At 47.7% G+C, this 134,666-nt stretch overlaps 3 protein-coding genes across 5 annotated transcripts; 1 reads left to right on the forward strand and 2 right to left on the reverse strand.

The window, feature by feature from the left end:
• Positions 1–525: 525 nt before the first annotated feature.
• COPS7B (COP9 signalosome subunit 7B) lies at positions 526–25,318 on the reverse strand. 2 transcript variants are annotated; one of them, XM_047084610.1, is made up of 8 exons: positions 25,111–25,317; positions 20,311–20,534; positions 18,270–18,447; positions 13,986–14,061; positions 12,290–12,378; positions 10,425–10,627; positions 7,981–8,086; positions 526–1,755 (listed from the first exon to the last, which is right to left on the reverse strand). In XM_047084610.1, exons 3-8 carry the CDS (start codon positions 18,429–18,431, stop codon positions 1,597–1,599), a joined length of 795 nt encoding a protein of 264 aa, XP_046940566.1. In that variant the 5' UTR covers positions 18,432–18,447; positions 20,311–20,534; positions 25,111–25,317; the 3' UTR covers positions 526–1,596. The 2 variants fall into 2 exon arrangements, with proteins under 2 accessions (XP_046940566.1, XP_046940567.1); XM_047084611.1 differs by lacking the exon at positions 20,311–20,534 and having other exon boundaries at positions 25,111–25,318.
• Positions 25,319–25,355: 37 nt separating this feature from the next.
• Positions 25,356–77,701, forward strand: PDE6D (phosphodiesterase 6D). Its single transcript, XM_047085449.1, has 6 exons — positions 25,356–25,452; positions 25,651–25,942; positions 73,568–73,656; positions 74,269–74,394; positions 75,119–75,224; positions 77,116–77,701. Exons 1-6 carry the CDS (start codon positions 25,356–25,358, stop codon positions 77,195–77,197), a joined length of 792 nt encoding a protein of 263 aa, XP_046941405.1. The 3' UTR covers positions 77,198–77,701.
• A 14,877-nt stretch (positions 77,702–92,578) lies between these two features.
• PTMA (prothymosin alpha) lies at positions 92,579–97,581 on the reverse strand. Of its 2 annotated transcripts, none has more exons than XM_047084606.1 (5): positions 97,361–97,581; positions 94,542–94,613; positions 94,179–94,275; positions 93,602–93,675; positions 92,579–93,330 (listed from the first exon to the last, which is right to left on the reverse strand). In XM_047084606.1, exons 1-5 carry the CDS (start codon positions 97,403–97,405, stop codon positions 93,283–93,285), a joined length of 336 nt encoding a protein of 111 aa, XP_046940562.1. In that variant the 5' UTR covers positions 97,406–97,581; the 3' UTR covers positions 92,579–93,282. The 2 variants fall into 2 exon arrangements, with proteins under 2 accessions (XP_046940562.1, XP_046940563.1); XM_047084607.1 differs by having other exon boundaries at positions 94,179–94,272; positions 97,361–97,574.
• Between the last annotated feature and the right edge of the window lie 37,085 nt (positions 97,582–134,666).

Genomic DNA, 134,666 nt, shown 5'->3' on the forward strand with positions numbered 1-134,666 from the left:
GGGATAGAGGATGTGCCGTATTTATTTAATAACAGAACCCCTTTTCCACAGAGCATCTGTCAGGGGTTTCATGGAACATACTTTGAGAATTAAACTCTCCAGTTGGGCACAAGGTTAGATGGGCACACAGACCAGCTGAAAAGGGAAACGAGAATACTTCGCTGACATTCAATCCAACAGTCAACACCTGCTGGACAGTTTGGAAAAAGGAGAAACCCATTTTTTCACCATGGTACTGAAACAGTGTCACATTTTCCCTGAACCACCCTAATTCCAGACCCTCAAGATCCACCAGCCATGCAACCCCGCACTCCACAGTCACATACGTTAAATCTACACTTTTATTTTTTGTTCTAAAATGTGCTTTTACTCTCAATGAACTTGAGTAAGTCAGTCCAGGACCACCACCTCCCCTTTAAAAACAACAACAACAACTACAACACACGCACACATACACACATGCCACCCTCCAACCAGGTGAAAAATCCCCGGCGATTAGTCTGTAACAAATATTGACACGAAGGGGAAAAAAAGCATGTTGAAATGTATTAGAATCAGAACCTGTACAAAAAAAAAAAAAAAATTAAAATATAACCTGAAACAGTCAAGTTCAGAAAGGCCAGTCAAGTCCTTTTCTCTTGCCAGGAGAATGCCGTCATCAGAGGGCCCTGGGTCATCAGCCAAGGAGGGGCAGAAAGAGAGAAACAGAAGCAGCAACAGGTCCTTCACCAGACAGAGGGGCCTGGGCACTGCCATCCCCAGCACGGACACAGCCGGGAGGGATTAAAGATCTCGGGAGGGCAAGTGTCGGCAGACAGTCCCGGGCGGCAGCTGGGGCCTTCGCACCGAAAACCAGTCTGAGTGGTCAGGGGCAGCAGGAAGCGCGGCCAGCAGAGAACACCAAGCCGGAAGAAACTTCTGCCACCCAGCAGACCCACAGCGCCCTCCACTGGTGCTCAGATTCCAGAGGTTAGTGCTCCCAATGGATGAGAGATAGGAGCTGGGCTTAAGAGGCTGAAAACCCGCAGGTTTAGTAAACATAGCCCAGCATCACATCCCTCCGTGGCCTGATCGGAGCTGCCAACAAGGGATAAGGCAGGAGAGGGGAAACAAAGCATTTGATACCTGGCTAGAGATCACCTGCACCAGTGTGGGAACTGTGGTACATGGGCTGGAGAAGGCACACCCCCCTCCTCACGCAGAGAGGGGCCTCCTCCGCAGTCATCCCTGTGGGCCGGCTAAAGCTGCCTCCGGCTTATGACCAGCCTGACAAAATGACATGGAGCAAAAGAAAAACTGGGAGGGAGACAAGCCCTTACACAGAGACGAGAACCTCCTGGAGGAAAGCTGGGCAGTGTCTGACCCTGTTGGGATGGCATCAGTGGAGCCCCTGAGTCTGAAGGAACTGGGGGAGGAGGGAGTGGGTGAGGGAAGGATTAACGGTTCTTCTGGAACAGTACCAACAGGGTGGGAGGCGCTGGTGAGGGGACGGGCAGGTCTGGAACTCACTGAAGGTAGAGAGGGGAGGAAATAGGCCCTTGGTGTCCCCTCCCCACCTGACCCAGGCCTGGTGAGTGCCAGCTGCCCCAGCCGGCCCTAGTGGCGGCTGGAGACCAGACCTTTCACTTTGGACATCTTCTTGGTGGGCTGCCTCTGCTCAGCGTGAGGGGGACACTCCCGTTCAGCCAACTGCTGCTCCATCTCCTGAGCCGAGGAGGAGGCGGTGGCTTTGAGTGTCTTCTTAATGTTGGTAACCTGGAGGGAGACACAGGATTAAGGTGCTCAGCCTCTAAGTGCCAGAAACTCACTGAAACCTGTTCTCATTGTACTGGGGGCCACCCAGGGAAGAAACCAGAATCCTCTGCAAGAAAATCTGAGATTATCTTCAGAAACCCAGATGAGGAGAAACAAGCAGGGGCCACTCATAGAAGATACGTGGAAATGAATCACGCAAAAAAAGGAACTAACACTTTCTTGGTTGAAAAGAGGGAATACGGGGCGCCTGGGCAGCTCAGTCAGTTAAGCATCCGACTCCTGATTTTGGCTCAGGTCATGATCATGCAGACAGCATGGAGCCTGCTTGGGATTCTCTCTCTCCTGTCTTTCTGCCCCTCCCCCTGCTCGCTCGCTCTCTCCAAATAAACAAACTTAAAAAAGAGAGAATGAGAGAGGATAAGCCAGTGGAAGTGGACCATCAGACAAAGAGGTACAACACACCAGGTTAAAACGGCCTTAGAAACAAAAAGGAGGTCCCAAGAATCCAATAGTCAGCTCACCACTGGCTCATGTATGAAACTAAAAATACTTTCATAGGAACTTTGGGAATACAGCTCCATGAGCCTTCTGGAATAAACAACTAGTGGATGAAATTTAGCCAACCAAGTGACAAATGACGAAAACACAGCAAAAGGACTGACAGACAAGATTACGCTAGGTTTCAGCATACCTTTCTTCACTTAATAAAGGAGTGCTCAAAAATATTTAAGTAACTTCTGAACATTTTCCACATCGGAATACATGTCCTTGGTAACATCTGCATACTGTTATTACCAATGTGCTACAATTTTTAAATTAGTTCCCAGTTTGCTTTGCACTTAGGTATAGCGCTGCTATGAACAGTCTCCTATGTTTACCTGTTCGTACTTGTGTGACCAGCTTTGGAGGGCATATTCCTAGAAGTGAGCTTTCCAGATCAAAGGGTTGGCACATTTTACATTTTAACAACTATCGTTATCTTGTGGAAACTGATTGCACCACCCTGTACTTCTACCAACTGTGTCCTCCTGTGTCTGTTTATATACACATTCCCCAACAGCTGTTCTGAAAGATCTTTATGGGGCGCCTGGGTGGCTTGGTCGGTTAAGCGTCCGACTTCGGCTCAGGTCATGATCTCATGGTCTGTGAGTTCGAGCCCCGCGTCAGGCTCTGTGCTGACAGCTCAGAGCCAGGAGCCTGTTTCAGATCCTGTGTCTCCCTCTCTCTCTGCCCCTCCCCTGTTCGTGCTCTGTCTCTATCTGTCTCAAAAATAAATAAACGTTAAAAAAAAATAAAAAAGATCTTTTATGCTTTTGCCCTTCAGCCAGATGAGAGGAATAAAAATGGGAGGAAAAGCATTGGAAGGAAGAAGAGAAAGTAAAGATGTTTCCCCAGTTTGACGGCCCCCATGTTTTCTGGGAAGCAGGCCTGGCTTGCTATAAAGAAGGGAATTGTCGGGGTCAAAAGTTCTCAGCAGTTAGACTACCAGGAGCTGGAATAAGAGGCAGTTCAACCCAGAAACGAAACAATGCTGTGACTGAGGCCAACACCAGGCTCTTGCAGATCTATCATCTGCAGAATGAGCCTTGACTAGATTAAAGCTCATCATTTATTTTGGTTTTTGTTGTTGTTTTGTGATGAAGGAACAGCCACGCCCTAAACTGATGTCACCTTGATCAACATTATAACCTTTCTGAAAGGAGGGTGAACAGAGGGCTGTGGGCTGGGACACTGAAGACACAGGGCAGCCTAAGTCAAGTGTGGCTTCGTCCTGTGTCCAGTCAGTCCAAGACATGCCATCTCGAACCCCAGGCGGCACACCTCCCAGGGCGTCACTGCCTGCTTTGGGATCTCTTGTTCAGGAGAGTTACTTGGGGATAGAGTAGAGAAGAATCTGAAGCAAATGGATGGCCTGCCACTTTTATCTTGTAAAAGAGATATTTAGGTTTTGCTTGTTTTATTTCAAGGCGTATTTTGGCTGCCAAGGTAGGTCCACCAATTAAACCTGTTGTGGCCGTGTGGAACAATCAGGACAAGTCCACTTCCTCTTTCACAGAGCCACCCTTCAAGTGATGGCAAACATCCCAATGACTTGTCTTTTTTGGCCTAAATGTCCCTGGCCCCTTCCAATTTTCTTTGAGTAGCTAGTTGGCAGGCCATCACATCTCATTTACCAGATGACCTAGAGTTTGTCAAGCCCTACAAACCATGGGCCTCAGAAACTTTCAAATGGGACTGTACCCGCTAACAAGACTACAGCCTAACTCCATCAGAGACCTTAAATATTCAAGCCAAAGGAGGGAGAAGAGCCTCCTGGGGGAGGAAAACTTTTGGCTGTGGGGCAAAGGTGGACGAGAGGAAGCAGAGTCACAGCTGGGAAGGTCAAAGATGAGGAGAGCGGGGAGTGGTGAGAATGAGCCTCCAGGAGGAAGCAGGGGGGGGCACCCTGTACTCTGGCAGCCGCCAGACTCAAGATCCATCACTAACTTAACCCCCTGGGATTCTCTACAGAATGGAAAGCAGCTTACTTTGCCCAGTTACGGTTTATCACCTACATGCCTGGAACACAGCCTATTTTGTGAATGTAGCAAGAGCTATACGCTGACATTCCATAGAACATCAGACATAAGCACATTCAAATGTAAAGAAAGATACATTCCAAAATCAAATATAATTTTTTTTTCAACATTTATTTATTTTTGGGACAGAGAGAGACAGAGCATGAACGAGGGAGGGGCAGAGAGAGAGGGAGACACAGAATCGGAAACAGGCTCCAGGCTCTGAGCCATCAGCCCAGAGCCTGACGCGGGGCTCGAACTCACGGACCGTGAGATCGTGACCTGGCTGAAGTCGGACGCTTAACCGACTGCGCCACCCAGGCGCCCCCAAAATCAAATATAAATGAAAAGGTGTTTCGTGTTGTTTCAACTAATCATTACCTCCCCTCCAGATTGTTGGCTGCGAGATAAGGAAATAGCTCACAATGTTAATGTTCTATCTCCCCCAGGTATGCTGGAATTGTAACTAATATGTATCACTTCTGTGAAAGGCAGAAAGGAGAGAAGATTCCTAAGCAGTTTATGATGGGACTGACTTCATTAATAGGGAAGGCTCTCAAAACTAATATTCACCAGAAAAAAGCTGATGTTATAAGATTTGGGGGGAAAAAAAACATCAAGTTTTTCCCTCTGAGAACAAGCAATCTAATTTAAGGACAAATAAAAGATCAACTTAGTTGAAAAAAATGCCAAAAAGAAGTTGGGTTAAGGGTAACAGAAGTATAAGTACAAGCAGAATATGACAGAATTACACATTCATTCTTAATAGATTTGTTTTCAAGTCAACAAACTGGGATGCCTGGGTGGCTCAGCGTCCGACTTTTGATTTCGGCTCAGGTCATGATCTCATGGCTCCTGGGATTGAGCCCTATCGGGCTCTGCACTGACAGCATGGAGCCTGCTTGGGATTCTCTCTCTCCCTCTCTCTGTCCCTCCTCTGCTCATTCTTGGATGTGCATGCTCGCTCCCTCTCTCTCTCAAAATAAAAACAAACAAACAAACAAAAAACAGCTAGCCTTCCATGTGCCTTAAACTGGGGAATGATCAGTAAGTATCCTACACAGATTATGCATTTACTGAATGGAAAACTGACAAGGCTCTGGGTTTTGACCACGTTCCTTCTCTCCTCATACTGGTCTGTTCCAGGTTTTCTAAAAGACTGTTAAGTCAGTAGACTGTTTTAATTGGTGGTGGAAGTGGCCTTGGTATTTTTCTCAAATTTCTTTCTCTCAAAATTTAATTAAATTATCACCGCCACCTGGTGGCAGCATCAGGCTCTGCCAGCAGGAGTAACCTCAGCTGTGGTTTTCCAACAAATCCATGTGCACAGGTCCTTTTTTTTTTTTTTAATGTTTATTTATCTTGAGACAAAAACAGAGAACATGAGTGGGAGAGAGCAGGGGGGAGAGGGGGGAGAATCCCAAGCAGGCTCCATGCTGCCAGTGCACATCCTGATGCGGGCTACATCTTTGCAAACCGTAAGATCGTAACCTGAGCCGGAATCAAGAGCCAGACGATTCACCTACCTAGCCACCCAGGCGCCCCTCTCTTTTTTGTTTTAATATCTGTAACTTAAGGAACCCACACTGTTCTCAAGTATTGGTCATGGCCCAACATTAGTCAGTGCCTTCTTTCATCAGATGCCATTTGTCACAGAAATAAACTTGAACCACTCAAAATTCTAAAATTAATATTCATTTTTGCCAGTGACCACACTCCAAGCCCACCACCTACCACACTATGAGCAACAGTCTGGGCACAATGGGGCAGCCAGCTACTAACCAGGTTACAATATGGTTTGCTTCACACAGGCCACCCCAAGTCAGGTGGGCACGGTTCACCTCCAAACCTCATGTTTCCACGCTTTGATTTACAGAGAAGTATCAAGGATAGGAGAGAGTGCTCAGCCCTTCCTACTTTGCTGAGACATCAATCTCAGCTCAGAGAAGAGGTCACCATATTTAAGAGGGGAATTATACAGATTAGAGAAACAGCAGGCTTTCTATCCTAATTGTATATGTTGTTGGCTAGTGCTAAATTAAATGTAGTTCATACTTCTATGGCTAGAAGTAGGGTTAAAAATTAACGTACTGAACCAATCACAGACTTGGTAGGTATGTACCTACAAGCATGTAGGGGGCTGTGTGTATCCAAAATAAATTTGTTCTAGTTCATGAAAAGTCTAGTTCAGCAGTCCACCGACACACAGGGTGTACCAGAAATATTCAGTACAACAAACATTTCAGCACCTACTACGGGTCAGGCATGTGACAAAGAGATGGTCTTACATAGACAAGAGAGGTTTTATTTTCAAGGAATACATATAACAGAGTAAGGGAAATCTTTAAATTCCACGAGTCCCCCTTTGAAACCTGACTGAGACTGGGTGGCTCAGTTGGTTAAGCATTCGACTTCGGCTCAGGTTCATGATCTCACACTTTGTGGGTTCAAGCCCCATGTCAGGCTCTGCACTGACAGTACACAGCTTGCTTGGGATTCTCTCTCTCTCCTTCTCTCTCTGCCCCTCACCCACTCACACTTTCTCTCTCTCAAATAAATAAACTTAAAAAAAAAAAAAAAAGGAGCGCCTGGGGGGGGGTGCTCAGTCAGTTAAGGGTCCGACTTCTGCTCAGGTCATGATCTCACAGTCTATGAGTTCGAGACCCACATCATGCTATGTGCTAACAGCTCAGAGCCTGTATCCTACTTCGGATCTGTGTCTCCCTCTCTCTCTGCCCCTCCTCTGTCTGTGCTCTCTCTCTCTCAAAAATAATAAAAGAAAGAAAGAAAGAAAGAAAGAAAGAAAGAAAGAAAGAAAGAAAGAAAGAAAGAAAGAAAGAAAGAAAAGCACATCTACATATTTCTTATGTTTCTTAAGTATAACTCTGGGTCCCATTCTGCCATACTCTTGGCCACCTGATTTATAAAACCCATTAAATAACATTAACACTTCAAGCTCCATCGCACTAGAAAAGGACTTTCAATGCTAAAATTTTTCTTATGGGCTCCAAATTCTGAGGTCTCCCTACAGGTGTCCCGGCCACAGGCACACAAACTCCCATTAATCCAAAGGCTAGAGCCTATGTCTTTCGGACAGGTTAAAAGTGTCTGGAACAACCAGGGGTCACTAAAACCACAATCACACACTTTTAACTTCACTTGTTTTTCACCTGCCAAATGTTTTCCCTTTCTTCCTTTTTCAATATGAAATCTATCATGCATGTCAAAAGGTTATCACACGTATAGTTTAAAGAATAAAATGGACGCTGTGAGCCTATCACACGGCTTTAAGAAGCAGAACAGAACCAGGGCCTTGAAGCTCCATGCGCCCCTGCCCCCTGCCCCCCTCCTCCATCCCGCCAGCTAACCACCATCCTCTCACCCATCTCGAAGACCTATCCCCAAACTCGTTTCTTTTACTCCACAGCTGCAGAATGCATGTGTACTGCGGAAGGACAGCATTCTCCACTCTCCAAGCCTGCTCACCCTCTGGTAACCAGGAATCAGAAAGGAGACAGCATCAAAAGCAGGGACCATGTCATACTCATCTCTACCCCACTAGCCCAGTGCCTATCTGTTGGTGACTGTTTCACCTACGCCAAGAATCGCAAGATGAAGGAGCAAACAGGGATACCCTGGAGCAAGTAACAAATGTTCTCTTCCTTACCTCGGCTTCTACCTGCTGCTGAGTTCGGCTGTGGTTCTCCTTGTACTGGTTGGCTCTCAGAACTTGCTGCTCGATGCCCAGCAGAACTGCTTCGCAGCCATCACACCTACAAAGGAGATAATGGGCTCTGAGCCACAGAAAGGTCTGGGAGCTCTCCACCGGCCTCCAAAATCTCCCTCCCTAACCCCTTATGGGGACTTCCTTTAACACCCTGTCTGCCAAGGAGGGCTCTTGTGCTTCACTCCTTCCAAGACCAGTGTTTCTGAATACAAAACACAGGGCACCTGGAGACAAACACGGAGGATGTGGGATGGTTTCCTAGAACACAGCTTGAATTTCAACCTTTGTCTCCAAAGGGAAAGGTTTACAGAATGTGCCCTTAAAGAGATTAGGACAGCCCTTACAGGTAGAACAGATTCACCGCTTTTCTCAAAGGAAATGATTTTCTAAAAGCCTCCCATTTTAAAGATTGCCCCTCTCCTCAGAAGTTTGTTACTTCCTAATTGCCATCCCCCTTATTTCATTCCCCAACTTTTTATTTTGAAAATGTTAAAACCTAAAAAAAAAAAGTTGAAAGAACAGTACAATACCCATTTACCCTCTACCTAAAAGTCAACAGGTGCAAACATTCCGCCATATTTGGGGTACTGTTCTACCTAACAATTTTGTTTTAAATCTAACTCAGCGCTTTAACATAAGCTTTAAGAACCTGGACTGGCAGGGGCACCTGGGTGGCTCAGTCGGTTAAGCGTCCGACTTCGGCTCAGGTCATGATCTTGCGGTCTGTGGGTTCGAGCCCCGTGTCGGGCTCTGTGCTGACAGCTCAGAGCCTGGAGCCTGTTTCAGATTCTATGTCTCCCTCTTCCTCTGACCCTCCCCTGTTCATGCTCTCTCTCTCTCTCTCTCTGTCTCAAAAATAAATAAATGTTAAAAAAAAATAAAAATAAATAAAAAAAAAAAAAGAACCTGGACTGGCAAACATCTTGGGATGGGGTTAGGATGGCACCTCTAGGTGGAAACACAGTGAAGCCAGACTATGGATGTGAGAACGGTGTCAGCCATCTCAAAGATGGAGTAAGAGCCAACACCGGTAGGGCTAGAGGCCTGGATTGTACTCCAGCTAGAGCACTTCCACACAAGGGGCGTTTTCTAAGTTTTTTTTCCCCATTTACTCTGATTGAAGACTTTTACAGTATTTTGAAAGTTCCTGCCTGTGTCAGGAAGGTGTTTGGGATCATACCTGGGACAGAACCTGGGGTAAAGGGTGGACAACACATACCCTGGAGTCCAATAGTAGCTGAAGGAGGGAAACTTGGGGGGCTCTGAATGTGGGGTGGGGGTGGGAAGTCAAAGCTGAGCCATTCATGCCTGGAAAGTTTCAGTCTGTTTTAAAGAAGACAATTTCAGGGGTGCCTGGGTGGCTCAGTCGGTTAAGCATCCAACTTCAGCTCAGGTCACGATCTCACAGTTCATGAGTTCGAGCCCCATGTTAGGCTCTGTGCTGACAGTGTGGAGCCTGGAGCCTGCTTCGGATTCTGTGTCTTCCTCTCTCTCTGACCCTCTCTGGCTCGTGCTCTGTCTCTGTCTCTCTCTCTCTCTCATAAATAAATAAACATTAAAAAAAAAATTTTTTTTTAATGAACAAAAAAATAAAAAATAAAGAGGACAATTTCCCTACCCCTTGCACAAAGCTTGAGTGCTCTGCTTCATGATCTCCAACAACACCACGTGCCTGCTTGGGGACATGCTCTCCTGACCTCCAACTACGCCCTAATCCTGCCCTCCTTCAAAACTCAGCTAGAACCTCTTCTCCAACTCGTCCCATGTAGTTTTGTAAGCTCCAAATCATTTCAATAACTCCATAACAAATCCTTCTAGAACATGCAAAGCTATTGCAAACATCAAATCCTATTAACATAGAGAACATGCAAAAACAAAATAAAATACAGAACATGCAAATGCCCCCCTTCTTTTTACATACCAGAAGTTATCAAACAGTCTATGTGTACATCTTGTGTTCCAACTTAGAATAACCCATTCCTTGTCTTCATGATCCCTCACAATGTTTTGCCAACACCAGCCCAAGGTTACTGATGCTGAACATGGGTTCTCTTATCCAAGGAACCTGAACAACACTAACTTCCTGAGCTTCATCAAGCTCAGAGGCTGAGTTTGCAAAGCACTGGATCCACGTCAGAAGCCAGGTCTCAGAGGCTCCAGCTGCCAAGACTACCACTCAATAGTCCCCCCACTGCAACAGGACAACCAAGGCCCTGGGAGGCCTGCAGTGACTCCTGCTGCCACACAGCTTTAGTCACAAATGCAGCCCAACCCCCTGGCTTACTGTCCCAAGGCTCCAGCTCCCAGGCGGCCCCAGCTGACACTGGAAGACATTTCCCCAAGCAGAGGCACGAATGGCACACCCCTGCTTCTTTCAGCCTCACCATTCATGCAAGGTCTTGACAATATTATTGATATCCTTCTTTCGGATGTCACGGCCAATGCAAAAATCCACTTCCAGCAGCTGGTTTCTCTGGTCCAGCTTGCCCTGGATGATGTCAGTATAGACAGCCTCAATGATGAGGTCTTCCAGTTCCCGGAGATTCCGCATCTCCAGGTCCTTCAGCAGCACGGAGTAGGGGATACACTGTAGATAAAGCCATGTGACATTTACAAAAACTGCTGACAAGCACTAAAGAAAATGCAGGTGTACACCTGCCTCGGGGCTTTGGGAAATGCAGTCTGGTTGTAATTATTAACATCTATGGCAATAAGACATGGATAAATGAGCTGTGAGACCTATAGGATCCAAACAAGACCCAGAGCCTCTAGGAATGCATTCTCCTAGATTCTCTACCCCTGGACTTCACCCAGACTTTAGCTTTCATGTTGTGAAGCACTCTTAGAAAGTGTCCAAGACAAGAAAGGGAAATACTCGGTGGGTGCCACTCTGCCACCTTCTGGAAGCTTGCAGACTTGACATAAAATGCCAGATCATCAAAAAACTCCAAACAATTTCAGACACTGGAGAGAACTGGCTGCCTGCCCAGGAAAGCACAAGCAAAAAACATTTGCAAGCTAACATATCCACCTACAGGTAGCCAGTGGGTACTACATCTGTTTTCTCAGACTTGCAACCAATGTCAGTGCCCCAACAACAGTCCCTTACTGGGGTACACCAACATCTTGCCTTTCTCCAGGACAACTGTGTATCTAAATATCCACTTTTGTGGACACATCACTACTAGTATGGAAATTAACACAGCAATCAAATCTGCAAAATCAGACAGGAGGAAGAGGTATATAAAAAAGAGAGTAACAGCAAACACTGCTAGGGAGATTTTTAATAACTAAAGGTATAGATGGGTTTATAATGACAGGTTGCAGAAATAGGAAAAAAAAAGTTACTCCTAAAATTTGCTACACTTGGGAAGTTCATGATCAGGACAAAAAGAAAGATCAGGTCCTCATTTCCTAACAAAACAGCCATCCCACCTGAAATGCCAGGCTGAGAATCAGAAATTTGTGACTAGACCAGGGAAAATGATCTCAGCAACTGAAATGGCAATGCAAGAACAAATCTACATCTCAAGCTCAATCACAAAGGGGAAATGTAAAGGGCAAACCTCTTCTGATGGCAAAACACTACAAAAACTTTGACAGTTATGCCAAGGTTGGGCAGAGAGCCAAAATCAACTATAAATTAATGGAATCTGGATCTTCTTTGTTAACGGCTATGAGAAGCTGGCTGCAAGGCCTTTTCTAAATTGAGCGGGGCAGAGACCTCAGAGAGATGATGAAGTAGTTTTCTTACAGAAAGTTAGGGTCTAAAGATAGCATATAACGCAAAAATCCAGCTTAGTATAATTAACCTTGACAATCCCCAGAAGAAGGCCACATATTAAAAACCTAGTCTCAGTAAGTCCAACAAAGCCAGTTTTTCCTCCAGCACTGGCACAATTCACTGTGCACTGAGCAACAGATGGAAGTGGTTAACCTGCCTTGAGATGTCCTGCTGTTTGAAAAACCACGTCTCCCTTTAGTACAGCAAAATGCTCACACGGAGTGAGTCACCACAGCATGCCAGAACTGAGACCCACTGATTCACAATGTCTCCTGGGCATACTTTTCCTGAATGAAACGGTGAGTAGTTGTCTAATTGTTATCTTTTCTTCTTTTGTCCTTTGCCAAGCAAATTTTATGCATTTATGACATGACTACTGTGCACAGCTGGCAGCTCGCACACTGATGCCAGTGCGACACCCGCCTAAGCGTGAGGAGCAAGACAGGAAGGAGTTCAGGACTGTACCTTCATTCTCGACGCCAAGCTCACGATGGTAAGGTGCTTCAGCTTGTTCTGCTGAGCTGTGCTCAATTCTGGCAGGCTCTCCTTGTTGGCTGCTCAGTCCCACCCACCACAAAAATCAAGACACAAAATAAAATTAGTATTTCTTTACCGAACAAGCTTACCAACTCCCCACATGAAATCTACTATTGATTCACTGTCATGACTCTGCACTTATTCATGAGACAAATGTTCCACGAGCACCTCCTGTCTTCTTTGAAAGACCATGTGCTCCTGAAAAGCCAGGCATGAATGCACAAAACGACAGGACAATCATCTTAATCTATCTGTGCCCTTTGTGACATTCAACCAAGCTCAACATGTCTTCACTGGGAATCTGTTATGCGCAATGCACTGTCCTAAGTGATTCAGAGACGTCAAGGATAAATTAGATGGGCTTTGTCAGGGCTGCTGCACTATACAACCCCAGGGATAATAACCACCAGACTCGTGCAACTCAATGGCCTTGGACTTGTCCTCGGTCTTACAATCAAGTATTTCAACAGCTACAAGTCCAAGACAGAAATACTAGAAGAAAGGTACAAACCACCAGAAGAGAACCAGAGAGTGAGGAGGAGGAGGAGAGGCAGAAAGGGAGAGAGAGGGAGGCAAGGGAGAAAAGGAAAGAAACAGAAAGGAAGAGAGCAAGTGAGTACAATCACATTGAGGAGGTACAGGAAAGGAAAACAAAGATGGAATTTGAGATGAGCTTTGAAGACTGGGAAAAATTTTAGTAATAACAATAATAATAATAACAGCAGCAAAGGCAGCAGCAAAGACCATGTGTACATACACACATGCAGTTAATCCTTCACAACGACCTCGCAAGATAGATCCCAAATGCCTTCAATTCCTTATCTGTAATCCTGGATTCCAAAAAGGTGAATCCAAACTGATTTTTTTTCTTTTTATTTTTTTTTTTATTTTTTTAAATTTTTTTTTTTTTTCAACGTTTATTTATTTTTGGGACAGAGAGAGAGACAGAGCATGAACGGGGGAGGGGCAGAGAGAGAGGGAGACACAGAATCGGAAACAGGCTCCAGGCTCTGAGCCATCAGCCCAGAGCCCGACGCGGGGCTCGAACTCACGGACCGCGAGATCGTGACCTGGCTGAAGTCGGACGCTTAACCGACTGCGCCACCCAGGCGCCCCCAAACTGATTTTTTTTTCTTGAGCATGGTGCTGAAATTCATCTGGTGGCAATTCCTGACCTGAATTGATGCAGGCTTTTAATCCTACTTGTTGTAAGTATCCATTTGTTTAGCTGAAAAACTGAATGTGTTTTGACTACAGGTGCTGTCCACGTCTTGAAGCGTGTTACATAAAAAGGTATATGTGTATCATATTACCTCTTTAGAGTCCCCAAAATTCTAAATTCTGAAACATCTAGCCCAAGGAGTGCATGTTCAATTGGATTTTTCCCCAATCTTTCAAATTATTAGTAATCCAATCTAATTTTACCCCAAGTTGAGATAAAAATATTGACTAGAAGGCGCCCAAGACATCATCCTTGCCCTCTTTCCCTCTCCCTCCCCCAACTTCCCATTCCTGCTCACCAGTGCACCTCACAAGTCCACAAAGCTTCAGCCCTGAAATTCCTTGGAAACCAAATAGAGTGACATAAGTAAGAAAAGTCTTTGGAAGATCTTAACCAACTCACCTATGTAATCTGGGTATGTTCCATAGGCAAACAGGTTCAGCAACTGCAAATATGCAGCATTAGCTCCTTCTGCAAGCTGAGGAAGAAAAAAAAAAAGAGTTCACAGACGTCTACCAGTCACTGCAGGGTTCAAGCAAAGGGTGATGATCGTGTGCCTCAGTTGACTGTTTCACTAGATGGTCCCTGAGGTTCCTTCCAACTCTGATTCTTTGGAAAAAAATAAAATTTAATTTTAAATTTAATTCTTCTCTCTTAGCAATACATGTTTTACGCACTGCACAGCATGCCCAAGTAACTACTTCTGTCTGTCCATCTCTCTCTCCCTCTCTCTCACATACACACACACACACACACACACACAGACACACACACACACACACACACACACACACACACAGTAGTTAGTGCTGGAAGCAGTGCAGGTTTTCTCAGGATTTCCTTGCCATTAAAACAAAGAGTGGAGCAGCCTTGTCTACATACCAGGTTGGCGGGTACAACACTAGCCACTATCAGTCCAACCTGAACAAGGTGTAGGGCAGGTTCCGAGGTTCGGGACCACACAAGTAGAAGGAGCGCTAGGAAAGATTAGCACAGCATAAAATGTAACACAAGAGCCCAGGCGGGACAGGAAGCCACAATATCAGGCAGCTTCAAATAAAAACGTTCACTAAAATTACTTATTCCTCACTAAAATGGCAAAGAGTCATCTGTGGAAGTAAAACAGAGATACTAATCTGTCTGGAACTGCTCTGCTCTGTTGTTGGTTAACTGGGTGTTTCTTTTACTTACAAATGTGTACCTGTTACTCCATAAACTCCATATACCAAACTCCATAAAGTAGTACCCAAGGAGTATTCTGTGGACACTGACAGTAATACTACTTAATTTGACCTATCTTTTTATCGGGACACCTGGGTGGCTCAGTCAGTTAAGTGTCCGACGTTGGCTCAGGTCATGATCTCTCAGTTCTTGAGTTCAAGCCCTGCGTCGGGCTCTGTACTGATGACAGCTCAGAACCTGGAGCCTGCTTCAGATTCTGTGTCTCCATTCTCTCTGTTCCTCCCCAACTTGCTCTCTCTCTCAAAAATAAACACTAAAAAAAAGTAAAAAGAAAATAAACTATCTTTTTATTTTATTTTATTTTATAAGTTTATTTTGAGAGAGAAAGTGCGAGCAGGGGAGGAAGAGAGACAGGGAGAGAAAGAATCCCAAGCAGGCTCCACACTGTCAGCACAGAGCCTGATGTGGGGCTCAAACTCACAAAACCGTGAGATCATGACCTGAACTGAAATCAAGAGTCGGTCGCCTAACCAACTGAGCCACTAAGGCGCCCCTAACCATCTTTAAAAAAAAAAAAAGGTTCCAAGAACTACATCCATAATTTCAGATCACTGAAAAACTATTAGTGTTCCCAGCTCACATACAGAAAAACAAACAAACAAAAACCAAACTGTGGGGAGATAGAGGTGATTTGCTCAGCACCCGCATGAGAACTCTCACATCCTAATAACCTAGTCTACCCTATCAGGGTTATCAAGAACCTCTTGAGGTCCTGAATCAGAGGAGGAAGAGGTCATCAAACCTAGCCCCTACTTTTCAGACAGATGATTACAAAACTAACCCTAAAAGACTATTTTCTCTAGAGTAGATACTCCAAAACTGCTCCCACTGGCCTAAATCAATGTCTTTCTCACTTTAATTTCCATCCATCTCCTCTTAGCCAATCTTCCTTAGTTATGAAACCACCACTTGACGTATTCATTTAGGCTTTTCATGAACCTGAAGGAACATATTACCCCTTTGTCATCTCTTCTGTTGAAAAAATGATGAGCTATCAAACCATAAAAAGACACGGAAATTTAAGTGCATATCACTAAGTAAAAGAAGCCAATCTGAAACAGCTACATACTGTATGATTTCAACTCTATGACATTCTGGAAAAGTCAAAACTAGGAAGACAGTAGAAAGATCAATGGTTGCCAGGGATTAAGGGGGGAGGGAGGGATGAAGAGGCGGAAAAAGAGGATTTTTAGGGCAGAGAAATTACGCTGCATGACACTGTAACAGTGGACACATGTCATTACACATTTCTCCAAATCCACAGAATGTACAACATCAAAAGTGAACCCTAGGGGCGCCTGGGTGGCGCAGTCGGTTAAGCGTCCGACTTCAGCCAGGTCACGATCTCGCGGTCCGTGAGTTCGAGCCCCGCGTCAGGCTCTGGGCTGATGGCTCAGAGCCTGGAGCCTGTTTCCAATTCTGTGTCTCCCTCTCTCTCTGCCCCTCCCCCGTTCATGCTCTGTCTCTCTCTGTCCCAAAAAATAAGTAAACGTTGAAAAAAAAAATTTTTTTTTAAAAAGTGAACCCTAATGTAAACTACGGTGTTTGGGTGATAATGTGTCACTATAGGTTCCACACTGGCTGGGGATATTGGTAATGGAGGAAGCTATGCATGTATGAGGGCAGGGATATATTGAAAATCTCTATACTTTCCTCTCAATTTTGTTGTGAATCTAAAACTGCTCTAAAAAATAAAATCTATTTAAAAAAAAAAACAACCTAGCTTTAAAAATTTTTCTTCACAGGATTCCTTTTACATCACTGGTAAATTAAAATTTGACTATAAGCCAACTGTGTGTCAAGCTATATATTAAGTGCTAAGGAAACAATGAGGAGCACAAGAGACCTTACCCTTACTGAGTTCATAGTCCAGCAAGCAAGGCTGACATTAAATAAAAATTCACAATTAAAAAATAAAAGCGGCTCTTTCAGTCTCCGGCTGCCATAGGGAGACAAGATGATGCAGGTCCATACATCAGCAATGGACAGCCATGGGGAACCGCTCCAGTTTCCTAATCAAGAGGAACAGCAGATGTGCGGCAGTTGAGTCCCACAGCCTGACGGCCCACACCTCTCCTACGAGGGGCTGATTCACCACAAGGCTGTGGACACGGAGCCAGCAACTGCCAGCCAAGGTGTCCTAGTGGTCATGAAGTGAAGAACCAGTCGGCAAGAACCCGCTACCTCCTATATGTGGACCACCATCGACAAGAATGCCGCCCTCAGCAGCATGGTGCACACAGCAAGGCACACGCAATCCACAAGAACGAGCACCACACAGATCTGTGTACGGCGGCCATCCGTAGAGCCAGCGGCCGTCCACAGAGCCAGTGGCCATTGGCAGCGCCAACACCATCCTAGGCAGCCAGAGGGAAGTTGTGATGGTGAAGAGCAAGCTCACCCGCCCTCCAAGAGCTTCTGAGCACAACCCCCAAAGTAATAAAGATGTCACCAGACTTTTCAATCAATTAGTCAACACAAAATTATCAATCAATAAATGTAAAAGTATCCAAAGTGAGAAGCAGAGATTGAAAAGTATAGGTTGCTTCACAACTCTTTGTTCTACCTGGTCATTCTTCACCAGTCTTCTCATTTTTTTTTTTATTTTTTTTTTTCAACGTTTATTTATTTTTGGGACAGAGAGAGACAGAGCATGAACGGGGGAGGGGCAGAGAGAGAGGGAGACACAGAATCGGAAACAGGCTCCAGGCTCTGAGCCATCAGCCCAGAGCCCGACGCGGGGCTCGAACTCACGGACCGCGAGATCGTGACCTGGCTGAAGTCGGACGCCCAACCGACTGCGCCACCCAGGCACCCCACCAGTCTTCTCATTTTTAAGGCACAACAACCAAAATTAGATACCCAAAGTTTTAAGGACAACAATCAAAAAAAAAAAAAAAAGTAAACAAAGCAAAAAGGACTACTTCCCAGCTTTTCATATTTTTTTTACATACCAACTTAGCATAACATTGTCCTTTTCATCAGGACAATATATTCCTTCTACAATATATTCCTTCTTCATGCCCAGCTCATTCAACAGCAACCATCTTCTGCTACGTATGTACCTGACCAATCTTTGTCTATATTTGCCCTAGAGGTTTTTGATCCCTGCAAATGCCTGAAACAACCTGTTAAATATCAGCCGGTGCTTATACTCTACTTTTCTTATTTATCAGGTTCAAATGGATTTTTCCCCTACCTTTCAAATTATTAGTAACCCAATCTAATTTTACCCCAAGTTGAGATGAAAATATTGACCAGAAGGAGCTCAAGACATCATCCTTGCTCTCCTTTCCTCCCCATCCCCCAAATTCCCATCTCTCCCTCAACAGTGCACCTCACAGGTCCACAGAGCTTCAGCCCCGAAATTCCTTGGAAACCTGGAGGATCACAGGAAGGTTTAGATCAAAGAAGACAGAGAAATTGTTTGGAAACTGCTCTTACCTCCTGCACATTGGCCAGCTCCAGCAGTTCTCCAAAGACATACACTCCAGGAGCCTCCAAGACTTGGCTTATGAGAGCAGTGAGGGCTGAGCCACTGGTACCTTTGGCTAGTAAAATAAACTGTTCTAGGAGGTTACTTGATGGTTTCTGTTCACCTGCCATTCTCTGGCCTTGAGATCTGTCCAAAAGAAAAGTGTTTCAGTCATTCTTCCTTCTCCTTTGCAAAGTCTACGCTTATTTAATGCCAGATCAGACATCAGTAATACTTTAATTTTATAGTATTCAAAAAGAGGGGCGCCTGGGTGGCTCAGTCGGTTCAGTGTCCAACTGCGGCTCAGGTCATGATCTCATGATTTGTAGGTTCGAGCCCCGCATTGGGCTCTGTGCTGACAGCTAGGAGCCTAGAGCCTGCTTCAGATTCTGTGTCTCCCTCTCTCTCTCTGCCCCTCCCCCACTTGCACTGTGTGTGTGTGTGTGTGTGTGTCTCAAAAATAAATAACTAAAAATTCAAAAAGAAAAACAGCTCCTGAGTCCATATGCTACAGCCACTTTGTGAGATGGACAAGGTTCCACCTAGAGTTAATGGGATTTTGTCCTTGCTCAAAGGTTTGAAACACGTTTAGGAAAAACCACTTCATCCCCATCTGGCCCTCTCCCAACAGCAAGCAGCACCTTCTAAGCCCTTAAACCTGACCAGACCCAAAGAAACACACAGGAGTTTCTCAGGAGCTGTTTTATCCACCTCACTTACAGACTCTAGTTAAGAGAGAATCTGGCCCGTACACAGAGGCAGCAGATGTAAGCAAAAGCAATCAGTTACAGCTTTCAGTGTATCAATGGAATCCCACCTACAGCCAGATACAAATGAGGAAAGCCACAAAAAGCAGACAAGACCTCTCATTAAGTCAAAGAAGTCATTTAAGCATAGAAAAAGGGGGGAAATCATATTGAAAGATAAGCAACATATTCAAACTCAGAAAATACATGCTGTGTAAGTCCATAAGGAAAATCCCTCTATTTGACTTCCCACTGCCATATGATTTTACCAAATATGACTTCAGAATTTGTACAAAATCTCAAGAAAAAGGTTTGAGAAAACAATGAAGATACTGTACTGCAATCCTGAAGATATCAGGGAGGACGGCCCCTCAACTGTACAATCCAATTACATGCAGGGTGTATGTGAACACACACTGCATACCTACACTGCAGGAGTCCTGCATAAGAAAAGACTACCCCTCCAAGAATGACACATTTTGGGGGTACTAAGACAAAAAGAGAACAATTCCAAGAACTGTTTGGTGCAAGAGAAACTAAGTTTTCCTGTGGAGGCAGGCATAGAGAGCAGCAGCCCTTTCAGAGTAGGACAGAAACAATGATGTCGCCTCACTTAGGGTTACGTAAGAACGTCTCGTCGGAAACAGAAAAAGTGAAGTGCTAAGGGAATAAAAGTTGCTGAGGAGAAAAGAGGAAAGAGGAGAGGGATGGGGTAGGGTGGGAGAAGGCGGGAGAGAGGTGATGGTTAGGAGAGTAAAGAAAGAAAACCTCCCCTCCAAGCGGACACGTGTGGAGGCTGAATGGAAAGGCCTGGGGTGGAGAGGGAGTGGAGAAAAGACATAAACTTCAGTCCCTCAAAAAAATTCCGGCCTAAGGCGCAAAGCCCGTAGGGGCAAAGAGGTAAGAAGACGCAGAGTCGCTTTTTTGTGAAGTGGGAGGGGCGGAGGAGGAGGGGAGATGAATTCGCGTCGTGGGGGGGCGCTATTTTGATAGACAGCAGAGGGGCAAAGAGGCAGCCTGTGGGGGTGGGGAAGCGAGAGCAGCCGTGGGTTAGGAACTGAGGGTCGCAGGCTGGGGTGGACTTCAAGGCGGACGGCGTGCTCCAGGCAGGGCCGCGGGTGCGGAGTGAGGGGCCGCGGGGCGCGCTCCCCGGGGCGGGGCCGGAGCGGTGTGGCCGCGGGCTTTCCTGAGGGCTGGCGCTAAGCCAGACGGCTGGGACAAGGCTGGCGCGCCGGGCTCCGCCCTCTCCCCAGCCCCTACCTACCCTCGCCACCTCTCCGTCCTCTCGGTCGCTGGCTCGGCCTCCCGGCGCCTGTCCGCAGGTTGTCAAGCGTCCATGATCGGCCCGGCGTCCGACGCTTTTCTGCCTCCGCCGACCCGTTGCCCTTGCGGCTCCCCCGGAAGCCTCCTGCCGCTGCACTCGAGTTCCGCCCACACTAGGTTCCCCCCGCGGCGTAGGCGGCCTCAGCTCTCCCGTGCGGCCTGGGTCTGGGCGAGACCGTCAGAGGCGGGTCGTAGCCCAGGAACCGGGTGGAGAGGAGTCCGAGGAGCGCAGCCTAGGACAGTACTGGGGCCCAAACCGTCGCCATCACCATCCTGGGCCCGAAATTCACCTCTTTGGCCGGGCTACCCCTCAGGAGCTCCCTATGGCGACTGCGGCTACCCAGGGGTACAAAGACCTATTAAGTCTAACAACAGCTACCGCTGATTGTGCCAGGCGCGTACATTGTCTTGTTGAATTATCAAAACTCTATGGCCTGTAGCAGTAATCCGATTTTTCAGATGAGTTAACAAAGCTTAAAAATCCAAAAGTCAGTAAGTAGCAAAGGTTGCTTTGGAACCCAGGCTTCGGAAGCCAATGACCATATTCGTGACCTCTTCAGAATAGTTTTAAAATAAGCAAGAGACGGGTTGAGCCAACAATGGTTCTGTGAGCAAAATGACAGAGGTTGCGTTGCATTTGGTACTCAGCAACTCTCCCGGAAGATGGCTAAGGGATGCTAGGCAGCTGAACACTTAAGCTGGTTCCTTTAAAGCGTATACCACAGACTTTGGAGACTTGAAGAGCCCTGTTTGCCTTTGGTGAAATAGTGCAGAAATCAGACAGATGCAAAGGAACCTAGCACCAACTCACTGATCTATTCAAAAGATGTCTTGTTCTAATTTCTATGTTCTGGAAGATTTATATAAAGAGAAGACAAGGTTCTTGCCCTCAAACGGCTTCAGTGTGGGGGCGCCTGGCTGGCTCAGTAGGTACAGCATGTGACACTCAATGTCTGGTGGTGAGTTCAAGTCCCACGTTGGGCATGAAGCCTACTTATAAAAAAAAAAAATTCAATGTGTTATGAGTATGCTAGGGAAGAGAAAGGCATCTTCCAGGCAAAAAGGCAAAAAAAAAATTATTTTAAGGCAAAAAGTTGGCAGACCATAGTCACAGAGGTTTGCTCTGTGTAGCATACACTAATGCAGAAAAGAAACACGGAGTGTCTGGAACCCAAGGTTCAGGGGTGAGAAATGAGGGCTACAGACCCGGAGTCAGGTCATCAAGGGTCTTCTAAACCATATGCAAGGCACTATACCCAGCAAAAACCTTAATACAGCGAAGTTCCTACTGGGGGAGCCCACAGCCCCTGAGACAGACAGACCTGTCTGGCTATGACAAACAGTTGCCATAGGCACCCTAGTGATACAGATAAGGCTCTCCTGCCTCTGCTCTGGGAAGAGGTGATTTGAGGCAGCGTTCTAGAGGAGATGAGGCTTGAGTTGAGCATGGAAAAATGAGCAAGAAAATCACAAAAAGGGTAAGCCATGGAAAGGAGTTTTTATTTTATCTTAAGGGCACTGGGGAACTATTTAGGAGTTTTAACCTGTGAAGTGTGAATGATTGCCACTTTAGAATGATCACACTAGCTGCTATAGGAATGGATTGGCTATGCCAAGAGCTGGAGGCCAGGAAACTCTTGAGGGGATACAGTCTAGATAAAAGATTGTGAGGTCTTGAACAAAGGCAGTGGCAGTTGGGCGTGAAAAAGAAGGGATGTTGTTGGAGACATTTAGACCATAGAATCTATTGGACTGGGTGACCAGCTGAATGCAGGTATAGGGGAGGAGGATATTACCCAGGATTCTGGCTGAGTAGGCCAGACAGAGCTGTCTTGGAGGTGGTGTTAAGTGAATAGGGCTGCAGAAAAGAAGAGGCAAATTTGGCAGTGGAAGGAAAACAACTAAGTTCTGTTTGAGTTCATAAATATTCTGGCAGTGCCTCCACTTCCTCCAGAATAATGTCCAGACTCCAAGACTGCAGTGAAAGCCCTTCTCAGTATGCTTCCCTCAACATTTCCAGCTTTGTCTCACCCCACCTTCCTACAGCCCAAACTCCAGGCCTTCCCATGCCCATCACAAGAGGTGTACCTTCCCTCTGACACCAGGGTCTATGCAGAAACTTGCTCTCTCTCTTTTTTTAAAAAAGTTTTATTTATTTATTTTGAAAGAGAGAGAGAGCGAGAGCTAGAGCGAGCAGGGGCAGAGAAAGAGGGAGGGAGAGAATCCCAAGCAGGCTCTGCCCTGCCAGTGTGCCCAGATGCCCCAGCTCTCTCTTCTTTTTTGCAATGCTCTTCCTTCATATTTGCCTGTTAAAATCCTACCAACCCTGGCGTGCCTCGGTGGCTCAGTCAGTTAGGCGTCTGACTCTTGACTTTAGTTCAGGTCATGATGTCACCACTGTGGGATCGAGCCCAGCATCGGGCTCTGTGCTGACAGCGTGGAGCCTGCCTGGGATTCTCTCTCTTTCCCTCTTTCTCTGTCCCTCTCCAGCTCACACGCATGCTCTGTCACTCGCTCACGTTCTCTCTCAAAATAAGTAAATAAACATTAAAAAAAATCCTACCAACCCTGTAGGCAAAGATTTCTTAAACTCAATGCAAAAAGGCACTAGTCATAAAAGAAAACACTGAACTATTGCACTCCATTAAGAATTGCTGTTTACCAAAGACACCAGTGTGAAACTGAAAAGGCAAGCCACAGACTTGGAAAAGATATTTGCAAAGCCTGTATCAGACCAAGAACTCCATACCCAAACTTTATAAAGAACTACAAATAAATAAGAAGACAAAAAGCCCAAACTAAAGAGTGGGCAAAAGACTTGAACAAGCACTTCACAAAAGAGGACATTCAAATGGTCAAAAAGCAAATTAAAAGGTGTTCAACACCAGAGACCATGTAAGAAAACACTATAAGAGGGGCGCCTGGGTGGCGCAGTCGGTTAAGCGTCCGACTTCAGCCAGGTCACGATCTCGCGGTCCGTGAGTTCGAGCCCCACATCAGGCTCTGGGCTGATGGCTCAGAGCCTGGAGCCTGTTTCCGATTCTGTGTCTCCCCCTCTCTCTGCCCCTCCCCCGTTCATGCTCTGTCTCTCTCTGTCCCAAAAATAAATAAACGTTGAAAAAAAAAAAAAAAAGAAAACACTATAAGAGACCACATTTAGCCAAAATAGCTAAAATTAGAAAGACTGACAAGACCCTGTTTTGACAAGGATGAAAGACAACTAGAATTTTTTTACATTGCTGGTGAAGGCAAAATGATACAAACCCTTAGGAAAACTGGCAATATCTAATGTTGCTGATCATATGCATACTGTACAAGCCAGCTACTCCTCTCCTAGAAATGAGTGCAGTCTACAAAAAGGAAACCTATAAGAATGAGCATTGCAGCTTTGTTAATAAAAGCCAAAAACTGATAGCTGACAACCTAAATACCCATCAACAGAATGGATAAATATTGCTACATACATACAATGGAATACTAGTAAGCAATTTTTAAAAAAAGGCTACTGTTACATATAACATGGATGAATCTCACAAAAATAACTGCTGAACAAAAAATGCCACTTACTCTACATACTAAATGATTACATTTAAATGAAATTCAAGACAAAACTAATTTGTGGTAATAGAAGTCAGAAGAGTGGTTTTGGGGGTGGGAGGATGCAGTGCTGATTGCGGAGGGGCACAAGGGTGTTAGAAATCTCGATTTGGGGGATGGTGTATACATATGCAAAACCTGTGCCCTTCCTGCATATGCCATACCTCATTAACAACAACAAAAAAATTCAAGAGTAAGTTTTTCAGCAGAAAAAAAATCCACCCGTCCTTCAAATTCAAATGCCACCTCCTCCATCAAGTCTTGCCAGCTAGAATTAATCTTTCCACAGAACCTCTGTGGCATTCCGATGACCTTTCCCTTAAGACATTTATTGAAGCCCATCTTAAATCTCAGCAGAGTCTCCTTTTTTTCCTAACTAGATGGTTATCTTCCTTGTGGCAGTGACAATGCCTTTCACTCTTTACCGGAAACCTGAAAAGGCTTTTTGTTGAATTACATGGAAGGAAAAATTGGGTGGGTGAAAAGGGGACAGGAAAAGGAAGGAAGGCCTAGGAAAAGAGATAGGAGATCTCTAAGGAAACCTTAGCTTACAGTACAATTTTACCTAGTTCCTGAACTGAAATCACATTAAATGTCACCTTGAGCAACAAAGAACAAATCAAAACACCAAGTCCTTCCTAGACTGAAGATAAACATCACACTCCTTCACTTGCAGGAAATTCACCAAATAAATGCTTACTTAACCTCTGGGTATTTCAACCTGGATGGGGAAACTTCACCAAGCAGAATAATAATCACATAGCCATGCTGCTAAAAATATCGCCACCTTAGTGTGGTGTAAACAGCCCAGACTGCGGATCAGGAGACTTAGGGCCGAATTCTAACTCTATCCCAACTTGCTGTAGCCGGTGGACAATCTCTGAGCCTCTCTGGGCCTCAGTTTCCTCACATGTAAAACGACACGGGTTGGATTGGCAAATTTTCTTAATATCCCTTCCGGTATGGATATTCTGAGTATACAATCGATATCTCTCCCAGTCCAACGCAGTAGCACACCAGAAACCCCTGAAAAACAAGTAAAAAGCGCCCCAGACCAGCAAACAAGCACAATTTGAAGGAGTCATTTTGTTACATTATCTTCCATGGTTTAATCAGTGTTTTTGTTTGTTGTTTGCAGTCTTACCATGATTTGCAGGAGATTTCTGAGTTCCATGTAAACAGATGTTACCTCTCTGTGGGCTGTCATCTTCTTCTGAGAGTTAACGGGGTCTTCCCGCCTAGTTTCAAGTCTCCGAATTCAGAAACCCCCAAGGCAGAGGACGGTTTATGAATTTGCGCACACTGCGCGGCACACTGGAGTCTAAGTTACAGAGGAACGGGGTGCAGGGAATGCTGGGATTTGTAGTCCCTGGGCCTCTTTGTTGCGTGATGGGATCTGTGGTCCCCCGAGCACTCTCCTGGAATGCTGGGAAATGTAGTCTCTTTCGCATCGCCCAGCGCAACCTGCTGTCATCCCAGAACCTTAGTGTGCCCAGCGGCGGGAGCGGGCCCCTCGAGTCTCTGCAGATTTGAAGCCAACCCTCCACTGGGGCAAAGTCTAGGCAACAAGACCTAAGGAACGATTTGTCCTACGGGACTTCCCGGGGAGGGCCCTTCCCACTGACGCTCGTCGTCCCCCCCCCCCCCTCCGCGAAGCCGCTGAGTATTTCTATTGGCTGGTCAGGTTGCCAGTCGGCGAGGCGGGCTTTCCATTGGCTTCGGGGCGGGCACTCCGAGGCTAGGGGGAAGGAGAAGAGATCAGGAGCGGGAGCTGAGGGGAGGGAGAGGCCGGTCCGGGTCTGGCCGCTGCCGCTGTTCGCCCGAGGTCTCCAGGCCGGGCTGCGGCTCCGTCCTCGGCTCCTGGGCACCGTCTGCGAGGCTCCGCCGGGCCAGCGTGGGAGAGCCGCGGGCGGCGGCCGCCGCATCATGTCAGCCAAGGACGAGCGGGCCAGGGAGATCCTGAGGGGCTTCAAACTGTATCCGCCAGGGAGCGGGGCGGGGCCGGGAGGACTTGGGAGGCGGTCGCTCTCTGAGGAGACTGGCGGGGGGGCGAGGGTCGCGCCAGGTGGACACCGGACGGGAGTGCGGCGGGAGGCGAGGGAAAGAACGGCGTCCATGCCCCCGGCGGGACCGGGCGCTGGAGGCGGAGCAAGGGGCGTCCTGAGGGAGGAAGGGGACGTTGACGCGAGCCCCGGGGGCTGGAGGCGGAGGAGACCCGGAATTGGGCTGGGAGAAGCGCGGAGCGTCGGACACGGGTGTCGGGGAGGCCAGCTTGGCTCCGAGCTTCGGCCCGCACCCAGAGGCCGGGAAGGGGTTGCGGCCCGCAGGGGAGGGCCGTGGGGGCGCGGTGGGCTGGCCTCGGAGCCCAGCAGCCCATTTGGCGGGAAGCACCGGGGGAGCAGGAAAAAGTGACTTGGAGCGAGTGACCTTGTGTGGGACAAATGCAAATGCTTGTGTGAAACTCTCTCGGGTTCCCCCATCCCATCCCATCCCATCCCATCCCACCCCCGCCTTGTTTCCACAACTTCTCTGCCTCACTTGTGGCTCCTTCCAGGACTGGAGCCGAGGAAGGTGGGGAAAGAGAAGTCCGGGATCGACCTTATCTTAATTCTGGCTTGGCCTTCTGAGGCATTGGATGGTGGCTGCTGCTTTCTCAGCTTTTCACTTTTCTGTCCAGCGAAATGAGGACCCTAAACTTGTGCGTGAGATGCCTTCAGGTGTTTGGGTTTTGCACTGGGACTCCTGGCAAAGGTGTCTGCTGGGTCGCGTCGGTGTGGTTAACGCATAGACAGGGTGGAGCTGTCCAGCAATTATTTGATTACGTTGGGGACACGGTAGGATTTAGCAGGATGTAGAAATCATTGCCTCGGGCCTGTTGTGGTGCCGCTTGTGCAGCCTCTCTCCTTCACGTAGTGAGGAAGCCTCGTGTTTTAACGGAGTGTTGGTGGGTAACCGTATGATGCAGATGAAAAAATGCAATCCCGTACATTCCAATTTCACATTTTCCTGCTGACCTTAATCTCTTTTTTACATCCTGTGCCTACAATATGGAACATTCTTAAATTCCTCTCTCAGCGAAATTGTAGTCGTCCCTTTAGGTCTCCTCCCCTAACAGATTTGGCGGAGACTGTTCTCTGAGCCGCCTGTGTGTTTTCACAATGCCCACTTCAGCCCTGCAGATTTTAATTGCTTTGTCACAGTCAGAAACCAACTTGGTAGTAAATGTGAGAACAAGAAATGCAAAAAAGTTGCAGGATGTTTTGGATGTACAAATGAGAAGTTTCACATGGAAACTGACCTGCTGTGCTTCCTTTGAAAAAACAGAGGGCATCATCACCTATGCGTACTGCCATGTGTTGTAAACTTTCATACTTTTACGTGGTGAAGTTTAGTAACAGCCTCTTTTATAGCTTCATGCACCTTTCCTTGTTTCTCTTCATAATGGCACCTAGAAATAAATAGGGATGGCTGACGTGTTAGAAGAACTCTGACACAGATTTTATTTTTCCCTTAAGGAATTTGTATTGTTACTTAACAGGTATGCTGTAGACAGTAAAGCCAGAGACTGTGGAGAATTGGGAAATTTCAGAAGCAACGTTTTTATCCGATAGGAATTAATGTATTGCCGAAAACAAGAAAGAATTTTTTAAATGGCTTTCAGACAAAGCAGAAGGGGAAAGTTTAACTTCTCACCTCATTCTGGGCTCTTGCAGCTGTGTGAGAAAGAGGCTAAGGGACAAATAGGGAAGAGAGTAGAAAGAAGAACCTGCAACAGCCCACTAGGAGGGCAGGTGAATTAATCAGTTCAATGATGACGCTAGTGTGTCAAGAAACAGGCTTTCAGGGGCGCCTGGGTGGCTCAGTCGGTTGGGCGTCCGACTTCGGCTCAGGTCATGATCTCGCAGTCCGTGAGTTCAAGCCCCGCGTCAGGCTCTGTGCTGACAGCTCAGAGCCTGGAGCCTGTTTCGGATTCTGTGTCTCCCTCTCTCTCTGACCCCCCCCCCCATTCATGCTCTGTCTCTCTCTGTCTCAAAAATGAATAAACGTTAAAAAAAAATTAAAAAAAAAAAAAAAAAAAAGAAACAGGCTTTCAGAGAAGGTTTGACCTGAGCTGATTAAATCTCAAGGGAAGCAGCCACATAAAAAAGTTAGCATAGAACCAATAAGATGCCATCGTCTGGTACCCTTTGTTGACATCTGAGGATTAAGAGAGAAAAGGAAGAGTTCTAATATTTGCTAGTACCTTCGAGGAAAAAAACCAATGTTTTAGTAAAACAAACTACCTGTTGCCCACCTTTTATTGGGTAAATTGTTTTTCTAAACTTTCCTTGTATCTGTTTCTGTAACAGTTTTTTCTACAAAAAGAAAGTGCCGAGATATTCTCCTACTGACCGTGTTGACAATACTCATTTTTCACATTGACTATGTCTTTTTTATTTTTGCCAATTTAGACAAATGAAATCTTGTTTTAATTTGTATTTCCCTGGATCCCTAGATCCCTGGACAGGCAATATAGCATGGTGCTTAAGAGTGATTCCGAACTGTAGAGCTATATGCTGTTTGCGTTGGAATCCCAGCCTTGCATTCTTGGTTGTGTGTCCCTGAGCAACTCCTTTAACCTCTGCCTCAATTTCCTCATCTGTAATCAGGGATAAAAATAGTACTTATCTCATAGGATTGTTGTGAAGATTGAATGAGTTGATAGCTAAAGCATTTAAAAAAACACCTGATCCCTAGTAAGCATTATGTATTAGCTATTGTTAGAGAAGTTGCAAAATCTTCTGTTTGGGAATTTCTTTTCTGTGAATTGCTTGTTAATTTTCCCTTTGCCCATTTTACTTTTGAATTTTTTACTTTTCTTATTGGTTTATAGGTGTTTTTATTTTAATATCAATCATTTGCCTGTTCTGTATATTGCAACTATTTTTTATCAATGTATTGCTCATCTCCTTTTTTGTTAAACAAATTTTAAATTATCATTTCAAATTCATCAATATTTTGCACATGGCTTTTGCATTTTGTATCTTAAGAAGACTTTCCTGACCTTGGGCTAGTCACTCAACTCTCATTTTGCATCCATTTTTTAAATATTCAAACTGATAAAAATCATACAGATTAAGTGAATTGTTATAACTAAACAGACAGATAAAACAAGACCTTCCTTATCCCAAGATTAATTAAATACTCTTTATTTTCATATTTTTTTTAATGTTTAGCTCTTTAATCCACCTGGAATGTATTTACACAGATGATATGTGGTAGAACTCTAAGTTCTTGTGCAGTTTTAAAATAGATTTAGGGGAGCGCCTGGGTGGCTGTGCATAGAGCCCACTTAAAAAAAATATTTAGTGGGGGGTGCCTGGGTGGCTTAGTCGGTTAAGCATCCGACTTCGGCTCAGATCATGATCTCACAGTTCGTGGGTTCGAGCCCCATATGGGGCTCTGTGCTGACAGCTCAGAGCCTGGAGCCTGCTTCTGAATCTGTGTCTGCCTCTCTCTCTCTGCCCCTCCCCTGCTTACGCTCTGTCTCTGTCTTTCAAAAATAAATTTTTAAAAACTGTAAAAAAAAAAAAAAAAAAAAGAAAGAAAAAGAAAAGAAAAAGAAATATTTAGGGGCACCTGGCTGGCTCAGTTGATGGAGCATGCAACTCTTAATCTTGGGATTATGAGTTTGAGCCCCACATTGAGTGCGGAGATTACTTAATATATATATAATCTTTACAAAGTAAATAAAATGGTATTTAAATTTTCTATTACAAACTCCAGCCACCTAGAAATGACCTTTATTGATAATTTAATACAGCCTTCCAATGTAGCTAATGTAATGTATTTGCTTTTATAAAAATAGAATCACAAGCATTATTTTGTAACTTACTTTTTTCACTTAATAAATTTACCATGTTCATAATTTCCAAAGATAATTACTTTTAATTGCTTTCCATGACAAACGTATCACAGTCCTCTTATACTAGTTTTCTAGGGTAGTCTGTGTAATGCACTGTTCTACCTATTCAAACTGCTCCTCCTCAAAATAAATATAATTGATCCTTGAACAACATGGGTTTGAACTATATGAGCTCACTTATGCGACAATTTTTTCAATAACTACAGTATACAGTATTGTAAATGTATTTTCCTTATTTTTTTGCATTTTCTCTTACAATTTTCCTTTTTTTTTAATTTTTTTTTAATGTTTGTTTATTCTTGAGAGAGAGACAGACAGAGCTTAAGTGGGGGATGGGCAGAGAGCAAGAGACACACACACACACACACACACACACACACACACACACAGAATCCAAAGCAGGCTCCAGGCTCTAGGCTCTGAGCTGTCAGCAAAGAGCCCTATGCGGGGCTTGAACTCACAGACCTCGAGATCATGACCTGAGTGGAAGTCAGTTAACTGACTGAGCCACCCAGGCACCTCTCTTACAATTTTCTTAATAACATTTTTTCCTCTTGCCTTACTTTATTGTAAGAATATGGTATATATTCATATATATAAGAATGGGTATACAGTGTATATGCTGTGTGTGTGTATATATATATATATATATATATATGAGTATATACCATATTCTTATATGTATATAAGAATATATGCCATATTATTATATATATGTGTATATATATGTATATATATAAACATATGAAGCACGCACTGACTGTTTATGTTGTTAGTAAGGCTTCTAGCCAACAATAGACTATTAATAAGTTTTGAAGGGTCAAAACTTATATACAGATTTTTGACCGTGAGGAGAATTGATGCCTCAACCCCTGCATTGCTCAAGAATCAACTGTACAACTTTATTAATATCAAGAAACTGACAGACTACCATAAGAAAAATTATGCTTTTATGATTTTATTATTTTTACTCCATCTGGAATTTGCTTTGGTCTAAGGTATGAAGTAGTAATTTAACTTTTTCTTTGAAGATTAGCTAATCATTCCTATTTACTTATATTCCAGAAGTTAATATAATATCTAGAATACAAATGACTGCCTCCAAATCGAGAAGATATTTAACTGAAAATGGACAAAGGCTATGAACAGTTCACAGAAGAAAAATAGCCAATGAATAAATTAAGAGATTCAACCTTAATAACTCAACAAACTATCCCTTTTTCCCAATTAATTGACAAAAATTTAAAAGGTTGTCAATAGGGGTGCCTATCTGGCTCAGTTGGTGGAGCCTGTGACTCTTGATTTTGGGGTCATGAGTTCAAGCCCCACATTGGAGTATTTTTAATAAATAAAAAAAATTTTTTTAATGTTTATTTATTTTTGAGACAGAGAGACATAGCGTGAGCAGGGAAGGACAGAGAGAGAGAGAGAGACACAGAATCCAAAGCAAGCTCCAGGCTCTGAGCTGTCTGCAGAGAGCTCGACGTGAGGCTTGAACTCCCAAACCATGAGATCATGACCTGAGCCAAAGTCAGACATTTAACCGACTAAGCCACCCAGGGGGCCCTATTAATTTTTTTAATGTTTATTTATTTTTGAGGAGAGTGAGAGAAAGAGAGACAGAGAGACAGAGCATGAGTGGGGGAGGGGCAGAGAGAGAGGGAGGGAGACACAGAGTCCAAGCAGTCTCCAGGCTCTGAGCTGTCAGCACAGAGCCTGACGCAGGGCTCAAACCCACAATCCATGAGATCATGATCTGAGATGAAGTTGAGTGCTTAACCAACTGACCTCCCAGGTGCCCCCTCAAGGCCCCACATTGGGCACGGAGTGTACAATAAATAAATAAATAAGTAAAGATCAATTGATAATATTCAGTATTGGCAACTCTTGATGGAAAGGGACTTCATTTGCTTCATTTGCTGTGTATGTATAGCTTTTATGGAGAATAATTGAGACCTACAAAAGTTTACACATAACTGAAGCAGAGCATAGAGCAGTGGTTAAGAGTGTGGACTCTGGGTTCAGACTTAATGCCTCCACTATTGTTACCCTAGACAGAGCATTCAAACTCGGAACCTCGGTATCCATTTAATTTCCTCAGAGGGTTGTTATGAGCCTTAAATGAGACTGCACATATAAAGTACTTAGTACAGTTCCTGGCACATAGTAATAAGTGTTAACTGTGTTATTTGTTTTATTAATAATTACTAACATTATGATAATAACCATGATGTTAGTATTACTGGAAAGCCATATTTTTTTCCTGAGATAAACCAATGCCTTCATGCTGTTATTCTCCATATTGAGAAACCATAATATTTCTGTTTTGCCTCTTTGAAGAAATGATTTAGTTAATAAGCAAATATGTATGCCTAGTGTTTCCTTTTTTTCTAGGAACTAATTACATTTCAATGTATGACAACAGAAAAAGAGCTAGTTTGGCTCAGAAGGTTTCTGAAAGTATTTTTCACTTGTGTTTTTGCATTTCCTGTCCATAGTTTGGTCCTGGATCCCCCATATCCTTTTTCTCATAGCACCTTGATCTTTGACTTTACTTCCAGTCAAAAATAGTTGGCTTTAGATCTTTTGTTCACTTAGATTTCCTTATTAAAAATAGTTGACTGGGGCACCTGGGTGGCTCAGTTGGTTAAGCATCCAACTCTTGATTTCAGCTCAGGTCTTGATCTCAGGGTCATGAGTTCAAGCCCCACGTTGGACTCCATGCTGGGCATAGAGCCTACTTTAAAAAAAAAAAATAGTAGACTGTCAAACTTTTCTTGAATATCAGTATTCCCTAATAGATGCCTTTGCCAAGTGTTAAAAATGAGTTTGTGGTTTATGCTTTTCTAAAATGCAGTTTTGTTTGTCAACTGAAGCTCTGGGAAAGCAACCAAAACATAGCATTCATATAGCCAGTGAACACTGTGGATCACACATTGTCTAGTCATAAATTTCAAGTAGATTGTGATTGATAGTATGTTTTCCAGGATCCTCAAGCATGGACTCTGAGAAGTTGTTATTATTATCCTGAATGGATTAAATGAATATAATGTCCTATTGATCATGTGACTTAGAATTTTAAAATGGGTATTCCTACTTTCACATTTTGGGGAAGGTTTTGGAATATAATTAGATATTTATAGTCTTCTTCAGACCTTCTAAATTTCTTTCAGGATTCTATATATGGTTTATAGTGAAAATTATAGTAACTTCTGGAGAAATGGAACAGAACATGGTAAGACTCCCATGAAAAATTCTAGCTGTATTGTCAATGTATTTGATAAAGGGCTAGCAACAGTGCTGAGGTTTGGCAGCCCTAAGTTCTTATTAAATTTGACCTCACTTTTGGCTCACAAGCCTTCCTTGTCAGCATTCTGCATCCTCAAATCCCCATGACAGAGGAGAACTTGACTTCTGAATGTATGGACTTGTCCCTATTCCTGAGCTTTAGCATCATAGGAAGGTAGTTTAAAGGCCAGTCATTGCTTGAATACTTAAAATTTAATTTTTAAGATTTTTAAGAGCAGTGTTCTTTATTTGCTTTTGACCTGCTGATAATTTTGGAACTGAGAGGAAAAGCAAATCTATTTTCTTACAGTCCCATGTCCATAAAGATCACAGTGATTGGCAAAGAAGGTAATAGTCCCACACGTGAGGAATTTGTTTGGTCTACAATGAGGGGGTCATGGTTAAGTGGTCCTGTCCCAGAGGAGAGGCACTAGAAACATGTCATACATACAATGATCTGAGAAGTGGGAAGGTTTGACCTAAACATGAAAAATGAGGCAAAGGATGTGAGTGTTCTCTTCTGAAGCTTAAGATACTGTTCCAAAGAGAAGTAAACATGTTCTGTGTGACTCTCAGAGAAGTATGAGACTCAAGGGTAGACATTATAGGGGACAAGGTTTACTTAGCCCAGTTTCTAACAATTAGAATTACCTTGAGGGGAAAAAGAAAAAGAAAAAAAAATACACACACACACACACACACACACACACACACATGTTTTCCAGAAAGTATTTTCAGCAGCACATGGGTGCTCCTGTCCATCAAGAGTATTGCAGCAGGAGATTATACATGCATCAGAGAAGGTGTTAGAGTAGATGGTCTCCAGAAGGACTCAAATCCTTTTCCAATACCGCATTTCTTTGATTTGGTGACAGTCATTCTTAATTAACAAGCATTCTTTTCAGCAAGTATTTCTATTCAGATATATGCTACACCTAAAATAGGCAAAACATTTTTTTGTAATTTGATATAATTAAACAAGATATCATTTCCATTTTATTTTTCAGACCACTCTTCCTAGATACTCAGTATTGATGAAGTATTCTGTTCAGTGCATTGTGGATCCACTGATTCAGAGTCATGGAGAGCAATTATTGTCTCTGAATTTAGATGCGGCCTACAGAACTAAACAAAATAGCTCTAATATAAATAACACTTTAACTATGACAAGAAGAAAAGGGGTGGCCTAATAATATCTGACCTTCCTATAGTCTTTTTCAATTTTTCAAAGTACTTTGATATATTATTACATTATGACAACAATTCTATACATTACTATCCCCACTTTATAGATGGGAAATTAAAGATTGATGAGGTTATCACTGAGATAAAGGCAGAACCTTAATTTAAACCTTGCTTTATCTTTGTATAAACTGGTTTTTTCTACAGTGTACCATGATGTCTCTCTAGAGAAATTTTTTCTGTATTAATGATTTTGAGTTTAAAAACTTGCCTCAGTGTTTAAGTTACAGATTTATTTTTCACTTGAAAATCATTCTTTTCTATTGTGGTCTTCTTTGTTTTTCCTCAACTCTCAGTTATAGAGAGTAAGGTGTAGCTTGGGATTAGAGTTACTTGAAAAGGACATCTTCCAGAAAGTTTTAAGCAGCATGTATTAGTCTATTAGAGCTGCTATAACAAAATACCATAGACTAGGTAGCTTAAACAATGGACATTTATTTCTCAACAGTTCGGTGGCTGGAAAGTCCAAGATAAGATACTATCTCATTTGGTTTCTAGAGGGGTCTCTGCTCCTGGCTTGCAGATGGCCACCTTCTCCCTGTGTCCTCACATGGTGGCAAGAGAGTGGATGGGCAGATTGTAGGAGAGCACAACTATACCATATGTGGCACTGCTACCTGGGTGACAGTTCTACTTGGAAAGGGTGGTTCATAGACAGGTTGTTGCTAAATGAAAGGTTTTTTAAGAGAGACTAAATCTGAGAATCTAACCCGGCCACTTTCATGGAATAAGAAATAAGGAATTTAACTCTAAGCCTTTGCTTTTGAGCCATCTTCTGTGGAAAGAGCAAAAGCAGAGGAGCTCTGGCCTTAGGCTGCCACTTAACTGGCCATTCATTCGGACACTTGTTAGCAGGATCTATAAGTGCCATGTAAACTGTTAACCGAATGCAAAATGATAAACCAGTTTTCATATCCAAAGAAGTTGTATAAGGGAGAGAGGAAGGGACAGTAACAGGCAGAACACAATGTGATAAGTGCCTAGTAGCATAAAGTGCTGTGGAATCTCAGAGGAAGAATGGCTGCTGCTGGAGGTGTTGTGGAGGACTTCAGAATTGTCATTTGAATAGGATCTTGAAAGATGAGTAGGTGTTGAGCAGTTTAATTTTGAAGACATTGGAGAGTAACAGGAAGAAAAATGATGATGTGAAAAATTCAGAAAGAGAGTGTTTCAGAAAGAGAGTGTTTCAGCGGGGATTTGGGATCAAGAAGGAGGAGGAATGAGGGTTAAAAACAAGTCCTTGGAATTGCTGGAAACTATTCATTCACTGAATGAATATTTGAGACTCTACTGAACATCTGATGATCCCTTATGATCATTGGTGATCCTTTTGACAGTACCTGATATTTGGGGAAACAAATTAACTATAATCCACCAAGATTTGAAAATGGATAATAGATGAGGAAATAAAGTCACCAAGCATAGATTACTCTTTTTTTTTTAAGTTTATTTATTTTGAGAGAGAGTGTGTGAGCAGGGGAGGGGCAGAGAGAGAAAGGGAGAAAGAGAGAATCCTAAGCAGGCTTTGTGCTGTCAGCACAGAGCCCAACACAGGACTCGAACTGACAAACCTTGAGATCATGACCTGAGCTGAAATCAAGAGTCAGACGCTTAACCAACTGAGCCACCCAAGCGCCCCAAGAATAAATTACTTTATAAAGAATCTGGTGACCTAGGAAAGCAGAGATTAGAGAAGTGGCTTTAAGAGCCTGGGTGGCTCAGTTGGTTAAATGTCCAGCTCTTGATTTTGGCTCAGGTCCCGATCCCAGGGTCATGAGATCAAGCCCCGTTTTGGGCTCCATGTTCAGCATGGGATTCTCTCTCCCTCCCCCTCCCCCTCTCCCTCTCCTTTCCCTCTTCCTCCCCCTGCCCCTCTCCCCTGCTCAAGCACACTCTTTCTCTTTCTCTAAAATAAATAAATGAATGATGGATGGCTCAGTCAGTTAGGTGTCCGACTCTTGATCTTGGCTCAGGTCATGACCTCATGGTTTCACGAGATGGAGCCCCCTGTCAGGCTCTTTGCTGTTGTCCACAGAGCCTGCTTGGGATCTCTCTCTCTCCCTCTCTTCCTCTCCCTAATCCCTCCCTCCCCCTTCCCCTCTCCTCCATTGCCCATGAGTGCTTTCTCTCTGTCAAGGTAAACATTTTTTAAAAAATTTTAAATGAATAGCTGAATGAATGAGAAGTAGCTTTAGTAGATAGATCTTTATTAAAGAATGGAGGGGTGGAGTGCCTAGGTGGCTTAGTCAGTTAAGTGTCCAACTACGGCTCAGGTCATGATCTTATGGTTCATGAGTTCCAGCCTCTTTTAGAGCTCTGTGCTGACAGCTCAGAGCCTGGAGCCTGCTTCGGATTCTGTGTCTCCCTCTCTCTCTGCCCCTCCCCTGCTAGCGCGCGCTCTCTCTCTCTCTCTCTCTCTCTCTCTCTATCTCTTTAAAAAATAAATAAACCTTAAAAAAAAAAAAGGAGGGGCACTTGGGTAGCTCAGTCAGTTAAGCTTCCAACTTCAGCTCAGGTCGTGATCTCACCATTCGTGAATTTGAGCCCCGCATCAGGCTCTGGGCTGACAGCTTGGAGCCTGCTTCAAATTCTGTGTTTCCCCCTCTCTCTCTCTGCCCCTCCTCCACTGACACTCTGTCTCTGTCTCAAAAATAAACATTAAAAAAATTTTTTTAAATAAATAAAGTATGGAAATCACTATGGTGCCTGACTGGCTCAGTTGGTACAATATGAAACTCTTGATCTCAGGGCATTGAGTTTAAGCCCCATATTGGGCATAAAGATTACTTAGTTAAAAAAAAATGGAAATCACTTATTTAAGCTATCTAACCTTGTGCAAGTTGCTTAACATCTATAAAACAAGGAAAATGCTTTGTCTGCTTTACAGAGATGTTAGGAAATTTGAGTGAAATAATACATGTCTACTCACTTTAAAAACCATAGCTCTACAAATGCATTATGCTTACTATAGCATTGTTTCAATTATTTATTTTTGCTTTGAAGTTCAGGGTTGCTTTCTCTTTTGTAAATGTGTAGGTTTCATGTTTCAGGGTATTAATAAAAAGCCAGAGTCTTAGTGATTCTTTTTTACTCCAGCTTAGAAATCTGAAGCTTTGTTTTCACAGTTCTGGGAGGTAGTGAGTATTAGAGTGATAGCAAAGGAAGCCTTCTACATGACACTTATGTCCTATTTGAAAACCAAAATCATCTTTGCTTTTGCTTTTTTTTTTTAAGAGGATTATAACTTGAAGAGGGTACCTGGCTGGCTCAGTCTATGGAGCATATAACTCTTGATCTCAGGATTGTGAGTTCTAGCCCCATGTTGGGTGTAGAGATTACTTTAAAAAATAAAATCTTTAGAGGTACCTGGGTGGCTCAGTCCATTAAGTGTCTGACTTCGGTTCAGGTCATGATCTTGGGGTTTGTGAATTGAAGCCCTACATCGGGCTCTCTGCTATCAGTGCAAAGCCTGCTTCCAATCCTCTGTCTCCCTCTCTCTGTCTGCCCCTACCCCTCTCTCTCTCAAAACTAAATAAAACATTTTAAATAAAGTAAAATCTTAAAAAAAAAAAAAAGAGGGTTATAACTTGAGGAAGTTGATTTCCCTCTCAATACTAGCATTTTTTAAAATCTAGGTAAAATTCACAGATCTCTGAATGTGGCTTTTGGTTAGATTCAAAGCAATATCCCTCTGCCTCCAAATAGTATATAAGAAATAGTGGCTGATACTTTCAGGAACATATCCTTGGGAAAGGACCTTGTATTATCTCTTCTTCAATCAGGAGGTTCTGGGAAGCAAAAACGCAGAGTGGATCTCTAAGAATCTCTAGGGCTATGTCTATTCTAGCTTGTTTCTGACCAGTTTTAGGCACATAACTGCACACATCAGTAGAGTAATTGACCTGTTAGAAGAAAAAGGGTTTGTTTCATTTGACTTTGCTAGTGAGAAGACTGTGTTATATTTCAAATAGTGATCTTTTTCTCATTACTAAATTACTTGCCTCCACTGTTTCCCAGACCAGTTTGAATTTTGATTGTATGCTTTCCAAACACAGCGCCTTTGCCAGGGCTAGAGTATTATTTCACAGGGATATCATCACCACTGATTACAGTGCTGCATATTATGTTTCAAGGATACTGAAACCTGGTTTCTCAGGGATCCATTTATATTTTCTCACCTTGTCCCCCACAAACAGGAAAAAATGCCACAGGGAAAATCACTGGGAAATTTTGGGGCAGAGAAAGATGTGTAAATGTCTGTGAATTAGAATTGGTTCTTATAAATGTAAGGATATGTACAGATTGCTCTGTGTAACCAGTGCTAGTGCAGAAAAAGCCTACAAGAAGGGCTTTGAAAGAAGTGATATTTAAGAATTATTGAAGGTTCGGGGCGCCTGGATAGCTCAGTCAGTAAAGTGTCCAACTTCGGCTCAGGTCGTGAATTTGCAGTTCATTAGTTCGAACCCAGCTTTGGGTTCTGTGCTGACAGCTCAGAGCCTGGAGACTACTCCAGATCCTTTGTCTCCCTTTTTCCCTGTGCCCTTCCCTCACTCATGCTCTGTCTCTCTCTGCCTCTCAAAAATGAAAAAACGTTAAAAAAAAAAAAAAAAAGAATTAACAAAGGTTTGGGGCACCTGGCCCACTCAGTCAGTAGAGCACGCAACTCTGGACCTCAGGGTTGTGATTTCAAGCCCCATGTTGGGTGTAGAGATTAATTAATTAATAAATAAATAAATAAATAAATAAATAAATAAATGTAAAAGAATGAAGGTGGGAACAAGAAAAGGAAATGAGTTCAGAAAGTGAGCATGGAGAGAGTTTGAGTGGGAAGAGATCATAAAGGCAGAGTGTTAAAAGCAAGCACGAAGAAGAAAGAAAAAGAAAAAGCCACAACCCAAAACTAGGAAAGCAGAGCAAAGAAAGGCATTCCTATGATGAAAATGCTTAGGATACCACCAAATAGAAACTCCCTTTGTTTATTTCTGGTCATTGCAGCTGCTTCCAGCCCAGAGAAATGAGAAGAGAGAGGTTTTTCTTCATGCCTGTGACCTTGGTGTTGAAGCTTTGCCTCCTTTTGCTCTGGCCTGCCATTGTAGACATTAGCATATATCAGTATGTGCTGAGTCAGGCACTTTGCCTGGAAATTCTACTTACCTTGAAATTCCTCAAACTATAGGTAATGAACCACATGCCCATATATAATTTACAGATACTCTGCCAAGTCATGAATTCAACTTCAAGTAGAATGGGTTTTTAAATTCTAATGTGTTTTTACCTGCAATTTGGCTGCCTGACTTAGCTGTTCTCCTTAGGGAAAAGGGGGGTTTTTTGGTTAGTTGGTTTGCTTCTTGTTTTTGCCGAGCTCCAGTTCTAAGTAGTCCTTTCGACAGCCTTCTGAATCCTCAGTGAGCAGTTCTCCATGTTTGGCTCCTGGATACTCTTCACTGAGCCTTGCTTTCTGGTCGCTCAGCCTGAGAGAGAGAATTCTAGTCAACCCCTCTGACTTGCTCTCTGATACTCATTGTGGTTCAACACATATTTGAGTGCCAATTATGGGCTGAGCACTGAGAAGGGGTAAATAATATTGTGCCAGTGGAATTTAGCTTGCATTCTGGTAAGTACTGTGATGCAGGTGTAAACAAGTGTACAGGTGCAGTGAGAAGGGATCAAATAGCCTTGCCTCAGGGTGTATCAGGGACCACAGTTAGAGAGGAAGCTGGCGTAGCACTGTGGCTTTAAGGAGCATGCTGGGAGTGGGATGCATGTTGTAGGCGGAGTAGAGCAGCATGTGCTAAGCGCTGAAGCACAAGAATATACCATCTTTGGGAGATGTAGCAACTAAACATGGCTGGAGGATAGGGTGCATCTGGGGGCTCAAGAATGGAATGAAAGGCAGAGACCAGACTCAGTGTCTTTCTTCCCCCAACAAACCTTAATTTGCCCTCTTAACTTCATTATCCCAGGGTTATAGCACTTTATTATACCTGCTACCCTCTGAGTTCTTGTTCTTTATCAAATTGTCCTTTCTACTTGACACTACCTTCCTATCTCACCCCTCTCTGTTGTTCTTTTAACCTACTATTAACTCCTAACCCTTTAAAAAGAAAATCAGGCGGCTGGGTGGTTCAGTCAGTTGACTTTGGCTCAGGTCATGATCTTGGAGTTTGTGAGTTCAAGCCCTGCATCAGGCTTGCTGCTGTCAGCACAGAGCCTGCTTCAGATCCTTTGTCCCCCTCTCTGTCTGCTCCACCCCCGCTCATACTTTCTCTCTCTCTCTCTCTCAAAAATGAATAAACATTAAAAAAATAGTTTCAAAAAAAAATCAACATTCCCCAACCCTGTTTTTTACAAAACCTGAACTTTATATGCCCCTTGGAAAGGTTTATGTCTGAAAATGGAAGGACTTTTTTTTATTGGACATTGACATAGGATTATACTGAGACCATGTCAGGACCAGAGGTCTTATCTTTGTATCTAGAACAGTCCTTAAACTATTACTGGTAAAAATCCAGGCTTTTACTTCTAATCCTTCACAGACCAATATTTTCATAAAATAAATAAAAATGAGTTATTAGAAAAATGACATACAAAATAAAAGCTGAAAAATTTTATTAGAATCAACAAATTACTCTGCTTAATGGTTTTAAAGTTTTTAAACATTTAACCTTGCCACAGACTGGTAACAGACCATTCACAAACCAGCTTCACTGGTCTGTGGATCACATACATTTTCGGCAGCACAGCTGTAGAATCCTCAATACAGCTTGTGGGTACACAGTAGGACCTCAGTGCATGTTTTGATTTGTAATGAGATGGCTACATGATTACAGTAGAAAAGAGAAAATAGCAGTAGCAGCTCTCCTTGGAGGGTTGGGGGAAATGATAAAGGGAGAAAGAATGCTGCATGTTACTCTCCATGTAAAACAAACTCTTTCTCATCACTCTCTCTGAACATTGTCGTTCCTTTGTTTCTGTAGCAAGAAGAAACATATTAGTAAATCACTTGTGTAGATTTCTGAGAAATAATAGTTTGATCTTGCCGATTATGCAAAACTTAACTCAGTGTTTGCAGATGTCAACCCATGTCTCTGAACTAGCTCTCATGAGCAAGGCTTCAGTTGGCTAGGATTGATTTCAAATACTAACCCCTGCTCTTTGAATCAAAGCATTATTTCTCCATTTTGTAATATGGACCATACTGCCAAATGCTTTCCCTGCCTCAGATTTTCGCTTCCTTTGGTATCTTCTGAATAGGGTAAGAAGTCTTTTTTTTCTTTCTTTTTTTTTTTTTTTTTAAAGTACACCAGGCATGGAGCCCAATGTGGGGCTTGAACTCATGAATGACTCTGAGAGCAGACTGGAGCTGAGATCAGGCATGGGATGCATAACCAGCTGAGCCACCCACGCACCCCAAAAGTTCTTTTTATCAAAAACTTTGTAACAAATTAGCCTTCAATGTCAATTAACATAATTTTAGCTTGCTTACAACACTGCAAATTCTCAATTCTTAAAAGCCAATTGTAAGGTCTTGAATCCCCTTCAAATAACAGGGATTCATGGTAGCATTCAGAAGATAGAAAAGCAGGTCTGTTTTTTAATATTCAGACATTTGGCTGCTTTTGAAGGATATTGTTATTTTGAAATATTCAAACTCAATATTTGAATGTAACTTACAACGGGAGTTTTATTATCATAAGTAGAATTTTGTATCCATCATGGATCAGTACAGCATCAATAACTCAGTACATCATCCTCATTCTCTGCTAAACATACCCCAGGAGAACATTGTTAGCAGACCAAAAAGATCACTTCCATGGCATATTTGGGGATCTGGCTGCCTTTCGCACCCTCTTATCAATTCCCTCAGCTCTTCCAGCTCTGGATACCTGTCCTCACAAAAAAATACCTAGGACCCTGCAGCTGCCTGAAGCCACTGTCTTTCTAAGAGTATATAGTGTAGACATATCTCTGAATGCTAGCTATGTTATTTACTAGCTGTGGGTTGCTTAGAAAGGTATTTAACTTTTGAGAGCACCACTGTTTCATGTGAATGTGAGTATTAAATAAGATTGGAAAATTTAAAAGAAAAAGAGCTCTTCCTACTGTGCTTGAGATATATATATATTGAATGTAGGTACTCAAATATTAGTTCTTTTACCCTGCCTCATCTTTCTTTGAGTACTAGCTTTAAGCAATGAATGTAGCCAGCTGCCAGATAAGGCTGGAGGCACTGTTTACCTTTTCCCTGGCCTTATACTGTCAGCAATTACTAAGTTAAACAAGACTGTTAGGAAGCCAGCTCTGAGAAATGCAAAAGAGTTAGGACTTCGTCCGCATTAGTAATGAAGCACTGATTAAGAATCGTTGTCTTTGAGACATCTGGTTGGCTCAGTGGGAAGAACATGTGACTCTTGATCTCTGGGTGGTGAGTTTGAGCCCTACTTTGGGTGTAGAGATTACTTAAATAAGTAAAACTTAAAAATAAAAAGAACTCTTAACCTTTTTAGCCATCCTTAGGCTAATGCAGTGAGTGAGGTTTTCCTTACCCTTGGAAGACTTTATAGAAACTCAGAAGAGAGACCAGAACCTTAATCTTAGACTGATCTGTTTTCCCAATCTTAACTAGGCCACACGCCTTAGCATTTGAACGTGGAAGAGACCAACCCTCAACTGGTGCTAGATCTGTTACTTGGACATTGTGGCTTTATCAATTTTATATAGTTTGATGTGGTTCGATAATTTCCAAAAAGTTTGACTAAGCTAGAATATGGTGTCTCTAGTCACACAAAGTGTCCTTTTTGTAAATATATTTTTTACCCGTCAAAGATATATAAAAGATCAAGAATCGGGGACCCCAGGGGTGCTTGGGTGGCTTAGCCTGTTGAGCTTCCTGACTCTTGATTTCAGCTAAGGTCATGATCCCAGGGTCATGGGATTGGGCCTTGCATCAGGCTCTGCACTGAACATGGAGCCTGCTTAAGATTCTCTCTCTTTCCCCCTGCCCCTCTCCCCCACTCACGTTCGCTCTCCCTTAAAAAAAAAAAAGAGAGAGAGAGAATCAGGGACCCCAAGAGTAAATGAATTCTGACCTGGGGAAAACACTAGCAAGCATAATCCGAGCTGGCATTCTATGATACCAAAGACAGCTGTATCCCGCAGTGTTTCGAACTGCCTTTCTAGCCTCTGGTCCTGGAAGGACTGCTTACCCTGTACCATGAGCTTAAGGATCATGACTTACTCATCTTCTGTCCCCCTGTCTTACATATAGTCTCTCCCTGATACAAACTGGGCATGCAGGATAGCTGATCTTGTCATAAATGTTAAGAATATAGACATTAAATCGGGTGGTCAAAAACTAACTTTACTGCTTACTGGCTTGCTGACCTTTGAGCAAGGTACTTGCCATCCCTAAACCATAGATTCCTCATTCATATACCAACTCTAATAATCAATGCCTATTTCATAGCATTGTGAGGATTGATTTAGATATGGATAAGGCACTTAGCCCCATATCTGGCACTCAGTAAATGTTAGCCATTGTCATTATACAATAAATAAGTGCTGAATGTAAAGATCAGCGGTACTGTTATGATTGTCTATGTTTCTGCCAAAGATCCTTACACTCAAGAAGTGTGTAACATGAATTATCTGGCAACAGAATTCTTTCCATTTCTTAGTAAAATCTTCCCCTTTCATTTCTTCTGTTCATTTAAACAGAAATTTACTTAGAAATGGCCCCCTTTAGGGGCACCTGGGTGGCTCAGTCATTTAAGCATCTGACTTCAGCTCAGGTCATGATCTCACGGTTCATGAGTTCGAGCCCCGTGTCGGATTCTGTGCTGCCAGATCAGAGCCTAGAGCCTGCTTTGGATTCTGTGTCTCCCTCTCTCTCTGCTCCTCACCTACTCACATTCTGTCTCTCTCAAAAATAAATAGACATTACAAAAAAATGGCCCATTTAATAAGGAATGTCTCATAAAGTATAGTGATTCTTATAACTGCTCCAGGTAATCTTATATGAAAGTTTTCATATTTTATTGTTTTTAAAATTACTTTGGAAAAAATAACAGCATGGGGTAGTGACATGAATATTTTTATATTAAGTATTTATTAACTTTGTCATGCTAAAAAAATATCCTAAACATTTCCAATTTCCATGGGAAAGTCCTCAGGGAGAAGAAATTTTTCCCTTTTTTTTTTTTTAATACCCCTAGTGATGTTTAGAAATTCAAAGGGTATTGTGGAGAAGCCGCAAAGAGACCCCACGTTTCAGTTTCTTGATGTTCTTTCTGTGCACAAAGAGAAACATTTGGGCAGATAGTCCACTGTTTGTTGTTGGTTCCCAAAGCACTGCCAAGGGAGACTTAATACTCTTGGGGTCTCTTCTTAGGCTCCCAAGAGGGAGTTGATGGAAGACGGTTTTAATCTACACCACCTTCAGTTTATTAGCTGTAGTGGTTCCCAAACATGTTTTTGACAGAGAAATGAACTCTGCAGGTCTCCTTGCAGTGTTTCTCTGTCCCTTTCTAGCACTGCAGCCAAGGGTTTTATTTTTTCCATAACAATTTTTTAGACATTTGATCTTTTTTTCTCACTGCCCACCTCTCTTCTTCCCCCTGCTTGTTTGTCCTCCTTTGTGCACACAAAATAGATAAGCTTCAATGACTGGTTTCCCTCTGAAAAATGTATTATTGCGAACTTTTTTCCAGTTCTCTAAAATCTTAACTTCCTAGAAACATCTTTTAACAAACGGCGTCAGTTCCTTGTTCATCCCCTGTTGATCACCACTCCCTGTCTTATGGTGTAAAAATGGGCTTCAGGGGCTACAAGTTGTTCTTTCCATTCTTAAAAGAAAGGTTCTTTCCCAGAACCCTAAATCTCTAAGTATAGTCCCTGAGCCAGTAGTCTTGGCATAACCTGAGAGCTAGTTAGCAAAGCAGCATCTCAGGTCCTACCCAGACCTACTGAACTGGAATGTATATTTTAACAAGGTCCCCAGAGGATTTGTATGCACATGCCAGTTTAAGAAAGCACTGCTATCAACCATGATGTGTTCAAAGCAGGGGAAACTGTCATGTAGTTCTCAACTCTGGCTGTTCAGTGGAATCACCTGAGGAACTTTGAAAAATACCAATACCTGGACTCCATCTCCAGAAATTCTTTATTTTCTTAATTTTTTAAATGTTGATTTTAGAGAGAGAGCGCGAGTGAGCGTGAGGGGGGAGGCGCAGAGAGGGAGGGAGACGCAGAATCTGAAACAGGCTCCAGGCTCCAAGCTGTCAGCACAGAGCCTGACACAGGACCCGAACTCAAAAGCTGTGCGATCCCTGAGGCAAAGTCAGATGCTTAACCAACTGAACCACCCAGGCACCTCAGTCCATCTCCAGAAATTCTGATTTAATTGGTCTGGGAAAGGTCCCATTGGGAGTTTTAAATGTTCCCCAGGTCAATTCTAATATGTATCCAAGGTTGAGAACCACTGTTGTACATGAATCTTATAATTTGTCCTAGATTTTTAGAATAGCGTGTATATGTAAATCAATGCAAAACTAATGAATAAAAAAAAAACAAAAAAACCTATATTTTTTAAAGTCACATCTATTGGGAGGAAGTATATATGCATAGAAAAAATATTGGAAATACATACACCAAAATATTAAACAGTAATCTCTGGGTTGTAAGATTTATACCTTTCTTATTTTTTGTCTTATATTTTTCAAACTTTTTAAAAAAAATTTTTATTAATGTTTATTTTTGAGAGAGAGACAGAGCATGAGCAGGGAAGGGGCAGAGAGAGAGGGAGACACAGAATCCGAAGCAGGCTCCGGGCTCTGAGCTGCCAGCACAGAGCCTGACGTGGGGCTCAAACTCACGAACCGCAAGATCGTGACCTGAGTCAAAGTCGGATGCTTAACCAACTGAGCCACCCAGGTGCCCCTAATTTATTTTTGAAAGAGCATGCACAAGCAGGGGAGGGGCAGAGAGAGAGAGAGGGAGGCAGAGGATCCAAAGCAGGCTCTGTGCTGAGAGCAGAGAGCCCGATGCAGGGCTCAAACTCAAGAACTGTGAGATCATGACCTGAGCCGAAGTCTGACTTAACCAACTGAGCCACCCAGGTGCCCCATCTGTTTTGTTTCTTAAATTCCACGTGATTGGAATCATATGGTATTTGTCTTTTTCTGACTGACTTATTTCACTTAGCACAGTATACTCCAGCTCCATCCACATTGTTGCAAATGGCAAGATTTCACTCCTATTAATGGCTGAGTAATATTCCAGTGTGTGTGTGTGTGTGTGTGTGTGTGTGTGTGTGTACGTACATACATACATACCACATCCTTATCCATTCATCAGCCAATGGACATTTGGGCTCTTTCCATAGTTTGGCTATTGTTGATAATGCTGCTATAAACATCAGGGTACACGTACCCCTGCAAATCTGTATTTTTGTATCTTTTGGGTAAATACCTAGTAGTGCTATTGCTGGATCATAGGGTGGTTCTGTTTTAACTTTTTGAGGAACCTCCATACTGCTTTCTAAGTGGCTGCATAGTTTGCATTCCCACCAACAGTGCAAGAGGGCTCCCCTTTCTCTGCATTCCCACCAACATTTGTTGTCTCTTGTGTTAATTTTAGCCATTCTGACAGGTGGCTCTTATCGTGGTTTTAATTTGTACTTCCCTGATGATGAGTGATGTTTAGCATCTTTTCATGTGTTAACCATCTAGATGTCTTCTTTGGAAAAACGTCTATTCATGTCTTCTGCCCATTTCTTCACTGGATTCTTTGCTTTGGGTGTTGAGTTTGATAAGTTCTTTATAGATTTTGGATACTAACCCTTTATCAGATATGTCATTTGCAAATATCTTCTCCCATTCTGTAGGCTGCATTTTAGTTTTGTTGAGCTCTGAAACCCAATAAATAGAACTTGACTTTACTCTTGCAGAATATGCTGCTCCCAGGGAATTCTTAATGATGTTTGGATTGCAACCTGTGTGTCCTATTGGAGGGAATTATATTTCTAAACTTCCTTTTTAGGTTAGTTGGAATTGTGCTTCAGGACAATATCTCTTATAGTTTGAATTTCCTGTTTATTAATATGTACTATATGATATGGAAAGCTGGCAAATTCTTAGAGCAACATCCTGAAACCTCAGTGGTGTGGAATTGGCCAAGCTATGTAATCAAAGAAAGTCAAGTACATCCTCTTTCCCAAACCTTAGGAATAAAAACTGGTTTTACAACTTCAAAACAATGATCTACCTCTCAAACTGTTCTGTCCTTAACCCAGTCAAGTTGTATCATATGGGAAGAGAATAATTTTGCTAGTGGTCTCTGCAAGAAAGGAGACACAGTCTGCATTTGGGGAAACTTTCAAAGATGCACAGTAGCTTGCACTGCAGGAGAAAAGCTCTATTTGGCATCTTCTTTACCTTATAACCTTTTCTCTACCAAAATCTGTATATGAAACGTTCAGAAATGTGCAGTTTTGGAAAAATAGGCTTAATATTTATTCACAGAATTGAAGTTCTGACTAATAGAGCTTTTAAACTTAGCATTTCTTCTGAAGAGAAAGATTCCCAAGCACTTCATAACCTAAAGACTTCAGGAGCTGTACCTGTTGACTGAGGTCATGACATGATGTATATTCTTTAAAGTACTTAATGTTTGGTCTGAGTTTTACCCTTAACCTGAGATGGTAGCACACTATCAACCTTGGCTATCTTATCTGAATATGCAAATCAGGAAGAGACAAGATAGCACAGGGACAGGGTATAACACTGTATCGCAAGGTGATACAGGTTAGCGAGTGTGTGTTCAGCTTTGGAGTCATGTTTTAGACACTGATATTTATCTTATCTAACAAGACTTGATCACAAGTAAGCTGAAGATGGTACTTTGTACAAGCTTCCCTTATAGACAGTCCTTCTCACATGGCACTGTAATTATTATTTTACTTGGTGGTTTTCCCTTCCTGGAGGAGAAGCTCCAGGGAATATGTACAGGTATTATGTATTATTAATCATAGTATATCCTGGCCCTGAGCCCGACACTTATAAATCTTCAGTAAATGTTAGACAATTGGAATGTCCAATTCAGCCTTGTTATAATCCAAAACCCTCTGATCGTATTCAAATCTGAGTTAGCTTTGGGCACCTGGGTGGCTCAGTCGGTTAAGCATCTGACTTTGGCTCAGGTCATGATCTCGTGGTCTGTGAGTTTGAGCCCCACGTCAGGCTCTGTGCTGACAGCTCAGAGCCTAGAGCCTGCTTCAGAGTCTGTGTCTCCCTCTCTCTCTCTGCCCCTTCTCCTCTCATGCTCAGTCTCTAAAAAATAAATAAATGTTAAACAAAAATTTTTTTTTAATCTGGGTTAGCTTTATTTTTTATTTTTTCACCAGTTATGCCAGTGAGTGATTAACAACTGTAAAGTTGATGACTATTCTGGACATTCTGGAAGCAAATAATTATGAAACCTTTTATCTAAAATTACATCAATATTGGGGCTTTGGGGGGCACCTATCTGGCTCAGTCGGGGGAGCATGCAACTCTTGATCTTAGGGTTGTGGGTTGAAGCCCTATGTTGGGTGTAGAGATTACTTAAAATCTTTATTTAGAAAAAAACTTTTTTTAATGTTTATTTTTAAGAGAGAGAGACAGAGTGCAAGCAGGGGAGGGGCAGAGAGAGAGGGAGACAGAATCTGAAGCAGGCTGCAGGCTCCGAGCTGTCAGCACAGAATCTGACGTAGGGCTCGAACTCACTGACCACGAGATCACAACCTAAGCTGAAGTCAGACACTTAACTGACTGAGCCACTGAGGCGACCCTAAAATAAGATCTTCCCCCAAAATTGGGGAATTTAAATTTTAGACCACATTTGTGTCCAGAATGAACATGTGTTGGAGTATGTGTGTATAGTGCACTGTCCTCATAGTGCTTTACCTCTTAAATAAGATGAAAACACAAAGAAAATGATTTCTGTGGCTACTGATGTTAATATATTAGGTAAATTGAATGATATTTGGATGCCTAGCAAAGTTATTGCCTGAGAGCATTATTTTGACCTCTTAAGCATTAGTATCTGTGGTAGTCAGCTTGGAATTTGTTCAGCCTGATAGTTTTTTATTTTTATTTTTAAGAAATGAAATATATATGATTGAGATTAGAATATATATTATACTGTATTTTTAACTGTGTTTTAGTATATACCAAATTACTATTTATACTGAGTTCTAAATATTGTATGTAAGAGAAAATTCATCAAGAAAAACCTGTAGTAAAATAAAGGAATATTCTTGGGGCACCTGGCTGACTTAGTAGAGCATCCGACTCTTGATCTTGGGGTTGTGAATTTGAGCCCCACATTGGGTATAGAGATCACTTAAATAAAGTTTAAAAATAAAGGAATATTCTGTACAAAAGAGCATTTCTTCATAAGCTTAAAAGGTGGCTTAGTAGAGGTAAGACCTGGGTTCTAATGTAGTTCTACCTCTCACTAGCTATGAGGCTTTGAGTCTGTTAATGTCTCTGAGGCTGTTTTTTAATCTTTATTAATTTTTTTTTGAGAGAGAGAGAGTGCATGCCCATATGCGCACAAGTTGGGGAGGGGCAGAGGGAGAGGGAGAGAGAGAATCCCAAGCAGGCTCCCCACTGTTAGTGCAGAGCCTGATGCAGGACTCCAACTCAAGAACCGTGAGATCATGACCTGAGCTGAAACCAAGAGTTGGACACTTAACCAACTGAGTGACCCAGGCACCCCTGTATTTTAATCTTTAATATGGGAATGATACCTACTTTAAGAGGGTCAGCTGAGAAAATATGTTTAAAAATGATTTATAAACTTTAAGGTGCTATACAAATGAATGATGGATTTCATTAATGGCCTTAGGTTTGATAAACCAATTCTGTATCTTTTTATTATTGCATAATCATAGTAAATGTGGTAAAACAATGGTTTGGAAAACATTTGGTTGGAAGGTTTTCTTGGTCATAAAAAATAATTACCACTAAGCTTTTTGTATATCTACAGAGTCTATATGCAGACTAGACTCTTTTTTGTAATTTATACAATAATACTGCAAAGAAAGGTGGAACAGGTTATGTTAGACTCTTCCTAGTTTTTCTTTTAATATTTTTCCAGTTTTATCACAATATAATCAACATGTTTTTTCTTTTTCTTTTTTTTTTCCAGAACAAATCCAGACCAAGAATATGTTCTTTGTTCTAGACCCTTTCCATTCCTATAGATCCCTTTTTCACATGCTTACCAAGTGTCTCTCTGTTCTTTATTGGATTTTTGCTTTTGAAACATTTTATGACCCTTTTATTAATTTTGAAAGTCTTTTTTTTTAATATTTCTGTAATTTTTTTAAAAAATAATTATATGTTGTTGATGAACATTTGGGTTGTTTCCACTTTTTTGATTATTATCTATAATGCTGCTATGAACATTCACATACGAGTTTTTGTGTGAACGTATGTTTTTATCTCCCTTGGGCATATACCAAGGAGTGGAATAGCTGGGCCATATGGTAACTCCATGTTTAACTTTTTGAAGAACGCCAGGTTCTTTTCCAAAGCGGGTGCCCCATTTTACATTTCCAGCAGTAGTGGATAAGGGTTCTAATTTCACTACATCCTCATCAACACTTAGGTCTTTTTGATAATATCCCTCCTAGAGGGTATAAAATGGTATCTCTTTGTGGTTATAATTTGCCTTTCCCTAATAACTAATGATGTTCAGCTTCTTTTTATGTGTTTATTGGCCATCTTTGGAGAAATGTCCAGATTCTTGCTCACTTTTTAATTGGGTTATTTGGCTTATTATCGAGTTATAAGAATTCTTTATATATTCTGGATACAATTTCCTTGTCAGATCTATGATTTGCAAATATTTTCTCCCATTCTGTGGATTGTCTTTCTACTTTCTTGATAGTATCCTTTGAAGCTTAAGAGTTTTTAATTTTGAATAAGTCCAATTGGTGGGATTTTTTTTTTTTTTGGTCACTTATGTTTTTTTTATCATATGTAAGAAGACTATGCCTAACTCTAGATCACAAAGAGTTACTCCTGTATTTTTTCTAACAGATTCATAATTTTTAACTCTTACATATGGATCTGTGATCCATTTTGAGTTCATTTTTATGTATGGGAGAGTTGGGAATCCAGTTTGTTTTTGCATGTAGGTATCTGTGGTCTCAGCACCATTTGTTGAAGACTCTTCTCCCATTGAATTATCTTGGCAACCTTAGCAAAAATCAATTGACCATATATGTGAGGTTTATCTGTGTATTCTCAATTCCATTCCATTGATCTATATGTCTGTCATTATGCCAGTACCACACTATCTTGATTACTGTAGCTTATAGTGAGTTTTGAAATCAGGAAATCTGAGTTGCCCAACTTTGTTCTCTTTCTTGGGATTGATTGGCTGCTATGAGACCCTTGATTTCTATATGATTTTAGTATCAGTTTGTAAATTTTCGTAAAAAAAAAAAAATCCACCTGGGATTTTGATAAGGATTACGCTGAATCTGTAGATAAATTTGGGAAGTATTGCCATTTTAACAGTATTAATTTGTGCCATCCATGTAATTCTTTTTTGATCTACAGGAGAGAATAACAAAAAGCATCATGGAAGAAGTTCTTGCTCTCCTTCCACAAGTAAAAAGCCTCCAGGGAGAATCCAGCAAGTGGATGGATAAAGAAAAAAAACCCTCAGAACCCTATTAGTCATCCATCTTTCCCAGTTTCCTAGCTCAGGAAGTTATATAACACTAAGCCTTGGAGAATCCACACCTAGGGTTTCCATAGGCTGACAGTGGCCCTCTCCCCTACTGATGGGGATGTATATTTTGCTCCTTCTGACCTCTAAAGTATCCTAAGTGATCAGACACAGTAGAGCAGGGGAGACATGTTTGTTTCCTAAGTAGATGAACCCGTTGGTTTTGTCTCCTTCAGAACTTTCACTTTCCTGAACATGAGAAGATTGCTTTTCGTTGTTGCCATTTTGTCTTATGGCTGTTAGTTTCTTTTGCTTGTCTTTTTGGAGGAGTTCTTTAAACTTTATCAACCAAAACATTTTGGGAGTTAGCAAGATAAAATTTGCAGGTTTAGCTTAGACGCCATGCTTCTTCACTCTATAAACTGTAGGCTTCTAAAGAAGCAATGTGTAATGATTCCATTGGAAATCAGTTTGTAAACCTAAATACAATATCAGTTAATGGCTCATTTTTATGTTCCTTCAGTTCTTACCCGCCCCCCCCCCCGCCCTGCCAAATTCTACTTGTATGTAGTTGCACTCTCATGTAATATATCAGAGTAAAGAATACACAGTGGTAGGGTTTGTCCTTCCCACGCCCTTGAGGGTTTTGTCTTTCTTACTCTTAAGACTCACACTCTTTTTTTAAATGTTACCTTTGGGAAAATTTGGCCTCTTCTGTGCTCAGGAGGCTTGGCTCTTTGTATTAAGAGCCTCTTTTTTATCCTCAAAAAACTAAAGGAGGATAAAGGATGCCTTTTGCTGATGGAAACCTGGTTTTTGTTCTTGATCCCTGATGGCATGATTTCTGACTCTGGAAATGATCTTCCTCTCTTCTAACAAAACATGGTGCTTCTAGTATATTCTCTGTCTGAAAGTCAAAGGGTAACAAGCAGTCCCTGGAGGAAAGCATGGGCTCTGACTGTTTGCTGAGTGATGTTGAAGCCAGATCTAGTGACAATGCTCCATTCTCCCTGGGGAAATCTCTAGGTAAGGGAAGAATGACAGAACTGGCTCATTAGGACTGCCCAGTGATCATTTGTAGAAATCCTAGGCAATTTTTATCTTAAAAAGAAGTCAATCAAAAAAAATCACTTGCGTCTTTATCCCACTGTTTGCTAGCTGTTTAATATTGGGTAAGGTTTTAATATCTCCAAAACTTCATTGTCCCATCCAGAAAGTGAAGTAATAGAGGTAATAAAATCATGGGGTTTTGTATCTGTAAAGCCCCTAATGCATGGCTTGGCACACCGACTGTTAATGAGATGAAGTCTATAGTATAGGAAACAAGACCTAAGTATAAAAAGTTTAAGTGGGAGATAAAATAACAATGCACACAAGCTATTACCAGCTAGTGAAACAGACTTGACACTCAGAGAAAAGAGTGTATTTGGACAATAATATTAATACTGATCTAGTGAGTACTTACTATGTTCTAGGCATTTAATTCTCATCAAATCTTCAGAAAAATCATGTAAGTACATATTACATTTTGGCTGGCAGAGCCATGGTTACAACCTTGGCTGTGAGACTCCACACCTGTGCTTTAACCACATGTACACTGATGGTAAGAGAGGGAATGGAACCAAATATGAGAGAATGCTAGAATATGGAGAAGTAAAAGGGAAAGAAAAGAGGATTTCAGGTGCAGTGTCGGGCATAGGAAGACATAGAAAAGGTTTCAGGGGGTGGTGTCACATATAGAGATAGGTCAGTGATTGAACCAGTAGACTGGAGCAGATATTTTTTGAGGCAAACTGGAGGCATCTCAGAGTTAAGGGTGTTGGATGAGGGCTGTGTTTATACTTGATCCAGTGACTGTAGAAAGCACTGAAAGGTTTTGAAGCAGAGAGAAGGCAGGATCCAAGTGAAATTTTAGAAACAATAGTCTGGCAGTAGTGTGCAGATTGGGTTGAAAAAACGTGCAAATGCATTTCAATGGGAGAAATAGCAGGGCTTGGTGACTGACTACAAAGGAAGGTCAGGAGGTCGTGAAGGTCAGTGCCCAAAGAGACAGAGCCCTCAGGCAATTTTGACACCAAAATAGCTTTGTCAAATTTGGAAACCTTGAGAATAGGCTATAAATGTCTCCCTGACTCTCATTCCTGTAAACTTCCTGTACTTCCAAAATGCAGGCTCCTCTGGGCCTCAGCCCCTTGTGGTGGCCTCATCCTTTTGCTTATACTCCACCCATTTCTCTCCAACAGCACCCTGTCTGAATGCCCTTTTCCATTCTAAACAAAACCCTTCCCTCCTGGGGCTCTTCACAGAGTCCTCCCTCCCATTCCTGCCTCCTTGACCCTGCCTCCCTGACACCTGACCCTTCCCCAGGAGGCCACGTCCTTGGGAGGGCTAGGGAGGACAGCTCTTCCCCACCCACTGAGGGCCAGGCTCAGGGTGCCAGTTTGACAGGTGGAAATTTGCATTTCCCCCATGTTTTGCCTAATGTTCTTTTGAAACATTATTTTTTTCTTGTATAAATGCTCCTTGTATAGTAAAGACCCTGTCCCTTTGCTTGTCATAATACAAATATTTTTCTAGTTTTTCATTTGACTTGATTTATGATGGCTTTGAGGTGTAGAAGGTGTTCTGTTTTTACTTTCAGAAATACTTTCAGAACTAAATTTAATTAATTCAGGGAATACACAAATATATTTAACTTGTAAAAACTTAACAACAATTTGAATAAACTTGTCTCTTTTTGTCTGTATGTACCCAACCCTAGTCCTCTTTCCTTTCTACTGAAACCACTCAGGTTCTAAACTTTTTCTGTGGAATCATATATATTTAGTTTTGTTTTGTTTTGTTTTTTATGATTCTTCTTTTGTTTTTCTGCTCAGGGAGGCCTTCTTTATCCTTAGTTCATATAAAATATTCACCTCTATTTTCTTTATATCTAACTCTTGAGGCCACCTGGGTTAAGGGATCCCCTGCTTTTCAAAAGTTCGTGTTTGGCCACTTTACTTTTATGAAAGACCTACATCAGTACTTGTTTTCACTAACTGAAAGAAATCCAAAGAGAATCTTCACTTCTATGGAAAAAGGTAAAAAGCAACAATAGCGTTGAGCGTTTGTCCAGCCGTGAGCCATTATGGAAGCAGTACACCCCCCCCCCCCGAGCTGCGAGCACAGCACCATCCAGCTCCTACCCTGGAAACTACACCCACCATAGCTTTGAACTGTGTCTGTGAGAATCTGTGCTTTATCTGGATTTACTTTGCGCATCTGTTGGCAAGATGTGTTCTACGGTATCAGAAAAGCCTAAGAGAGATGGTTTTATAGGTGTAGAAACACTCAGAACTTTTTCCACATAAACTCTAATTACTTCTTTACTTTTTGCCATTTCGGCTTACGAAAGGTTTTATAGGAACGCTGTACTTTTGGATAATGGGGAAAACTTGTCTATTACAGTAAGCAGTGTGAGATAATTAACTGTTTTTTCACTGATATGGAATTTAGCATATATAAAAGTCAGTATATGCTAGGGCCACAGCTAAGTTTTTTGGTATATCAATCTGCCTATTTTTATGCTAGTACCACACTAATTGTAGTTTGGAAAAGTATACTTTAGTGTACTTCCTGCCACTACCACCTACGCGTTCTACATTACCTTTTTTCCCCCCATTCTTAAGGTTTGTGGAGGGCCTTCCTGTTAGCCTCCTTCTTTACCAACCCTTTCCAAAACCCTCCTCTCTAAAGTAAAATCCGTTTTCTCTCTTGAATTCCTTGTTTGTTTGTTTTTCAAGTAGGCTCCGTGCCAACGTGGGGCTTGTACTCATGACCCTGAGATTGAGTCCAGTTCTCTACTGACTGAGCCAGCCAGCTGCCCCATTGAATTCCTTAAGTTTTAGAAAGTTTCCTTATTTTTCTAGCTACCCTGGTTCCAAACCACCACCAGCTGTTTACGACTATTAACTTTTCTTAATTTTTCTCCCACCCTGAAACCTCTAATTGTCAGGCAGAGAAATGAACCCCAGTCAAAGGAGGACAAAAAAACAAAACAAAACAAAACCCTCCTCCCAGCCTTTTCCGTAGTTTCCCTTTAATTTCACTTGGACTATACTCCTGGCCTCTCTTTGCCTTTTTTCCCTATTGAAATTTTTGTTCTACTACTGGAATATCATTTGCTCTGATATTACTAAGGAATAAAAAAACTAAGTGATAAGGTTTAAAACATAAGTAAAGTAAAACAACAATGGGGTATTGAAGGCCGTAAAGAAAGGCACAGCTGTAAAGTCTTGAATGTTTTAGAAACTAGCAATGTGGGTGTACATGTGGGTGTCTTTGTTAATTTTTTTATTTTTAAGCTTCATTTTGAAATAATTTTAGCTTACAAGAAGTTGTAAAAATAGTACAGTGAATTCCCATAAGCCCTTTATCCAGTATCCCTCAATGATAACATCTTACATAGCCATAGTATATTATCAAAACCAGGAACTGGACAGTGGTAGAATACCATTAACTGCTGTTTTACCTAGATAACAGACATTCTAGAATTACCCTGAGAGTTCACTTGGCAAATAACCATGCAAAACAGTCATGGAACCGGCAGCTTTTCAAGTATCTTATTTACATTCAGGTTTGGTGATGTACATCAAAAGAAGTGAGAAGTTGAACAAAGAAGCAAAGGGTAATAATTGGACTTTGTTGTCAAAGCCAGCTCTTCAGAATTTCCTCCTGATCCTCCTCTGACAGACATTTCCATGTTCCCCACGTAGCCAACCAGAAGTTTCATGGAATAGCAGATTACTCGTCCTGTTTGGTATGTTCTGTCTCCAGCTCTATCCTGTTTCCAGGGGAGGAGCCAGGAGTCAAGTTAGGCAGGGGAGGGAATCCATAGCCTCTGCTGTTGTTACAAGTCAAAAGCAAACCCTGTAGCCCTCCCCTGTGGCTTCTGACTGAGACAAAGGAAAATAATATGACAGGAACAAGTTGACAATGGCTGCATCTGCCAGCAGTTACTAATATAGCCTAGATGTCAGGTTCTTTTGGTCACACAAAGTTTGTGCTGCCTTGGATGTTTCCCATAGATAGTTTGGTCTTCGCCCTTGCTTGAGGCAATATTGGAAGTGTATGCTTATCATAGAGTGTCATCGGTATATATGACAGTGCTACATTTCAGGTTCTTTGGGGGAAAAAAAAACAACTAACTTTATGAAGGCATCAGAGGAAATTTGTTTTTTTGGGTTTTTTTTGAGAGGTCCTGTGTGTCAAGGAAAGGTATATTACAGTGGTATGACAAATTAAGGTCTGGCTTTTTAGGGGACTCAGTATCTGCAATGTGATTAGATAACTCATTTGGTACTTTTAATTTTTTTTTTTTTTTTTAAGTAGGTTCTACGCCCAGTGTGGAGCCCAAAACAAAGCCTGACACAGGGCCCGAACTCAACACTTTGAGATCAAGACCTGAGCTGAGATCAAGAGTCAGGCACTTAACTGATTGAACCACCCAGCAGTCCCCATTTGGTACTTTTAAAACAGAGCTTTTTAAATTGCTTAATTTACAAAAACAAAAACAAACTTCATTTTCACTGTTTCTTTTTTCTTTTCCCACCAACTGTTTTTAATGTCTTCGGGGTTTTGGGTTGTTTTGTTTTTGTTTTTGTCCTTGTTTTTAAGAAAGAGAACATGGGAGGGGCAGAGAGAGAGGGAGACAGAAGATCCAAAGCAGGCTCTGTGCTGAAAGTTGCAGAGCTCAACGTGGGGCTCGAACCCACGAACTGTGAGATCATGCCCTGAGCCGAGGGAGATGCTTAATCAACTGAGCCACCCAAGCACCCCTCCCACCAACTGTTTTAAGTTGCTAAAATTCGCCTGTATAAAAAAGCATTCTTTCTGTGTTCCTCTTTTTTTTTAATGTTTTTATTTATCTTTGAGAGGGAGAAAGACAGTGCATGAGTGGGGGAAGGGCAGAGAGAGAGAGAGACACACACACACACAGAATCCGAAGCAGGCTCCAGGCTGTGAGCTATCAGCACAGAGACCGACGAGGGGCTTAAACTCCTGAACCACGAGATCATGACCTGAACCAAAGTCCGACACTTAACTGCCTGAGCTACCCAGGCAGCCCTCTGTGTTCTCATATTAAGGCATCTCACAGGCTCTTAAATGCGGTATCTTTTTCTACTTAAAAGTGTGCATTCACATGACCAGCGAGCAGACGTACCTGTTTATTTTTAAAAGCTAACAAATCTCCTGTGATCCTTGATTTTGGCTCAGGTCATGAGCTAACTAACAATTGTGAGATAGAGCCTCTCATCAGGCTCCTGTGCTGAGCATGGAGCCTACTTAAGATTCTCTCTTCTCCCTCTGTCCCTACCTGCCTCCCCCCTTGCAACCATGCACATGAACTTGTGTGTGTGTCTCTCAATTAAAAAAAAACAAAAAACAAAAACAAAAAAAAAAACCTTTAAAAATAAATAAATAAAAGCTAACAAATCTCCAAAAATAGTATGGAAATCTAAAAAGACTGTTATTTATTTAGAACAGTACCCATTTTAAAAAGATCCCTTTGTTGTGTGTCAACTATACTTCAATAATAAAAAAATTGTAAGTAAATAAAAATACAAAAAAATTTTCAGCGTAAAATCCTGTGGAATATTTATGTCAGCAAAATTCAAGGACTTCCAAATGGATGTGCCTATTATTTGAAAGTGAATTGAAGACATTTATAAGGGGCGCCTGGGTGGCGCAGTCGGTTAAGCGTCCGACTTCAGCCAGGTCACGATCTCGCAGTCCGGGAGTTCGAGCCCCGCGTCGGGCTCTGGGCTGATGGCTCAGAGCCTGGAGCTTGTTTCTGATTCTGTGTCCCCTCTCTCTCTCTGCCCCTCCCCCGTTCATGCTCTGTCTCTCTCTGTCCCAAAAATAAATAAACGTTGAAAAAAAAAAATTAAAAAAAAAAAAAAGACATTTATAAGATAAAGATTGTGTGTTTATGATTTCTACACTTAATGGGAAAAATCATTCTAAATGAGATTTATTCATTCAAAGCATTTAAGACCAAAATAATGATTTATTTGTGCTTGTTCCAGATTTATGCTAGTAGAGGGGTACCTTGGTGGCTCAGTTGGCTAAGCGTGTACCTCTTGGTTTCAGCTCAGCTCATGACCTCAGGGTTTGTGAGATGGCGTCCCCACGTCCCTGCTGTCAGCACACGGCTGCTTGGGATTCTTGCTCTCTCCCTCTCTCGTTGCCCCTCCCCTGCTCATACGCACATTCATGGCTTGCTCTCTCTCTCTCAAAATAAATAAATAAACTTTAACAAAAAAATATTTATGCTAGTTGAGCTAGTGATCTTTGTTTTTCTGGCGTAGCTTTAGGAATGTGCCCCTGTTTTGACTTTGGTAGTATCTTTAAGAGATTTCATTTTCCAAAGTTTATAATTCTAAACTGTCCTTAAAATGACAGGAAAGGATTATTTCTAGAATCTGATTATTTTTTAAATAGACTAAAAATAAGAACTGTACAACAACTCTAAGATACCTGTTAATAAGTGCCATAAGAAGGAGATCATTTGGGGGCGCCTGGGTGGCGCAGTCGGTTAAGCGTCCGACTTCAGCCAGGTCACGCTCTTGCGGTCCGTGAGTTCGAGCCCCGCGTCAGGCTCTGGGCTGATGGCTCGGAGCCTGGAGCCTGTTTCGGATTCTGTGTCTCCCTCTCTCTCTGCCCCTCCCCCGTTCATGCTCTGTCTCTCTCTGTCCCAAAAATAAATAAACGTTGAAAAAAAATTTTTTTTTTAAATAAAAAAAAAAGAAGGAGATCATTTGGACTTTACAAAGTAGAATAAAAATAAAATACTGATTGGGGCACCTGGATGGCTCGGCCTGTTAAGCGTCCAGCTTGGCTTTGGCGCAGGTTATGATCTCATGGTTTGTGGGTTTGGTCCCCAAGTGGGCCTCTGGGCTGACGGTGTGGAACCTGCTTGGGATTCTGTCTGCCCCTCCCCCACTCGTGCTTTCTCTCTCTCTCTCTCTCTCTCTCTCTCTCTCAAAATAAATAATAAACTTAAAAAATAATAATAATTAAGGGTGCCTAAGTGGCTCAGTTAAGAGTCGAATTTCGGCTCAGGCCATGATCTTGCAGTTTGTCAGTTCAAGCCCCGCGTTCAGCTCTCTCTGTCAGCACACAGCCCACTTCAGATCCTCTGTCCCCACTCTCTCTGCCCCTACCCAACTCGTTCTCTCTCTCTTTCTCTCTCTGTCTCTCAAAAATAAATATTTAGGGGCGCCTGGGTGGCTCATTTGGTTAAGTGTCCAACTTCGGCTCAGGTCATGATCTCACACTTCTTGAGTTCAAGCCCACATCCTGCTCTCTGCTGTCAACACAGGACTGGATCCTCAGTCCCCTTCTCTCTCTGCCCCTCCCCTACTTGTTCTCCCTCCCTCCCTCCCTCTCTCTCTCTCTCTCAAAATAAATAAATTTAAAAAACTAAAATTAAAAAAATTTTTAATACCAATTAAGAAATCAGTCCCCTTTTTGCCTTAATTCAAACATAATTCTAAAATGAAAAGCTTTCATTAAAAAAATAAAATAAAAATGAATAAAATGAAAGGCTTTCCTAAGAAAATGTACCCTGGAAAAAACTGATACTGACTATTCTTTTTTTTTTTTTTTTTTTTTAATTTTTTTTTTCAACGTTTATTTTTATTTTTGGGACAGAGAGAGACAGAGCATGAACGGGGGAGGGGCAGAGAGAGAGGGAGACACAGAATCCGAAACAGGCTCCAGGCTCTGAGCCGTCAGCCCAGAGCCCGACGCGGGGCTCGAACTCACGGACCGCGAGATCGTGACCTGGCTGAAGTCGGACGCTTAACCGACTGCGCCACCCAGGCGCCCCTGATACTGACTATTCTTATACAGAGTGCCCTAAACCTAATAATCTAAAAATAGTTTCTCTATCATTTGTCCCTCCTAGCCATATTATCCAAAAGAAAAATAAAATCTTTGGTAAGTACCTTCGTACACCAGAAAGTTACTGATTGACGTAGCTAAATGCCAGAAACTCATAGTCAAAGATTTGCCTGCTTTTGCTGTCAGCTCAACGAGAGGAAACACCTCTGCCCTCAAGAAGCACCTGGTCAAATTAGGGAGACAGTAACTAGTACACAAAACCCCCACTGAAAGCACTATGAGTGTTGAGAAGTGTAAGAGGGAGCAAGTACTAGAAAATCACAGAGGAAGAGAAGAAACAGGCACTGAGGAGGGGCCATTTGGCAAGTAGAAGCTGATTTTTAAGTGTTGATTAGTTCAGAGATGTAGAATTATAATGTCTTAGCTGGGAAGTACATGTATATGGCCTGATAATTCTGCCCTTCTCTTTAGAGAGGCTGCACACCTGTGCCTTCAGTGAAGTGACACCAGTGACTCCAGAGTTGACATGGTAGAAGGTGCACAGGGTAATCTGATCAAATTCAGTGGACCCTGCTGGACTCTTCTCCTTCCAAAAGAAGTTGGTGTATATTAGACTGATTAGGAACCCAGACCCAAATCATCACTAAAAAGAAAATGAAAGAGAAATTTAAGTGACCTAATGTTAAGAAAGGACTAAAAGCTATATTTTAGGGGGGCACCTGGGTGGCTCAGTCGGTTGAGAGTCTTACTCTTGATTTCAGCTCAGGTCGTGGTACCAGAATCGTGGGATTGAGCCCTGCATTGGGCTCCATGCTAAGCATGGAGTCTGCTTGGGATTCTCTTTCTCTCCCTCTGTCCCTCTCCCCCACTTGCACTCACTCTGTCTCTCTAAAATAAAAAAAATAAAAAACAAGAACTTTATTTTTTTATTTTTTTTTTTTAAGTTTATTTAAAGAGAGAGAGCATGTGTGGAGGTGTGGGGAGGTGTGCAGACAGAGAGGGAGAGATAATCCAAGCAGGCTCCGCACTATAAGTGCGAGGAGCCCAGTGCGGGGCTTGACCTCACCAACCTGTAAGATCATGACCTGAGCCAAAATCAAGAGTCTGATGCTTAACTGACTGAGCCACCCAGGCACCCCTCAAAAAACAAGAACTTTAAACACTAGGACGTTAGGACTTTACTCAGTGAAAATCTTTTGAAAGTTTTTGAAGGGGAAGTAATGATATGATTCAGCTTGGATTTTAGGAGCGTTACTCTAGTCACTGTGTATTCGATTATAAAGGCTAGATGAGTGGTACTTCAACTTTACTGCACATAAAAATTGCTTTTTACAATGGCACTCCCAGGGCGCCTGGGCAGCTCAGTCAGAAGAGCATGTGGCTCTTGATCTCTTGTGAGTTCAAGCCCCACATTGGGCATAGAGATTACATACATACATACATACATACATACATACATACATACATTTTTAAATGAGCATTCCCAGACCTCACTTGGGGAGACTCTAATTAACTAGGTTTGAGATGAAGCCCTAGAAACAGCATTTTTAACAAGATCATCAAACTATGCTTTGAGAAACAATGGACTAGAGATTGAAGGAGATAAGTTAGTTGAAAGGCTATTGTATCAACAATAGGGACATGTGGGTGGCTCAGTCAGTTGAACTTGCGACTTTCAACTTAGGTCATGATCTCAAGGTTCATGGGTTTGAGCCCCACATCAGGCTGTGTGCTGACAGCTCAGAGCCTGCTTCAGATTCTGTGTCTCCCTCTCTCTGTCCCTCCCCGGCTCGCACTCTGTCTGTCTCTCTCAAAAATAAACAAACATTAAAACAATTGTTAAAAAAATAAGAGAAAAAATACCTTAAGACAACTAGCTAAACTACAAGTGCCAACACTGGGGGGAAATCATTCTTCTCTAGTCCTTTTTCTCAAAGAAATCTACTTAAGTCTCTATTTTAGTTAATACATATCAATCCTGATTTCTATGTGAAATTGGGTAAAGTAGAAAATCAGGACTTAAAGTTAGGTTTTATTGGAAATGCTAAAACTAGGGAGCATCCCTACCTTTAAATTGTTTTATGGTTAAGAAAACTCAAACCCCTCAAATGCAGTTTTTCTCTCTATATCTGATATGTAGAATATAAGTTTTTACAAACATAAAAGTAGAATTAGGTCTTAGGTGTACTCGGAACAGATGAAGGGATGCAGATTAATATATGAGCAACACAAAGGACTGCAGCATATTTTCTGGGAATTAGAAGATTTTGAGTGAATAAAACCAAAGTCAAATATTCATACAACTAAGTTTTTGGTGACTTTTCCCTTATATAGAGTATCTAAGATAATATGTTCCTTTCTTTTTTCTTTTCTTTTTTTTTGTGGGAGAGAGCCCAAGCAGGGGAGTGGGGGTAGAGGGAGAGAGAAAAAATCCCAAGCATGCTTCATGCTCAGTTCAGAACCCTACATGGGGCTTGATCCCACCACCCTGGAATTATGACCCAAGCTGACATCAAGAATCAGATGCTCAACCTACTGAGCCACCCTGGTGCCCCAAGATAATATGTGCTTTTATTAGAGAATTTGAAATAGCTTGTAAAAAGTTACTTCATCAGGTTTTTTTGCTTTTTCCAGTCCTGAATAATAATGATATAATAATGTCCAGCATTTGCATCATGTTTTACAATGTATAAACCATTTTTGTAGGCATTTCATATAATGCTGCAATAACCTTAAGGCTTTGGTATTATCTGTGGTTTATAAACTAAAACTCTTGTAAGTTAAAAGACTTATCTAAGATCACAGCTATTATGCAATAGAAACAACTCCAACCCAGGTGTTTTGCTCCAAACCAATTTTTATTTTCCCCTCTCTCAGCCTTGCCTTATGACTATATGCTAATATATCCTGTGGTCTCTCTCTTCCTCCCACAGCCCAAATGAATCCCTGAGACTTATAAGTGAGCTTTTTTTTTTTTAATTTTTTTATGTTTGTTTATTTTTGAGAGAGCACATGCATGCTTACACAAGTGAGCAAGGGAGGGGCAGAGGGAGGGAGACAGAGGTTCCAAAGCAGGCTCCACACTGACAGCAGAGAGCCCAACATGGGGTTCAAACTCATGAACCTGAGCCGAAGTCAGATGCTCAACCTGCTGAGCCACCCAGGCACCTGTATAGATGAGCATCTTAACTAAATATTCTTAAGCAGATTGCTTAGTGTTGAAATATTTTCATGTTGGGAGATAAAAATTTAGGGATCAGAGCACAGTCATTTGATAATAAACAAATGGCCTGATATAAATAAATAATTGAATCAAAAATGGGAGGGGTGACTCAGTCAGCTAAGTGACTCAGTCTCAGCTCAGGTCTTCGTCTCAGGGTCATGAGTTCAAGCCCCACGTTGGGCTCCACGATGGGTGTGAAGCCTACTTTAAAAAATAGAAGAGACCGATCTCTACTGCAAAATTCCAGATAACTCATATAGTTATTCTTACCTCAAGGAGATGGAGAACTCCCCACTCATTAGTTTGGGCTGCATATAGTGACTTCCTTCCAAGAATACAACGTGGAAAGGAGGGGAAAAGTATATTTACAGTGGAGAAATGACAAGCACCACCTCAGCCAGGTGATCAAGATCAACATCAACAGTAATAAGTCACGTGGATAGTACGTAGCCATGATGTGATGGGATGAAGATAGCATTTTACCTCAGTGGTCTTCCTCCTGAAAACCCACAACTCCAGCCTCATCAGGAGAAAAACATCAGACAAACCCTGATTGACAGACACCCAGAAAATACCTGACCAGTACTAAACACTGTCAAGGTCATCAAAAACAAAGGAAGTCTGAGAAACTCTCATAGCCCAGAGGAGCTTCAGGAGACATGACAACTAAATGTAATGTGGGATCCTGGACCAGATCCTGGGACAGAAAAAGGACATTAGATTAAAACTAAGGAAATCTGAACAAACTGTAGACTTTAGTTACTGATAATGTATCCATATTAGCTCATTAGTTGTGGCAAATCTGTCTCTAATAGGGGAACTAGGTGTGGGGGTATATGAGAACGGTGCTATTTTATAACCTTTCTGTAAATCTAAAACAGTTTACTTCTTAAAAAGAGCTAGAACAGAATAACACTTGATAAACCAGTTCCCTTCCTGGTGAATTGTTAGGAATTGAAATGATATAGATCTTCCATCCCTAGATTAGTAATCAGGATCTGAGTTAATATCATTAGAGAGTTATCTCAGTATCACTGGGAATTATCCAGCTTGAGTATGAGTTGTTTTGAAGGGCATGAATAAATAAGTTTTTTGGCCATATATATAGAGGAAATCCACAAAATTAGTAGAATAATGCCCAAATATAAGATGACCGTGAATATAAGGCAATCTTTTACCATTCCAATGAAAAAATATTTTTTAAAGTGATGTGAGTGGAATAGACAAATATATATTTTACTTCTCGAACACCATAAATTTATAAAATAATGTATAGATATAAAAATATTGTGCTTTATATGTCTGTCACTTTTTATGAAACCGTATTGCCCAAATTTTTTACATGCAACTTTGATGTCAATACCTGGCACATAGGAGGTTGTTAATAAGTACTTAGCGAATGAATGATAGTTTGAGGGGCACCTTGGTGGCTCATTGAAGCATCCAACTTCTGACTTCGGCTCAGGTCATGATCTCATGGTTTGTGAGATGGAGCCCCAAGTAGGGCTCCACGCTGACAGCACAGAGCCTTCTTGGGACTCTCTCTTTCCCATTCTCTCTGTCCTGCTTATGTCCTCACTCTCTCTCGCTCTCTCTCTCTCTCTCAAAATAAATAAAAAGGGGGGGATGCATGGGTGGCTCAGTCGTTTGGGCGTCTGATTTCGGCTCAGGTCATGATCTCACAGTTCGTGAGTTCGAGCCCCACGTCGGGTTCTATGCGGACAGCTTGGAGCCTGCTTCGGATTCTGTCTCCCTCTCTCTCTCCCTGCCCCTCCCCGGCTTACACTCTCTTTCTTTCTAAAAAATAAACACTAAAAAAAAAAAAAAGGAAGAAGAAGAGTAGTTTGAAATCAGATATATGGAGAGACCTGGATCAGTCTGTGAAGATCCTTTGAAGGTCTTTGACCAGGAAAGTAATACAGCAAAGGTGAAGTGGTATTCAGTCTCCTCTCAGGGGAAATGGAGATAGCACAAACTGCTCAGGGGAAGCCAGGTTGTGGTCAGGGTTGGCATGGGGGCACAGAAGGAGCCCCAACTTAGGAGGCAGCAAATCTAGATTCAGAGATCACTGTAGACTGACTGAGTGGTCCCAAGAGTGTGGGGGTGTGAAGAGTAAGGGCAAGAGCACTCAGGTGACATCGTGAGCAGAAGACACTAGCGTGTTGAAGAAAGGAGACTTATGGCTGGAACATAGTAACTGGGGAACTTGCAAACCATGGAAAGGACTTGCGTTTTATTTTTAAGTGCAAAGGAAAACAAGGGATTGCCATCTAATTCACAGTTTTTAAGAAACTGCCTTCTGTGAGGAGTATGGATTGAAAGAGGAGGCAAGAATGGAAGCAAGGAAAACCATCAGGAGACTAGGTAGGAGATGATAAAGAATTTGTAACAACACTCTGTTCACTGAATGCCCGGGCACTGTTCTAAGCACCTTACATGAACCAACTCATTTAAGTGTGCTGTCCAGTTAGCACCCTCTTTCATTCTCAAAAGTACAAGTTTGGATGACAAATTACAGGAAACTATGAATCAGCCAATTAACATTTTTAGGGAGGCAGTCTTCCTACCCATCAATTTCAAATCATTCTATGAAAGCCACTAACCAAGACAACTCTACAATACACGATTCAAGCAGGAAAAACTAGAATCTCATCTCTGAACTTCTTCCTTATTGTTCCCATCTGTTCTGGGCCTGTCTCTTGGTTATCAGTTACATGTGGGCATTTCTATTTGTCTCTTTCTCAGTATCTTTTTTCTTTCACTCCATCTGTTGTGTATGCCTCTCTGTGTGTTTACGTGTTCTATGTTTCTTTCCTCTTTCCCCTTTTTGCCTTCCCCATTCCTCCTCTCTCCTTCTCCCCCTCCCCTAATCTCCCTCTTGTCTCTCCTCTCAATTGGCCAGTGAGGTACTGCCATGTATCTGTTCTGTTTAATATGTAAAAATTGAGGTTGACCATTTTCATTTAAAACTAAGCAAGAGCCAGTACTCATTCCAAAATGCTTCTAGATGATCGTCACTAAATATTTTAAATTCTTTTATCCCAGTTCCTTCATTCACATCTCAAGGAAATTTACCTAGTACCTCATTCACCTGACTAGTTTCTTCCAGCCCCCAAGCCTTCACTTCCCACTCCACCACCACCTCCCCGGCTGTCTTCTCTACCTCAGGTCTGTCCTCAGCTCCCGCACTGGATCGAAATCATACCAGGTCACAGCTATTTAAAACATAAGAGGACTTATGTAACCTTCTGTGTTGAGCCAAGTGACTCTCACTCTTCCATGTTTATCTTAGTTTATACTTCCTTTTTTACCTTTCCTAAAAGGCTGGACACTTTACCGTCTATTGATTTTTTTTTTTTTTTCTGGAGCTTATTGTTTCCAGGCCGAAGCTTATTTTTAAGATGCTCTTACATATGAGAGTGCTACTTTTGTCTGCCTGGTTCCAAATAAGCTACCAGGAACAGCTCTCTGAGAGAGGCTTCCCATAGTAAAGGAGTGTTCCTTTGTGCTCATCTTGGGTATAAATCACCTGGGAGCTTTTAAATGAGAAAAGACCTGGCTGACCCAGAAGGTGGTATTTATAAATAGTCCTCCAGCCCCCCTCCTTAAAGCCTGTCTGCCTAATCCTCTCCTCTCTCAAGATTGGAAGTGACTTGACCTTTGAGTCTTAAAACTCAGGCTCTTTTTCTCTGAAAAATCTAGTTAGCAAAAAGCTGTTAAAAATGTTTTCAGCCAAATGATCAGCCATCAAAGCTTGCCTTTCATTTCCAGCATTTTTAGCCAAATATGCTGCTTCTTTTGAGGACCATCTTTTCTCATTGTTATTATTTTAAGATACCTACCTTAATAATTTTTATTTCTGGGGCACCTGGGTGGCTCAGTCCGTTGAGCTTCCGACTTCAGCTCAGGTCATGATCTCGCTCTTCATGAGTTCAGGCCCCGCATCAGGCTCTGCTCTCAGTTCAGATTCTGTCTCTCTCTCTCTCTCTCTGCCCCTCCCCTACTTGTGCTCTCTGTCTTTCAAAAGTAGATCAACATTAAATAATAATAATAATTTTTATTTCTTTTTGCTATTGGGCTGTTATGGATTTGTATTTTTATGATTTATAAAGCTGTTCCCAAATGGCTGCATCTCTGCCATGAATTAAAGAGTATTCCTTTGTACCTCTGACTTACAGAATTTGGAGGGGTTCTAAGCAGCCTCCACCCAACATCACTGGATGGAACTCTGTATGTATTTCTCTCATTTTGTGTTACTTATTGAGGGTAGTCTTACAGGTTTTCTTAGGATTATAAAATGAAGCACATGACATAGACACTGATAGGTTTCCAGACTAAGGTACATGTAGGAAATGCCTAGTTGTTGAACTAGCCAAAATATTTTTTTAATCTATTTCCCAAAAAGATAATTAAAGTTCTTAAATTGATTATTTATAAAGAGAAGAGGTGCTTATGTTAGGGAGATAAGCCGTATATTTTTAGCAGCTTATCTCCCTTGCTATAAAATGGAGGAAGCTTAAATTCACTATCCACTAATTACCGGAGAGAACACTCATTTTCTTTCTATCCTCTAATAGACTGAAGAGTAAGTTCTGGTGCCAGGCTTTTCTTTGCTGACCTGGGCAAGCAGCAATAATGCTTTTTCTGAAAACTGCTAGGTCTGATCTAGCTGTTGCTTTATGAAGGGAGCCCCTTTTCCCAGGCTTTTCTTGCAGTAGTTTTGCTAGAAAGCTCCACTTGTGTGTGAGCCTGAAACTTGAAGAATAATTTTAGTATTGTTGTTTAATTTAAGAAAATCTGGTGTCCAACGTAGCTATATTGGTACACGTGTCTATCTGAAGAGAAAGAATGAAAAGCATGTATAGGATAGGTTAAATGAGTACCGTGTCTTCTGAAAACCTTGGGCTTAAATGTCTAAGGCAGTTCTGTTTAGATCTGAGCTCAAGAGTGGACCTGCTGGACAGAGCGATAGTATACATTGTTTCATTTCTCCAGTTGGGGAAGCTTTCTTTTAATATATGGAGACCCCAGAATACATAAGTGTATTTGTAGTAATTGGAATTTTAATACATGATCTAGGGGCATCTGGCTGGCTCAGTTAGTAGACCATTCGACTCTTGATCTTGGGATGGTGAGGTCAAGCCCCACATTGGGTATAGGACCTACTTTAAAAAAACAACAACAACAAAGTGATCTAATAAGTATGTATACTTTTGACTCGCTTTTGAATTTAGTTGTTTTAAAAAAAAAAGTGGAATTTCAGGGATGCCTGGATGGCTCTGTCAGTTAAGCATCCGACTCTTGGTTTTGGCTCAGGTCATGAACTCAGGGTCCCTGAGATCTAGCCCTGTATTGAACTTAGTGCTGACAGCACAGAGCCTACTTGGGACTCTCTTTCTGCCCTTCCTCCCCACCCCCACTCTCTCTCACTGTCCTCTCCAAATAAACATATAAACATTAAAAATAAAGTGGAATTTCAAAATATGAAGCAGGGAAGAGAACACCACATAGGTGTATAAGAGCAGCAGTATCTGATGATACAATGAGCATACAAGGAGACGTGGTTAGGATTGCACACACCGAGAGGAGAGTAGCACAGCAGTGGTAGGTTCATGTGGGAGGGTGGGGATATAGTGCACAAGCAAATGGAGGGCCCCGGAGGCTTGGGTACCCCTCACATTCAAGGCACTCTACTGGATAACCTTGGGTACCTTTTGTGACTTTTCTCTTACCGCAGCAAAACCTAGAAAGAATCTCTCCAGAGGGTTAAATGTACCATGACGTGCATAGTGATGCTAACCAGCTGTGCCGCTTGGGGTTCAACACCGCAAGCTGCCCAAACAGTGGGAAAGGCCAAAGGCTCCCTGGGGTTTCAGAACTGACTGGCAGTCGGACCAGAACCTGCAGCAACAGCCACACTGCAGGAAAGGTTGGCTTAGCACCGCCTGCTGCCCCGTTCTGAAGAACGGCCGCCTTTTCCTCAAGCCCTTGTGTGACTGGGCCCTCGAACTGGTGCCCAGGCGTCCAAGCCTAGGCCATGTGCTTGCCTCCCGCCGTTCCAGGCTCCCGAGAGAAGGATTTGGGTCTGCTAGTTACAGTACCGCCGAGCAGTGGCTGTCTCCCACGAGGGCATGGAGGCTGCAGGGTGCTGTTGGGAAGAGGGTTTGGTTGCTAGACGGCAGAAAGAGAAAACACAAGACATGCAAACCAAACCGTATCACCTGTATTTATCTGAAGCTCAGTCTCTTTACAAATATGAACGATTTTTCTCAGACTTAGCCTCTATGGATAGATAATATTAATTTTCTTTTTCTGTAATTATTTGTCCATTGTTAAAAAAAACAACACCTCAGGACTATGTTCGTAAGTTTAGTCCATCTGTGTCACAGTTGTGTGTGTGCATTGCTCAGTGTCCTAGTTCTACCTGGTTTTGCATGATGAGCAGAGTTCTGTGCCCTCTGACTCCTGTTTTCTACTCCCCAGAGAAAACTGTTTTCAATTTCTGGCTGATTTATTTGGTATTTGTCTTCATATTTCTGAGTTGCACACTGTGGCTATGTCTTAATGTTTCCATTTTAGACATTGTTTATCAACTTCCCACTCTGGAAAATGAGTTTTACTCTTTCCCAGCACTTCTGCCTGAGCACACATACATGCTCTCCTTCCCCCATCCTCGTGGGATAGCGGTATTGGGTCCACAGCCTGTGTCTTTATTATTATGACTATGTGAACATTTTTGCGATGAAGCCGTGTAGTCAACTATAACTACTCTTTTCTTCCAATACTACCTTTGGTTTTTCCCTGGTGATAATTACTGTCTTGGTTTTGTATTTATTTGCTTAGATTTTCTGTGCTTCTCACAAATTTAACCTCCAAATCTCCCCTAATTGTAGGAATCTTCCCATATAAACACATTAGATATTCAATGAATTTCTTAATCTCTCCCTAGGCATTCTTTTTTTTTTTTTTTTACACGTATATTTATTTTTGAGAGGGGAGAGTCAGAGCATGAGTGGGGGAGGGGCAGAGAGAGAGGGAGACATAGAATCTGAAGTAGGCTCCAGTCTCCGAGCTGTCAGCACAGAGCCCAACGCAGGGCTTGAACCCATGAACCATGAGATCATGACCTGAGCCAAAGTCAGATGCTTTACCGACTGAGCCACCCAGGCACCCCTCTCCCTAAGCATTCTGACCTGTTCTTATCTGGACCCTTGACCAGTTGCCCTCCAGACCCACTAAGGAGCTGTTGTTCTGGGGTCTCTTTCACAATCATTTGAGGACCTTCACCTGTATCTTGTTTCAGATCCCTTGCTTCCTGGATTCAATATTGTTCTCTTCCTTAGTCTTCACCTGTTACTTTGAAATAGCAGATTACCATTAGTTTCTTGAGAAAGTAAATCTTTTTTTAGTTCCAGGAATTTCCCTGAGAATTTTAAAGTCACTGCTTCATTTTTTTTTTTTTCTCTATCCTTCAGAGTCCCTGTTGAAAAGTGTAATTCATTCTGATTCTTTTTTTTCCCATTCTGATTCTGACCTTTTATGTGACAGCTTGTTTTCCCTCTGAAAGCTTCTCTCTAACATTGATGTTCTGCAGATTCCCTCTGATGACTTGGGCACTTGCTGGACCCTTTCAATCTAGGACATTTTTGTGAATTAACTCATTCATGACTTTCTCTCCTTGGTCTTTCTCTTCTGTCTTTCTTGAACTGCTGTTATTTAGATGTTGGACCTCTTAGACTGATACCCAGTTTTTGTATCTTTACTCTCCTGTGTTCTATCATTGTGGCTTTTTATTTTTCTTTCTGAAAGAGTTCCTCAACTTTGTCTTCCAACCCTTACATTGAGTTGTTTGGTTCTGCTATCAAAATGTGTATTTTTCTGGGGCGCCTGGGTGGCTTGAAGTTGAAGTCAGACACTTCAACTCAGGTCATGATCTTGTGGTTTGTGAATTCAAGCTCCATGCCGAGCTCTCTGCTGTCAGTGCAGAGCCCGCTCCGGATCCTCTTTCTCCCTCTCTTTGCCCTTCCCCCACTCATGCTTTCTCTCTGTCTCTCTCAAAAAGAAACATTTTTAAATGTGAATGAATAAACAAAATGTTTTTTTCTAACATTATTTCTAACATTTTTCTGAATGTTCTTTTTTTCATTGCTATTTATTACTGACTCATTTATTGTATGATGAACAATACAGAAACTAGAAAATATAATTGCTTGAAGGCATTTTATGACAAAAAGAGATTGTCAGTCGACTAGCCTCAAAATTTGTAAGCTTGGGGTGCCTGGGTAGCTCAGTTGGTTAAGGGTCTGGCTCTGTTTCGGCTCAGGTCATGATCTCACGGTTCGTGAGTTCTAGCCTGTGCTTGGGATTCTCTCTCTCTCTCCATCCCTCCAGTGCTCTCTCTCTCTCGCTCTTTTTCAAAATAAATAAATTTTAAAAAAATTGTAAGCTTGAGCCAGAGAAAATCACCTAAAATATACAAAATTCTATTGTATATAATTTTTAGCGACCGTAAGGGTTATGTTATCTCTGGCTGTTTTGTTTGTTTTTAATGTATCTTTTTAAAAGTTTGTATCTTCCTGTATATTCTCTTTTTTCCTCTGAGTTGCTTTTTTCTCCCTATTTTGGTCTATCTTTCATAGTAAATGCTTTCCTCAATTTCTGGTGATCCTTGGCTATTTTCTGATATTTAAGAGCAGGCCACTAAACAGGTGCGTGAGAGCTCTGGACTTGTGAGTAAAACTTACAGGCTGTGAGCCTCACTGTGGGCTGGGGTGGTCTGCATGTGTACTGGTATACCTGTCTTACCTTTTTCTTTAGGTCTGTTTATTTATTTATTGAGACCACACAAGCAGGGGAGAAGGGCAGGGAGAGAAGGTGCAGAGAGAGAACGAATCTTGAGCAAGTTCTACGCTTAGTCCCACCATCCCAGGATTGTGACCTGAGCTGAAATCAAGAGTCAGACCCTTAACTGACTGAGCCACTCAGGCACCCCTCTTTAGGTCTTTTATCTTGGCTGGTCTGATTCTGTTGGAAATTTTCTAACTTTGCACTATTTATTTTCTACCACTTTCTTGCAATTTCTAGGTGTATATGGTCTTTGGTTCTTATGTTGTAGATAAAAATATCTCCACTGGGTCTCTGCTAAAATCTTTCTTTAGATGTCCTTTAGACCCTCCTGTACTCTTATTTGCTTCCATGGCACTTAGCAGATAGGCCAACTTGCTAAACAGTAAACAGGAGTCAGTAGGAACAGATCTGAGAGCTAGAACACATCTAGATTACAAAGTAAGAGTCACTTTCAGTGCATTATTTTTCCTTAGTATATTTGATCAGAAATTGGATGAACCTCCGGGATGCTGAGACAGGGAAGATACTATGGCAAGGAACAGAAGACCTGTCGGTCCCCGGTGTGGAGCATGAAGGTACTCTCCAACCCTTTATCTGCACAGGGCTCTCATGTTTCGGGAGCAGGGCCCAAGCATCAGGGAGCTGAATTAATGCAGACCCTAATGGGGGCCAAGCCCCTGCAGGCACAGCACATGTTGTTGAACTTCCTAGTTCCTTTCCTATCGTTCTTTCTCTCACTTCCCAAAGTCCACTTTGTGCTGAAATTTTAGCATCAGAACATACCTAAAGATACAAACTAAGATCTCAACTTTGTTTTGTTTTTTTTTTTCCAAAAGAAAATTTGCCTTTTTATCCCCCTGAAATAAAAGAAAAACTAAGGGGTTAAAACTAACAAAACACAGTAGAGAAGGTGCCTGTTCAGCCCACTTCCTGATGACAGCAGCTAGGGAAGGCCCTTAGATGCACTATATCTTGTGTTTCTTGATGATCTTTCAGTCAGATGCACTTGACCAATTGGGGACCTCTGCCTAAATTAAAAAGTATAATTCTGTTACCAAGGCATCCTCTGAAATTTAACATAGATAATGTGTTCTCTAAATCAGCTCTAAAAAGCTCCCAGAAACTTGAAGCACCATAGTATGTGATTTTCGTTGAGGGTGGCTTCAATATTTCTTTTTCTTTACCAGCCCGTGTTCCCAAGAAAATCCTCAAGTGCAAGGCAGTGTCTCGAGAATTGAACTTCTCTTCAGCAGAGCAAATGGAAAAATTCCGCCTGGAGCAAAAAGTTTACTTCAAAGGGCAATGCCTAGAAGGTATTCTGTGGCCTTTGTGCCTAGAAGCCACACTTAGGGTGACAGGGAAAAAAAGGCAAGATCCAGGGAACTAAAGCACTGCTTTGGTAACATTCATTTTGCAACTCAATTTGTGATAGGATTCCTACACCCTGCGAGACTGGGGGCCCCCAGCAAAAAGAAACAAAAACAAAGCTGATGACAAGGGGCACTGAGCCCAACAAAAGGGTTTCTGACCCTGGTGGGCCTGGGGTTGGTGTCTACTTTGTCACTGGTGAATTGTAACGAGGTCACGAGGAAGCAGCCGATTGGGGCCTGGTACAGTGCTCTCCATACAGTCTCAGGCAGATCTGACTGGCAAGGCCACTCTGCACTGATTTTCTAACCATGGACTGTAAGAGTGCACGTATGTGTGTTAGAGCTGAAATTCCAAGTAGAAGGCCTATTCTGTCCTTCTCTTTATCATTTACATATTGCCTACTTCTAAGAAAGCCTTGCTTATGCTGTATCTGCCCACTGGTCCTAGTGCTTTAGACCCTGGAGCATAGGCAGCAAGCCTCTGGTGGGTTCAGAGGACAGCCTGAGGGGGCTTCCATGTCCTTTCTTATGGCTCTGGCTCCAGAGGTTTCTGACGGCTGCATTTATGGTTCTTGGGGTAAGAAGAGGCTCGCTCCAAAGGGGGGTGGACAAAGAGTCCTGAGACTGTCTGGGACGCCCACTCACCCGCTTTTCCTTCTTCCTTCAGAATGGTTCTTCGAGTTTGGCTTTGTGATCCCTAACTCCACAAACACCTGGCAGTCCCTGATAGAGGCAGCGCCCGAGTCCCAGATGATGCCTGCCAGCGTGCTAACGTGAGTGAGCAGACCACAGGGATTGTGGAGTGTGTCTAGAAGCAGGCGTTCCAGGCAGTGGGGGGACTGGTCAGCAGGCAACCTAGGTTGAAAATAAGGGTAAAGAGTATCCAGAGATATTCAGATTTACAGGTTACTGACTTCTGTCATATGAAAAAGATAGTGTGATCAAATGGAAAAAATATCCAACTTTAGATTAGACTAAACAACTTTAGATTTAGACTAAATTCCTGATTAACCCTGACTAGCTGTGCAATCTTGGACAATACCTCTGGCCTTATTTTTCTCCTCTCTAAACATAGAATTAATAATTCTGTCTCACAGAGATGTAGTCAGGACAAAATGAGATGATATGGAAGGACACTGGCGTGTGCTATATATTAAATCTATGCTACTTTGCTCACTTTCCTGACTACCAAACGTCTGATACTCTGTACGTTTCTTGAATAGCCTTTAATGGAGTCTGTCAAAGGTCTAATTTTGTTTTAGAGGATAATCTTTGGTTACAGTTTTTCAGAGACTAGCTTACCATTTTTAATAGCTATGCTTCCTGCTCAAAGAATAATTAGTTTGTCCTTTGTCCAAAACAACTGTCAGTAACAACCCAATTACCATTCTCTCTTGGAAAAAGGTATTAGTCTTTCAAAGGTTTTAGTAATACTGTGTTGTAGTGGGTTATTCACACAGATAATCGTGTAATATTGGATTGTCCCTTTAAACAGATCCTTGATGAAAGCCACACTGAATATAGAGGTTGTTTATAAGTCCTTAATAGATTTTTAATTACAATAGTAGGTGTTTTTATATTCTATTAGCCATTTAAATCTTGAGTTTCTTATGTACCTACTTTATAATTAATTACCAGCAAAAATGTATCTGCTGGCTATTAATTACCCTGGAAAAGTACAGGGTAGTATATAGAAGGGCGTTTTTTATATTTTATTAGCCTTCATTTGACTCCTCCTTGACCAGGCCCAATTTTTTTCAGGTACTAAAACCAGTAAGTATATGATGACATATCTAGGTTATTTCAGTCATATTTTACTTTTTGGAACCTAAAATCAGTTCCTCTGTTGCCCTTAACTTGGTTCAAGAGTGCTTTGGTTTGGAAACACTGAGATACCCACCAAGAAAAATGAAATTCCACTCTGTGCAGCGATACAGGTGTATCATTTGGGGTTCTTTGGCTGCAAGCCGTAGAAACTGACTCCAGCTAATAGGACAGAGCTGAAAGGTGTGGGGTGTCCTGAGACCTGGGCAGCTCAAAAGATGCAGATGGCAGGAATCCGTGGATGATTTCCTTCAGGAGCAGCCATAGGAAGTATCCTGCTCTAGGGAGAGAGTCTGACTGGCCCAAATTATGTCCTATGCCCACCTCTTTGCCAGGTGAAGTGGGGGCTACTTGACTGACACAGACTGGAGATGGTGTGGGTCCCCAAAAGAAGAGCAGAGTGCTGTTACCCAAAGTGATGAGAACAGATGCAGGAAAGGCCAACCCTCAGCTGTCCACCAGAGTAGGTGTTGTAGGGAAAGATACCACCCCTGAGGCCTGCAGGTTTCCAGGCGTATCAAAAAGTCAGTTATTTAAAAAAAAAAAAAAAAAAAAAAGGTCACATTTTATAAGCACCCCTGTGTGCAAAGTCCTCTACTAAGGGCTTTATATATATCGAGGATTAAGATATGCTCTCTCTTCTGTTTTCTGAACTTGCAGAAAGTTAAATGTCACATTAGACTTCTAACCCCACTTAGACATAGATTTTACTGTCCCCAAGCCAAGGTTCTAGGTGGGTGCATGTCCTTGAGCCCAGCAGACCCAAACTGAAACCACTTGGTGAGAATGAAATCTGTTGCCTAACACATTCACTCTTTTGCCCTCTTTTCTTACTTATAGTGGGAATGTTATCATAGAGACAAAGTTTTTTGACGACGATCTTCTTGTAAGCACATCCAGAGTGAGACTTTTCTACGTTTGAGAGAAGAATGTGTGTGCATTTCAAGAATTTGGGGTTTTGGGGGGAAAGGAGGAAACTGTTTACTTTTTTCCTCCACACATTTGGTTTTTGACACTTTCACCCCTAATTCCCTCTATGGCAAAACCCACCTGCAGCCACCAGGGGACCAGTTCTGTGTAGGTAACCAGATGGCTGTTTCCTCCCAAGCTGCCATCTTCCACTGACCAGACTAAACTCCCAACCCCAGACCAGGGTAGAAGGCGAGCCTTGAGTCCTTCCCACAGTGACACAGGGACAAACACTTACCACGAGAGTGGATGCTCTTCCCACCCCCTCCCTGCCTCCTCCTTGGGCCCTGCAGGCAACACATCTTCCTTTGGCCCCTGGTTTTGGAAAAATTCATATTCCTGACTTATGTTTAGTTTTTTTCCTACCATTTCTATTTCATACATTCTCATACGCCTAACTTGTAAAATAGACTGATATTATTATTACATAATGAATTAAAACATATGAATTAAAATATTCCTACAGTCTTTAGCATGGCACTGCTTTCATCTCTACTTTTTCTGGAACATGAACTCGGCCCCATGATGGGAAGAAAGACATTTATCAGACCATAGGATCACCACTATGTTTTACTCCAGAGATCGACTCATAGATCTTGCGGTTCCTGTTGCTTCAGTTCCTGCTTTCCAAGAATGTTACAACGTACCCAGACAAGACCCATGACCTTAACATTTGTCTTTTAGACGTGATATTTAGTGGTTCTCTTCCAGAACATAGATACGCCCGTTGTTTGTTTGTTGTTAACTTTTTTCATACCTTGATGATGTACATTTGTTCAAGAGATTTCCTTGGCAGAGTAGGGACTCTTATATTCCTAAGTGAGAGAACAGAGGTTACAAAATGGAGAAAAAAAATCTCCTTCGAGTCATGTGGAGAACGATGGGAATGCATCTGGGATGGGGTGGGTGCTGGGAGGCCTCAAAACCCAGTCAAATGGTGGTGTGACCGGTGTGGTGTGGGAGAGAGCGATCATATCTGCAGTGCCTGCAAGTCCGACATGAGAGAGAAAAGGGATCTTTTTTAGGAACTTACCTCTGACCTCCCCGTAGCTTTCACTATCCTTTATAAAATACCAACAATTAAAAGTTTTGCGGTTCCCACAGTAGTAAGGTCTGAGGCCAGAGGGGAGGAGACTACACCAAAAGATGGGCCCTCTGTGGTGTAGCCCCTGCTCCCAGATTCCTCCTCTCCTTCTGTCTGTTGCCGAAGGGTCTGTTTGCATCTGTGGATGGGGAGAGAAGTACATTTTTAGTATACTATTGCCCTGTTTCAGTGGTAATTCTATTCTTCACATTAGGGCTGTTGTCTTCAAAAGCCAGTTTTTAAATTCCAAGGTTGGATTAAAACAACAACAACAACAAAGTTCAAATGAGTCCAGGTTTCCTTTTACTTTCTGGAAATACCATCTCTTTTCTCAGAGTGAGAGCTCGTCTCCTTTCCTTTTCCTAAACTGTATCTGCTCCCCATCAAGGAAGGCTCTCAGGGGACTGGACACCTCCCAGTGGAGAAAAGACCATCCCAGGGAAGCTTCTCCACCTGCTTAGAGCCTCCTTCACTGTCAGGGACACACTTCTTTGCCAGCTGCTCTTAAAAAAATAGTTACAGGGGCGCCTGGGTGGCGCAGTCGGTTAAGCGACCGACTTCAGCCAGGTCACGATCTCGCGGTCCGTGAGTTCGAGCCCCGCATCGGGCTCTGGGCTGATGGCTCAGAGCCTGGAGCCTGTTTCCGATTCTGTGTCTCCCTCTCTCTCTGCCCCTCCCCCGTTCATGCTCTGTCTCTCTCTGTCCCAAAAATAAATAAACGTTGAAAAAAAAAAAATTAAAAAAAAAAAAAATAGTTACAGCCCAGTCCTCCTTAGACTCTCACCATCTCCTCAGGCAACAGCGCATATGCTCAGGCAATGTGGATCATCTTATCGTGAAACAACTAAGGCCAAAAAAGTGTGTAGTCCAGGGACAGTGTGATAGAGGGACCGTGCAGGAGGGACCGGAGCAGGCCCAGAGGGGGGCTGCAGCTGTGGTGGACTAGGACAAGGGGGGAGGAGCACGGGCAGCGGGGAGCACAAGCAGAAGGAGAGGACAGAGCTGCGGGGACGAGGCCCTTGTAGGTTAAAGTCCGCCTTGGTAGAGTGGGTGCAGATCCGAATGCCTGCAGAGCTGGGCCGTCCGTGGATACATCGAAGGCCACAGAACGTTATGAAAGAGAGCATACAGCCCAGGCATAGCACAGCGTACAGCCACTCGTTCTCCAGCATTTACAAGTACCTGCCAGAGACTCTGACTGAGTAGGCGCGGGGCCTAGAAATCCACCTGCTAAAACACCCCAGGTGATTCTGATGCAGGCGGTCTGTGGACCATACTTTGAGAAGTACTGGTGGAGACATTGAGGAAAAGTTAGAGAAGTAAATAGGTACAGCCACACAGGTGGCTGTAAGATAAACTAAAGTCTCCGGGCAGCATGCTTGATGAACAAAGGGTGCTCCCAGTTCGGACTTGTGCAGGCAGAGGGTAAGCACTCAGACGCCGCGGGCAATCAAGAGGACCTGAAGAGTCTGTGTAGGTAGGGGAGGAGAAGACAGATGACCTTGGAGAAAGATGTGGGAGAACTTAGAAGACCCTTTCAAACATAGATTTCTATGTAGAAAACTCTGGTTGAGGTTTGCTGCGTTCCTTGCCGGTGTTTTTGGACTTCTGTGGTGGGCGTGTGGTGAAGCACTGAGTCTGGCCCCAGTTGGGCAAAAGCAGGGGTTGCAGGCAGTCAAGGCTACCAAAGGCCACATTAGGTCACACTTATACTCTTACTATATATGTGTGTGTGAGGCACAGGCCTGCCTTTCACGTGCCTCTAGTAGAGGGACGTGACGAGTAGAAGTGCCTGCCATAAGGAAGCACAGGTGAATTTAAAGGAAGAAGAGATCGGGGCGCCTGGCTGGCTCAGTCGGAAGAGCATGCAACTCCTGATCTCGAGGTTGTGAGTTTGAGCCCCTTAAAAAAAATACAACTTTAGGGGCGCCTGGGTGGCTCAGTCGGTTGGGCGTCCGACTTCGGCTCGGGTCATGATCTCGCGGTCCGTGAGTGTGAGCCCCGCTCCGGGCTCTGTGCTGACTGCTCAGAGCCTGGAGCCTGTTTCAGATTCTGTGTCTCCCTCTCTCTCTCTGACCCTCTCCCATTCATGCTCTCTCTCTGTCTCAAAAATAAATAAACGTTAAAAAAAATTTTTTTAAATACAACTTTAAAAGAAATGAAGGAGAGATAAAAAAATAAATGAATAAGATGAAAATTTAAAAAGGAAGAAGAGATGACACACAATTCAGAAAAATCAGCAAAGCCCTCTTCTCTGAGTCCTTCAGTTCTTAACCTCAAAATGTATTCAAGTCACCCTAAAAACCAAGTTTTTAAAAATAACGTTTTCCTTCAGTCCTGCTGCATCCTTCTCTTTCTCTGCAGATGCAAACTCCTTGGAATTGTCTCCACTCCTTCTTTCCACTCCCTGCCTCTCATTCACTCCTCAGCCACTGCTGTCTGTCTCTGGCCCGGGCCTCCTCTCCTCCAGTGCATACTCGAACGCCACTGATCCACTGCCCCCTTCTGGTCCTTCCTGTTCTGTCTCCTGCCTTTAATCCTTTTGACATCTGGAGATTCTTCTGGATTCAGGGAGCCCCTTTTCTGGGAGTTCAGCTCCTTTCAGACTCTTCATTTGCTTCCAACCACCTTGTCCCTAAAATGTTTGTTAGTGGATTTTTTTCTTTTCTTTTCCTTTCCTTTCTTTTCTTTTCTTTTCTCTTGTTTTCTTTCTTTTTTAGCTCTTGAATATCGAGAATATACGATATGCAAACCCTTTAAGCATTATACATTCACTCCACACATATGTATCGAGCACTTTTTATGTACCAACCACTGTTCTAAATGGTGGAGGTACTTGCTGGACAAGACTAGGGAAGTCCCTACCATTAGATTCTAATGAGAGGAGACAGGAAGCAAATAATTTCAGATAGTGATCAATGCTCTGAAGAAACAGGACAGCGCAATGGCAGCATCAGTCTGGTGTGAAAAGGAACAGAAGACAGCGTTCAGCTTTTGACCACCACAACAGGCTGGATGAGTCCCCAGCAAGCCAACAGCCTTTGACAGCCAGGCTTTTACTCGAAAAGATGTTTTAAGTCCCCTAAACACTCAACAAAGCAAGAACCCGGTATGGTACCCACGATTCTCTAATTTTCTACAAGGGACTCCTTGTGAGAGGCATGAACCGGCCCCATGCGGCCTGATGCAGGGTGGAGAGGAGAACTGAGGAGAAAACGGGCCACAGAGGTCCCTGCTTTCCTTCACCACCACCCCCCAGGCTCGGGTGGGACTGGCAGGCAGAAACATCTGCCCAGGTCAGGGAAGGAGGAGAACTTCAGAGCTGATGACCACTCCCTGGAGGTTAGTGGGGAGAATGGGCCGTCCCACAATTCAGACCAGCCTGTTGACCAGCTTCACAGACATCTTTTCCAGCCCTGCTCCCCGTGCTGTGGTTCCTACAACCACCTGCCTCCTGTGGGGCCAACTGCATCGCCTCCCCTTCTGATTTATCCTTCGCGTCACGGCCAAAAAGAGCCCCAAAATGTGCGTCTGGTTGCCAATCCCTCTGTATTGAATGGTTTATTTTTAGAATTTCTTGCTGGTGAGCAGGCAATTGTTTTGGCAGCTTTCAAAATACACTGTTAAAATAGTCCTCACAGTGAAGACATAATCTGCTTAGCAGTTTTTTTGGTGCTTTTATTGGGTCTGAAACGAGCATCTTTGGCTGTAGTTTTGAATAAAACAGAGGGGTGAAGTGGAACGGAGTGAAAAGTAGAGATTTGGTTCCCAAACTGTGCACTGAGGCACCCCAGGGCACTTCAGCAAATCCACAAGGGTGCCAAAGGATATTTTAATTTTCAAAGGAAATGCAACAATTTGGGACATGTGTTGTACACTGGTCACTATGAACTCAAGGCAGTTCGGTTTCAACATCACATTACACCACGCTACATTCTTTTTGAGGAGGTATCTTTAAGAAACCGAGTTTTGGGAAGTTTGGGTGATAAGTAAGCACCCCTTAAAAATCAATGTGAATAGGAAATGAGGGTGGTTGTGTCCAATCTGATTCCAAAGTTTGAGAAGCTGTGCGGTGCTCAGCAGGCACATAGCCCATCAGTAAGTCATTGTGATTACAAATAAAATAAAAATATTTTTTCTCGCAATTTATGTGGCTTTTCTTTTTCCCAGATAATATGACAGCTACTAACTAGGTTAGGATATAAATATTTAATATACTACATAATAAAGAGAAGCGTTGTTTATTTTGGTTTAGTTGCATTATGAAAAAACTACTGAGACACTAAGGATGCTGTGAACAGAGAAAGTTTAAGGACTTTCTAGTAAGCCCTTAGGTGTTCTGTTGTTGTTTTCAGATTTATTTTCGAGTAATTTCCACACCCAGTGTGAGGCTCAGACTCACCACTCTGAGATCAAAGAGTCACATTCTCTACCAACAGCCAGCCGGGTGCCCTAAGCCTTTAGTTTAACGTATGCTTTTCAGGGAGCTCAGTGGGTTAAGCGTCTGACTTCCACTCAGGTCATGATCTCGCAGTTCGTGAGTTCCAGCCCCATGTCGGGCTCTGTGCTGACAGCTCAGAGCCTGGAGCCTGCTTCAGATTCTGTGTCTCCCTCTCTCTCTGCTCCTCCCCTGATCATGTTCTGTCTCTGTCTCTCTCACACAAAAATAAATAAACATTAAGGAAAAAAAATCTCTAAAAAAATATGTCTTTCAGGAGCACCTGGCTGGCTCAGTCGGTAGAGTATGCAACTCTTGATCTTGGGGTCATTAGTTTGAGCCCAACATCAGGTGTAGAGATTACTTAAAATAAAATGAAATCCACCTTTCAGATGGCAAGAAACACATGCACATAAAACCTTCAATGGCAGCTAGCAAAACTGGGTATTGACCACCCCCTCCCCACCCCATCTCCCGAACTCAGACAGCTCTTGGTTCCATGGAATGCTTTTGAATTCTTGTACTTATTAGAGGAAATGTTTTCAAGGGAAAAGAAGGCATTTATTCAAATTTCTTAGAGTGGCTTTTTAAGTGACTTGATTTATTCAAATCATCCTCCAAATAGCTCTTCTCAATTATAAGAGGATAAGCAAGATTATTATCACATGAATGTTTTATGTATAATTATTATTTTCATCTGGGGCTAACATATGTGTATTAAAGCCATACAATATGGTATTTGAATATTTTATGGTGCACAGGGAACCCCTATGTCGTCAGGGGTTCTATTTACAGAACTTGGAATTTCATTCCACTTTTTTATGTTGTTCGAGATTGATAATGGTCATTTCTTTTCTTTCGTGGTATATTATTGGCCGTATATATACTGTTTACTCAGGGCTCAGCCCTTGGTCAGGATTGGGATCCAAATCCCTTCTTCCGGCAGATTGTCGAATTGTTACCCTCTTTTAATTGGCTTGTATTCAGCAATGATCAGCAATACATTTGGTACAATTAGGTTAAGGTTTTTCTTGAGGGGTTTACATCTACTTAAAAGTAGACGCTTTATTTATTTTGAGAGAGTGCACGAGCACACGTGCATGTGAGTGGGGGAGGGGCAGAGAGTGAGGGAGAGAGAGAATCCCAAGCAGGCCCTGCATTGCCAGTGCAAGTCCAACGTGGGGCTGGAACCCACGAACCGGGAGATGGTGACCTGAGCCAAAAGCAAGAGTCGGAGGCTTAACCGACTGAACCACCCAGGCACCCCAAAAGTAGACACCTTATATGATATTCAGGTGGTTTTATGGCCACAGTGATCCTCAAACATTTCCAGGCTCAGATGATATCATTCTGGCACAGAATTCTGAGACCTCACTGTGGATTTGGTGGCGTTTTGAAGAAGACACACAATCATTTGCTGAAAAAAACCTTGCCCCTGCCCACAGGCACCTCCTTGGCCTCCTTGCAGAGGCAAGTGGCCACTGGGAGTGCCACATCTAAAAAATGTCATGGCATTCCAGGAGACGAACCGTTTATAACTTTTTTTTAATGTTTATTTATTTTTGAGAGAGAGAGAGACAGAGCATGAGTGGGGGGAGGGGCAGAGAGAGCGGGAGACACAGAATCCAAAACAGGCTTCAGGCTCTGAGCTGTCAGCACAGAGCCCCACACGGGGCTCGAATTCTGGAATGGCGAGATCATGACCTAGGCCAAAGTCAGACACTTAACCAACTGAGCCATCCAGGCGCCCCACAAGAGACTACCATTTAAAAGCTAAGTCATTGTTTGTGATTTTGGCAAGCCCCTGAGCAGACCAGGAAAATAATATAAAGCCCGCCTACCTAATAATGGGACTCATTTAATGCCAAGGTCTTTAAAATGCATCCAGGGGCGCCTGGGTGGCTCAGTCGGTTAAGCGTCCGACTTCGGCTCAGGTCACTATCTCGTGTTTCATGAGCCCAAGCCCCGCATCGGGCTCTGTGCTGACAGCTCAGAGCCTGGAGCCTGCTTCGGATTCTGTGTCTCCCCCTCTCTCTGCCCCTCCCCTGCTTGTGCTCTCTCTGTCTCTCAAAAAATGAGTAAATGTTTAAAAAAATTTTTTTAATAACTCAATAAAATGAAATGCGTCCAGACCACACTGTCTCCAAGGAAAGAAATGAGCATCTCCTGGAGAGAGATATTTACTGAGAGGTTGACCAGTAGAGAGGCCAGCGGCCCCTCAAAGCTGGCTAGGGACAATGTTGACAAAGGGATCGGAATTGTAGAATCCACTGTCACCTCCCCCCTGGTGCTGGAACCCATCCAGCCTCAGTATCTTCAAGACTAGATGTCTGCCCATCATCAGTCTCCAACAGGCCACAGCCCCCAGCTCTAGTGGGACATTGTGGGGAGATTGGTGAGAAGGACCCAGAGAATACCTGTGGGAAGTGGTAGCAATTTTCCTAGGGTACAGAATGGAGTTGCAGATGAATTCCTAAGACAAAAGAATATGTACACATTTTTTTTTAATTTGATATATAGGGGCAAATGCTTTCCAGAAAGATTTGTACCACTTTCCACTTTTTGCTCCACCCAAACCTACTGATACCAACCACCTCTTGGGCCGTGTTGACAAGGGTCACAGGGCCCCAGACTACCGGCAGCTGAGAGAGCCTGCATGAGGCCCATGCAGGGTTCTGTGAGCCAGAATATGGAACCAGCTCCCAAAGGAATCCTTTCCTATCATCTGTTTAGTTCAGCAAACATTCCCTGAGCCCTGGTGGGGGTCCTTGTACAAGGTCAGCTTTTTCTGGACACTAATGTCCTTCAATATGTTAATAGGCTTTCTATTAAAAAAAAAAAATCCAGGTCGAATTTGGAATGAGCTGCACATGTGAAATTTTCCTCTTAGAGACTCCATTGTATATTAAAGACCCAGTGAGACCCTGTTCTGCAGAAAGAAAACCCTTCAACCTTGCTTACCTCAGCACTTTGGCAAACTGGATGGATCTCACCTCTCAGGCACACCTTGGAGCAGAGAAACTGGGAGGTGCCAGGCTGCATGAAGACGGGGCGGGGGGGCTCTCCCCTTATTCAGGAGTCGCACAGCAACTGAGTCCAGTGAGACTGTGTTTGGCTGTGAGGCATAGGTGGGAAGACCGTAAGTTCAGTGAGTTGCTGGGAGGCCAGAGGACCAGAGAGCACCGACGGCTGGAGAAGAGGGAAAGGGCAACTCCAAGCAGTGGAATTAAGGTGGGGAGCTTGCGTGGCTGGGCCTTGCCCCCACCCCCAACCCAGCTGGGAATGAGTCAAGCGGTACTCCGATCCTACTGAGAGATGAACCATGAGCATCGCGGTATCTTCTGAGGTTGACTCACCTCCCTCTGCTCCCCCTCAACCTAGAAAACACACCAGGAAAGCAATGCCCACACCTCTTCGTTCCTCCCTCCTCAAGCTGTCTTTGTTGTTCATGGAGGCCTGGTTGGCTTTGGAGATTGGAGCCTGGAGCCCCCTATTCTCCTGTCTGCTAATATGACTCAGTTACAGACGACGGAAAACCCAACCTTAACCAGCCTAAAGTAGGAGGAAATTTACAGACTTGCGTAACTGAACAGTCCAGAGATTGGTACGGCATTTAGGCACAGCTCAACCTAGAGACTCAAGCAATGTCATCAGAACTTAGAGTTCCTCTGGGCACCCGGGTGGCTCAGTCGGTTGAGCATCTGACTTTGGATCAGGTCATGATCTCGTGGTTTGTGAGTTCTGTGAGTTCGAGTCCCACATCAGTCTGTCAGCACAGAGCCCGCTTCGGGATCCTCTATCGCCTTCTGTCTCCACTTCCCCCACTTGCGCTGTCCCAAAAATAAATATAAAAAAAAAAAAAAAAATAGAACTTAGAGTTCCTCTGCCTCTTGGCTCAACTCTGCTTCTATCTGTATGGGCTGCGTCTCCATCGATCTAAGTTCAAGGCTTACCTCCCAGGTCCAAGTTTCTTCCCTTTTCAACACCTCAATAAAAAAATCCCAGATTTTGAGTACCTGGCTGACTGAGCTGGTGGAGTACGTGACTCTTGATCTCAGAGTCATGAATTCAAGCCCCCTGTTGGGCTAGAGCTTACTTAAAAAACAAACAAACAATCCCAGGGTGCCTGGGTGGCTCAGTCAGCTAAGTGCCTGACTTCGGCACAGGTCATGATCTCACGGTTTGTGAGTTCAAGCCCCACATCGGCTCACTGCTGTCAGCACAGAGCATGGTTCGGATCCTCTGTCCTCCTCTCTCTGTCCCTCCCCTACTTGTGCGCTCTCTCTCTCTCAAAGATAAACATTTAGGGGCACCTGGGTGGCTCAGTCGGTTGGGCGTCCGACTTTGGCTCAGGTCATGATCTTGCGGTCCGTGAGTTCGAGCCCCGCGACGGGCTCTGGGCTGATGGCTCGGAGCCCTGAGCCTGCTTCCGATTCTGTGTCTCCCTCTCTCTCTGCCCCTCCCCCGTTCATGCTCTGTCTCTCTCTGTCTCAAAAATAAATAAACGTTAAAAAAATAAACAAACATTTAAGGAGTGCCTCAGTAGCTGAGTCGGTTGAGTGTCCGACTCTTGACTTCAGCTCGGGTCATCATCTCAGGGTTGGTAGGTTTGAGCCCCGTGTCCAGCTCTGTGCTGGTGACACAGCATGGAGCCTGTATGGGATTCTCCTTCTCCCTCTCTCTGCCCCTCCCCTGCTCGCTGGCTCTCCCTCTCTCTCTCTCAAAATAAATAAACGTGCATGAATAAATAAATAAATAATTTTTTGAAAATCCCAAGGCTCACTCCGATTGGACCAGCTACGGTCATGAGCCAACCCTGAGCCAATCAGTACAGCCAGGGGTTCCTGGGCACTGATTGGTCAAGACCAAGTCACGTACTCTGCGGTGGAATTTGAGAGTACCCGGGCTGAAGTTCTTTAAGAGGCAAACCGGACGCCATTTCAGGAGATTATTGCCAAGAGAAGGACGATGGGATGGCTGCTGGTGACAAAAACGACATATGTCCCCTGGTACCTTATGGAATCCTCACCAGCAGCTCCTTCCTGCCAGAGATCTGCTCTCTGCCAAGAGCCTCACAGCTGGGCCCCAGCATGGGTGCATGTGAAATGAGGTTGTCTCGAGTGACCACCTGGCTCTTGTTGCTGCATTTCTGCTGCCAAAGGCAGCAGCCTTGACAAAGAGCTCACGAGGGCGTACACCCTCCAAGCTGGGTCCCTTGGCTATGCTCAGGACCTCACGGAATCCCGGCCAGCCACAGGCTGCTAGGCCTTCTCGGTAAATTGCACACACGCGCTAGGTACCATTCCCCTAGTATATAAGGTCCGTGTTGCAGGCAGCCTTAGAATGTTTCAGCTGTTTCCTAAGTCGAGCTCTCGGCGTCTCTCTGAACTCAGACCAGACCCTGTGAGCAGAGGCTGAGGTCTCTGAAGAGGCAGGCCTGAGGAGAGCACTGCCCCCTTTCCTGGCTGGCCCCACCCTTGCCTTCAAGGGCTTGGAGCTAGGGGTTGACAAGCGGCTACACTGCAAAACTGTACTACCCCAAGGAGAGCTGGGACCAGAATTTCCATCCCCATGAAGCAGCTTTCACCAGGCAGGGACCACACAGTGGCCAGGGCCTGAGGCGGGCAGGGATGGCCCGTACCCAGGACATAGGAGGCCTCAGAGGAAGCATGGCAGAAGGCTGGGCACTGGGGACGTAGGCCGTCTTTGGACCCGTGGGCCGGCGTTGGCAGCCGAGAAGAGGTGGGACCAGATCCTGGCACTCAGGCCTGGGGCAGCCTGGCGGGCAGCTCAGAGCACCAGGGAGTGCCTCTGGGAGCCTGGGACCTCCAGCCCCCAGTTCCAAGGAGCAGAGGCTCCTGGGACTGTGACTTAGGTCAGCAGTCACTGTGAATAGTGAGCAGAGATGACCAAGAGCTGGACCTGCCCTAGAAGGGTGCTGTGTACACCAAGCATTTGACCGGAGTTAAGCAAGAGGGAGCTCGGGGGACCGGAACTCAAGGTAGACACAGGAGGAACTGCCCCTGACCTCAGCTCGACTCTGGAGGGTTCTGGGGTCTCCCCTTGAGGAAAATAAGGACCAGATTCCTGGGCCATCAGCTGCCCAGAGGAAAGGCTTGCGAAATGACCACTGACTCTCAGGTCTGATTGGGGCTCCAGAAACAGAGAGGGAGGAAGGTCTTTTTGTGGGATGGCGGTGGCTGAAGTTGCGCTCCCCGAGGCCAGGGCCCCTGAAAGGCTCTTTCCCGGACTGAGCAGAAGCCAGCAGAGCCCCCTGCAGTTCCTCTATGTCCACCAGAGGGAGCCCGTCCCTTGCAAATCTTCCAATTTGGGCCGTGCGGGCAGCCTGGCCCACGGAGGGGACTTTGGGAGGAAGATGGATGCGTAGAACAGGTTGTCTGAGAACAGGTCCCCAGGGAGTGACAAATAGTGTAGCGACCTTTAGAAGGACTAGTGCCAAAGTGCCAAAGGCAGCAAAGGGCTATTCCAGGCCAAACTTCGGGGGGCGAAGCGATGCGGTGAGGCCATGTGGCTGGGACAGAGGGTGCCGGGAGCTAGGTGCGGACATGGGACATTAAGAAAGAAAGCCCTGGGCCTGGCTCATGACTCACACTCTTGTTCCCATTGTGCAGAGGAGGACAGGGAGGCCCAGCAAGGTTCAGTTTCTTGCCCGTTAACACAGCTGTCAAATCTGCGTCTGGATGGGGCTAAGCCTCTTACCTCTTTTCTAGAAGTTTTGAGGATAGTAGTTCCTTCCAAGACTGAGGGAGCCTGGGAGCCTGATGCCAGCTCCATGCGTTGCCTTCTATGTTCCTTCTTTGCCCCTTGGGCTAGAGACCCAGCCTGGGCGATGGGCCTTGGGAACATCTGCAGGACCGAGCTGCCCTGGAGCTGGTCAGCCTTGCCTCGAGAAGCCACCAGCCCAGCCTGTGCGGGACACATGGGGTGGGTGCTCAGGGCTAGAAGTTCCTTCCTACCGAAGCCTTGATCCGACCCCGACCCTGGCAGCAGTTTGGGTGCAGTTCAGGGGGCGACAGGCAGCCTGGGGCTTGAGCAGCCCAGGACTCGCCACACTTGTCTTCACAGGCTCCAACACCTGTGCAGGGCAAGCCCCCCACCCCCCGCCAGAATGGGGTGCCCAGCAGAATCCACGAACGAGGGTGGGGGAGACAAAGGTGTGGAATGCTCTCTCACAACCCGGAGGTGCCCTGTGGTGTCCGGAGAGCACTGGGCGCACATGTAAATGAACGAATGAATGAACGAATGAACGAATGAATGAATGGAATCGACAGAATACTGTGTGCAGGGAAACGTGGTAAACAAAGCACGGGGGACAGCCAAGAAACACACAAACCGGTAAAATATACGAGCTCACATTGTGAGACCTGCTTTGTGGTTGAGGGACAGAACCGGGGAAGGCCTTCTTTAAGTCAGGGACAGGGACGGCCTGTCTGGGGAGGTAACACTGGCACTGAGACCTAACATGGATCGAGTCATGAGAAGTTTGGGAATCAGACATCCCTGGGGCAGGAGTGGCAAGTGCAGAGTCCCTGCGGGAGGACCAAGCTTGCCTTGGACACAAGGAGGCTAATGTGCTGGTGAGCGAGGGAGGCGGGGCCTGGGATGAAGGGAGAGGTGGCCCTGGGCTCAGAGCTTTCACTTACTGAGAGGGACAGCACCTAGCTCTGTGTTCCCCAGTGTGACTTAATGCCCTGCGTCTTCTTGCCGGGCCCTCGTCCTGGCCTATCTTGTTCGTACCTCGGCCTCGGTTACTCTGGCCCAGCCCAGGCCTCTCTTCTGCCCCCAGACCTGTGCACCCAACAGCCTCTGACAATTCACCTCAAACACAGCAAGGTTTCCGTGCAGGTCTAGACCTTCATCTCCAGCCCCTTCCACGTGGCAAATGGCTCCTCCCTGTGCCGAAGGGCTCAGGCCCCAGCCTGGGGTCGGGGATCCTGGCCTCCAACACCCAACCTATCCCGGAGTCTTGACACTTTACCCCATGTTGTATCTCAAAATCACCTGTTTCTCTTCCACCCAGGACTTCTTCCTAATCCAGGACCCCTGCCTCGGCAGATGTCACTTCAGTGCTTTCCAGGGAGTTTTCCTACTAAAGCCATTCCATGGCTTCCCGGGAAATCCTACCTCAGCACCTGGTGCAGACTGCCCGCCCCCTTTGCCTGTGCGCTCTCAGCACCCTCCTGCATCAGGGCCTGGCCGCGCACCGCTGCTGACCCCCCCCCCCGAACTGTCCCGCGTCTCCTTTTTCATCCTCCTGGCCTTTCCAGTCTCAGCTTCATTGCTGCCTCCCCATGGAGCCCCTCCCAGCTGTCGGGACCCCTTGTCCTGGTGCTCAGAGTCCCCTTGTCCAAGATTCTCCTTAAAGAGTTGTGGATGGGTACCTCAGCTAACATCCCCCTCCCCCCAACCCCTCACTGCCCACGGGTGTTTTGAAGACTCCTTAATGCAGAGCAGGGCCTGAGGTGGAGAGAGGGCAGAGGGAGACAGGAGCCATTGTCAGGAGAGGGTTGTCTCTTTGGATAAAGCAGTGGGTAAGTCAGCTCAAGTGCGAGGCAAGAACTCCCACATGCCGTGTTGGGAGGTAGGGAGGGTGCATGGTTTTTCTGTCCCCACCTCCTCCTCTGCCCACTCCTGCCTGTGGCATAGGCTCAGGCACACCGACCTGAGACGTATCCCTCCTGAGGATGGATCTGTGCACCACCCCCTTCCAGCCCCCTTTCCCTCTCAGCCCTGCGTATCTAAGAACAAGGCATCTTTAAGACCGCATTCGGGAGGGACAAAGGAGGCCCAGGGTCCCCCCAGCGGGTGGCAGAGCCCATACATTTACATGCTCAGTGAACAACAGGCCCCTCACAGTGGGTCCTGCAGCCTGTTTGCCAGTAGGATTTCAATCTCGCTGACAGCCTAGAGAATGGGTACCACCACGATTCAGGGGCACACACTAGGGATGCCTGTAGGGGGCTTCTGCTTGTGAAGCTCATCTTCAGGCCTCAGGCAGCTTAGGGAGCTCCAATAGCTCCCTCTCCCTGAGGGCTTGAGCTTGAGGTCACCGTTGCTTCACTCAGCTTTCCTCACTTCTCACAATCTGTGTCTGAAAATCCGAAGTGCCCACCTACCACCTTCAACTGTGCTCAAGGGTCAGGCTGGCCTGCCCTTCTAACCAAGGTCCTACTTCCTTCTCCAGGCTGGAGCTTGGAAAATTAGGGCAAGGCTGCATTTAGCGCCCTGAAAAGTTTAAAGGGACCAGAAGGTGGCATATGCCACATGCCACCACCAGGGGGAGCCACTGTGGCCACACTAATTGGGAGAGGCCCCAGTAGGAAAGGCCAAAGTTGTCAGTTATCCTACTGGGAGGCGGGAGGCAGCCTGGCTGGGGTCTTGGCCCCAGGCTCACATCTGGCCAGTGCAGACCCCAACCCTAGGGCCTGTTCCTCTGGAGTCCCTGGGGCTGCGGACATCACACTTTCCAGGATACCCAATGAGGTAGTCGTGGGACGACCCTATGAGGTAAGCAGGAGACCGACCCAGGTTAAGCAGCTCCCCCTTCAACCCGGAACTCCAGGGTCCTTCCCCATGTCTTGGTGGCCTGTCATGGCTCAGTCGCTGACCACCATGGCCACCCACCATGCAGCCCAACAGGCATATCCATCCTCCTTGCAAACTGGGGGTTTTGGCCCACTATCCCCAGGAAACGTAGCTGGGCTTGAGCTCAAGACCCTCCCCCTCCCATCTTCACCCCCTCCTCAAGTCTAAAGAGAAATGAAACACAGAAAAAACAGGCTTGAGACAGCTTTGTTAGAACAACTCAGCAAAATAAAATTCCGGTTTATTGTTGGACAACATTGTTTCACACATACATCAAACAGGCCAAAAAAAATAAACAGCAACTTCATAGACAAAAAAGGAAAAAAAAGAAACCTTTTATCTTTGGCCTTTTTAACCATCTCATACAAACCAACTACTTATAGTACAGCTAAGTACATACACAAAAAAAGTTACTGGAATGCTCGGAATAAGATTGTTTTTTTGTTGTTGTTTTTGCTTTTTTTACAAGGTTTTTTTTCTCCTTTGAGATTATAATGAACATGGTCACACCACAAGTAAAGTCAGAAGTAGGACAGAGAACGCTCCGAAGGCTGGTTTGGTCATCCGAGATCATTAAAAATGGCTGACCCCTAACAATATGTACAAAAATATAAAATGTAAATAAAAAATACAAACAAATTTTCCTTTTTAAAGTACTTTTAAGAAAAAAAGCAGGGCCTTGGAAGTTTTGGTTCTTTTTTCCTCCCCTGTTGCAAATTCACGTTGTGGTTTTGGTTGGGTGGCGGAGAGCGTGTGTCATCTGCGGGTGGCGCTGCCCGCGTGGGGCGGGCGGGCGGGACTCTCTACTCGAAGGTGACCACGTTTAGATTCTGAGACGGGAAGTGGAGGGTGAATAGGTCACGGTGGCCTTTTTTTGTTTTGTTAAGTTTAACTTTTCCTTTTTTGCTGTCTAGTCATCCTCGTCGGTCTTCTGCTTCTTGGTGTCGACATCGTCATCCTGGGCAGAGAAAGACAGTCAAGGCCCCTGCAGCCCCCTGCGCCCCCCCCCCCCCCCCCCCCCCGCCACTTGACATAGCCAAGCAGGGGCCAGGCACTGGCCCCTCCAGAGGCTTCCAGGGCTCTGGGAAGGCAGGCCTAGGTTCCTTCCTATTCCTGCTCAAGACAAGGGAGCCTGCCTTTCAGGACCACTCACCACCCCCAGACTCCAATCGGCAGCCCCTCGGGCGGTAACACCTTAGCCCCCAAGCCACACCCAAGCCAGGACCCACCTCATCATCTTCAGCTGCCCGTTTGCCCGTAGCTGCCTCAGCCTCCTCATCTTCGTCTCCATCCTCTTCCTCCCCTGCAGAACCAAACCCCAGGGTAAACCATGCTGCCTCCTCAACTAAGGGAAGAATCTTGGTACCCTGCCCACTCAGTGACAGCCAGAACTTGGCGGGGGGAGAGACACACAACACCACAGCGCCTCAGGGGATCTGCCAGTAACAGAATCGCCAGGACAAGAGACCCCTGATCTCTGCAGCCTGACAAACCGGGCAGCCAGGGTACCACACCAGCCACACGGGCACAAGTCTTCGGAGGAAGAAAAAGGGCCCACATAGCCGGCTGCACCCCAAGAGGACAGACGAACAGATCAGTGCGCGGAAGGCACCAAAGGGAGTCAGTGTGGGTGCACAGGGCACAGCTTCGCCTCACTAGCCTACAACAAAGTCCTAACTCCACAGTACAAACCCGGCTGCAGGGGGTCCACCGGTCTCCAACCCCAGAAACCCCCAATTCCTGCCCCTTTTCTAGACAAAGCAAGGGAAAGGAACCCCAAAAGGGGAGATGAACAAGGCTACTCACCATCACCTTCCTCCTCCTCCTCCTCCTCCTCTCCCCCTTCTTCCTCTTCTTCATCTACCTCATTGTCAGCCTCCTGCTCCCCATTTTCCTCATTCTCCTCGACAGAAAACATAACCAGGTTGTTAATGAGAACAGGCCATCGGTCCTGCCCCATCCCTTCCCCGGGACCCCACCAGTGCGTCTACAGTCCCAGACCAGCTAAGAGAACTCATCAATTCATCTTCCTAAAGCTCCACCAGGGGACCACCATGCAGGAACTGCCCGAGGGCTCAGCCTCCTCCCCTAACCAGGATTAAACCCAAGCTGGAGTGAGAACTTCCTGGCCCAGAGCAGTTAGGGGTCATGGGGAAGGTGGACACTCACAGCGTTCCCATTAGCAGGGGCGTCTCTTCCATTCTCCGCCTCCTCCACAACTTCCTTCTTCTCCTTTAAGTCCTTCAAAAAGTAAGAGGGAACCAGTAAGTCTTTTTGAGAAACCCAGGGCTGGCAAAGAGGCCCAGGACTCAAGGCACGTATGTACCGCTGATGTGGATGTCCTAACAGCCCCGTATTACACTTGGAAATACTGCAAGGAAGGGCCAACAGGATACCCAGGGGGTCTGTGGTCAAGGTTTCCTCCGATTTCTCAACCCTTAAGAAACACACCAAAAAGAGTCCCCTACAGTTGTCCCCACCGTCCCTTACTCATGCTTCTTAGGAAAAGAGCCACTGTGGCACCACAGCCTTAAACCCGTCTGGCTGGGCAGACGAGCCCGGGAACACTTCACTCTCACACACCCATCACAGACTGGTTTCCAACCAGAGGGAGCTCCGCCTCTCACAAATCCTCCTTGGAAGACAGCAGGTATGCGCCATAAATAAATAAGGTAATGGAGGGAGGGCCCGGGCGCTGCGGGGAGAACTCCCGTGGGCGGGTTAGCCTGGGAAGGGAATGGGAGGAAGCAAACAGGCAGAACTGGGGAGGCCGCCTTAGAGCCGAGCTTAAGCTCCAAGCCCACGGTAGCCCAGGACCTGCAAGGGCAGGTCTTTGGAGAAAACCCGAACCCACCAATCCCCTATACGTGACAGCTGTCCCAGGAGGTCCCAGACCGTTGCCGGGAAATGCACCCCAGCTTGGGTGACTCGACCCTTGTTCAGATGCGCGCGGCCCGGTGCTCCCCATCTCCCTCCCAGCTTCTCGCTGTCCGCGCGGCGGCTCTCAGTGTTCGGCCGCACCTCGAGGAGTGGACACGGTCCAAAGGGCAACGCCGTCGGGGGCGCCCCAAAGCCCCGTAACTTTTTCCACCTGGCACTGCCGAACCGGCTGCCAACACAAACAGGCGTCGGGCCGGGCGCCGGTGCAGCTCGGCCTCCATCCAGTGAGCGGCCCCGGGGCACCTGTCGGCCCCATTACCCCGGGCCGACGGGCCGCGAACCCAGGCACCGCCCGCTCCCGCCCCCTGGCGGCCGAAGCCCCGGGGAGCGGGTGGGGGCGGGGAGAACGCGGCGCGCAGGCGCGCAGCCCCCGCCCGGCGGGCTTTGCGCGCGGACCTCGGCACGCACCGCGCGCGCGGAGCACGTGGCCCAGGGCCGCCGAGTGCGCCCCTGACCCTGGAGACCCGGGGCGTGCGGGCTGCGCTGGCCCAGCCACCGCGCGACTTGCGCGCCGGTCTTTCCGGGTCTCTCGACGCCCCCACCACAGGCCTCGACGCGTGGGCCTGCGTCTCGCATTTGGCGGGCAAAGTCCCGCGGGAGGCCGCCCCGAAGTCCACAGGGCTTTCTCAGACCGGCAGCCCGAGGCCGTCGGGGACGCGCTCCACGCGCTATTTATTCCCGGCGGGAAATTGCCTAGAAGGAAAGCGAACGCGGACGTCCGCACCGGGAAGGGCCGACCCTTCCACCCCCGACTAGTTCCCGGGCTGGGCCCAGAGGGGGCCGGGCTGAAGCCCTTGCGGAGATCCCAGTCGCCAGCTCCACTCCGCAGGGGGAGTCACCCCTGGGAGAGAGCCAGAGGTGACGCCAGGGGCACAGAGGTTAAGGAGACGCCAAGGTGACTCGTACCCGTCCCCGTAGGGGCACGAAAAGAGGCGCGGACAAGAGCCTCAGGGTAAAAACGCCGATGTGCCTTAAAGTGCCGCGCTCCCGCTGAGGGCGGAGACGCTCGCCGCGCGGGCCGCGGAAACTACCCGGCGCGCAGGACCAGAACTGCGCCAAACGCCCAAGACCTCAAAACCGAGGGCAGTGAACCCGCAGCACCAGTCTCCCAAACACCTCTGGCGCCCGGCTTGACCCCGCAACGGGGCAGCCGCGGCCACAGCTTTTGTTCGTCCGCGTCGCCTCCGGAGCGGCCGCGCACACGGTGCTTCCCGGGCAGCCGCGGGGGGCGCCCATCGTCGCCGCGGCGCGCCGTTCCTTCACTTTCCGTTTCCTCCCCAACGGCGCGTGGGCTCGCCTCCTCCACAGCCAAACCCGGCACCGCTGAATTATTGAAGCTGGGCGGCTGCTCCCGGAGCACTCTCCCCGGAGGACGCCTACCCCCGCCCTCCCTGAGGGCCCCCAGGGCGGAGGAGACCTTCACACCTCCGCGGAGACAATCGACGTAGCGGCCGGCTGACCCGCTGCCCCACTCCGCCTTATCAGAGCTTAGTCCCGATAAACCTCCTCGGACCCACTGCAAGGCGCGAAACGAGGCAGCCCGGCTCCGAACAAAGAGCAGCGCCGCCGGCGGGCGCTCGCTGCGGAGCCGCCACTTCCCGCAGCCGACCCGCGCCTGCAACGCGCACCCCCCCCCAGCACTTCCGATTCCAAACGCGCTCGAGTTTCAAAGTTATTTCCGTGTGCCCTGCGGGCTGACGACCCCCAGCCCGGCCCCTCTCCTCCCGCCACTGTTCAGACGAGTCACAAACAAGTTTCAGGAGCTGTGCGACACCCATCACCCGAGCCCCTCAGCCCCCGCACCCGCCCTCGGGACCCCGAGGGCACCCCGGCCCACTCCTCGACGGGCATCACGTCTGCCCGCAGCGCTTCCCGCCCCCTCCCCCGCACACAAAAGAGTGGGCTGCCGGGGGGCCTAGGCCGGGGGCGAGCAGTCTCTCCACAGGAAGAAACGACAGCGAGCTTGGGGCAGCCCAGCCGTCGCGCGCCAAACACCGCTCCGGCGGCAGCCTTCGGACCCCGAAGGGGCGGGCGGCGTCCAGCCTCACCTTGGTGGTGATCTCGGAGCTGGTGTCCACGGCCGCGTCTGACATGATGGGGCACGCCGGTGATCCGATGCAGCGGATTAAAAAGAGAGCGAGAGTTCGAGGACTCTGGCGACAAAGCTGCCGGAGTCCGGGGTGGCGGAGGAGGCGCGCGGCGGAGGTGGTTGCGGCGAACGGGAAGCCGGACGCAGGAACAATGCAAAGATGGCTTTTCAGAGCAGCCAGTGGGGAACTCACGCGGCGCCAGAACCTTTAATATAGATTAGTGGGCGGCGCTCGGCCTCCTCTGCCCGAATGCTATTGGCTGAGCACAGGGAGCGGGCGCTCGCTCATTGGCTCGATTCCGAACAATGGGCAAGCGTGCTTAAAGCGGCAGTGCCTTGGTGCGTCCCGCGCTGCGCAGTCGCCGGCCGCACTGTCATTCAGGGCCTTAGTTTGCCGGGTCTCGGCGGCGCCGGCGCCGTGGGGGAGGGGCGCGCGAGCGCGCTCTGGGCGCGCGCTCCCGCAGCTGTTTTGCTGGGGCTGCTGACGCAGAAAGCCAAAGCGCGGCAAAGCTGCCCGCCCAGCCCCCCCCCCCCGCCCCGTCTTCCCCTCCCCGCTGCTGCTCGGAAGGAGGGGGAGGGAAGAGGAGGCGGCGACCGGCGCGCACGACGGCTGCCAGCGAGGGGGAGGGGAGGGCCGGGTGCTGGGCTGCGCTCGCCCGGGGCGGTGCCCTGTGCAGTGCCCGGGGAGGTGCCCGCCCCCCGCTCCTGGGCACCTTCAACCAAGAATTGTCCCATGGCAAGTGGGCGGTAGCCCTAAGACGATCATTGAGGGCGCGAGGCCGAGACCCGCGCTCCTAGGCCGCCCCGTCTTTACGTCGTCAACATCCTCTGCCCAGCCCCAGACGCCCCAGTCTTTGAAGAGGTGACCCCTTTGCCCACCACCAGCCCCGGCGTCGGCCGCCTGAGCCACCCGACGAGCGGGCTCCGTGCCAAGCACACTCTCTGGGATTCGTGCTTCGAGGGGAGTCGTGGGCCGGTGCAGGCTCCTGCCTTCGAACAGGACAATCCCACGGGCGTCGCACCACACAGCGGTCTCCGCACCCCAGGGCATTGGACAGCGCCTGCCCCGGACCGTCACTGCCGTCGTGACAGCCTCTGGGAGCCTCCTTCCACGGCCCGGCCATCGAGTCTACCCTCTCTCGCCGCCCTTAAGGGGCTGCGAGGGGCACATGAGCTTATACACTGAGAGTTTACTGGGGGAAATAATCGTCCTTTAGACCAGTTGGGGTAGTCCTTGGGGACTCCTTGAAGTTTGGGGCGCCATTTAGGGAACCACGCGGAGCCCTGAGAAGAGAACCATCAAGGCGCCACACTCAAGATGGCGCTGGGCTCGGTAAGCGTGGCGTGACGTGGCGATCAGATCACGCAGACGATCCGAAAACCGCAGGCTACACCCTCCTTATTGCAACCGCGCTTGGCTGTCGAAGTAAGAGGCCAGCCGTGTGGGAAGAAAGATTAGAATAGATGGGAAAATGTTCCAGAAAAAAAAATAAATAAACTCTCTGTGCCGCACTCAACATGGCGACAGATAGGGTTCATCCCCGTGCTGCCAGAAGGGGGCGCCCGACACGGAAGGCGGGACTCCGGAGAAACGGGCGCACACTGGCTGAGAGTGGCGGGCGAACACAAAGTTGACGCTTTGCGTCCTGCCATTGGCAGGTTCCGCTGTCTGTCTCTTGGGGCGGCCGATCTGGGAATGGAGAAAACCCGGAGTCTTAAGTCGTGGAGGAGGGACGGATGCCAAATCCAGTAGAGCTTCAAGTGAGGAACGGGAGGAGAGACTGAGTCGCCCTTCTTGTTTCTCTTAGGTCAGGGGCTCGCTGACCCCATTCCCACCTCGAGACTCCCTTTGCTGAGCTTACCACGCATCCGCCTGGCTGCCTCCTATGACCCGGGACTCCGCTGCCCCGCCGGGAGGAGGCGCGGAGTGCAGGGGCGCCACCTGGGTCTGGGCCCCCTCCCCGCCTCCCCTGTCCCGCACGCGTCAGGCCCGCATCCTGGTTCACATCTGTCAGTCTGGCCGTTGGGGCTTTTCCCAAGCGACTTGTCCTCTGGGAAGAGAGAAGCCCGGGCTCCCTGTCCTTTGGCCGGGAGAAACGTAGGACAGGTGCTGGAAAGGGCGGGAGCATCGCGCCACCTCCTGCTGCCTGGCGGTCGCCATCCCGTCCCGGGTACGCGGCAGCGGAGGGGGCGTCTGCGGGTCTCCGTCCTGCCCCCAGGCACCCCAATGGCTGGAAGTGGGATTTTCGGCAGGGTGGGCGCGCGTCAGTCCAAGGGACTCGCAATAGTATCCCCAAGGACCACGCGTCCCAACTCTTTGTTCGGTCCCTTCCTCCCCCGGCCAGCTGCCTTTATTGCGGCGTGGACCTGGGGCGGTTCTTCGCCCCAGAGGAGGAAAGGGCTTGTTGTCCGCTGCCGCTGTGATCTCCTCCTTTGTGCCACAGTCTCCAAGAACTGGAGGGATTGTGCGGCATCGTAAATGAGGCAGGACAGCGCCTTCTACCTTCCTTGCATCCATTAATCTCTGGTTTACCCTAGAAGGAATTGTTCAGTCCACAAAACCCAGATGCAGCGAGAGCTTGGTCTGTGCCACATCTAAGCAATTGAGGCTTCTAACCTCCCTGGATGGTGACCTTGGGCAGTCTGTATATCCAAGCTGAAAACTGGACATGACTTCTGGATTATGGCTCAGGGACAGGGGCAGGGGCAGGGGTAGGGGCGGGGTGCGGGGGGGGGGGGCGGTGAGGGCGTAGGGGAGTGGTTCTGGGCAATGCTGCAGACGTCTGGGAGGAGCTGGGTGAGCGTGAATTTCCCTCGAAGAACTGCTTTGCCTGACCCTGTCCCCCTCCCCACCCCCTGTCCCCCAAGCTGTTGGCTCTGCTAGAAGCAGTAAGGAAGGCTCCTGCGCACCTGGTTCTGGAACCAGTATTTACATTCAGCAAGCATTCACTGAGCGCTTGCTGTGTACATAGCAGGGAGTCTTTGGCTCACCCCTCAAGCATTTTCATTTATCCTCTGCATCTTGCAAGGTAGACAGGACAATTATAGGGTTGAATCATATGAAACTGATGTTTTTGTAGGTCAAAACCAATTGAAAATCAGCAAATTTGTACGTTCAGCCTCCAATATGATATCACTTTACTTGTAACAAGTCAAAAGAGCAGACCAAGGATTATAGCAAGGAACTTGAAGTAACCAAGTGAATCAGTGACCAAGCTGGGGCTAAAATCCTAAAATGAAAGACTCTGCCTTGTTAGATGTGTCCTGGAGCAGAAGTGGCCTCCTTGGACCTCCTTGGACTCATAAGTGATGGAGTTATTTAGGCTATCAAGAGCCTCCGTTCCTCCAGGGACAGGCCACTCACATCATCTTTGCCGTTTCTGAATGGCTGTTCTTCCTGTCCTCTGTCACTTCCACTCACTGATACATCTCTGTCCTTTGCTGCTTCTGTGGCCTTTGAAACCTCCCAAGATGAGCTGGTATGCCCTGTTAGACCACATTTCCACGTGCATGTCAGAGGTGCCCTGGGCTTAGGTTAGAGCTTCTCTAAGGCAGGGGCCCCAAGTGGCCCCCAGGCAAGTTTTGTTTTTAAGGAATTTGTATAAGGACACCTCTGGGTTACCTACACATTCTCCAGTTGGGACCACAGGCCTCTCGCTGCCAGGCCTGAGTCACACTTTTTTCACCTGTCTGGCCCTGTAGGCACTTATGTTTGCAACCCTTGTCCTAAGCCATGTCCAATGTATTCCTAATTGGTTGTCTCAGCAGTCTGCTTGATTCCCAAAAGACCAAAAAGGTTATAAACGCTGGTAAAGCTGCCTGGGTTCATATCCCAGTCTTGCCACATGCTAGCTGTGTGAAACTAGGCAAGTCATTTCCTCACCTCTAAAAAAATGGAGATGATAATAACAGTTGCCTACCTTCTGGGGTTATGGTGGGAATTGAACTGGTTAATATTCAGAAAGTGCTTAGAAGAGTATCTGGCACATCCATCCAGGAAAACCATCGGTCTTCTCAGGGCCCCATTTTCCAGCTGCTTTCTGCACCTAAGTGGATAGGTTTCGGTGTCTGCAGATCTCTGGGCAAAGGAACAATGTCTTCAGCAAATTCTTCCCATATTCAGTGGGAAATGAGGGCACCAGCCTAGCGGAGTTTCCGGAAGCCGATGATTCGGTGCCCGACATGCTCGGCAGCCCCTCTGGCCTCAGAGGAATGACAGAGTCTGGGAGGGAGCCCGAGTGGAGCAGGCCTCAAAAACTCCCGCCTTCCCGCCCTTCAGAAACCCAGGCGTTTCAGGCTGTGGTTTCCTTGCCCGGGCAGAAGGGCCTGGGGAGCTGCCAGGGGCCTTTCAACTCTCCCGCCTTGCCGAGCCCGGATGGGATTGTGTAAGAGCCACCCCCCACACGCCTGCTCCCCTGTGCAGCACGTCCGGGCCTGCCCTTTCTCCCGGGGAGCTGTGCCAGAAGGCCCTGGTACCTACACAGGTCTGGCAGCCCCAAGAGGCTCCTGCCTGGCAGGGGGAGGGTGGGGGACATCTCTTGATGTTCAGGGCCTGCCCCCAAACATGCCAAACTGGAGCTCCGGTTGGAGACTAGGTAAGGAGGCTGGGGGAGGTGTGTGTGCTGTGTCCATGGCCACCGCCGCCTCCTGAGCACGCTCGCGCCATGGTGCCCGTTCTGGACTCCCGTGCACATGCCCCCCCCCCCATGCTGTCTCCAGGAATCTTCTGCCTGCCCATGCCGTTTCCCAGCCCCTCTTCCCTGCATCCATCTGTGTGTGTGTGTGTGCACGCCTATTTGCATAGCTCAAGCTCCGTGGGTGTTTTGCTTAAGCTCTGGTTACCGTTCGTGAGTGCGTGGGCCCGGCATCATGCTGGCAGGTGAAGGTGCTGGTTGGGGGGGGGGTGCACGTGTGCCAGCACATCCGTCTCCCTGCCCCGTGAATGCCTGTGAGGGCGGCGCATCCAAGGAAAGGTTAAACACCTATATGTGACATGAGGAGGCATTGAACTGGACATCTCCACACCTGTCCCTTCTTGCTACCTGGCCCCACACGGGAACCCAGCAAGACAGGAGTCTCCAGTGGGTCCTAGATAAGGGTCTGTGTGCCCCCTCCAGGCCAGAAGTAAGCTCGAAGTTGGGGAGAGGTAGCTTGGAATGTCTGCTTTCCTCATCTCTGTTAATCTCAAACGGGTCTTCCCTTCACCCCTGGCAGAGAAGCCACCTCCAGCCATGTTTACGGGGAGAGGGTGTAAGGTGTGGAGGACGCACCACCAGCCAGAATTTACTCATTCTCTCACACCAAAGTGGAGTACGGACAGAGTGACCAACTCTCCAGGTTGTTCTAGGACACGGGGCTTCTCAGCGTTACAACCAGGAAACTCCCAGGCACCCTGGGACACGCTGGTCACACTGGCTCAGTCCTTGTCCACAAGCGGGTGAGAATGGCGTTTCTGAAGAAATCTATAAGCACCGCCACGAAGGGTCCTGTGGCCCCTGATCCAAAAACAGCCCCCCACTTGGATTCTGCTTGTCTTTGCCGTGGAGGATCCAGGGTGACGCTGGGAGCATTTGGTTTGCACATGGCAGAGCAAAAGGATTGAGGGGCTTAGCGAAGATCACAGAGCAAGCTGGCGGCGCCCGGATCAGGACCTCCCGCACCCTCCCGAGAGGGCTCTCAGCTGCCTTGTGCCGGGAAGGCTGAGATGCGCAGTGACAGTCACGAGCACGGGAATCTTTTTCCAGATCCAGGTGGGAGCCAGGGCCTCTAGAGCAGGGGGAGAAGTCTCAGACTCCTTTCAGAAACACTCTCTCCAGGGCACCTGGGTGGCTCAGTCAGTTGCACGTCCAACTTCCGCTCAGGTCATGATTTCACGACTTGTGGGTTCCAGCCCCGCGTCCGACTCTGTGCTGACAGCTCAGAGCCTGGAGCCTGCTTCTGGTTCTGTGTCTCCCTCTCTCTCTGCCCCTCCCTGGCTCTTGCTCAGTCTCTCTCCCTCTCTCTCTCTCTCAAAAAGTAAAATAAAAACATTAAAAAAATTTTTTTAAATACTCTCTCAAAAAGTAAAACAAAAACATTTAAAAAAATTTTTTTAATAAAAAAATGTCCTCTCCACTTAGGGGAGCCTGGGTGTCTCAGTTAGTTGAGTGTCTGTCCAACTTCGGCTCAGGTTATGATCTCACAGTTCGTGAGTTCGAGCCCTACATCGGGCTCACTGCTGTCAGCACAGAGCCCACTTCAGATCCTTTGTCCCCGTCTCTCTCTGCCCCTCCCGTGCTCACACTTTCTCTCTCTCTTTCTCTCTCAAAAATAAATAATAAGGAAGGAAGGAAGGAAGGAAGGAAGGAAGGAAGGAAGGAAGGGAAAGAAAGGAAAGAAAGAAAGAAAGAAAGAAAGAAAGAAAGAAAGAAAGAAAGAAAGAAAGAAAGAAAGAAAAAAGAAAGAAAGAGAAAGAAAGAAAGGGAAAGGAGAAAGAAAGAAAGAAAAGAAAGAAAGAAAGAAAGAAAGAAAGAAAGAAAGAGGAAAAAAGAAAGAAATACTCCCTCCAAGAGGTTTTCTGAGAATCTCACAGGAGAGAAAAAGCATGGCTCTCACTGGGACGATTCTGCAGGAAAATCTCAAAGCAGGATGAAGCATTACCTCAAAACCCAAACCTCCCCAGGGAAGGGCAGCTGGCGTCCCTTTTCCAGGGAAATGTGAGCGCCTCGTGCCGTTAAAGCCTGAGAGGAAAGCTCGAGGCCGCACACCTGAACTGCGAGCCGCCCCAGCGTCTTCCCCAGCTGGGGCACTTCTCAGTCGCTTGCCTGGGGCCAGGCCTTGCATGGCTCTCAGTGGCTTTCGCCAGATTGTGCCAGATTATGCCGTCTCTTGCCACCGAGGCGCTTTAGGAGTGTTACCTCAAAAGCATCAGCCAGACACCTCCCAATCCACTTGGCTCCTGGCAGGGCCTCAGTTTTCCCACTTGCTAAACGAAGAGAACATGGCACAGCTCCCAGGGAGAAAACAGCATGGCTGCTCGTCCATGCTCCTGGGCTGTTCGCAGGGCCACAGCGCTCTGAGGGGCAAAGTCCTTGGCCAAGACGTGCTTTTGAGATCCCCAAAGTATTTATCACCTTGCGGTGATCAGTCTTGGGCCATATGTCATACGTTGGAGGTGTCCCTCAATCGAGACCTCCAGGATGATAAAAATGTATTCCAGAACGTTCTTCAGGAGTCACCACTACTATAAAGGCTGAATTTGGATTCAGGGACATTCATGAAAGAATTCATGACATTCATGAAAGAGAGTCAAATGTGTTCTGAATACCTGCAGAAACAGATAAAAGGGAAATTAGAAATTGATGATTAATGTTAATGAGTGAGCCTACACGGGGGGGGGGGGGGGTGCCTGGCTGGCTCAGTCAGCACAGCATACGACACTTAATCTCAGGGTTGTGAGTTCGAGCCCCACGTTGGGCATGGAGCCTACTTAAAAAAAAAAAAAAAGTAAATAAGTGAGCCTACATGAAATGAAGCAGCTCTTAGAGCAGGGAGGGACGAGCGTTAAGAATCTTAGCTCAGAATCCCAGCTTGTAATTAGTCAAAGCTCTCAGCTTCATGGAAGGCTGTCATCTTGCCGTGGTGGGGGTTCTCCGTGTTCGCTTTCTTCAGTCCCAGCCTCTCTTCGTCTCGGGGCCACCGGTAGGAGTCTGGCGCACAAGTGACTGGAGGATCCACCCCTAGGCTCAACTGACACTGGTTCCGTCCCCACCCTGTTCCCATTATCTGAGCTAAAATGAGAAGGGATTTCTGGACCGGGACAGTCACGTAAGTGCCCACCTCTCTGCTTGTGCTGTGAGCTGGTGGTGGCAGGGCGGGTCTGGCTGTGACCCCGCCCGGCATGGCCCCGTGCCCTGCATGCCCGGGGACGCTTCATCAAGAAATGCCCGCTGGATTGCTCTGAATCACATGGAATTGGGCTCGACATTTCACTGAGCCCCCATGCCAGGGTGTTGACACCTGCTTCGTGCCAGAGAAGGGAAAAATTGAACCTACTTCAAGCAGTTATGGCAAAGCACCCCCGCAGATGGAGAGGACGAAAAGGAGCCTCCTTCTACAGATGGAGGCGCCGGGACCCAAAATGGGAGACTGATCTGCCAGCACAGGGGCCCCTGGCCAGGAATAGAGCCCCCCTTGGCCCTGGCTGCCAGGGCTCCATGCCACCAGCCCTCCCTCTCACTGAATGACTGGAGCCCCGACTGACACTAGCTCTGGAAACTCAAGAGACCAGAGTGGTCAGGGGGTGCGTCCTGGAGCAAGCGGGGCTCGGCAGGAGCCCCAAGTCAGGGCAGGATGTGCGGGTGAGAGCAGGAGTGAGAGTCTGGGCAGCTCCGACACGGAAGCGAGCCAGGCGAGTGCGTGAGGAGAGAATGCAGCAGGAGGGGCACCAGGAAGGGGGGCTCTTCTGAAAGCTGGCTTGCCCCGACCGAACGGAGACATTTCAAGTGTGCACTTCCACTTTGTTGCACGACTGGAACCCTGCAGACCTGCCCCATCGGGGGCACAGTAAGGGACCATAGCCCCAACCCCAGCACGTTGTAGGCGGTAAGCAGTAGAGAGGCCACGAGAGTGGTGGCCCCGCTTCCTGAACGATCTCTGGGCCAGATGTCGTTCTGAGTTCTAGACAAATTAACTGGTTCAGTCCCGTGAGGTTTGTTGTTATCCCTGCCTTCCGAAAGGGGAAACTGAGGCACAGAGCAGGCAGGTGCGGCCCAAAGTCAGTGGCGGAGCTGGGATTTGAAACCAGGCAGCCTGGCTCCAGAGCCCCCCAGCTCTCACGGGGAAAAGTCCCTGGTCCTAAGCAGCCCTACCACCACCAGGCTCTGCCCACCCCGCCTCTTCAAACGTCAGGGACAGGATCTTGGGGGGCGCCTGGGTGGCGCAGTCGGTTAAGCGTCCGACTTCAGCCAGGTCACGATCTCGCGGTCCGTGAGTTCGAGCCCCGCGTCGGGCTCTGGGCTGATGGCTCGGAGCCTGGAGCCTGTTTCCGATTCTGTGTCTCCCTCTCTCTCTGCCCCTCCCCCGTTCATGCTCTGTCTCTCTCTGTCCCAAAAATAAATAAACGTTAAAAAAAAAATTAAAAAAAAAAAAAAAGAACAGGATCTTGGGGTTTCCTCTGTTGATCGCTAAGGAGTTTATTTTTACCCACTAAGGCTCTCATCCCCCAGCAGGTGTCTCTCAGGTTGCAGGAGATGAAGAGAAGTCTTCCTCAGCTTGGTGATTTCTGGTTGTGAGGCAAGATTTTTTCCAGTGGGACCCAGAGGCCTGGGTGAAAGGGCACTCTGCAACTGTTTGTCACCAAGGGCTGACGAGAAAATTAGCCTCCTGAAAAGGAACTGTTCCCAGGATGTTCCATTGAATTTTTTCATGGCATCAGTAGACAACTGGTAACATCTGCCTTAGACATTCTACAGGCTGCTGTTCACCACAGCCTGGCCCTGGGCTCTGAATGTACAACATTACACAATGTTCCTTTTATAGAGACCCTCGGGATAAATTTCTCTCTGGCATCAGCACTAGCGGGACAGTGTGACCTACTGGTTAGGAGCGCAAACCCCAGGTGTCCCCTTCATGTCCCCCTAGGAGTGTGGAGGGGAGGAACCCATTGGATCAGGGCTCCCCGCCTACCTCTGTGACTCGGTGTGGGTCCTGAGGCAAGATTTGCCGCCCCCCCCAGTTCTCAGTTTTCTCACCTGTAAAATGGGACTCAGTAACAACACCCTAAGACTTCTCTTGAATAGGATGTTTCGTTTTGTCGTTATAGATTCTCCTTATCTTGTACCAAATCCCATTTCCCTCTCTGACTGGGCTGTGGGAAGCACAGCAACCATCTTGAGGGCACTTCTGAGTTCCAGAACATACCCTGAGGTTAATAGGAGGAACCCAATGCCTGGCTTCCTCATATATGCTACCTTATTTCCTTAGCCTAGCTTCTTCAATGATTCTTTTTCTGTTGGCCTCTAGGTATTTCAATATACGTTAGAGCTGAGGCCTAAATTAATTAAAGTGGTAACTGGGGTGCCTGGTGGCTCAGGTGGTTAAACATTGGACTCATGATTTTGGCTCAGGTCATGATCTCACGGTTCATGGCTTCGAGCACCACGTCAGGCTTTGTGCTGACAGTGCGGAGCCTGATTGGGATTCTCTCTCTCTCCCTCTCTCTCTGCCCCTCGTCCGCATGTGTGCATGCACATGTGCTCTCTCTCTCTCAAAATAAATAAATAAACTTAAAAAATAATAAAGCGGTAATTACACAAGCTGGACCCCTTTATACCTAAAGCACTTCCACACTGGTTGTGCCATTTAAGCCTCACCTCAATCTAGGTGGTTGCCCCATTTGACAGGAGAAGAAGTGGAGGCCCCCAAAGGGTGCTGATGGGGTAGAGACGGGTCCGCCCCCTCTGCCCCGACTGCCAGTACTGGCCTCCCTTCGCCCTTGCCCTGGCCCCTTCCCAGCGTCCCTGCCCCATTGTGGTTTGGTGACTCTGCCCCTCCCTGACACTTTACTTCCGTCCCACCTTCCATTTCCCATTACCATTCTCTTGTCTTTGGGGGACTTTCCAAGAGATGGTAAAGTTCAGCACATGATTTAAGGAGGAGTGAAAAATCAGCCTCTCCATGACCCTCTTCATGGCATTTACATCGAATAATTCAGATTTGGCTCTCTCCTCAAGTGACAGGAATGTGTCCCCCAAGTGCTGCCACGCTTCTCAGCCTTAAGGAGATCTGGCCCCAAACACTCCCAGAAACGAGCCTCGGGATCTTGGAACACGGGGGCACCGACAGCCTCCCTGACTATTTCCTGGGACAGTCAACCTAGACGTTCCATGGCTGTGCCTGGGCTGGTCCCTCAGAGAAACCAAAGGCAGGCTGGGAAGAGCTACCACCCAGCCCAGCACACCCCCTCACTCCCTGGATGGCCTTGGGAAAGCCCGGGACCCCGAGGGGCTCACAAACGCCCAGCGAAATCCGGACAAGACCCTCTCGATGACCCCAGCTGTCCTCGCAGGCTCAGAGCCCCTGAGGCACAGGATGTGCCCGCCTGGGGGCTAGGAGCTGAGCTGGGGTCAAGGTGGAGAGAACTGAACCACTCTGCAGGATACGGGGGCACCTGAGCTCTTCGAGGACACTGGGCAGCAATTGTTTTGCTCACATGCCAGTGACAGAGCAAGCCACGACTTCGAACATACTGGTAATTTTTATTATCATTACTTGATGGTAATTTCCGTGCACAAAGCTCCGTGATTGCTGCCTTTCAAGAAACCGTGGCAGTGTGGTTGGTGGTATTAGCTCTGAGGTCACCCAGCTCTGCCCTGAAGGCACTGATCCCTGCCCTCTGGTCCCCCTCCTGGGGGGGGGGGGGCTCGGTCTTTATCTGTTCCCGGCAGCCACACCCGTGCTCGTAAGTCATCCTGGAGACAGGCCTGCCTGCTACCTCCTTGCTGCTGGAGGTCAGGGGACAGGGCTGGCAGAGGGCTCAGCAGGAAAGGCTGGGAAAGAGCCAAGTGTTGCAGCCCGAAACCCCGGAAATAGGGTCAGGAAGCCCCAGCGCTGCTGGCTCACGTGTGGGCTCTGGGTAGCCAAGGTAGGCTGCCTTGTCTATCCAGACGGAAGCCCGAGTGGGAGGGGCAGTTGGCCTGGAAACCGTCAGCAGACAGGGCAGGCCAGCCGCAGCCACACCCGGCCTCGGCCCAGCTTCCCTCTTCTCTGCGACACGCCCCCTTCCAGATTACGGGTGTGCACGTGTGTTGTAAGTACAACCATGAACACAGCCCCACGTCGGGCGACCTGTTTCATGAGTGCAGGCCAGACACGTGTGTTCGCGCACGTGCAGACATGAGCATGTGCCTGGGACGCGGGCGGTCACGTAAGCCCCCTTCCCACCGAGGGACTGGGGCACGAAGCCAGACCCTGCAGGTGCATGGGTGTTTGCTTCATCCTCCTTTGGACTCTTCTGTATTTTTCTAACCTTCCCAACTGTAAGCATATACACACACACACACACACACACACACACACACAGGCTCCCTGTCCTGCTCACCACCCAATAGGAGAGGCAGGCACAGTCGGGAAGGTCCTGGGGCCAGAGCAGAGGACACCAGAGGAGACAGCACATGAGCTTTGCCTGAGCAGTTATGGAGGGCTTCCCAGAGGAAGTATCCTCCAACGGGGACTCCTCCAAAGATGATGAGCGGTGCTGCTCTGGGTAGATCTGGACCTTTCCTTCTGAGGGCTGGCCCTGCCACATCTACTTCCCCGGGGCAGAGCCACAGAGCCACCCCTCTGTGGCTCCTTGCTGTGCTGTCTTTATCTCCCATCCTCACCTCACTGCACCTCCGCGACAGGACCATGTCCTGGACAGGTCCCTCAGTTTTCTGAACAAACAAAATAAGCAAATCAAACGAACAGCTAATAATGCAGCTTATCTGCATGATAATGGAACTTCAGTTCCAATGGAGACGTTTCATTCCAATGAGTGAGTATTTCTCTGGAAGTTTCTGAGTCACCTAAGTCTAAAAACAGAAAGGGAGGGGGCAAATGGCTGGCTTAGTCAGCAGAGCACGCAACACTTGATCTCGGGGCCGTGAGTTCAAGTCCCACGTTGGGCGTAGAGCCTACTTTTAAAAAATAAATTGGGACACCTGGGTGGCTCGGTCGGTTAAGCGTCTGACTTTGGGTCAGGTCATGATCTCACGGTTTGTGGGTTGGAGCCCCACATCGGCCTCTGCACAGACAGCTCAGAGCCTGGAGCCTGCTTCAGATTCTGTGTCTCCCTCTCTCTCTGCCCCTCCCCCGCTCACAGTGTCTGTGTCTGTCTCAAAAATAAATAAAACACTAAAAAATAAATAAAATAAATAAATTAGTGGGGCACCTGGGTGGTTCAGTCAGTTAAGTCTCTGACTTTGGCTCAGGTCATGATCTCACGGTTTGTGGGTTCGAGCCCCAAGTCAGGCTCTGTGCTGACAGCTCAGAGCCTGGAGCCTTCTTCAGATTCTGTCTCCCTCTCTCTGCCTCACGCCCGCGGGCGCTATGTCTCTCTCCATCTCTCAAAAATGAATAAATGTTTAAAAAAATTTTTTTAATAAATTAAAATAAAAACAGAAAGAGATTATGGAAATAACCTAGTTCCACATCGCATCCTGGGAGACATGATCCCTCCATAAGCCTCCTTCGGGATCACCTTGTCTCAACCTGAACAGCCACACACACAGATGAGCACACAATCCTGCACAGACACCCGTGTGCCCAGCCTGCCTTGGAAATGCCCACCTTCCCCATTGGCCATCAGACCCCTTGCCTCCTGCCCGCTCCTACCCTGTGCCTCACTCTCCCGCCTGGAACTGGGGAGACAGTAGTCTAGGGACCAGCAGGCTCCACAGGCTGGGGAGAGGTGAGCTCTGCCTCCTCCTTCCTGTGTGGTCTTAGAGAAATCTATTAACTTCTCTGGGCCTCTAAGTTTCTTTTTGTAAAGGTGGAAAGGGGATGGGGGAAAAGTTAGTTTGTAAACTGTGAACAGCTCTGCAGATGCTATTTATTAGGATGAAACCATTTGGGAGCAATTACAGAGCAACCATCAAGGATTATAGAACAATACAGGGGAAATGGCACACATATGTGCCAGGGAGGCCCCCCAGGAAGAGCACTTTGAGCGGAGTCCTCTCGTGGCTGCCATTTGGGTGGTATCTCTATGCCCTGTTTTCCTTGCACAAGATAAAACGCCTCTAATCCTCAAAGCTAGCCTGGGGGAGGGGGATCAGCCCAACATGACCATGAGGACCTGTTGGCTCAGAGACTTGATCGCACGGCTTAGAGACAACAGGCCAGGGCTGGAATTTGCATCTTCTGGCCACAGAATGTAGGTGCTTTCCACTCTGTAGGGGCAGTAGGACAGTTTTCAAGCCAGAGATCTGAGAAGATGTGAGTCACATGAGTTGATGAAGAGAAGTCACCATTTGCTGTGGGGAAGGGCATTCGTTCATTCATTCATTCATCAACACCTGTTTCTAAACATGCATTTCTTGTTGGGTAAATGAAAATGAGGGGTGGGATGTCATTGAAGGGATGCCTGTGGGCTCCTAAGGGCTTTCGTGGTAGAGAGCAAGGTGGTATCTTCCTCATCCAGTTAGACCTAAAGCCAAGACCCAGCCTGACGCTGGCAGGGACCGGCCCCAGGCAGTTACTGGGAACTTCTAAGGCATGGGCAGCGCTTCTGTTTTTCATCAAGACTGGTTAAGTGAATCCCAGGGCTTCAGTTGAGGGGGCAGGAAGGCAAAGAGGGAGAGGGAAAGGATGAGGGGGACTCCCTTGGGTCACTCGAGGGGCCCAGGGGATGAAGGGAATGGGAGACAGAGCCTGGCAGGGTGGCCAGGTTGGCGGAAGCGGGGCCGGGCACAGATCCAGGGCCACCGGGCCTGCATGAAGGAGGGGCAGGGGGATGGAAGCCAGTGCCACCGGAGGGAGCAGGGAGCAGCCTGATTAATAGGATGATACAGGCAGATGGACGGGCAGCCGGGGCTGCTCTGGGCACCAGCCTCCCGCTCCCCGGCCGCCAGCCAGGCCAGTGGTCTGGGGGCAGGGACACTGCTGGCCTCTGGAGGGGGTGAGGCTATGGTGAATGAATCACTGGCCAGTGCCAGGAGCCTGCAGGCCTCAGCACTCGTTCCCCGAGGACTAGCTAATTCACTTGGAGTGAGGCCGGGCTGCTAATGACAAGAGAAGCCTGCCTGGGCCCTGCTGAGCCCCATGCACAGCTCACCACTAAGCAAGGGGCCGGGTGGCAGGAGATAGGAGGGCCCGCCCCGGCACAGGCTCAGCCAGGGCTCCCCACCTGCCTTCAGAAGGGGCAGCAGTGCCTCGAGGGATGGGGAGACCCCCACCCCGGACCAGCCTGGGGCGAAGAGGAGGTGCAGACGCCCACGCCTGAGCTCCGCAGAGCCTGGTTATGGTGGGACAGCTAAGAATCGGGTATGGAAGAGTGGACAGGGAGGACTAGCCTAGTCCTCCTGTCCTGGGAGAAGGAGGAGGAGGAACCTCGTTCGGCCCAGGCCCATGGCCAGGTTGAGAGCTTGGCCCCACCAGGAATAGACATTCAAGTCCCTGAGAAACAAACCACTTGGAAAACAAGGCCTGGCATCTTGCCAGGTGCTCCCTGATGCCTGCTGTTTGCTGATGGCATAGGTGTGCCATTCCCAGGCTGACCCCTATCGTGCTCATGCCCCTGGGTTTAGTGAGCACATACTGTGCGACTCTCTGCTGGGGTCCAGACACCGTCTCAGCCTGGAAAGGGCTCAGCACACAGTAATCACAAGGGAATAACACCCGACTTCCGTGTGCCAGGTGCCTGGCCCCAAACCAGGTCTCTGCATGTGCTACCTTGTTTGTCCTTGCATACACCTGAGGGCAGCAACCGTTAAGGGTGTCCATTTTACAGATGAGAAAACTGAGGCTCAGAAGGGTGGATCACTGGCTCAAGGCTTTTAACTTGTAGGCAGCAGAGGCAGATCTCCAATGATTCCCAGGCATAGCCTCTGCTTAGCACAGGACTCTGGGTTTCAGGGTTGGGGGTCAGGAAAACCTCAGGCTTTGATTTCTTGAGGAATCAGAGGCTTCCCCAGTGGCTTGACGGGGCCGGAAGAGCTGGGCACTGGTGAGAGGGGAGGACTCTCCATTTCAGTGTTCAGGGTTCTCATCCCAGGAGACAACACGTTAACAAATTCTTGGACAGAAAATGGGGAGGGGAGAAGGGCTGCAAGCCCGTGAGGGCCCTGGGGGCTGCACGGTCCTGCCTGATGTGCCCTGGGCAGTGGGCTGGCTCTCCCTCCTTGTGGCTGCCATCCCTGTGCTGGCACTGGCCTTCAGCGTCAGCCATCTCACTGCCCTGTGCGCCCCCCCCCCGCCCAGCTCATCTCCTGGGCCAAGACGAGTGAGACCAAGCAGGGCCCAGAGGACTCTGTGACTAGGTGATCCCCAGGCGCGGTGGCCTCCTCCCAGGCCAGGCCGGGGAACAAAGGGGACCTGGTTTGAGAAGGTGGGTGGTGACCACATGCTCCCGCTCCCGCCGGGACTGGGCCTGGAGGGAAGGGGCCTCGGGCGCCCTCTGCTGGCCTGGTGTCTCCAGGAGGAAGGAGGTGGCAACGGTGGCCGAGACCAGTTGTTCCTCCTCCGGAACCTGAGACCTGGCTGAGTGTGCTACCTGTGTGTGCAAGTACGTGTCTGTGAGCGTGTCTATGGGAGCCTGTGCGAGGCGTGCATGTGTGTGTGTATGTGTGTGTGCCTGCGTGTGCATATCTGTGTCTGCGTGAGCACCTATCGATGTGCGTGTTGGTACGTGTGCACATCGGTGCTTGTATATGTGTGGATGTGTGTGAGTGAGCCCGTGCCTGCCTGCGTGTGCACGTGTCTGTGTGAACGCGCATGTCCGCCTGGGCCCTGGTGTGTGGAGTGTGAATGGAGCCCGGCCTTGGCTTGTAGCGGTTGCCGGGTTTGCGTTTGTTCTGCAGAAAGCACCCTGGTCAGGTGGTCCCTGAGTGGACAGCTCACGTGGGCATCAGTGGGAGGCCGGGAGGGGCAGAGTGGGCCCCTGGCCACCCTGATGTTTGCGCTGTGCCTGTGAGGAGGAAGAGAGGAAGATAGCGAGCTGGGTTCCGTCCCTAAGGAACTCACACGCGAACAGTTCTTTCTCGCATGATGAATGGCAACCACACGCACACGGGTCGGCCTGTGAAGGTCTCTCTCGGTCTGGAGCCATCCCGAAGCGGGTCATGGAGGAGGCAAGCCTGAGCAGAGGCCTCAGGGCACAGAGAGCAGAGAATCAGAGCGGGAAGCGAGAGCACACCAGACAAACAAGCAAAAAGTCCACTCGGAGTCCAGTGGTGAAGAGCTGGGCCAGAGAGGGGGCCAGGCGCAGGGGCCCCCGTTCTGCCTGGTGGGGCGGGGTGCATCCCTGAAGAAGTCTGGCCAGGGGAAAAAAAACACTGCGGGGCTTCGGGGTGGATGGAGGGCCCTCTGCCTCCTGCCAGCACCTGGGAAGGAAGGCCCGTGGTTTTTTCCCTCTGAGGGTGTGTAGGCAGAGTTCTGCTTGCTGCACAGAAGTACCTCAGGACGGGGTGCCTGGGCGGCTCGGTCAGTTAAGTGCCCGACTTCGGCTCAGGTCATGACCTCACGGTTCCGAGTTCGAGCCCTACAACAGGCTCTGTGCTGACAATTCAGAGTCTGCTTGAATCCTTTGTCTCCCTCTCTGTCTGCCCCTCTCCCACTCATGCTCTCTCACTCAAAAAGAAATAAACATTAAAAAAAAAAAAAAAGTACCTCAGGACAAGGATGCCCAGGGCACACACACTGACCACAGATGCTCAGAAGCGGTGCCCTGGAGCCCCGTGGAGGCCCGGGTGCCGCCGAGATCATCCTGCCTCCCCTCCAAGGCCCAGCGATGCCCATGCTGCGCCAGCTGCAGTGGCCTCTGGGCGCCTCTTTTGCCATCAATGCCTCCTCTGTGGCCTGGGCCTGGGAGGGTAGGCTGGGTAAGGCCTTGGGCCCCAGCCAGCCCGGTCCCCTCTCAGGGTGGCACCAGGCTTGCCCGTTCGGCACTGGCCTCAGGGTCTTAAGTGGGCATTCTCCATCCTGAAGCCCCCTCCCGAGGCTGGTCCTATAGCTCATGAAATCAAGCTGAAGGAAAATCTCCCTGAACACACACTTATGCGGGCTTAAGACAATGGGCACATGCGCACACATGCCTGTGTATGGGAGAAACGCAGCTTTATTTTTCTACACTCCAATGGCCTTTAAAAAAAAAATTTATTTTGAGAGAGAGAGAGAGAGAGAAAGAGAGCGAGCAAGTGAGCAGGAGCGGGAAAGGGGCAGAGAGAGAAGGAGAGAGAGGGTCCCAAGCAGGCTCCACGCTGTCAGCACAGAGCCGGACATGGGGCTAAATCCCACGAACAGTGAAATCATGACCTGAGCCAAAATGAAGAGCCCACCGCTTAACCAACTCAGCCACCCAGGGGTCCCTCCAATGGCCCTTTTTATGTCAAGCTCCATTCACTGCGTACAACCTTGTGGGGTGCTGGCTTCTTGCCCGCACCCTGCCTTTTCCTACGTGGCACTCAGGCCTTGTATGGGAGCCCTGGAGCCCCTCAAAGTGGTTTGTCTCTGCAGGCCACTGCTCCAACAGCCTCCTTCTTGCCCACCCACGTGCCGGCTCAGGCTGAGCTTGGGCTCAGGGACATATCCTGTGTTTCTGGACCCCAGCTGCACAGCCATTGCTGTGCAGGACCCCCCTCGGGAGCCCACCAACATTCTCACTGCATACACCACTGCTGCCCCCGCTCACCGGGAAGGGAAGTGCACAACAGTGAACGCCTCGGACCACACGGAGGCTGCCCTGTGACTCAGGAGCCTGAGCCCCCGTTCAAACCACTCTTTTTCCCACTAGTGACGATAGTGCACTTTTCAGGAGAGTTCCTGCGTGCATCACATCATCCAACCCTCCCAGCAGACCCACAGGGAACTCTCGTGTTGCCCTCAAATTACAGTTGAGGGAGCTGAGCTCAGAGAGGCTCAAGGTCGAGGTTGGAACCCAGATCTGTGTGACCCCGGGACCCCTGGTGTTATCCCCACAACAGGCCACTGCTGTCCCACATCCAAACACACCTCACTGCCTCCCCGTGGACTGTGGCCGTGGGCTCGCTACTGCCCTTGTTCTCCACTCCATCTTCCTTGCTCAGCATCTTCCGTGGCTCCCATAGATTTCAGATAAATTCCTGTCACCTTGGCGTTCAAGGCCCGTCTGTCACCGGACCACATACTTCCTCCTCACTGTGAACCTCTACTCCTGTGCCCCTCTCATTCTGCACCCCTTTGCTCAGCTCTCCTGCTTCCTTGGACCACCCTCTCTTCCTTCCCACCGTACTCAGTCCCATTCGGGCCTTGGGAGAGGGAGAGATAGGCTGCTGAAAGTGAAAGGGACAGTCTCCCCACCACCATGCTCTGGCCCAGAGCTTATGGCCCTACTGCTGAGGTTTCCTCCCTGCTGCTCCCTGCAAAGCTCAGCCCCAGGCTGCTTGGGGACCAGCCCACAGAAGCCCCAGGCTCTGAGATGTGCAGTTTGCCATGGCCCTGCCTCTGTCCTTGGAGCCTGTGTCGTAGGCAGGCTGACCCTCTTCTGGAGCAGGTGTTGGCAGGGAGCTCAAACATCAAGGGAAAAGAGGAGGCAGCAGGCGGAGGGGAGCGCACGAGAGCTGCCATCCCCTCCTGGCGCTGCCTCTCCCTGCCCCTGGGGGCGGTTGCTAGGCTGGCACACGGCAGCAGCAGGAGCACACACTCCCGTACGGGCACAGCCTGTCAGCTGCACCCACAGCCCACGTGGCAGGAGCGGCCGCGGCCATGGGCAACTCTCTGCCCAGGGAAGATGCCAACAGGCCAGCCAGACCCTGGGGGCGGGGGGGGGGGGGGATGGGCACAGACAGAACATGGCCCTGGGGCCACAGGAGAGGAACCTCTTCCACAAAGGTCCAGGCGTGGGTGACCAAACGGTGGCGGGGGTTCCACTCCAGACACCCGGGGTCCTGTCTGGTCTTCCTTGTTTATATGCATCCTCTCCGATGGGCCACCCAGGGCTCTTCCTGGCATAACCGGAGGCCAAGGGGCCGAGGGGAGCCTCTTGGCTTTCCCCCACAGCCTCTGTCTGCTGCTCTGCCCTGTGGGGTAGGCCCCAGGGCCGGAGGACTCTTCTAGGCCTCATGTTTGGGAGGTTCCTCTCTTCTCCAGAGTTCCAGGCACTCAGAGCTACTCCAAGGGCCTTCATGTTGACGATCAGAGACTGATAGTCTGGGCCAGCTCCAAGTCCTCGGACGCCCTTGGGCTCTATTAGGCTCCGGCCTTTCCTGTGGGCTTCCCTGGGGCTGCTGTCAGGATGCGTGTGGCCTGAGGGGGAGGATTTGAGCCTTGGGCTGAAGGGGCCGGATGACCAAGACTGGGTCCTTCCTGCCCTCCCCTGTTGCAGTCCCAGGAGCAGATGTACAGCTGGGTGTGAGCGGTGAAGGCACAGGGTGGGGGGTGGCAGAGGGAGGGGCACAATGATTCTGGGCAGACTCTTCAGCTGGCAGAGGCTCCTGCCAAGACATTTCTCCGCCCCGCCCCCCGCCCCTCCACTCATTATCAACTTGGGGTTTGTGTGCAAACAGCAGCTGGTCTCTTTTGTCAGCCTCCCCTCCCCCCCTGCCCCTTCCCTCCTCCCCAGTGCCTCCCAAATGGCTTTCCCATCTCAGGCCCTGCCTCTCCCTCCAGGTGATTTAGAAGCTGGGGCTCCGGGGGGTACCTGGGAGGGGAGGCAGCCCCTGGCCAGTCTTGGCCCTGGTCCTAAGTTCTCCTCTAGCCCCTCAAAGAGGCAATATTAAACTCATCTGGGTCGTGACACGAGCGCCAGAAAGGATGAGGGACAGAGCAAAGTCACAAAGTGGGCAAGTGCAGAGCCAGGACCCAGACCCAGGTATGCCTGTTTGCAGAGCCTGTTTGCTGAGCCAGTCTACCTCCTAGACCTAAATGTCCTACTGTGCCTGGCATCGCTTCGATTGGGGAGCCCTGGGAATGTGGACCCACCCCCAACCTTCTAACTTGTGTCAAGGGCTTCAACTGAAGTAATTCTGTGTACCTGGGGCAGAGATGGGAAGGCAGCAGGAGTTGGGAGTTACGGCCAGGAGTCGGGACTAGGTGCTGAGGACAATGGGGGAAGGAACTTTGCCAGCAGCAGGCCCCGCAGACTGTGGAGGCAGAGAACAAGCAAAAAGTAGAAGAGCTCGGGTCAAGGTACTGGCCCTAGGGCAACAGGGCAGCCAGATCTGGAAGCGCAGACTTGGTCACAGTAGATGGTGTGCAAGAGGGGTGGGGATGACACCCAAGTCTCTGGCGTGGGCAATGGTGATACAGATCTAGGAGCAGGTGTGGCAGGGTTAGGACCTTGAGTTTGAGACAAACTAGGTTTGAGATGCTTGAGGGGTATCCAGGTGGAGGTTTCCAGGGGAGCCAGCAGACTGGTTGTGGCAGGGCAGGTGCAGGTCTGGGGGTGGATGAGCTCACAGAAGATGGAGGGAATAGGGGTGCCTGGCTGGCTCAGTTGGTGGAACATGCCACTCTTGATCTCCAGGTTGTGAGTTCAAGCCCCACATTGGGCTTGGAGCCTATTTTATTTTTAAAAAAGGAGAAGAAGGAGGAGGAGAAGGAGAAGAAGGAAGGGAAGAAGGAGAAGGAGAAGGGGAAGGGGAAGAAGATGATGATGATGATGGTGGGGGATGGTGAAGGGAATAAGGGGAGAAGGCAGTTGAGGACAGAGTCCTGAATAGAAGGCTCAGAGGTCAAGGGAGGGCACTGTGAGGAGGGGCAGCAGGGGGGTGGGGGGCAAGAGGAATACCACTGGATTTGGGAACTTGTAAGTGCCAGGGGCTCTGGGAGGGCAAGTCCATGGTACGGCAGGGACTGTGGCCTGAGCGGGTGCCAGGGCTCCTTACCAGGGGCGCACTCTATTTTTCAAAGATTTTGGTACTTTTATCCTTACAACAGGCTTGAATTAACAAGCCTCAGTCTCAAGTGGAACCAACATTATTAGGCCTGACTGTGCTGTGTGACTCTGAAGTATTTAGGATGACAGCTTGTTGCTGTCCCTTGAGTAGACATGCACGGCGCACCACGCTCTGCCAAGCGCTGGGGTTACTGAGTCTGAGTCCCTTGGAGCGTCGCTGTTGCAGATGCCACAAACCCAGACCAGAGGGGACCACGTGCTGGATGGGGGGGGGGGGGGACACCGGAGGCACCGGTGACTCCCAGGAGCGCCACAGAGAACAGAGAATGTAACCCCCGAGATAAACCTGAAAAGAAGGCTCCAAGCTCATCAGGTGGATGTATCTGAGGCAGCAAGCAGGCAAGTGGGCCGAGCAAAAGTAAGGACGCGTGAGAGTGTGAGGAAAACCAGGGCCCAGAAAGGAAAGGTGCAGCATGGGCTGGACCGCTGCCCAGGTCCTGGTGCTCACTCGTTGCCCCTGCCCACGGTCAAAGTTCAGCCTCTCCAAAGAGCTTTACTGGGGCTTTGGTCAGGGCCTCTGGGGTCCCTGGGGCACACGGGTGTGCAAGGACACCGGCAGGCCTGTGCCTGGCGGCTGGGCGCGGAGTGTCCCAGGGACGGGGGTGGGGGGGGGGGCTGCACAGACGCGCGCGCACACACCGAGCACACGGGCGCATGCACACAGCCCGGTCCGCGCGGGCCGGAAGTCGCAGGGCTGGAGGCCTGGAGCCGGGCGGCGGGGGCCGCGCCGGGGGCCGCCGGGGAGAGCGGGAACAAAGGACGCGGCGGGGCGGGGGCGGCCAGGCCGGGCCGTGATTGGTGACTGGCGGTGGGGGGGGGGGCGGAAAACTGTCCCGGCCCGGCGGTGATTGGCCGCGGCCCCAGCGGGCCCCTCGCACCCGCCCCTCCCCTCGCGGCCGAAACCGGAGCCCCGTTCGGCCGCCCGGGACCCGCCCCGCGCCCCCGCCATCTGCGCCGGGGGGCGGGGCGCAGGCCGGAGTCGGATTCCCGCCCAGCCCCCATAGGCTGGCACTCCGCGCAGCCCGACAACCTGTGCACCCACTGCCCTCAGCCCCGCCCCCGGCCCAGCCGCGCGCGGGTCCCCAAGGGCCCAGGCAGAGGGGCCTCGCCCTCACGCCCCGCGGGGAGGCCGGAAGGGCACGGTTCCCCGGCACTGGAGGGCCAGGTTGCCCACCTAGAAAGGCGGTAGGGCCCAGGAAGCCGCCCGTTGCGGGAGCCTGGCCCGGGCCTCCTGGCTAGACTGGGAGAGGGGGTCAGAGAACAGGAGACACTCAGAGAGGACTGGCCAGGGGTGAAAGGAGTGGAGGAGGGCGCGGGCTGGAGGACGGCCCAGAAAAGGGGTGGTTGGATGACCTGAGGCCCAGGCTACCCAAACCTGGCAGCTTCGGGAGTCACTGGGGCTGATGGCGGCGCCAGAATACCAGACAGGGTCCTGGCAGGGCTGGGGGTAGGAGAGGAAGTTAATTGAGTTCACTGCCAGCCAGGCCACGCTTCGAGCTTAAGAATTTACGTGATGAGGGGCCTTCTCAATCCCATCCCTCTTGCCCAGCTGCCTGGGAGGTGAGAGAGAAGGGGTGGGGCGAGGGACTCGGGCCACCAATCACAGCCTCGGCTCCCGTTTGAATCTGGGCCGGCGGCTGGGGCTGGCTGCACACCTGGCAGCCTCTTTGTCCCCACTTGCCTGCCTAGACACGTCCCACTCCACCCCCACCCTTGGAAGGCTCTCCCCTACCCACCTGGTCTCCCTCCTCTTCTGGTTCCCCTAGCTGAGACTGACGCTGGACCCTTGTCTTCCCCCGGAGCACTTGAGACTGACGCTGGACCCTTGTCTTCCCCCGGAGCACTGGTGACTCCAAACCATGCCGCTCTCTCAGCCCCATTCTCCGCTCTGCACGGAGACCTAAGCTGTGGGCTGTAGCGGCCTCCATCGCCCCAAGATGGCCACCAAGAACCAGGGGTGCTGGGAGTGGAGGGGGTAGGAGCCCAAGAGTTGCAGCAGAGGGCCAGTCGAGGCACAGGCTATGTGAAGCTAGGCCAAGCTCCTCATCTCTCAAGTGGCGCCTGCAGGTAATAAGAAAGGATCCACTGTCAGGTTGTTGTGAGGATTAAATGAGATCCCGTCGCTTTGTGAGACTGAAGCCTCGAAGTGTGTGTGGGAAAGGAGGGGATGTTATCATCCTGTCCCATGCCGGACAGTAGGGCAGCCAGAGAGGGTGGGTGAAACTCCCCTGTCCTGCCCTGGGAGCAAGGACCGAGTGCCAAGTTGGATGGCAGACAACAGCCTGGTGCCATTCCCCTGGAGCCCAGAGCCCCCTAGACTCTGAACAGAAGAGAGCCTGAGTTTAGGGTACCTGGCCTCACGCCATCCCCAGGCTCTCCAGGAAAGATGGGGCAGAGGGATCTAGGGGTGGTTCTTTTTTATGTTCAGCCCTAAGGGTATCAAGTCCTCTCCCAGGTCAAGACCAGAGGGCAGGCCAGGGGCCTATAGACTTCTCCCTTGAGATGCCCCACACACCCCTATCCTCTCCCAAATCTGCTTTCCCATCCACTGCTCTCCACCCCCTCGCTCTCCCAGCGCTGGTTTGAAACTGGTCACCGAGACCCTCCAGGCTGCTTCTTTAATGTCTCTCTAATGTCTTCTTTCTACGCCTCCACTGCTATCCTAGTCACAGCTGGGACCATGGGACAGCCTCCACCTGACCAGTTTCACCCTGCCACCAGGCTGCCCCTTCTATAGCCAGCGTGCAAAGCAAACTAAGTCTTGTTTCCCTACTAAAGTTCTCTAGTGGCTCCCTGCTGCCTCCAGGATCCCCTGATTGGACCTACCAGGGCGTCCAGTAACTGGGTAAGCCCATACTCTACAACCAGCCAGCTCATGATTTAATCCTGAGGCCATTCCTTGTTAGCTGTGCCTTGGTTTCCCAATGTGTAAAATGGGGATGTGTTCCCAACAACTGGGGATAACAACTGGGCAGTGTTCCAAGTGCTTTACGCATAATCATACTTACTTAAGCCTTGTAGCAACTCTATGAGGTGACTACCATGCTTGCCCTACTGCACCCACAATACCCACAATACCCACAATAAAAGTAGAATAATGGGAAAGCCGAGTTCATATAGTTGTGGATTACATGAGCTAGTGCATGTCAAAATCTAGAAGAACTTGGAGCCCGGCTGGTTGTGCTCAGTACATTCTAGCTGTTATTTTTGACCCAGCCCCTCCTGCCAACACCTTTGCCCATCTAACCTCCAGTCCACTGAAGCATAGGTAAGTGCCTCTTCCTTTGCCCTAACCACCTTCCTCCTCCCCTCTCCCCTCTCTGCGCCCTATCACCTAGCAAAGAATGTGTGCTTATTAAATATTTAGCAATCAGTGAATAAGGGTTTGGGGAGGAGGCTGGGTTGAGGGGATTAGTCAGTGCTCATGCGCCCCCATGTGGCCAACCTCGGCATTCGAGGACCTGGCCCAACCTTTAAAATGGGAGGGCAGAAGACCGTTTCAACGCCTGGGAAGGTGGGAGGAGGCTGTCTGAGGACAGACTCTGCTGCAACCCACGGTTAATCCCAGGGTTTAGGCCCCAGGTGTCTATGCGGCTGCAGGGATTTTCAGCCCCCTGGCCAGCTCGACCTTTTTTCCTCTTCTCTCTGAGAGTTCTGTGTGTGTGTGTATTTGTCAATAGGAGCTGGACTGTGCACCCAAGAGGTCAAGAGGTCAAGTGTGTCTACACATGGCGGCAACAGTTTCTTTTTTCAGATGTATGTATGTGGGGGGGGGGGGGAGGGCGCAGGTGTCCAAGCCCGCATGCATGTATATGTCCCTTGCTTGTGTGTGGCTATCACTGGGCCCCATCTAGGTTGAGCACACTGTGTGCCTCAGCCTGCCAGTGAGCTGAGAGTGGGCTCTAGCCTATTACTGGAACTTTCTAGATCTTAGTGAGCTCCATGGTGTCCAGGTTTCCGTGTTCCAGAAAGACCAATACCCAAACTCGGAGTCTTTTTGCACACATCGACAAGTCTCAGGCATCGCTGGGCCCGTGTTCCACCTTGGAGGGGAGCTGGTTTACTCCTCCCTCTCTCACACGTACATACCAATTCAGTATTCACTGTACTTGTATAACTGGCCCGTCATAGTTCCGCTTGCTTCTGCTGGCCACCAGCTGTGTACATCGCCATCATGAGCATCTCCTGTGTCGCTCTTAGATATTTTGACAGATTAGCTTCCTATGCATAGGCAGGCTTGTGTAAGAGCAAGGGATTTGGAGTCAGACATGCTTGGGTTCAGATTCAGGTTGGCCCTAGCTGTGTACTTTTAGACAAGGGATTTGACTTCATCGGGCCTCAGGTTCCTCATTTGCTCAATGATGATAATAATAATGCCTATTTCCTTAGGCAGTTGTGGCAAGTAAACGAAATGAAGAATAGAAAGCCTGGCAGGTGGGAGGGTGGGGCGCCTAGGTGGCTCAGTCAGTTGAGCATCATGATCTCGCAGTTGATGAGTTCGAGCCCTGTGTCGGGCTCTGTGCTGACAGCTCAGAGCCTGGAGCCTGCTTCTGATTCTGTGTCTCCCTCTCTCTCTGCCCTTCCCCTGCTTACACTCTGTCTCTGTCTCAAAAATAAAGATAAACATTTAAAAAAATTTTTTTAATTGAAAATAAAAAAGAAAGTCTGGGGCATGGTAGGTGATAAATGGAGGTGATAAATGGGGCATGGTAGGTGATAAATGGAGGCGCTGGTAGGTTTTTGGCTTCTGGCTGGGCCTCTGTGCTCTGCTTCCTGTCCCCATGTCTCTCTGTCCTGTGACCCATGGCACAAGGCAAAGTGTTGGGCCAGGCCCTGCAGACAGTATTCAGAATGGCTGCAAGCAGTTGCCCACAGTCTGGACGAGAATCTTTTACAAACGGGGACTGCACACATCACTTGTGTCATACACACAGGAACACACATGTGGGAGACCTCATTTTCCCACCCTCAAACTGGAGCACCTGGTCTGACCAGGCCGATGTATTTATGGGGCTAAAGGAGCAAAATGTCTGAAGCAAGTCCTTGCAGACTGCCCAGCTTCTAATCTTGGCGCATTCGGCCACCTGGGGGAGCCCTCTGTCACTTTCAGAAAAGAGGGAGTGGAGGGGGAATGTGTGGAAAGGGGAGGGGTGCCGGCTGCTTTGGGGGCCAGAGAAAAGCTGGAAGAGTGGAGTGGGGTGTCAATTCCCCCTAAGAAGCATCTCTTCCAGGAGCCAGGCCGGGAGTTAACCTGTCTGTTGCCAGCCTCCACCCCTTAGGCCCCTGGGGCGTCTGGGTTCTGAGTAGAGATGGCCAGGGCAGCGTGTGCTGGGGGCATTTGGCCTCCTTGGGAGCCGTGCTGTGGGGACAATATGGAATTCTGTGCAAGTGACTGAGTCCCTCAAAATGTTCCCACCCTAAGCTCAGGAAGAGTGATGCACGTTGTGTGTGTGTGTGTGTGTGTGTGTGTTTGGCTTCTCAAATCACTGGGATTCCCAAGTCAGCCAAACCACCTGAAGCCCTGAGAAGCCCTCTGTGAACCTCCTGCTTAGTGATTTGGCCCCCTGTCACTGTGCCGGGGGCCACCAGGCAGAGCGCGGAACCGGTGCTCCCTCTGGCTCCTCTGAACAGCACTGCTGGCGTCAGCCCGCACTGAGGGAGGTCACGTGCTCCCAAATCCTCACAGGTCCCAAGAGGTCATTCCATGCGGCCCTACCCCCTTGCCAGGTGAGGAGACTGAGGCACAGAGGGAGACAGAACTTGCCCCAGGTCACCCAGCTGGGAGGCAGTGAGGCCTCTGTGAACCCAGGATGTCTGATTCCCCTCCTTCCCCTCCCAACCCTCTGCCACTTCTGGAAGACTCTGGCACCGAGACCCAGGCTGTCAGAGGCAGCTGCAAGAAGGGCCAGAGAGGTGGACACTGGTGGGAGCAGAAGAAGGAGGTCAGCAAACCAGACACGGCGCTGCAGAGACAAGCCTTTGAGTGGTTTCAGGGTGGCCATGGGCTGAGGAAGGAGGAGAGGAGGAGGAAGTACTGCCGGGTGTGGTCATCTCTGTCAAGAGTGTGGCTGTGAGGAAAGGGAGCCCAGAGGGAGGTGGGCTCAGGGTACTCGGGTTAACACGGAGGGACTTGGTAGCTTCTGTGTTGATGGGAAGGAGCCAACACTGAGTATCAACTGGAGTCAGGTGCCCAGGACCAGGGGTGGGGCAGGGTGGGAGCCAGCACAGTGGCCGGAGTCACCTCTGCTTCCTCATGGGGGATAGCAATCTGAGCTGTTGGCAGGTGACTGAGGCAGGAAGTAGGATGCCCAGGCAGGAGGGGCTCTCTCTTCTCTGGGACTTGGCCGGTAGGGAATGGGAGCCAAGAAGAGGGAGGAGTAGAGAGGAGGGAGTGGGGCTTTCCAGCTGGCTCAGGGCTGGGGGTTGGGGATCAGATGTGAGAGCCCGGGGAGGCGGCCAGTGCCCAGAGTCACCCAGATCTGTAACCTGTCTCCTTTGCCTCCTTCCTGAGGCTCTCACCCAGCTCCCCCTTGCAGGCGGACTCTTAGGACGCTCAAGAACTGAGGCTCACTGATTTTGATGAAAAACAAGAGTTTCAGTAAAATGGGGACCTTCTGTCTTTGTCCAGGGCCTGACACTGCCAGGTGGTCTAGGTCTAAGGTGTTTTTGGTGCCTTCTAGCAGGTGGGCAGAGAGAGAGACCTGGGGGGTAGACCCTCCCATCTTCCCTTGGGACTGACCCTCTTTTCCTGGCCTCATGTCCCCCTCCCTACCAAACTCCCATCTCTTCCTCTATCCACTTGGCCCCCCACAAGGACCCCTGGAGCCAGCTTCTGGAGGAGTGAGGCCTGGAAGGTGGCCCTGTAGGGTGGTGCTGGTAAGCCCCTCCTTATGGCCCATTCTGCTCCCCTGAAGCCGGCAACCTGGGGAACAGATGGCCCCCCCTCCCTGACGGCTCCTCAGTAAACCCTGGGGGCCCCTTGGCTCCTCCTTGTGGCCTCCCCAGTGTCCCCCCTCCCATTTTGGGAAGCAGTGAGCTGAAAAGAGACAACATCTGGGTCTCCCCAGGGCCCCAGTGGCCCAGCTGCTAGCCTGGCCAGCAGCCTCAGGAAATAGCCACCCCTCCCCCCAGGGCTGGTGTCACCCTGATCAGTATCATTTGAGTACTTGCCATCCTTTGAAGCAGGATCCCAAGCTTGGCACCCTCTTATCCCAAGATATTTCATGCAAGAAAGAGCCTTGGGGGGGCCTGGCTTACAGAGACCCCTGGCCAAAGCCACAACTGTCCCTGTTATAGTGGGTGGCCAGGCAGCTCTTCAAAGGTCTTTGCCACATCAGCCACCAGACCCACAGGGCCAACTCAGCCCCAGACTGAAAGACATTCCGCCCTGAGCCTGGGGAGGGGAGCATGCCACCAACAATCTGTGGGACAAGTGGCCTCAGAGGGGCAGAATGCTGTGCCTTTCATTGGACAGGACCAAGGGCCCTGGGCTCAGGCAGAGGAGGGCTGGCTTCCAGCCAGGGCCCTGTCCCCAGCACCTGAATGCCACCATGCCCCCCAGGTGCCCAGCCCACTGCTCTCTGTGAGGACACCCAGAGGCCTGGCCACAGGCACTCTTTAGAGCATCTGGGTCTCACTGGGCCTTGTCTGAAGAGCAGGAACAAGCACCGACTGATTTACATATTGAATTCTTGTTTGCATTTCACGCCCAGGTTCTGGCCTTGACCTTCTCCTCCCTCCTCCTTCCCACCTAGGAAAGACTCCTATGGTCTACTCTCTGAGAATCAGAACAATTACCCTTTGGCCAGCATAGCTGGGATCTTAGGACTGAGGGCCAATGAGCACAGTGAGCTGTCCCAAGTCATCCAGCCAGCTAGGATCAGAGCTGGACCTCAACCCTGCCCCTGAGAATCCATCCAGGCTCTTTCCCTACACGTACAGCCTGTCTTACACCCTTAGACCAGAGGGGGTTCAGGGAGCTCTCTCAGGGCCCTCAGACCTGAGGGTCTGAGCCTGAGTGTGAGTACAGGAGCAGGGATGAAGGCACTTGCCCCCCCCACTCAGAGCCAGCACAGTGGGGAAGGTGGTGGTAGAGTGAAGGTAAGAGCTGGGTGGAGGGCAGCGAATGTGAGGGTGGGGTCTGGGCGTGGGTTCCGCTCTCCTCGGCACATCTGGGCCACCCCAGTGAGCCCTGTGGTATGGGGGCCAAGCTGGTGTCCTGTTGGAGCTAGGTTGAGCCAGTGCCTCAGTGCCCTCCCTACCCTCCGCCAGGACGGAGTTGAGAGCCTGCAGCACACAGGAACCAGGAAAGTCACCGTCATGCGGGCCTCTCCTGAGCCTTCCTTTCCTTCTGAGACTCGGGGGAATTTTATCTTCCTTTCAGTTGCCCTGCACTGACCTTGTTGGTTTCTGGGGTTTCCTCTCTGTCAAACAATGATCCTGCAATGGGATAGAGCAGGAGCAAGGCCCCTCCCCCACCTCAGGCCCCTCCCCCACTGGCCTGGCTCTGCCTGAGCTCCCACCATTGCACTTGCCAGGCACACGACCACCTGGAATGATGCCTGGGCCCTCCCTGGCTGGCATTTCAGAGGGTGGGCACTCTGTAGCATAAAGTCCCTCCAGGGGAGAAAAACCTCTCTGGGCAGAGGTCCTGGGTCCCTTCCTAGGGGAACTTGGGGAACTCCACCTGCTACCTGCCTTTAGTCTGCAGGTTCAGGGCAGGCCTGATCCCAGCTAGACTCTCAGTCCCCCTGAGGCAGCCTCAGGGCCAGAGCCTCATTTTACCACCCTTTGTCAGATCCACAAACTGATGGCAGGAGGTGTGAGTTTGCCCTGGCCCCAAACTGCAGAGGAGATGGGGGGTGGGGGTGGCGCGGATGTCCAAAGTGTAGACCCGGCATAGGGTCGCTCCCTGTCTCCTATTCATCCAGGAGTCAGCCAACAAACATACAATAATCCCCAGCTGTGTGTTCCAGCCACCCTGCACCTATTCAGCTTTGTGAAGGGGCAAGACTGAGCCACAGTATCCAGAAGCCCTGAGACCTTAAGGAGCTCCAATAACCGTGGTCAGGTACCTGACAATTACCTGATAACTGGTCTTAGCTTGGGGTCCTGGTGAGAGCCCCAAAGCCAGGTTTTGCTTGCTGAGCAAAGGGCACACTCTGGCATCTTCTTTGCGCACAACCAGGGTCCTGGCCCCGTAAACAGGTACCATCCAGCAGGACTTGGGCTGCCCATTGCCTAACCTGGCCTCCTGAGATGCTGGTTTGCATCCCAGGCCATGACACTATTTTCATATGCAGCAAGGAGCCCTCCCCTTTGCTAAAACTGTGAAAGTAAAAGCTGTGACCTTTGAGAGAGACACAGCCACAGGGGGACACTAGCAATAAGGCCTCACAGGGTCAGGCTGCACAGGTCGGAACACAGAACACACTACTGCTTGCAAGAAACACTGGATGTGGTGGCCAGGTGGGAAGGATGAAGAGTGTTCTGGAAACAGTGTCATACACGGAATGGTGGGGAAAGCTGGTGTGGCTTAGCCCAGAGCAGATGACACTTCAGTGAGCATTCAGTATTATTTCATCATTCATTCTGACAGACAACACATGCACTGAACACTATGATGCTCTGGGACCCTGGGAGCCTGCCTTCTTAGAACACACGGTCACACAGACCGGGACCATGAAGACGGACATTAAAGAAAGCAGATTTCAATTCTATTGAAGACATAACACACAGAAGAAGTACATTCCCTGCCACTGGAAGTAATCCAGGAACAAAGTAGGGGAGATGTCTGCTTTAGGTGTTGAGGTGACAGAGACGACCACTAAGATCACTTCTAACTTGGGGTGGCCTGGGTGGCTCAATCGATTAAGGTCTGACTTCAGCTGAGGTCATGAACTCAAGTCATGATCTCACGGTTCATGAGTTGGAGCCCCGAAAGCCCACTTCAGATCCTCTGTCTCCCTCTCTCTCTGCCCCTGCCCTGCTTGTGCATGCGTGCACACACTCTCTCTCTTTTTCTCTCTCTCAAATAAACATTAAAAAAAAAGATCATTTCTGACTCGAAGATTTGGCCATTTTATCTGTGTATGGATTATAGTATCTCAGGCTTTTGACTGTCCATTTCCCCATCTTCTTTCTTCAGATTCCTTGGGGGGCTTCTCCCCAGTGTGAAAAGAGTCTATCCATTGATGGGCAAGGACGGCCATTGATCTCTTACTGACAGGATTCTTTACTTCAGCTTCTGGAATCTTATATCCTATAGAAGAGTGGTTTTCTAACTGGGGGTCTTGAATCCTTCTGTCACACTGAACAAGGATGGGTGAGTGGCCTGGGGCAGTGGTGAGGGGGGCGGGGTCTGAGGCTGGAAATGATTTTCTGGTGTTGGGGGAGGCAGCTTGGGCATGAGTGCCCCGTGACTCAGAGGCAGACCCCAGGGAGCCAGGAATCTAGGGGCTGCAGAAGGAGGGATGGGAGTCACGGGGAAGCTGGAGAGGAGGGCTGGGAGCCAAGCAGAGTTTTTTCTCCTTCAGCCTGTTGGGGGTGGTGCTGCATGCCAAGGCCTCCAGGACCAGACATATCCCTGAGATGCAGCGTCAAATTATACTCCCTGAAATTAGACCAATTAGAGATTCACTAGGGTGGCAAGCTTCTTGCTGAAAGCCCCACTTAAAAGATATCCCATAGGGAACCTGCCCTATCAGACATTAAAGTTTGCTCAAAGGCTGTAATTGGCACAGATACTGGCCTCAGAATCCAGGACAGTTCAGAGGGTCAGGGCAGACAGCTCAGAACCTCGGGTGGGGATTGTGTCAGGGCCGGGGTGCCCTCATCAGGCTCTGGAGGCCTGAAGCCCCCCTGAAACAGAAGGCAGCAGGCATTCTGCGATGCCTCTCATCCACTTCCCGCCCCTCGGCCATCCCTCCCATGAGTCACCCTGTTATCCCTCCACGGCCAAATATAGCTCCCGAGGCAAATGAGGGTGCCCCATTGTGCAGATGGACCAAGGAGGCGCCAGGGCGGTGGACCAGGCGAGGGGACCCAGCAGCCGGTCAGGCAGCCCACCCCTCGCCCCTTCCTCGCCCAGACCTGAGAGGTCTCCGCCTTGAACTCCAGATCTCGGGGCTACTTTCCCCACAAACGCAGGGGAAGTCGGCGAGCGGGAGGGTTCTGGCCGACAAACAGTGACCACTTCCTTCTAGGGGAACGTGCGACACGGGCAGGGGGACAGAGAACAGGGCAGGGGGCCTTTCCCCTTGGTTTTGTCCATCAGAGGAGGCCAGGTTCCCGCGCGCAGCGGCGGCCGTGCCAGTGAGCCAGGGTGGCCGCGAGGCCCCGGGCGTGCCCGCCGTCCCCAGCAGCCCCTCGGGCGCCGCCCCGGCCCGCGGAGCCACCACATAAGGAAATGTTTGCGCCTGGGCGGCGCGGCCTCTGGGCAGCGGCCCGCTCGCTCCCGCCCCCCTCCCCGCCTCCCCGCCTCCCCGCCTCCCCCCCTCCCCCCCTCCCCGCCTCCCCGCCTCCCCGCTCGCCGCCTCCTGGACGGGCCGGGCAGGGGCGGGTGCACTGAGGAGGAGCCGCCCGCGGCCCGGGGAGGCGGACTGGGAGGGCGGCTCGCGGGGTCGGCCGGCCCTGCCGCCCGAGGGGGACGCCCTGCCGGGCTGGGTGGGACCGGCCGGAAGCCTTCTCCTGCCCCAAGCCCCCTGCGGAAGGCTGGGACCCGGGCTGCCCTGCAGGGGATGGGGGTGGGGGAGAGGACGGGACGCGTCCGGGACCACCAGGGCCCTCCCTGGCTTTGCCATCTCAGACGCTGGGATGTGTGACCCGGGCCCGGAGGGATGGTCCCCCTGAAGAAATCCCTCCCGCCCATTAGAAGCGGGCACACTCGGCCAACTGTCCCTCTCCGGGAGTCCAGAGCAGTGTCTTATTTCTCTGGATTGGGACCGAGGCATCCTGAGTCCCAGTCACTCCTTAGAGGACAAACATATTACAACCTGCCTGCTGGCGGGCAAGGTCAGGCTCACGTGGACTGTCTCCCTTCTGGAGTTTTCCATTAAATTATTTACACAGGCCCCGAACAAGCCCACAGACCTCTGCAAGAAGTCGGCAGGCACAAGGTGGTATTCATTCTTCTACAAACGGTCTCATTTCTCCAGGGATCCCCCCCCACACACACACACACTTAAATGTGACCCTTGGAGGTAAGAAGCTGCCCAAGGGCGGTGCCTTCAAGGTCTCTGTGGTTTACTTTTGGGAGCTAGACGAATTCCCCACCAGGTGTTTCCTGGGCCGGACCCCACGCCCAGCCCAGCATTTAGAGGGGGCAGTTCTGGTCCTCTGCTCAGGGACTGGGGGACCGGGAAGCGTGACTCTGGAACATACTCCAAGAGCCGTTCAGGGAGGATGATATCACCCAGATCCTTGGCCTTTGGAAAAAGTGTGAAATGCAGAGCGGTGATCCAGTACAACCTGCCCGTTCAGCAAGAGAGGGGGTGGGCCCACCTCACCTCCTTCCAGGTTACGTGGATTTGATTTAGATCAGATCTCAGGCTTGGTTTCCTAGGAGGTGCCAGCCTGTGGCCAGCCCTGCTGGTGGATTAAAGTGGTGGCATGTCACCCTTGCCTGAGTGACACTGTTACAGCAGCCATTTATCCCCAAGGCCCCACCTCCCAGGCAGGCAGGGCTGCCCAGAAGTGGCTGCCAAGAGGGCTCGGCAGGACTGCTCCCACCCCTAAAGACAGCCCACAGTGCCCTTGTGAGGAAGGTCCCTAGTGGTTTTTTCTGCATAAAGTGCCTGGTGCTGCTGATCAGGAGGTCAATTCTCCCTAACCCCAGTAGCAAGGACTATGGACCATGCCCAGGACTGGGGCAACTGTGGAATGCATATGGGAGAGGGAGGCTATGTTTGGCAAGGTCACCCCCCATGGTAGGGTAGCAGGGGGTGTGCACCCATCCAGTCTGCACCTTCACAGCTCCCCAGTTTTTCTTTTTCCCAAAGATTTTATTTTGAAGTACTCTCTACATCCAACGTGGGGCTCGAACCCACAGCTCCGAGAACAAGAGTCTCATGCTCTGCAGACTAAGCTAGCCAGGTCTGTGAGTTGTTTTATTATTTTTTAATGTTTTATTATTTTTTACTTATTTATTTTTATTTTATTATTATTATTTTTTTAAGACAGAGACAGAGCATGAGGGGGACAGGGCAGAGAGAGAGGGAGACACAGAATCTGAAGCAGGCTCCAGGCTCTGAGCTGTCAGCACAGAGCCTGACATGGGACTTGAACTCACGAACTATGAGATCATGACCTGAGCTGAAGTTGGACACTTAACCAACTGAGCCACCCAGGCGCCCCAATTTTTTACTTATTTTGAGAGAGAGAGAGATAGAGCGTGTGAGCGTATGCTCTAGTGGGGGAAGGGCAGAGAAAGAGGGAGAGAGAATCCCAAGCAGGTTCCATGCTCAGCTTAGAGCCCAACATGGGTCTCAATCCCACAACCATGACCTGAGCTGATATCAAGAGTAGGACACTTAACAGACTGAGCCACCTAGGTGTCCCATCCCTAGAGTTGTTTTTTTTTTAACGTTTATTTATTTTTTGGGACAGAGAGAGACAGAGCATGAACGGGGGAGGGGCAGAGAGAGAGGGAGACACAGAATCGGAAGCAGGCTCCAGGCTCTGAGCCATCAGCCCAGAGCCCGACGCGGGGCTCGAACTCACGGACCTCGAGATCGTGACCTGAGCTGAAGTCGGACGCTTAACCGACTGAGCCATCCAGGAGCCCCTCATCCCTAGAGTTTTAATCCCAGAGGCACAGGGGCAGCCCAGCGGGCTGTAATCCACATTGCATAGACTTTCAGCATCATATCAGGTGTGACGAAGCTATTTTGCTCTTGGACCCTAGTGTCCTGCAATTTGGGTCTATAAGCTCCTAGAGGCAGGAAGTGTTTGGCTGCTGCAGGGGTGATGAAGTTTTCCCTTCTTCCCTTCTAGTTTCTTTGGCTGGCCTAATAATTAAACTGATACAAGAGAGATTAACAAGAGAAAAACAAACAAAAGCATACATGCGTAATTGAATAAAATCCCCAAATGGCCAAACCCATCATCTTAGATACCATTTTCAGCTAAAGACAAAAGATGCTGGGGGTAGGGATCAATTATAGGAAGTTACCAGCAAAGCACAATAAAAAAAGTGTAAGGTTGTTTTGTAGATTTAAATCCTTGTCTTCTCCATTGATAAGAGTTTCTAAAGATTTAGAGTCATCCTCCTCTTCTCCGTACAGTGAAGGAGTCACCCTTAGAAATGGAGATTTCCCTTATAAATGTAAATGTTTCTTACAAAAGGGTAACTTCTACTCAGTTTTCAGAGCTTCCCCTGTGTTTGCAGTCTCTGAAAACTAACCAGCCTAAAATAATCGTTATGCTAAAGAGGCATATTTTGGGGTAGTATATTTTGTTCCCCTTCACTGCTATATGCCTAGCCTTAACACAAGCCTAACACACAGCATATGCTCAGAAAATTATCTTTTGGGGCGCACGCACACACACACACACATGCACGCGCGGACCTTCATTTCATATCCTAAAGATCTGGGGCTCATAAGGATAAATTTTTTATGCTTTAAGGCTGTCCTGTGAAGTGTCCTCCATCATGAGACACATTCAAATGATAACATATTGGGGTTGTTGTAGAGGGGTTCTCAATGGGAATGTAGAGGCATGTTAGAGTTGATGTATTTTTATGCCCATAAAATATACCTACGAATAGCAAGCATAACAAGAAAATATTCATAACCATATGAAATGTATGCTGAAGAGGTGGTTCTTTGATAACAGGACAAGGAGGGTCAGACAAGGAACTTCTAAAGTCAGTCCAGCATAAATGCTAACATCCCATGTTTATTCTGGGTTATTCTTGCTCTGTGCCTGCAGACTTCTCCACTGACATAGGTGCTTGCCCAGGCACCCAACCAGTAAAGGTCAGCCCTGGGGCTTAAGTCTTTGTCTCTCCCCCAGAGAGAGGAGTGTGCTCAACACAGAAGAGCCTGAAACACCAGGAGGTGTAAACAGCTGGGGAGACCATAGTCCCCCATCCTGTTTTTATACCCCATTCCTTCCCTGGGGAGGCCACTTTCCTTCTGAGCCTGTTCCCACTCTCTTGTCCCTTGGGCCCCACAAACAGTCCTCTTTACCACATACCCTCCTATCACCCGCCTCTTCTCCTTCAACCCCATAGTCTCAAAAGGAATTTGGTGGCATCTGTTTAAATGCCTTCTAGAAAAAACTTCTCAGGCCTGAACAGGAAATTGGGACTTGACCCCTGATTCCCTCTGTAGCCAGGCCCTGGCCTTGGCTCATGCTTTCTCCAAAAAGGTTTTTCAAATCTTTCGGGCCAGGGGACTCCTTCCCAACTTCACCGTGTTGCCCGTAACTGCCCATTTCTTTGTGTTTCTTTCACTAGCTGCCCATCGCTGTCACTGCGTGGCCCCAATGCAACGTGGGAGGGGCCCAATGAGCTGGAAGGAAAGAAGAAAGATTTAAAAAAGCTTAAGAATAGCATAGAGTAGCAGGCAGGTGTTTATTCTTCGCATGTAAACTCAGCAAGGGCTAAAGAATCCAAAACAGTCCAGAAACACCATAGTTTTTGAGGGTGCTC

Source organism: Lynx rufus, unplaced genomic scaffold (assembly GCF_022079265.1).
Source record: "Lynx rufus isolate CCGP_SWC_20201006 ecotype Redwood Valley unplaced genomic scaffold, mLynRuf1.p SCAF_2, whole genome shotgun sequence".
Lineage (NCBI taxonomy): Eukaryota > Metazoa > Chordata > Mammalia > Carnivora > Felidae > Lynx > Lynx rufus.

Excerpts from the sequence above, each read along its gene's own strand:
- COPS7B (XM_047084611.1), bottom strand. The coding sequence starts at position 18,431 with ATGGCAGGTGAACAGAAACCATCAAGTAACCTCCTAGAACAGTTTATT. Across the intron at positions 12,379-13,985 it reads AACATACCCAGATTACATAG|CCAACAAGGAGAGCCTGCCA; the intron begins GTGAGTTGGTTA and ends GGGACTGAGCAG. Across the intron at positions 10,628-12,289 it reads GCTTGGCGTCGAGAATGAAG|TGTATCCCCTACTCCGTGCT; the intron begins GTACAGTCCTGA and ends CTTTATCTACAG.
- PTMA (XM_047084606.1), bottom strand. The coding sequence starts at position 97,405 with ATGTCAGACGCGGCCGTGGACACCAGCTCCGAGATCACCACCAAG. Across the intron at positions 94,276-94,541 it reads CCCCTGCTAATGGGAACGCT|GAGAATGAGGAAAATGGGGA; the intron begins GTGAGTGTCCAC and ends TTTTCTGTCGAG. Across the intron at positions 93,331-93,601 it reads GGGCAGCTGAAGATGATGAG|GATGACGATGTCGACACCAA; the intron begins GTGGGTCCTGGC and ends TTCTCTGCCCAG.
- PDE6D (XM_047085449.1), top strand. The coding sequence starts at position 25,356 with ATGGGATCTGTGGTCCCCCGAGCACTCTCCTGGAATGCTGGGAAATGT. Across the intron at positions 25,453-25,650 it reads GCTGTCATCCCAGAACCTTA|GTTGCCAGTCGGCGAGGCGG; the intron begins GTGTGCCCAGCG and ends TTGGCTGGTCAG. Across the intron at positions 25,943-73,567 it reads ATCCTGAGGGGCTTCAAACT|AAATTGGATGAACCTCCGGG; the intron begins GTATCCGCCAGG and ends ATATTTGATCAG.